This window comes from Dermochelys coriacea, chromosome 8 (genome assembly GCF_009764565.3).
Source record: "Dermochelys coriacea isolate rDerCor1 chromosome 8, rDerCor1.pri.v4, whole genome shotgun sequence".
Lineage (NCBI taxonomy): Eukaryota > Metazoa > Chordata > Testudines > Dermochelyidae > Dermochelys > Dermochelys coriacea.
The window spans coordinates 29738521-29882699 of record NC_050075.1 but is presented as its reverse complement, the minus strand read 5'-3'; the positions used below and the strand labels follow the sequence as shown (position 1 = coordinate 29882699).

Here is a 144179-nt window from a genome sequence, read left to right as displayed (position 1 = left end):
AGTATATTCCTCAGGAGCAAAATATAAATAAGTGGTGGTTTATGTTTACCCAGTGGTGCTGCCTTCTAGACTACAGTTTTGAGGACACTTTTTTGTTTAAATGGGAAAACATATGAATAGGTTGTCCAGTCCCTCTGCAAAACTATGCCGTCTGGGTAGATAGACAGAGGACTCCAAGAGATATGTTCCCCTCAGCCTGTGCTAAATTCTGCCACTGTGACTCCCTGAAAGCACAATGCATCAGCTCCAAGCAATGGGAAATGAATAGATTCCTAATTAACTATTGCTGTCCCCGGCAGTGTTACCTAAGAGAAGAGAATTCGCTCTGAGGCAGTACTTCTGTGCACATGTGGAGTCTGGCTGTGTAATGTGCCTGCGTTTGTGTGGCAGATGCGGGAAGCGTTTGGTAATACAATAAGAAAAGTGTTGAAATGCAGTTTATCCTGGAAAGCCTGGCAAGATGATGGTGGCTGACAAGGAAGAAAGAGTGTTTAGCCACATTAGTTTATTTGGATTTTGTGTCATGCAGGCCTTGGACCGGAGCAATCCCCAGGGGTGATACACATTGTAAAGTAGGCGGAGGCAGCCTGAGCACTTACGGCCAGGCCTGTTGATCAGTATTTTGCCACCTCTTTCCTCACTCCCACCTCGGATTCCTATACAATAGATTCCTGTCTGCAGTGATGAGACTGCCATGTGCAGGGCCAGGCTGTGGATTTGGGAGAGAGTTAAGAAGAGGTTTATTGTGGTACAACTCAAACTTGACAGACCCCATTTGTATAAACACTGTGTGTGTGGATGGGGGTGGGGAGATCATTAGGTCCCACTGGCTGCCTGCTGAAGTAGATAGAGCCCAGCTGCTTACTCCTTCCAGCCCTTAGCCACTGGCTTATTCTTTCAAGGTTATTTGCCCAAAGAAAAAGAAGGGAAATTAACTCTAAGAAAGAAAAAGGAAAGCGGAGGTTCCCTCTTGCATCTGTATTTCCCCCAAACCAGGGATACCCTCTTACTGACTGTGAAAGCAGCAGTACTGCGGAAGCAGGTTCAAGTGAAGAATCCAAAATGTAATTAACATTTGTACTTTATTTACTCTTCTGTTTATAAAATACTGGGCCAAATTCTGCTCACAAATACGATGTAAATCCAGAATAATATCATCAGCTTCGATAGACCTCAAAATTTGACCCATCCACATTTCCTCAGGTACAAATACCTCTATTGTATGGTATCAAGATGGCCCAGTTGATTGCCTACTGAAAGATCACTAGATTTAAGTCCAACATCATTCTATCACCTCAGTGAAATATTAGAGCAAGGGTGGCCAGCCTGTGGCTCCGGAGCCACATGCAGCTCTTCAGAGGTTAATATGTGGCTCCTGGTGTAGGCACCGACTCCAGGGCTGGAGCTATAGGTGCCAACTTTCCAATGTGTGGGGGGCGGGGGGTGCTCACTGCTCAACCCTTGGCTCTGCCACAGGTCCTGCCCCCACTCCACCCCTTTCCACCCCCTCCCTTGAGCCTGCCATGCCCTCGCTCCTCCTCTTGCATGCCACAAAATAGCTGATTGGGAGGTGCGGGGAAGGAGGGGGATGTGCTGATCTGCGGGGCTGCCGGTGTGTGGGAGGCACTGGGAGCAGGGTGGGGGAGCTGATGGAGGGTTGCTGACATATTACTGCGGCTCTCTGGCAATGTACATTGGTAAATTCTGGCTCCTTCTCAGACTCAGGTTGGCCACCCCTGTATTAGAGTGTTTTGCACTCATGCCACCTGTTGAGTGAGATGTTAACTATTTCCTCTCTCTGGTAAATTACCCATGAGGAAATCAACAGTGAAGAGTAGAAGATGCCATAACCCAAGTTTCTTTACTAACTTCTATCTCAACAAAAGTAAGCTCGTGGCTAAGCTGGAGTTTCTACTGAATACATAACAGCTGTCCTATTTGCTAACAACCATTGCACTCCTAGTAGTACTGCTTGGTAAAGGGATTAAGACTGTATTCTAACTTCAGTTGTAGATGCTTCCTATACACACTCCTGGAGCCTGGAGGTTTCATCTCCTTAGAGGAAGGGAGTTTTCTTTTGTTTGGTTGCTTGGTTTTGGTTTTTTTTAATAAGAACTCTTATTCAGTGGAATTTCCCTGCAGGTTAGGTTGACTTTTAATTCTCCAGAATTGCACTGGGTATTCTAGCATTTTGTGTGTATGCATATGTCTTCCATAAATCTCTTATCAAAAAGGACATTGATACCATGGTTGGAACGTGAAGCATCTCTGAGCACTGAGCATGTATAACAGCAAAGTTCTGTTTGCATTCTCTGTGCACTGAGCAAAGATTTTTCATCATTTCTTTTGTTATTCACAAGCTCCAGTGGTTCCAAGTGATCACAGAACTTTATGCTGTATTCATTAGCACAAAGGTTTTGTTGGTTTTGGAAAGCTACTGTAATTAGGAACTTCAGGGCAGACAGCAGGTACGTTGATGTGCTTTTCTGCTTGAGCATCTTGGTGGGATTAACAAACTGTCTGCTTAATGTGGCAGCCTAGCAGTGCTCATGGATGGTATGGGCATACTGGGTAGAAATGTTCAATATTCTTTTTACTGTTTAGTGTGTCAAGTAGAATTACATTGTAAGATCACTGCAGTTTTTTACACTCTTCCCTCCCCTCGACCCCCACAATATTGTTTTTGCTATTTCAATGAAGTTTCATCCAGTGATGAGTTGCCAAAATCTTAACAACCGGTTCCCTCCTCACCCCACAAGGGGGTCGTGGCCCACCCCGAACCCGCAGGGACTCCTGCCCCATCCACCCCTGTCCCCTGACTGCCTCCAGAACCGGGCAGGAGGGTCTCACCCTGTAGTGGGTGCCCACCCTGCCCCTAAAAGCCAGAGGGACCTGCCGGGGGGCGAGGTGGGGAGTCCCGGTGGTGCTTACCTGGGGCAGCTCCCAGGAAGCATTGGGCAAGTCCCTCTGGCTCCTGGGGGGAAGCAGGGAGAGCGGCCGCTCTCCCCACTGATCACATCAAAAGTGGTGCCTTAGGCACCGACTCCATGGGTGCTCCGGAGCTGGAGCACCCACAGGGAAAATTTGATGAGTGCAGAGCACCCACTGGCAGCTCCCTGGCCCCAGCTCACCTCTGCTCCGCCTCCACCTCCTCCCCTGAGCGCGCCGTCCCGCTCTGCTGCTCTGCCCTCCTCCCCTCCACCCCCCGCTTCCTGCAAATCAGCTGATCACGCAGGAAGCCAGGGAGGACTGAGAAGCAGGCGGTGGCTTCACACTCAGGCTGAGGGTGGTGGAGGTGAGCTGGGGAGGGGAGCGGTTCCCCTGTGCCCCCCCCCCGCTCCCCGGTTACCTGCTGCTGTGCGGGCGGCCCTCCTCAAACCCCCCCGTCCCAGCTCACCTCCGCCTCCCTGGGCCTGAGCGCAAAGATGCTGTCTGCTTCTCAGCCCCCCAGCTTCTCACACGAACAGCTGATTCGCGGGAAGCCGGGGGGGGGGGGGGGGCAGAGAAGCGGAGCGGGAGGGGGGCAGAGCGAAGGTGAGCTGCGGCCGGGTGCGATGGGGCAGGGAGTTGCCAGTGAGTGCTCTGCACTCATCAAATTTTCCCCGTGGGTGCTCCAGCCCTGGAGCAGCCACGGAGTCGGCGCCTAAGGCACCACTTTTGACCGGTTGTTAAATTTAGAAGCCCTTTTAGAACCGGTTCTCCCTCGCGGGACAACCGGTTCTAAAAGGGCTTCTAAATTTAACAACCGGTTCTAGTGAACCGCTGCGAACTGGCTCTAGCTCACCACTGGTTTTATCATCCCAGCTTGTTGGAGAAAGCAAATAGTTTGGAACAAATTCCAGACATAATGAAGTTGGGGAAACAACACAGGAAATTGAACCATAGCTATGGTTGTACATGTGGGCCCACGCCTCAAAGGCCAGATCATATCCAAAGTTCCGGTGTTTGTATGCATGGTTTTGGCTCATAGATTTGACCTATTAGACAGATAAAAGTCAGACACAAAGTATGGATCTGGATCAAAATATCCCTCTCCCCACGTACGCTTTCATGAGTGCTCAGATATGACATTCCTATTTTCACCCACCTCTAGCTATTGCAGACCTTACTGCCCTCCGAACTTTTTCAGTCCTTTAACATAACCAGAAGCTCACCTAAGAGGATCTGATGTTCCTGTGGCTGCTAGAAGCAGCATAATTAGGAAACTGCCCAGCAAGTAATATGGTGTCAGTGCCTTAACCTTGATAAGTTTCAGAAATTGATCACATCGCTAGAGATAGCACACTTCTTTTTTTTACACTTTATACATAGAGAGTATGTCTACACTGCAGTCTGGGGTGTGATTGCAGCATGGGTAGGCATACCCATGCTAGCTTCACCCACACTAGTGCAGCTAAAAATAGCACTGTAGACACAGCAGTGTAAACATTGGGCTAGTAACATGAGTACGTACCGAGGGTCCTCAGCTTGCTTGTACCACCAGTGCATGCTGAAGCCTGCACTACAGCCTCTACCACTATTTTTAGCTATACTAGCATGGATATGTCTATCCATGTCTACCTCAGATTGCAGTATAGACATAGCCCTAGTGTAAACCAAACAAGTAGACCTTTTAAAACATTTAAAAACAGGTCTTTGGCCTCAGGGCTGCTGTTGTAAAAATAGAGATAGGCTTAAGCTGCAAAGTGTGAATCTGAAATGTTTCAAAGGGCGGAGTTGTGTGTAGGGGAAGGTGAGAATCAGATCTGGAGTTTTGGATAAGTCCCTTGCCTAATGATACCATATTTGCATGCATGTAATTTGAAGTGGCCTCCTCCAAATATCCATAAGCAGCTGGGAGTCACAATGCCATGTGGTTTATTAGACTTGGGGAGTCACAAAACAATGCGGTGTTTGAATCTCAGATCCTGGAAATGCTGCCAGAGTGCTGAAGGGTTGTGATAATTACAGGTGTTTTTTTTTTCTTTAAAGTGGCCTCTTCTGTGAAAATCCCCCTCCAATGGTTCTGCTACAGACCAGCCCTTGTGACCACTATGAATGCCAGAATGGGGCTCAGTGCATTGTAGTGCACCATGAACCAGTCTGCCGCTGCCTGGCTGGCTTCGCTGGCCAAAAGTGCGAGAAACTCATCACCGTCAACTTTGTTGGGAAGGATTCCTATGTTGAGCTCCCGTCGGCCAAAATCCGTCCTCAGGCAAACATCTCCCTCCAGGTATGTCACACAGAAGAGGTAACAGCTCATCTGTCAGCCCAGTGTCCTTCCAAGAGATAACCTTTCAGTGCTTTTAATCCCAGAGGAAGTGCATTTATTGACCCACAGAATGACAGACAGCTGGGGCCATGTTGGGCAGGTGACAGTGGCTGCTCTGCAACTGTGCTGTCACATTATGCAGCAATTCAGATAGTCCCATCCCTGGTTTGCCCCCCCAACCTCTCCACCCTGTTATCGTCTGAGACTTGCATAACAAGGTGGTATTGACCATTTAAACAGAGACGGTATCTGCAAATTTCCCTGTCTCGCAGCTGATGTACAGGTTAGCCTTTCATCCTTCATCAGTGAATAGTAGGGCACAAGATTGTAAAAAGATGCTTCTTGAAATGGTTTTTTCCAGAAATTAGACTGCTCTGGCATTACTGTGCATGTTCACTTAGACAAAAGTGGGTAAATTTTGGTTAAATGTCTACTTAGATCACTTCAATGTGCTTTGTGTTTATGTGTTTTAGAAGACGATGGAAAATAAACATTATGGTTATCATGCCTCTCCTGCAGTATTTGTTTGTATTTTCTGGATCACAGATGCTTTGGATTGGAGCCACTAAATCCAATATTAGATCCATGTCTTTTGGAAGTCATTAGACATATTTTAAAATTGTTTTTGTATGTCCAATGTCATTTGAATAGTAATTATTTTTCCATTGACCAAGGGTAACAGAGGGAAAAATCTGCTCCTTTTAACAGTTTGTAATGAAGAGAAAAGATAAAATTAATCCGTGACATAATATATCTCTTCCATATACCACTGCTTATGCACCTGAACTGCTACTATCCCAGCCTCACCCTATGAAAGAGGCATGGCATTTCAAGTGATGAATAAGGATATGTGAGAGAGGGAGATTATCACATTAGTCTTCCTTCATTTTGCTTTACTTTCTCAGTTTAGAAAGCAAATGGCTTCTGGTGTTGCAAATAATGTTCCAGAACTACTTGTGAGGACGTAAATTCAACATAGTCAAAACACCAGTGAGAAAGACTTTGAAGACAGGACTAGATTTCAGGATTAAGAATTGATTTTTTCAAAGACTTATTTAGATGGTTTCTACCAAGTTTGTTCTGTAGACTGAAAAAATATTGTAAATTTCTACGTCTGCCACAAAAAAAATCTACCAATAATCATGAGGGTGTTGCCAAAAACCACAAAAGGGCCTGATCCCAAAGCAACTGAAGTCAATGGGACTCTTTCCACTAACTTTAACAAGTTTTGTATTGGGCCCAACATTACCACCACTTGTTTAGATTAATGTCTTCTATCATAGGTGAATTTATTTCAAACTAAAGGAACCATCTAAGATCAGAATTTTGCCTCTATATCAAAGGCCTAACTCCTGAAGATTCAACCAGTTGAAAATATAAATAATTTTTAACATTGCATGACTTGCTTAGCATTTCTTTGTAAATTGCTTTTTAAAAAATAATTAATCTTTATTATGATGTAGATAATGCAGAGGCCAACAAGTCTGTATACTCAGTTTATAGGAGAGAGCAATTCACTTCATGTAGACAGATTACTTTCTCCTTTTTATTTTTTCCAAATTCTCTCATTTCAGATCTTAGGAAAGTCTCTCAAAGACTCTAGAAAGTCTGATATTCTCAAGGGCTCAACTGTACCATTGGCTAAGTTCAGAGCTCGAAACCCGTGACATTTTCCTCTTAAGTAAAATGTACAAGGAGTAAATGTCTCCCAGCAATAACTCGGAGGCCAGGCCTGCTTATTACATAGAACACCCACAGATGGTGTTCTCAAATCTTATTTTCCAGTTTAAATATTATTTCTGCTTCTGCTAATTAATTGCCAACAAAGTAAAATTGGGATACCTCTGTGCCCATTAAAAAGGGATTAAAGAGAGCTTCCTATTAAAACATACTCATAAAAGAATGAAAATCATGCTCTCTTAAGGGGCAAGGAAGAGTGTTTGTTTAAATGAAAATAGATTAAAATATTTAACTGTTTAGTTTTGCCACTTAACTGCCATTAAAAAAAAAACCTTTGCAATATCTGTTGCAAAAATAACTCTGAGGCAGATTTTGTTCAAAGTATTTTCTGTTCTACTTTTTCTACTCTCACTTTTAGGGGCACCTCATGGGAAGGTGGATTCATCACCTGTGGGTTTAGGCTTTTGGGTATCTTTTAGGACACTAAACATGGAAATCTAGGAGGGACTGGAAAGTTCTTATACTCTGACCCTCTGGGTCACCAGTTTGAACTCAGTCTGGCTTGGTAATAACTAGAGTTGCTTGAAAAATTCATAATGTATAATCCATTAGGCACACTTTAGTTTCTCTTTGTGTTCATAGAATATCCATGATTGGATTGAAATTTTCTCAAGTTTATTTGTTTGCAATTTTGATAAACTTAATTTACTCTGTACTTGCCTTTCTAAATCCCTAATTCAAGCTGTTCCTTGAATTGTTAAATGAATCATGTGCTGCCAAAAAAACAGTCACAATTCACGCTCAGAGATTCAAGGGAGAAAGATTGGAATTAGAATCGTGCCTTCACCTCCTAAAATACAGGTCTCTATCATTTGAACTAAAAAAAGCACCTTGGAGTAGTGGCTATGGTAGGTCCTTTTTTTGTGTCAAGACTCAGCAGCTAAATGACATCTCAGTCACTCGCTCATTCACACAAAGACACTACATCAGGGTTAATCACATTTCCTAGTGAGATGTGAGGTTTTCACAACTGGGTTTAATTTCCATTAACATTTGAATGTTCAAGATTTAAAATTCACAGCCCATGAGCATTTGCACTAGTAAACTCCATTGCACAAATGTTCAGGGAATACATTGCAAAGGGCCCAAGTAAATACTTTAAACATGGGAATGGATCTCAGCAGAACATTATTTGCAGAATTGACCTGACTCTGCTGACCAACGCTTATGATGGCAGCTGAACAGCCTATATAAAATGAGTTTAGCAGCTCCTGTCCAATACCTAGAGTCCACCTTACAAAACTCACCATTACAGTCTGAACCTTTGTTGGCAGTCTTAAGAGACACCAAGGATAGAATGGGTGTGGAATTACACCCTCAGCTCATGGTCAACGATTGAGGCAGTTTGGGGGAATTTGCATTGCTACTGCTCTTGTTGTATCTGATTTTAAAAATGTCAGTAGAGTTGTTAATCTAAATATAGGATCCTTCCATATGATACAAGTTTAGTGTTTCCATTTTTATTAACTCTAAAGCATCCTCACCAAACTGTTGATGTTTCACAGGTAGCAACGGATAAAGACAATGGCATCTTATTGTACAAAGGGGACAATGACCCTTTGGCTTTGGAGTTGTACCAAGGACATGTGAGGCTTATCTATGACACACGGACCTCTCCACCCACCACAGTGTACAGGTAAGTTCCTCCACCTAAGCTATTACAGGATGCACTGTTCCCCAAAAGATGGAGTGGTGGGACTTTCTATGAAAAATCTTTGTCAAAGAATGTGACAAGCTCTTTTTTTTTTTACTTATCTGTCCCAAGTTAGAATTGCCTTCCCTTTCCCCGCGCCAATATCCAGTACACCTGTTTCATTAACTGGGAATCTTTTGTCTTCACAGACTGCAAAATTAGGATGGTTGCATAAACACTGACTTCTTAGCAGAGGTTAATCAGGTACTTCCCAGTTGTATATGAGTTATTGCAGTTATTTCCTATTCTGAGAGTAAGGAAATACTGTGATTTCACAAATATTACAGTGTGGTAGCTTTTGGTAAATGCTGACTTTGCAACTGTCCGTTGTAATCAATTTCCTCCTGTTGATATTTACAGTAAACTCAGAATCCTGAGAGAGACAGCAATAGAATGTAATGCCAGTGATACAGGATTGCAGTTAGATAAAATGGGACAGGAAGGGATTGACTTTATTACAAGGCAGATGTTTTTAGAAGCACTGATACCTGCATCAACAACAAAATAAAAAAGTTAAAGAACCATAGCTAATGGAATTAAACAGAAGGGCAAGTGTGACACAGAGACATCTAGATTCCAGAAGCCTGCAATTTCGAACACTCCAAGTGATACAAGAGAAAATCTTAATTCATTAACCACAAGAGAGAGAACCAAAGACAAAAAGGGTATAAGCCATATCCAAAGTGGGTTTCTTTTATTAGGACCCTGACAGCAGTGCCCACATGTCTTTCCTCCACCAGAGCCTACCCCACACTGACTTCCCTCTGCTAACCTAGTCTCTGATCTGCCAAATTTGTTCCATATGGTCATAACCCTCTACCCATACAGAGCCTGTTGAATTCAGTGATAGGTGCCAAGGTCTGCCTGCATGGATGTCATTGCAGGGATCAGGCCTTTATTTTATTTGCTGGTGAGATTACCCAGATTGTCTTGCTCTTAAAGGGGTAGTGCTCTATCACAGCAAGTATAAAAATGCAGTTTATATGCAGGTAAAGAGGATGATGCTTAAACTTTTTCCCTAAAGATTTTCTCAATTCTTCATGTGAAATTTTAGTCCCCCAGAAACAAGGCAGATGTATAATTGCCTCTGTCTGTAGTTGCTGTCTCTTCATTTTGAGAGCTGAGATATATGTAACAAACAAAAATAAATCAGTAGGCTGCTTTCTATTCTTGGGGTGTAAAGACTAATTAGGCAATGTAATGATATCAGCAGATCCTGTACTGGAACAGAAAGGCCAGTGATTAGGTCTGTGCTATTTTGTCCGTCCTAGGAAGGAACAAAGGGTTTTGTTAGTGATTTTCACCAGTGATGCAAGCTTAGTGAGAGACGTGAAAATTTACTCTTTATTCAGCTGCTAATCCTAATTGATTCCATGTTAGAGCAAAGCCAAAGTTGTTAAACAGTTTTATGCCACTAATTAGAACATAGGGGAAGGCTCATTATCTGCAGATGGCACACCAGGTGACAGATCCTAGTGGGAGCCTGCTCTCAATTGTCAATGGCAGAATCGTGCAGTGACAGGAGCTGTTTCTGACATCAGAGCGCTTTATGGATCCACTACCTTCTGGCAAAGTTACCAGAGATGGCAAGCATCAGTGTCCTCATTATTGCGGTGCCCTTCGTATTGATCAAGGAGGAGGTCTCCATTCAGAAAGACATCTCGTTACCTTAAGATTAATGGCCTGCTCACTACGTTTTGCACCATGTGATCTGTTGAGATGGGAAAGTTGCTGCTTAATGCGATGCCCTTTCTGAAATGTCACCCTAATCTTTTATTAGTTTAAGGAGTACAGCAGAATGGGATTAGCATGAAGCTTGATGGGAAAAGATTAGGCTGATTGAGAAAAACTGCAGCTATAGAATGTCAAAAAGGACTTCTAAATTAATTTAAAAACGTGTTTTCCTTAAGGACGGGGGAAAGGGAGAGAAACCTGCTTGTCTCCATAGATTCATGGAGTTTAAGGTCAGAGGGGACCATTAGATCATCTAGTTTGACCTTCTATATATCATAGGCAATTAAATTTCATCCAGTTATCCCTGTATTGAGCCTCAGTAACTTGGGTTTGACTAATGCATAACTTGTGTTAGGCTAAAACGTATCTTCCAGAAAGGCATTCAGAAGATAGCATGAGATGGAGAATCAACCACTTCCCTTGTAGTTTATTCCAGTGGTTAATCACCCTCACTGTTAAAAATGTATGCCTTGTTTCCAGTGGGAATTTGTCTGGCTTCCACTTCCAGCCATAGGTTTACATTATGCCTTTCTCTACATACTAATACCTGGTACTTTCTTCTTGTGGATGTATTTGTACGCTGTAATCAAGTCACCTCTCAATATCCATTTTGACAAGCTAAACAATTCAGCAAATTGGAATGCATCCGATGAAGTGAGCTGTAGCTCACGAAAGCTTATGCTCAAATAAATTTGTTAGTCTCTAAGGTGCCACAAGTACTCCTTTTCTTTTTGCAAATTGAGCTCTTTAAATCTCTGTGTGAGGCATTTTCTCCAGCTCCAACTTTTCAATAGTCTTTTAAGAAGGTGGGCCCCAGAATTGCCCATAGTATTGTAGTATCGGGCTCACTGGTGCCACATAGGCTACTTGCTATTCCCCTGTCTAATGTGGTCAAATGGGTTATGTAAAGCAATTGAACACTCCTAGGCTTGCTTTGAGGAACTCACTCAAATCTTTTGGGCCAGATTTAGCCAACCGGCACCACCAAGAGCTGTTGCACCCCAAGGGGAATATACCCCCAGGCAAGGATAAGCAGTGTTTTCACCACTGTCCTTCAGAAGTATCTGCTGGGAGAGAGGGAGGCTTTACATTCAAGCACGAGCTCTTCAGTTGGCTGTTCATCAGTTGAGGCTGCAGAGAAGATGCAGATCACCTTCTTTCTGTTGTGCCAGCCCCTGTGCTATTCTGTGACCTTTGGGGCTGTTCTGGCTGTGGATGGGTCACAGGCCCACTAACGCTTTCCATCATTGGTGATTCTGAGCCACAGTCTGCATGGTTGAGTGAACGTGGCCCAGTGGACTTACAACTGTTGAATAACAATGAAACAAAGATAATGAGTGACTAATATAGTTAATCTCCGGGGGAGATAAGATGTTGTTTTGGCTTTCTAACTTCATAGTTTTCAAAAACTTTTCTTTGACTTGTCTCAAAAGCCACGTGATCCATAATGTCCACACATTGTTCTTTTAAAAATCTCATCCTAAAGACCCATGCATGGCAAACTGCCTAGAATGATCTCAGTTTATTTGATTATAATGGGCTCAGTTGGCCCTCCCTGGCTTTGAACCTGCTGTTTCAGTGTATTTCAAAGTTGGGCTTTAGATTATTAAACCATCCCCACAAGCTAATGATGGTGTAAAGAGTGCTAGAAAGATGGATGAGGAATGCATGTTGGATTCTGTTGGATTTATTTCCCCTCTTGTTAGTATGGTTTCAGTAACATGTTGTATTCCTCAAATGGTATTATTAGAAAACGGAAAATCTGTTTCTATAAGTTTGAACTTCATCTCACCTGCTTTGGAGTTTTGAGATGACAGGCTTCCTTAGGGCTGTTACCCTGGGGGATTAATCAAGCATGGTGAAGCGAAATGTTAGTGGCTTGCTAGCAGGCCAGGTGAAAGTAGCTTATACTGCCTGTTGGGTGTGTTGCTTTGTTTTTGTGGTCTCTGATTGGGTTGGGGGAACCCATTACAGGATCTTACTTGCTCCCTTCAGTGGATTTGTTTCAATAGAATTGTAACGCAAAGTTAATTAGGCAAAGACTAATTGGCTGTTCGTTCTGGACCTACTTTAAATTTCTCCACTCCTGCATTATGACTTGGATGGAAAAGTCAAAGTTTGAATTAATGTTTTCTTGAGTACTAGCCATAAAGTCAGGTAGAAGTCAGCAAATATCCATTGTATGAGATTATACAAAGTATATTGCCATTTATCACCAAGTTGTAAGGAGATGTAAGTTAATGTATGAAAAACTCTACATTAATATTGGCCTTTAAGAGAACACCCTACTGTCCTATTATCGGTGAGGATCACTTTTGAATTGCAAATTAAAGACAACCTGAACCTCATGACAAACATTTTACAAAAGATCCACTCTGTACAGAGGCATTGCAATTCATTGCTTCCTCTTATCACTTTAATTATTGCTGAGGATATATGTAAGAAAACAAAATTCTGTTTTGTGAACATTCTAGTTTTTAAACCAGATTGCACCAATAAGATAGTCTGTATAACATAAGCCATAGACTTTTCACCCAGTAATTTCTGCAGTGGGGAGAATTACTCTTCCCTACTATATTACTGAACACTATTGAACCCAATAATGAGTGGTTAAGCTAGAACATATCTTTTAGAAGGATAACCAGTCTCAGTTGAAAAACTCCAAGTGATGATAGACTTACTACTTCCTCCTGCTGAGCTGTTCCAATGGTTAAAACTCCAAATTGGAATGAAATTTTTATATCCAACTTCAAGCCATTAGATTTACTTCACGCATTTGTCTTCTAGAGTAAAGAGCTTCTTAAGTTCAGCTATCTTCTGTTTCTGTTATGTTCTTGATCCAGAGCATGACCTTATTCTCTGCCTCTTTATTTACACTGATGTAAACTTCAGTGACTTCAATGGAATTATTCCTTATTTAATGGCTCTGAGTGAGATCAGACTTTGGCCAATGATCTGATAATGTAAGACTCTTCACGGTAACTGACATGTTGCAAACAGATTGTCACTTCAGGTGAAAAATGAGAAGCAGAAGTCAATGATCTCCTTAGAAACATAGAATGTATTTTCATGAAAATTTCCTGGCAGCAATAAAAATATAGAAATGTAAATTATTATTATTAATTCTGCTTATCGTATTGACTGTTTCTCTTTCAGTGTCTAATCCCAAATAATGTCAGAGTTCTTTACAAAATTTAGAAGAATGTTCAGATACTATCTACTGCATAAAATATAGACATTACATAAAATGCCATAAAATAGTCTACAAAAAAAATTAGTGATCTGATTAGTATGTGTATAGGAAGAATGGCTGTTCTTTTAGTTATAAGTTATAAACATAAGACCTGAAGTCAGGATAGTTGAGGCTGTTTTTTTTCCCCCTTTTTTTCTGCCACATGCTTTCTATGTGACCTTGTGAAGGACACAGGTGTAAATCCTCTTCATGGTACATGCCTCAAGTAATTGAGTTAGGTGCAGGGGATCTCTCAGAGAGAGGATTTCTTCCTCCACAAGGCTGCAGAACAGAAATGGATTTTCTCATGCCCAGAGAAGGGCCCTCAAAGTGCTCGAGTGTTAGTCTGTGCCTGCTGCTGAACCTGAGCTGAGTGCTGTTTATAGAGCACAATGGTTGATGGGTCAGAAGAGCATGAGGTCCACCAGATCTCAACCATCTATCCCTATCCACTTTCAATCATACTCCAAAGCTTGTGATAGGTACCGGTCAATCTCGGCAGAGCTGGGTTCTGTACTGTGCAGCAGGTGCTGGCTCCCTGTGCATGCTCCCCAAATCCTTCCTCAAGCAGTGGAACTGCAGTAGTTCCCCTGTATGTAGAAGCCTCGACACCCACAGCAGGCAGGGAAAAGGAGACAGGATGTTCCCTTATATCTCTGTACCTCCAACTGTTCATCAGTAAAGGGTAATATGACTTCCCTGCCCCCAAGAGAGTGAGCCTTACTTCTTTAATGCATTGAGCTATAGGAGTGCAAAAGCATTAATTATCATTAGAATAATTATTAGAATTTGTCAAATACAATATTCACCAGAAGTCTGACTGCAGAAGCTGACTGTCTGTATGACTGGTCCTTTTTATCCCAATACCTTTATCCCCTGCAGCTTTTGCTGTGTTGATCCCCACTGGGATCTCTATTTGATACTGCTGAACAGTCTCCAAATAGACCCTTTTCAGAGATTTCCATGAGACATCAGCAGGTCCTTAACAGTTATGAGTATTTGAAATTCATTTTGTTCTCTCTACCGCACTTTCATATTTTCAGGTACCCCTTAGAGATTTTGCATCAAATATAATGAAAGCAACTGGCATTAATCTCTGACCTGCACAGTAAATGTTGTAAAATTCAAATGAACTTATACATCTTGCATGAGCCAAGGCAAAGGATGGATGAATTCAGGCTTAGGAATCAAATACTTGATTTTGTGTTATTCAGGAACAGTCTGCTTCTGAATGCTTTGTGGGTATAGTTTCATCCTTCAGGATTCATTTGGATTTATATAGGCAAAATCCCATTGGCATTAATGAAGTTTTATATGTCATTCCCTCAAGTACCTGGGATGAGAATGTATACTTAAGTGATATTGGGGTTTCTTACATCTTAGCTATCTGTCCTGCACTCAACACACAATAACGGAGTGCCTAGAAACAATATTAACATCTAGAAACCAAATTCAGATGCTACATGTTAATGTTTTATAGGTTTTATTTCCAACCTCCGTTAAACCAGTGCCATTGACTTTATAACAACAATATCTATCTCTTAAAAAGCACTTTACATCAGTAGCTCTCCAAGCACATTATAAAGAAGGTCAAAAAGAAAAGGAGTACTTGTGGCACCTTAGAGACTAACAAATTTATTAGAACATAAGCTTTCGTGAGCTACAGCTCAGTTCATAGGATGCATTTGGTGGAAAAAACAGAGGGGAGATTGATATACACACACAGAGAACATGAAACAATGGGTTTATCATACACACTGTAAGGAGAGTGATCACTTAAGATAAGCCATCACCAGCAGCAGGGGGGGAAAGGAGGAAAACCTTTCATGGTGACAAGCAAGGTAGGCTATTTCCAGCAGTTAACAAGAATATCTGAGGAACAGTGGGGGGTGGGGTGGGGTGAGGGGGAGAAATAACATGGGGAAATAGTTTTACTTTGTGTAATGACTCATCCATTCCCAGTCTCTATTCAAGCCTAAGTTAATTGTATCCAGTTTGCAAATTAATTCCAATTCAGCAGTCTCTCGTTGGAGTCTGTTTTTGAAGCTTTTTTGTTGAAGGATAGCCACTCTTAGGTCTGTAATCGAGTGACCAGAGAGATTGAAGTGTTCTCCAACTGGTTTTTGAATGTTATAATTCTTGATATCTGATTTGTGTCCATTCATTCTTTTACGTAGAGACTGTCCAGTTTGACCAATGTACATGGCAGAGCGGCATTGCTGGCACATGATGGCATATATCACATTGGTAGATGAGCAGGTGAACGAGCCTCTGATAGTGTGGCTGATGTGATTAGGCCCTATGATGGTGTCCCCTGAATAGATATGTGGACAGACTTGGCAACGGGCTTTGTTGCAAGGATAGGTTCCTGGGTTGGTGGTTCTGTTGTGTAGTTTATGGTTGCTGGTGAGTATTTGCTTCAGATTGGGGGGCTGTCTGTAAGCAAGGACTGACCTGTCTCCCAAGATCTGTGAGAGTGATGGGTCGTCCTTCAGGATAGGTTGTAGATCCTTGATCATGCGTTGGAGAGGTTTTAGTTGGGAGCTGAAGGTGATGGCTAGTGGCGTTCTGTTATTTTCTTTGTTGGGCCTGTCCTGTAGTAGGTGACTTCTGGGTACTCTTCTGGCTCTGTCAATCTGTTTCTCCACTTCAGCAGGTGGGTATTGTAGTTGTAGGAATGCATGATAGAGATCTTATAGGTGTTTGTCTCTGTCTGAGGGGTAGGAGCAAATGCGGTTATATCGTAGAGCTTGGTCAGTATCACTATTCTAAGTCATAAATTAGCATTAGGCACACTCTAGTTTGTAAATTGCTCTGCAATATTGTGTCATGGTGTTGTAAAAAGGAGAAAACTACGACACCCTATGCAGCTTCCATACAATAAAACTGCTTCTAAGCAGCGGACAAGAGTCAAAATGTAATGGGCTTTGCAGGGCCTTCTACTGTACATGAATCAGTTCAATAGTATTGGTCAAAAGAAGAATTAAGAGGTGGTGTGTATATAGGGACTTAATAAACAAAGCAAATGGAAGGTGGATGTTGTAATAGGCTGAATCAATGGTGGGTAGGTAGGGTTACATCCTGAGGGATGCTGAGTACCTGTAACTCTGTTGACTACGGTGGCAGTTCCAGGGTTTCTACTTTCCAGGATCAGGTCCTTAAATCCTTATCCAATGAGAAGAAAATTATTGTAAATCAGGATATCACTATTTCCTTTTATTTCTGTAGCATTCTGCCTGATATTGTGGAGGTTTAAGTGTGAACAGAAATTGTTAGTAAAGATTCCATTTGGGTGTGTTGGAGGTTACTTGTCACCTGTTCCTCGTATTGAGTGGCTGGGATGAGCTGGGATAAATTCAGTGCAGGTTTTCAGTTAGGAACTGCATGGCCACAGCAGGTGTAATTGTTGATAAGACTGTCCTCCACCCCAGCAGGTAATTGATTCAGTCTATCCACAATATATCATTGCCTCCTTTATGAGAAGTTGACATTTAAAATATGACTGAGCAGAACAAAGTTTTCTGACACCCAGTGAGCACAAGTAAAAGCAAATTGATACTAGACCAGCTTTCACAGGGATAGTTCTGTTTCTGCATGTTGGAACCATGGTTTCATGCTGAAGTCCACTTCCAGTGAATATGTGAGAGAGGTAAGCAGACCCAAGCCAGTTGTTTTCTAAATATCCTAAAAGATCATTGGTCCACAATAAAATGTTCTGTTGTCAACAATGGCCAATGCTAGATACTTCAGAGGAAGGTGCAAGGACCCCCATAATGCAATATTATGGAATAAAACTGCTTATCAGGAAAATAACTTTCTAAGCTCTCCACCCACTAGTACAGGGGTGGGCAAACTATGGCCCACGGGCCACATCCGGCCCGCAGGACCGTCCTGACCGGCCTCTGAGGTCCCGGCTGGGGAGGCTAGTCCCCGACCCCTTCCCCACCATCTGCCCTCCCCCACAGCCTTAGTGTGCCACATGTGCAGTGCAGCTTGCACTGCCCACCTCCCAGGCTTTCAAATAAGTCTGTCCTGCTGCTCTGAGCGGCCTGGTAAGGGGACAGGGGGCGGGCAGAAGGTCCCAGGGGGCAGTCAGGGGACAGAGGGCAGTTGGATGGGGTGGAGGTACGGGGGGGGGGACAGGAGACAGGGAACAGGGGGGGTTGGATAGGGGGTGGGGTTCCAGGGTTTGGGTGGGACAGGGAGCAGGGGGGTTGGATAGGGGGTGGGGTCCTGGGCGGGCAGTTAGGGACAGGGGTCCTGGAACAGGGGGGCAGGGGACAAGGAATGGGGGAGGGATGAATGGGTTGGGAGTCCCAGGGGGCCTGTCAGGGGGAAGGGATGTGAATAGGGGTCGGGGCAGTCAGGGAACAGGGAGCAGGGGGGGTTGGATAGGGTGTGGGGTCCCAGGGGGACATTAGGGTGGGGGATCCCGGGAGGGGGCGGTCGGGGGACAAGGAGCGGGGGGATTGGATGGGTCAGGAGTTCTGAGGGGGGCAGTCAGGGGGCGGATGGGGCGGGGGCCAGGCTATTTGGGGAGGCACAGCCTTCCCTACCCAGCCCTCCATACTGTTTCACAACCCCAATGTGGTCCTCAGGCCAAAAAGTTTGCCCACCCCTGCACTAGTAGATGGTTTACACCCAAACAAGCTATGGATGTAAAGTGCCCAAAGCATAAGAGTGTTCTAGAATTCTTTGTTGAGTTATTTCAATAAATGTACCAGCTGCAGAAGTTAGGCTTGCTCCTTTATAACTCCCAGGGTTACCCTACTGCCTTTTTAGCAGGTAGGTAAGACATTTGCTACTCTCCAGGTCTCCAAACAGGAGTGGAGTTTGTTTATTTTCAGGGCAGGGGAAGTACATACTTATGAATACACTGCCACCAGAAAATAAAGTGGAAAGTATTTCATTTCCTGTCTACATATATCAGGTTTCTAACTAGACACTAGTTCTCTTTCTTAGTGCCTAGCTTCCAATTTCATCTGAACAATTTCATCCGCTCCCAGTCATTCAAGCTGGAAGCATTTTTAATTACCTTCAGCAGCAGCAATGGTCACTGTCACCAGCAACTGCTAGTGAATGGTGTGTACCAACACATTTTCAAAAGCATAAAAGAAGGACCTTTGTTGTGGGGGGGTGGGGGTTTAAGCACTCCTTATTCTAGAATGGACCCTTGAAGATACCTGCTACATTTTCTTGTCAGAAGAGGCAAAGAATTTATGTCATACTGAATTCTGAAGCCAACATTGCTTTCAGTGGTGATTTGACACTTGGTCTAAAAATTAAACCCAGTAGCCATGTTTTGTTGTGAGGCATGAACGTGCAGGTCAAGCTTTCCCTCTGCTTGGTGGCTTCATTCTTGCGAGTGATACAGGTACCTCAATGTAAAATAATTCTATTCCCTGACCAGTTAGGATCCTTGCATTCAGTACTTGTCTTCTACAAGTCATTTGTCTTAGAGCTACAAGTCGTTCAGGGCTGGTCTTCAGTACCGCAGTAAATCGAGCTAACTTACGCAACTTCTGTTATGTGAATAGTTAGATCCACTTACTGCAGTGGCTACACTATGCTGTGTTGATGGGATAGTGCTCTCCCATCGATTTAGCATGAAGCATGAAGTCTCCCGTTGACTTCCTTACACCTCTCGGGGAGGTGGAGTACCCAAATTGATGGGAGAGTCCCATCGATTTAGCATGTCTTCACCAGACCCGCTAAATTGACACTCGCTGCATTGATTGCAGCAGTGTCGATCTACTGGGTAGTGTAGACATGCCCTCAGACTTTGCCAGTCCTTCTCTGATGTCTGCAGTCATCCATATTTTCTCGGGGTAATATATGGGATTCTCATGAATCCTGACATCATTTCTGGATTGATAGAAGTCTATGTCATGAAACTGTTTTTATCCAAGGCATGATATCATGATGTTGCCAGGCAAAGAACCACTTCATTGCAATGTGCTGACAGCAACATCATGACACATTCGTCCGAACTTTGACACACATTTGTTCTATGCTATGGGATTAACTTGGAAAAGCAACAGTCCCATGATCTGATATCCAATAGGGCTGTCAAGCGATTAAAAAATAAATTGTGATTAATCGCATGATTTTTAAAAATGCAATTAATCGCTTGATTAATCGCATTGTTAAACAATAATGGAATGCCATTTATTTAAATATTTTTGAATGTTTTCTACATTTTAAAATTATATTGATTTCAATTACAACACAGAATACAAAGTGCATAGTACTCACTTCATATTTATTTTTGATTACAAGTATTTGCACTGTAAAAACAAAATAAATAGCATTTTTCAATTCACCTCATACAAGTACTGTAGTGCAATCTCTTTATCATGAAAGTTGAACTTACAAATGTAGAATTATGTACAAAAAATAACTGCACTGAAAAATAAAATAATGTAAAACTTTAGAGCCGATAAGTCCACTCAGTCCTACTTCTTGTTCAGCCAATCGCTCAGACAAACAAACTTGGTTACAATTTGCAGGAGATAATTCTGCCTGCTTCTTGTTTACAATGTCGCCTGAAAGTGAGAACAGACATTCACGTGGCACAGTTGTAGCTGGCGTCACAAGATATTTATGTGCCAGATATGCTAAAGATTCATATGTCCCTTCAACTTCAACCACCATTACAGAGAACATGTGTCCATGCTGATGATGGGCTCTGCTCGATAACAATCCAAAGCAGAGTGGACCAATGCATGTTCATTTTCATCATATGAGTCAGATGCCATCAGCAGAAGGTTGATTTTTCTTTTTTGGTGGTTCGGGTTCTGTAGTTTCCACATCTGAGTGTTGCTCTTTTAAGACTTCTGAAAGCATGCTCCACACCTCTTGCCTCTCAGATTTTGGAAGGTACTTCTGATTCTTAAACCTTGGGTCGAGTGCTGTAGCTATTTTTAGAAATCTCACATTGGTATCTTCTTTGCGTTTTGTCAAATCTGCTGTGAAAGTGTTCTTAAAACAAACATGTGCTGGGTCATCATCTGAGACTGCTATAACATGAAATATATGGCAGAATGTGGGTAAAACAGAGCTGAAGACATACAGTTCTCCCTCAAGGAGTTCAGTCACAAATTTAATTAATGCGTTATTTTTTAACGAGCATCATCAGCATGGAAGCATATCCTCTGAAATGGTGGCCGAAGCATGAAGGGGCACACAAATGTTTAGCATATCTGACACATAAATACCTTGCAACGCCAGCTACAAAAATGCCATGCGAATGCCTGTTCTCACTTTCAGGTGACATTGTAAATAAGAAGCAGGCAGCAGCATCTCCTGTAAATGTAAACAAACTTGTTTGTCTTAGCAATTGGCTGAACAAGAAGAAGGATTGTGTGGATTTGTAGGCTCTAAAGTTTTCCATTGTTTTGTTTTTGAGTGCAAAAAAATCTACATTTGTATGTTGCACTTTCACAATAAAGAGATTGCACTACAGTACTTGTATGAGGTGAATTGAAAAATACTATTTCTTTTGTTTATCATTTTTACAGTGCAAATATTTGTAATAAAAATAATAATATAAAGTGAGTATTCTACACTTTGTATTATGTGTTGTAATAGAAATAAATATATTTGAAAATGTAGAAAAACGTCCAAAACGATTTAATACATTTTAATTGGTATTCTATTGTTTATCATGATTATTATTTTAATCACAATTAATTTTTGAGTTAATCATGTGAGTTAACTGTGATTAATTGACAGCCATAATATCCAGGATCAATCTCTGACTTGAAAAATAAATTCAGATTGACTTGGATCTGAACACTGCCATTACTCCTGATGTTTCAACCAGTTTTCCATCCAGGACATAAATATCCACTTGGGGGAGGCATCTGAGGGGTGATGCAGAGATTGATGTTGGGTCTAGTCTTGGTAACATCTGTGGGGCATATCCTTGGCTGGAGTAAAATGTCATAGCTCCATTGACGTGAAAGCAGGGACAATTTACACCAGATGAGGATCTTTCCTGTATTAATAATCTGGGAGGGGGGGTCAAGAGCATGTTAATTACATTTTGCAATGGCATAAAAAGTCTGTTTTTTCTCTCCAAATGTTTGTAGCATTATAGCTTTCATTGTTGGCAGGTGTGCTGCCGGGATCGAATTATGAGTGGAGACTGGATACGCACAGCTTGGCCAAATGATCATTAAGGAGATACATACCATAATCAGCTATAAGCATTTGAAGGTTATAAACACCAAGGAGAGAGGGGAATGGTTTAGGGTGGTCCAAGGAGCTGTAACTGGGCAAAATGGGATAAAAAAAGCAAAGGGAAACTGAGACACCAGTGATGAGATCTGATCGGCTGTGGAACTGACTCAAAGCCTTGACACTAGAGTCATTTCAAACTGGAGTGAACACAACAACACAAAATATGCTGTGGGGAATAATCCTGCACTGGCCGAGGGGCTGGCTATAAGTAATTTGATAGGTCTTTTTTACTTATATTTCTCTGATCCTGAGTTTCATTCACATAAATTTTCATGTATAATATAAATTTTAATTTGGCTTCAGATGATGTTAGTACTACAAGTGTCAGAACTACAAATGCTACTGTAATTCATTCATTTTGCTTTTATTACCATGAGGAACTTTAAAGTTTATTTTAGCTCAGGGGCTAATTTAAATTATAATTGGAATTAAGAATGGGCGAGAACTGCAAGTAAAACTCAGCAGAGGTACAAAGCTGTCAGAGATGGAGCTCCCTGTTCCTACCCCACCATACCTCCATTGCAGACTCCAAATGATCTGGAAATGTGGTGACTTCTGCTAATGAATACATACTCTACTTTGCATCGTTGGTGGTATTATCTCATTTACGTGTTTTATATTTTTAGTAAAAGCTGTTTTTATTTCTTACCTCTAGTCCATCTCCTGCACAGTATCAGTTGCTCTGCTACAGCCAAAGGCACTTAAATAATCCTGTTACAAAATTAACTTAAATGCTGAGGTGTGGTTGAAAAAGTATTTTTATTTGCTGACAAAATTGAGGGGTTCCTCTCTCAATCTCTGACAGTCACTGAGGAGTGGGGCATGAGGGGCTCAGACAGCAGAGTGTGGGGGAGAGAGGAAATATAGAAGGGAGGAAATTCTTTTTACATGGCTTTTATTTCATTGCATTTTCCTGTTATCATTTAACTAACAAAATTCTTCACCATACTCCCTTGGCTTGTATGTTGTATCCCATCCCCTTCATCTGTTTCTGGTTTTGAGCGTACATTCTTCAGGGCTGTCTTTTGTTTGTAAAGTGTCCAGCACAATAGGGCCCTGGCTTTGGGCACCATCGTCATATAAGTGATTACTTCTAGCGATGTCCCACAGAGCCTCAGTCAGGCTCCTGGGCCTTTTAAGGGGAGTCACTTTTGTCTGTCTGTCTCTGGGGTTTCTGTATCAGACAGACAAGACCAACTTCTGGCAAGCTAAGATTGTAAAGGCCACCTCCAGGCCCTGCTATGCTATCGCTGCCATCAGCACAACTCACACTCTGAAAACCACCAGCCTCATATACAGAGGGAGTCAAAGGTGCTATACCCAGACATGTATATGAACACTGCTATTACTCCTGATGTTTCAACCAGTTTTCCATCCAGGACAAAATATTCACTTGGGGGAGGCATCAAAAGGTAATGCAGCAATTGGTGTTGGACCTAGCTTTGCTCATATCTGTAGGGCAGATCCTTGGCTGGAGTAAATTGTCATAGCTCTGAGGTCGGAAAATGGTGGTGAGGTTCTCTACTAGTCTGTATGGTCTCAGGTAGGTTGATTCAGCCATAGGTTCAGCCTTGCTGAGACCATAGAGACTAGGAGTATGTGGGAGTAGGTTTCCCACAAAATTCAAGCACCCAAATAAGCACCCAGGACAGGATACCTGAAAGCAGGAATCTTCCAAGGAAAATGGGAGAGTTAGCAGGTCTGAAGGAACATCACAGCCCATAGCTATAAAACTTGAAGTTGTGATTTGTCAGATCTTATAAGCTAAACAGAGCCAGGACCAATAAGTAACTGGAGAGGAGACCTCCCACTAATATCTAGATGCAGGGTGAAGTGGAGTTGGTGATTCTGTAGATGCCACTCTTTTCTTTCAGAGTAGCAGCCGTGTTAGTCTGTATTCGCAAAAAGAAAAGCAGTACTTGTGGCACCTTAGAGATTAACAAATTTATTAGAGCATAAGCTTTCGTGAGCTACAGCTCACCTCTGCATGGTGTGCAAGGGCACTGCACTGTTGGAAGAAAACTAGTAAAACCAAGAACCACAGCTCTTGGACTGTTAGTGCTCCCATGGTGCTTTTGGCAAGAGTAAGGTTGCATCTAGGTCATTACTGTCTCATAGACTTTAAAGCCAGAAGGGACCATCATGATCATCTAGACCATCCACTGCTGTAATAGACCCATAACCTCTGGCTGACTTAGTGATGTCCTCAAAACATGATTTAAAGACTTTGCCTAATGAATTCTCCCCTGCAGTTTCAATGGGATAATTTCTCACTTTCTGTTCTACTCTGTTGCTTGATATGCCTATGGGCAAAGAGCTGGAAATGGCTGCATTTAGATGTTAAGTGAAATGGTTCCTCCATGTAATGTTTGTAAAATGCTTCAGGGTGAAGGTATTGTATAAATCTTAATTACTGTAGTAAAAATCAGTGAATTGTCAGTGACCAACATGAGGTCCTTTACAGACTGTTTGTGACAGTTGATGAAGCAATTCCCACATTTTGGATATAAAACTGGTGTGTAGGCTCTTTCTACTGTTTACTTTTGGGCAAGTTGTTCTGTTAAATCAAATTCATGGCAACCCTTGCTCATCCTTCAGATGTTTACATTTAAAATATTTCCTTCCTTTATTTAATAAGTATCTATTATAAACTTAGGCTATTCTATCGTAAAGGCCCACAGTACTGTAATTGTTCCATTGGAAGCTGCCCAAGATGAAAAGTTCAGGACTGGTTTTTAATCGGCTGGAAAATCACAAGAGCTAGCACTTGGTTTTTTACTCCAAAACCAGAGTTGGTTCTGATCCAGCTCGTGTTTTACCCTGACTCAACTCCCTCCACATTTGTTCAGATAAGTGATTATGGTTTAATCAGCTAACACAAAAGCATTTGCAAAAAAGGGACAAACTGTGTAATTTCAGCCAGCAGGTGTGTAACTTTACAAAAGCTTATTTTTAGTCAATAAATTCTAACAAGCCAAAACAAACCCTCAGCTCCATCCTCTGTTTTAATTTTGTAGCTGTGTATCCTGACTTTATAACCTAAGGCAATATTCATTTGTGTATCAAGCTGTTAACATTCTGGTGTGGAGGGAGGATTTGGAAGAATAATATCGATGGATGGTTTCTCAAACTTGACAATCCTTTCTGTGATGCTGCATCTCCATCTAGTGTTAGACTTTTAGAGTAAATTGTGTATCACAGTGAACATAAACAACGAGGAGTCCTTGTGGCACCTTAGAGACTAACAAATTTATTTGGGCATAAGCTTCCATGGGCTAGAACCCACTTCATCAGATGTATATCTGATGAAGTGGGTTCTAGCCCATGGAAGCTTATGCCCAAATAAATTCATTAGTCTCTAAGGTGCCACAAGGACTTCTCGTTGTTTTTGCTGATACAGACTAACACGGCTACCACTCTGAAACCTGTCACAGTGAACATAGCTGCCTTTTCTGAGTTCTTGCCTCTGGGCATTGCAGATACATAAAATGGTTACACCTTACTGTTTCTATCTTAACACTACCACTCCTGTTTGTCGCATCATTACCAGTGTCAACATGGCAGTGTCAACATGGCAGCGCCTCTGGCACTGTAGCTTTGTGGAATGAAAATACAAATAAAAGGCAACAAATCCCTGACTCAGATAGGTAGTTATATACTGAGGGCTGTTTCAGGTGGATAAGCTATAAAACCACCTGATCACCAATAAGAATTCAATTAGCATTTTAATAAAAACCTCACAGAGAGCCGGGTCGGGAAGAAGCCCCTTGAAAAAAGTAGAGCACAGCAAGTTTGTGCTGAGCCCAGTTACAATGCACTGTTCAGCATCTGTGGCTTTCTTCCCTTTATCTCTCGCCAAGCCACTGTCTCCAACTGTCTCAGACGATTGCTGAGTCTCATAGAGGCCGAATGGCACGCTAAGCTGTAAAAAAGAATTCACGTAGCACTTCCCCCTCACCCTTACTCTGTGTGTCTTTCTCTCGGAATCTAAAGCTTTTTAAAAGTCTCTTCTGTCAACAGCAACAACAACAAATGCTTTGATTAATCCACTATCTCAGTTTTCTCAGAGCCCCTTTTCCTTCGGGTGTTAATATTTGGCCCCTTGCTTGAGTATGAGCATTTATTTTAAAAGAAAATGTGTGCTCAGGCTGTTTTGACTTTTTCAGCTTCATAAAACTGAAATGGTTGGCTAGGGCAACAAATGATTTTCTGTTTCGCAAAGTTTGGGAGTGAAATATTTTTCTTTCATGGGTTAAAGGAGAAAGGTTAGAATTTGACAACAACCACTTACAGCTTCAGAATGGCACCAGAGAAGCCCTCCCTACCTCTAGTTCCCCACTGGAGTTAAAATGTTAGCTCTGAGTACACTAAAAATAGTGAAGAATTAGGGGTTGAAGCTTAGACGCCATCAATGGGACACATGGGCCTCCATTTGCCTGTTAATCAAAGCACTTAAGACCTAATCTGGAAAACCATATGCTGTGGAGGAGTTAATGATTAATGTCTGTGAAGTCCTGGCCCAAATAAGAACTAGCACTGCCAAATGTGATAATGTTGTCCTCTGCCACATAGTCGCAGCTTGGGCTTCTTCAGATAAGAATGTGGCCTTGTTTCATCTTCAGAGATCAATCCTACTAGGACAGGGGTTGCTTGTTAAACAGCTATTCATCCTTGCTCCTCAACACACATGCTTCAGAGCAAATATTTTTGCCTATACTTCTTCCTTTCTCATTGACTTATCTACAGAGCTTAACAATTAAAAATATGCCTTTGCATTTGCATAACATCTTTGCTCTGAGAATCTCAAAATGCTTATAAATATGAATTAAGCCTCAGAATACTCCTGTGAGGTTGTTATGGGATATATAGGGGTCATTTAATCCACCACTGAAACACAGCCATCTCCTCGGTGGAATTTGGCAGATATTAGATAGCACACAAGAACATCTAAGCAGCAGTTTATAGCAATATGTCAACGCCACTCTGTCCAACTGACACTGCAGAGGGAATTTCAATTGGTAAAATATGACCAAATGGAATTTGTCCAGGAAACTGGTTTAATCTGTTCTATCAACTCTTTCAGGAATGCAGCTAAATAAGTTTTAGTCCTCTGTGTGGTGTGAGCTCTCTTTTCCCTAAGGAACACTTCTAGGTCTCAGGGAGAACTACAGCAGCACCAAGTGCAAACTACCAATACCTGCCTCCCCAGAGTCCTCTCTCCATCCTAAGAATGTACAGCAAGGACTCACTGGAAATGCAAGTTCACAAAGTTCCATAAGGCATCATTTCTGTGGGAACTGTTCTGCAGAAGAAGTACTTTTACAACATTTTAACGTGAATCCACTATATGTCTATCTGGTTTCTTATATGGTGCCATAGTACCTAAGCACCTCATACTTCCATAAAATTTCACATGACCTTTAAAAACCAAAAGTGCTCATGTCCTCTTTCATCTGGAAGGCCTTCCCAGCACAAGACCTCCAACACTGTGTTGGGGCATTGGTTCAGTCCTTTCTCAGAGTGTTACCTACTGAGTCAGCAATACCACTTCTCTGTGCACCTTGGTGTTCTTCAGTAGTCTCCATATTGGTGGTTTCTGCCTAATCCTGCTTGCATATGATCAGTTGTACCAGGTCTATTGTAGCTGTTGTAGAATTGTAACTATTCCATGAACAAGTCAATTTTGGTCATTTCCTCCTTTGGGCAGAGGTGAAAGTAAGCCGGTATGCCCTGGTACGGCGTACCGGCAAGAGCCGGTGCACCATACTGGGGCAGCCCGGCTTCCCCAGGGGTCAATTTAAAGGGCTTGGGGCTCCCAGCAGTGACTGGAGCCCCAGGCCCTTTAAATTGCCTCCAGAGCCCCACTGCTGGAGCCCTGGGGTAGGGGCTGCGGGGCTCCGGCGGCTATTTAAAGGGCCCGGGGCTCCCCTGCTTCTACTGCCCCGGCCCTTTAAATAGCCTCTGGAGCCCCGCTACCACTACTCCAGGGCTCTGGGGCTATTTAAAGGACCAGGGTGGTAGAAGCAGGGGAGCTGCAGGCCCTTTAAATAGCCCCTAGAGCCCTGGGGTAGCGGGGACCTCCATGGGGCTATTTAAAGGGCCGGGGCTCCAGCTGCCTCTGCCGCCCCGATCCTTTAAATAGCCGTTGGAGCCCCGTTGCTTCCCCAGGGCGCCGGTGGCTAATTAAAGGACTGAGGTAGTAGAAGCAGGGGAGCCCCGGGCCCTTTAAATAGCCCCAGGAGCCCTGGTCTGCTGCTCCTATCCCGGTGGGGGTGGGGGAGGAGGAGAAAGATGGGGGGCACTTACCTTACAGGATGGGCTGGGGCTGGCTCTGACCCCATCAGCCCCGCCCCTTCTGCCCTAGGCCCTGCCCGTTCCAGGGGCCAGAGCTGGCACCAGTGTTCCGGTAAGTCACTCAACTTACTTTCACCCCTGCCTTTGGGTATCTTGTTTCTAAATGTCTTGTCTTAAAGGCCAAAATTTCCATAGACATCAGTGACTCAGGGCTGGCCCCTAGAAACTTTTAACTTAATCAGCTACGTGAAGCTGGGCATATGTTCCAGTTGACTGAGAATAAATGAGTTGATGCACTTCTATTCATCTGTCACCATGTTTTGTCCAGCAACTCCAAATCTTGGAATTCTTCGCTCCCACACAACATCTTTTTGCCCCCATTCTTTCCTGGCAGAATCACCACACAACTGGGGAGTCTATTCAGGAGAGGCCTGGCACTGGACAAGGCTTGCAGCAGGTCAAGAATGATATTCATTGGCAAAGATGAGTGCATGGGTAGCTTATGTAGCACATTATTTAACTCCTGCTGTAGCCATTGCTATTAGTATCTCATTATGTATTAAAGTTCACATGTGTACAATGAAGAGAGACTATGATGTTTCGTTAAATTTGCATCAGTGGAAAAATCTGTTCACTTCCATCACTATGAGTGCACTTTGAAAAACCCACTCATTTGTCAAAGAGCAGTTAATCCCTAGTGTATCCATTGCATCCCTCTCCTACCTCCCTCTCTTTTCTCTGCACTTTGGAGTAGAATGAAATTTCCATATTGTTTCATGGCACTGCAGTGTGCAATTTACAGGGCTGAGAGTTTAAGTTGCTCGAAAGATTAAATTTATTCCAATGTATCGAGTGGGCTAGAGTTCAGAAAAGCTTAGGTGCACAATTGTGCTCCTAATTTCTGTGTAATTGCTCTGACTGCATGTGAAGAACAGATAATTTTGTGTGTTGTACAAGTGATTCAAACTGACATTTAGCATGTGCAATTATTGGAGAGATTGTGTGCCTAACTTATTTGAAACTCTATTCACATATAAAAATATCTGTAGGTGTAGAACAACAAATATGGAGTTCATTTTCGTGTCATGTTAATTGATTATTCCCGACCCCACAAATTGTTTCTAATCTTCCCAACCTCCCCAATAACTAACAAGCATCCTAAGAGTTGAATCTGTTTATGTATTGATTACATGAGAGTTGACACAGGTCTGAAGTTGCACCTTTTAAGTTCTTTACCCTTAGCAAAGTGCTTATTATAAAAAAGACAACTGATCACAAAGCAGTCAACGGTATGCCATTTTCTTTCCAAGGATAGAAGTGGGTGATTGCCTATAACAGAAGCAAGAAAGTCACAGCTAAGCTCCTTCTGATTCTCTTCCTTCTCTGTTTTCTCCTTTAGTGTGGAAACAATAAATGATGGGCAGTTTCACAGTGTGGAATTGGTTATGCTGAACCAAACACTGAACTTGGTTGTGGATAAAGGAACCCCCAAGAGTCTTGGCAAACTGCAGAAACAGCCCACAGTCAGCATCAACACCCCGCTCTACATTGGAGGTATGTTCAGTCACTCTTCACAAGAATAGCTGAGTCCTCGACAATTTTCCAAAAGTTTCCTCAGCTAATAATACAGCTGGCATCTCCCAGCAGATCATGTAACTGCTATGAAAATGATTTGCCTGGAATAAAGACATAAGAGATTTAAAAAATAAGATATTCCAGTGTTATGGTCTGACGAGATGTTAGTAGCCCCATTAATTCAACAGTCTGTGAAGCCATGCAGGGTATGCATGGAGATACTGCAGTGATAGGGATGGCAGAACTTGGATTGGATAGGGAAATTCTCCTCTTTAGCCATGGTTTTTCCAAATTAGCTAGATTAAAACCAAGCACAAATGGCTGCAGGTTTATAATGGATCCCTAAGGGCCATTGGGCCTGATCCAAAAACCATTGAAGCTGATGATAAAAATTCCCTTTGGCTTCACTGTGTGCTGGATCAGGCCTTTTGTGAATAATCCCTTTTAATAATCCCTTTTCTACATGGCTGCTGAATTATTATCCTCACAAATCTGAAAACTGGATAATTTTGTTTTGGCCAGAGCTGAACCTTAACAATTGGCTCATATTAAGAATGTCAGAGATTAAAGAGCCTCATGCAGCAGAGATGATCTGGCAACAGAGCTATGAGAACATCTCCCCTGAACCACCCAACATAAATAGTATGTCCTATGATAACATCTCCCCTGAACCACCCAATATAAATAGTATGGAAATAAGCATAAAAAGATCATGTAATTAGACTTTTGTAATGCATAAGCATATAATGGGAGAGCATTAAAGTAGTCTTGGCTTCTGACTACTTCCTTTTGCAAGCTCAATGTTTTCCTAACATAGCTCTGCTAAACATCGCTCCTCTCTAGACATATTGCAAAATCTGTCCTTTTATAAATGAAAGCATAAACATTTGACTGAAAGCTTTATAAATTCAAAGGACTAATGTGATGTTACTTCCATGAAGACTCTATAAGGATCATGTTTTAAGTGCAATGTAAAACCAAGGATGTGCCCAGTTATACTCACTAAATGTCCCAAGTGTTAATCACAGTGTCCCGTCCAATATGAATAGCTATTTTATGCCTGTCTAGATTAGTGTTTATGAAGGGCTTTGGGATGCTCAAAGGGAAGGTGCTAGCCATTATAATTTATTCCAGTATTATTGTGAATGCAAGATAATCTTTATATTTTGTTTTATCTGAAGGGATCCCAACATCTACTGGGCTATCTTCATTGCGCCAAGGCACAGATAGGATGTCAAACGGCTTTCATGGATGTATCCATGACGTCCGTATTAATAACGAGCTCCAGGACTTTAAGGATCTACCCCAGCAGTCATTAGGAGTCCTTCCTGGCTGCAAATCCTGCAACATCTGCAAGCATGGCATCTGCCGGTCCATAGAGAAAACCAGCGTTATCTGTGAGTGTCACCCAGGCTGGACAGGCCCACTGTGTGACCAGGAAATTGGAGACCCCTGCCTTAGTAACAAGTAAGGTCATTGGTGCTGATGGGAATGCTCTCTTCAATGAACTGACATTTAACTTTTTATCTTGCAGAGCCAGGCTTCATTTTCAGAGGTGCTGAATACCCGCAATTCCCACTGAAGCCATTAGGAGTTCTGAGGCCTCTTCACCTCTGAAAATTTACATCAACCACTTCTTGTTTAGAATGCTGGCAGGCCATAGATCTGTTCTCCAGTTCAGGGGAAGTTGAGGCATTTATATTAAGAGCCACATTTTCAGCAGTGGGTGTGCCTGCCAAAATACACAGCCCCACATTGCATACATAAGCCCCACATCAATCATACACATTGCATTTGATCCACTGATTGAATATCATTACCCAGGGATGAGTTTTCTGTAGGGGGATGGTGCATATTTTTTTGATGCATCTACATCCAAAAGAAAGTGCCCATTACAGCATGTGCTGGACGTGATGTTCAGAGTCTAAATCTCCAAAGGCCATAAATGTTGTTCTTAGAACTATGTATTCCAACTTAAACTCGTTCAAAATCCCTCAAAACTCAGCTATCCTTAAGAGTTCCCTTTGGAGTAGAACATCTGAGGAACAGCAACAGTGTATAGTCTCAGGGCACGGGCTTATGAGTGAAGTATTTATAATTCAAAGAAACAAAGTGCACATTTATGTCAGAGCACTGGATAGATACATTAATTTCCTGACAGGAACACAAATAGACAAACCAGCACAGTCCAATGGTCTATGTAGCCCTGTGTCTTATCTCAAACAGATGGAAATACTTTTGTATTAGAAGCTACTCCCATGGTAAGCTGTTGGAGAATCTGTGGAAAGGGGTATTGCAAACACATGGTTCTGACAGACAGAGTGACCCAATCTGTAATTATCCGTGTGACTGATTGCAGTGAACAGGAATTTTACTTGGCACAGCAACCATTTTAAACTAGCTTCTGGGCACAATCCTGCAGGTATTGAGCTCCCTGAATGCTGGCGATCTGAGTATGCCTAGCACCTCACAGGATTGAAGCCCTTTAAGTTGTAAGCCTTAGTAAAACTAGGTAGAGTAAAATAAGAGACAGATCTGGATACATGACCCTAACCCTAAACAATGCTGAAATATTGATTTGATTTTTATTTAAACTAGCCTTTTATTATTGTATTTCACCAATGAGGATGCACAAGCAGTCCCGAGTTTTCAAAATCAGCAAATAGCCAGGATGGCTGGGCAAGGAAAAAAAGAGGGACTTGCAGTTGTTTAAATGGTGAAGGCTTGTTTCACCCTGGGTGTCCAAAAGACTGGTAGGTGCCATACAGACAGAGACATGATCTCCACACTAAAGAGAGTACAATCTAAGTGGAAACGTGATAATACAAAACTGAGGAGGAGACTGGGGGGGGGGGCTGAGTAACAAGGATTACTGATTGAGGAGCAGCAGTTAATGTAGTGTTGTTGAAAATGCCTTCTTTTAAATAATGTGACTCCACTTAATTATCATTTTTTCTGTATTCTGACCTCATGTTGCTTTTATTATTTCTTGTTTTTTTATTTTTGCCTATTTTGCACGCACATGAACCTGCAAGGGTTAAAATAAACGTATTTTTTAAATGGGAAATAATTTAAAATTCCAAGAGTAAAAATAACAAACGGGAAAGTTTATGTAAGTGAGAGCTTTGTATCTATGAAATGTTTGTACTGCTGGATGGCATCCCCCCACATAAAGATGCCCCCTTTCATCTCCTGCTTCCACAATTTGAGCCTTCATCTACCCACTGAATGGGGGGATCTATTGCACTTCCTTATCAAGCACCACCTCTCCAGAAATACCAAATCCCACTGCAGGACTCTTGAATCATGAAACCATTAACCTAGAACTGAGTCAAGTTTTTCAGAGTAATTTAGCTTCTTTTTTTCCACAAATTCCACAGACAGATAATTTTCCTCGCATTTATTCATCATGTGAGGTAATCTGTAGAATAATATTTCCAAGTACGCTTTGACATGTGGATTGTTCACAAGCAGTTTCTTTCAAGTATTGATACTCTGAATCTGAGCTATTTTGTTTGGATAAATTGTATTGTTTGATCCGTGATTGAATGAGCCTAACCTTTTCTCAGGTTTCCCATGAGAACATTTCATGATCACTAAGTTCAGAATATGCTTTCTGTGAATATTATCCAATATTCACTTGCAGTTTCTGCCAGCATGCCTGGCACTGAACTTCTTTGCTTTAGAATATTGGCCAGAAATTGAATGAGAGCTAACACATCCAAAGTAAACATTCCTGGAAAAATTGAGGTCTCTTCCTGTCCTAATTAAAACACCACAAGCATAAGCCAGCTCTAAACTATTCTTCTTTCTCAGGTGTCTCCATGGTAAATGCATAGCTGTCAATTTTGCTTACACATGTAAGTGCTCAGAGGGTTATATGGGCATATACTGCGACAGGAAGAATGACTCCTCAAACCCCTGCAGAATTATGAAATGCAACCATGGGCAGTGTAAAATTTCAGAACATGGGGAGCCATACTGCGAATGTGACCCTAACTATAGCGGAGAACATTGCGACAAAGGTATGCCTGGCTACAGTGCCTGGGATGCTGCTTTGCTGTCATTTCTATTCACATTTGTCTTCACTCTTCCTCCATTTAACTCTTATTAATGGGACTATGGCCCCTTCAGAGCCGTTGAGGGAGGAGGAGAGGGAAACCACACAAGAGCTGGCCAGAAGCTGTCTGAACATATGGAAAAGGTAGATCTATGGTAATAGCTCTGTTCCTCCTGAATCCTGGAGGTTTGTAGCTCTGTGGTTTCTGAGTGGGACGTGTGAGTGGAGAAGGCTTGGGATGTGGGTGCTTTTCTGTGGCATCTTTCCCTTCATACACTATAAGGATTGTCCTCACTGCATTATTAGGGATGAAAATTCCCCCCCAGAACACTGAAACACATCCCTGGTGGGGAAGTTCAGAAAGGCAAAGGCAGAATTCCCAGGAAGCACTGCTCCTTTAGGAACCATGCTGTGTAGGATGATTAATATGAGTTGCCCTCATTCCTTCCCTCTCCTGAGCTGTACAGGTTTGAAATGGAGTCTCATGGAGAATTCTTAGCTTTTCCTATACTCCTATTGGGCTTTTGGGGAGGCCAAGCCCCCTGTCTGTTCCACACCTATTTTGCCCCCAAATGAAATGGCCTATTAGAAACTAAGAAAGTTATAACTCCGTCTTCTAGTCCTTCCTTTGTTCCCCTGCAAAAGCAACAGTTTGGCCCATAATGTTTTATTTAGGTAGCAGCTTTCATCTGAAAGGATCACAGTCTTTGCCAATTCCATGAATCTGACTGCTGCACAGTGACTGCACAATAGGTTAGGACCGGAAATATTGCCAAGTATACTTGGGCAAACCCCAGATTATTAAAGTTCATACAGAGTAGGCTGAATGTTGGGTTTGAGAGCCTCCTCTAAAGACCTACACAGAGTAAGCTGCATGGAACTCCATATATCTCATCTGAAAGGATGTAGGACAGAGCAGCCTTACCAAGATTTGTACCTGTGGCTCTAGGGAGCTTAAGTGTTTCAAATGTGAGTCTCATTCCATTAAACCATTCCCATGGCTAATAATGGTCTTACTATTAATATATTTTTCCATCTAATATGGGGATAATATATACTTTACAGGGTGCTGGAAGCTTAAATAACTATGGTTTGTTAAAGCATCTCCAGTTCTGTTGAAGGCAACAGGCCTGATTCTACACTGCCTTGTATAAATACACACCTGCACAAAGAGAGTACTAGTCTGTCCTGATAGCATTTTACACCTGGTACAAAGCAGTGGAGAATGGAGACCCAGTGCACTGTTTGCCTTTAATAAAATAAATGTCAGTACATGCACAGGGTTATTTGGTGGGGAGGGGGTTACAAGATAATTATCACCTTCCCCATCCTTCCTCTCTCTAACGATCTTGGGGTTCATTAAGTAACAAGCCAGTGAATGAGAAAGGAATAAAACTTTAATAACACAAACTGGGGAGCGTCTCTGGTGAACCGCTGTGCACAGCCATGCCTTTAGGACACATCTCCAAATTCCTATGTTCATAATACTGTTCCTTATGAGGGAGCATCTCTAAATTATAATCTTCTACAAACCTATCTCTGCACTCTCCGTTGTCTTAACAGAGAATCTTTGCCAGGGGGAGATTGTCCGAGAAGTGATCCATAAGCAGCATGGCTACAGTTCGTGTGTCACTGCCTCCAAAGTTCCCCAGATGGAATGTCGTGGCAGTTGCAGTAATGGGCAGTGTTGCGTTCCCCTCCGGAGCAAAAGGCGGAAATACATCTTTCAGTGTGTGGATGGATCCTCCTTCATGGAAGAACTGGAGAGGCATGTGGAATGCGGCTGCTCAAAATGCTTATAAGGCAATCTCCAGTCTCTTGCCACTTTAATCGGACCTATTTACTTTCAGCGTGAAGAAGAAGAAGAAAAGAATATTAAGTATATTGTAAAATAAACAAAAAATAGAACTTATTTTTATTATGGAAAGTGAATATTTTCATCTTTTATTATATAAAGTATCACACCATTTCGGGTATATGTATCATATAGTGAGTTATTTTTACCATAAAACTTTTTTAACAGTTGTTAAAAAAATTAAAAATGTTTTTAAAAAATAAAGAAATCATAGCCTAACAAAAGGAGAAATGGGGTAAGTTTATAAGCATGCATGATGGCCAAATGTGAAGATATTTCAAGGACCTGCCACAAAACGATAGATACAGACTGAAAAAAATATTCTCCGAGGTTCTGGTGGGTACAACAGGAAAGCACATTCTCACATCTGACAGCCATCTCTTCTATCTGTGCATCCTGAAAATGTCTCCCTCTCAATTTTTACCCTTGCCTAACAATGCTAGTTTGTGTTTGGTTTCTGTACAGTGGCTCAGCTTGATACTCTTGAATCAGTTCCCCAAAAAGTGCATTGGTCTGACATCGACTCCATTACTCAAATATTATAATAGTGTAATGCATTTTTGTTTTGTATTTTTGTATTTTTATCTGTCTTCCCAGTATATACTTGAGCGACGGTATCTCTATAGCACAGACAACTCTATCCAAAAGGAAGTGCGGGAGAGAATGTTGGAAACACATTTTGGGAAGTTTTTGTCCAAAAAGGCAAAAATAAGTGCTAAGTGGCTCCAATTAAGCAACATACTAACTACTTCAATTTACCCTTCCTGTATTATTTCCCAGGTTTATGCCTCACTGCTCTCAGCCTTGAGTTCTTTTTTATATATGAAATGTGGGGAATACACTACAATGAAGTTTGGCAAACCTAGACACTGCAGCTTTCAAAGTTCATGTATAAATCCATTTTAAAAGAGAGTGGAAAATATCCCAAGAACCAGAATTTACCTTGCTAATATATTGTACTTTATTCCCACTTTCATTTATTTCAGCCAAACTTTTACTCCTTGCCACAGTTGCCTATTAATACACACTCTATGGTACATGCCAACATGCTGCTTCTCCACCTGCTACTTCTCAAATTAGTGTAAGTTGCACAATATACATGTGGAATTCCTATAGGTCTGCTGTCTATCCCACCTTAACAGAGATTTCATCTGTTCTTAAGGAGACTCTTGATATCTCCATATAGTTTTTCTCTCGCTTTCCACTATATAGATTGACTAATCCACGCTAAAAACGTTTTCACCTGCACTATTGTATATTCTGTTCCTCCCGCATGACTCCCGTTGACTAACAGGAGCCGTGTGTGCAGAATGAATTCTGAATATGCAGCAGAGATCCGTGTAGATCAGTCATTCTCAAAGAGGGTCTGCTGCTTGTTCAGGGAAAGCCCTGGCGCGCCGGACCGGTTTGTTTATCTGCCGCATCCGCAGGTTCCGCCGATCGCGGCTCCCACTGGCCGCGGTTCACCGCTCCAGGTCAATGGGGGCTGCGGGAAGTGGCACGGGCCAAGGGACATGCTGGCTGCCCTTCCCACAGCCCCCATTGGCCTGGAGCAGCGAACTGCAGCCAGTGGGAGCCACGATCCACCGAACCTGTGGACGCGGCAGGTAAACAAACCAATCCGGCGCGCCAGGGGCTTTCCCTGAACAAGCGACAGACCGGCTTGGAGAACCACTGGTGTAGATGACAAATTCTCAGTGTGAATCTGAGAGGTGATTTTTACCCTTAGGGTGTTGGGGGTTTTGCCAGGGTTACCGGTTAGGGACATTGCACAAGCCTTGAAGTGTTCTATTACCATGAATTAATTCCTGTCAATTACTGTTCCATTGTTTCCTCAAGTAATTTCTCTTTCTCTCTGTAAGGGTACTGAGAATCGTGGTCCTTTCTTCAATGAGTATGTTTGTGAGAAACAGCTAAGACAGAGCTTATGCCCTGCAGTTTTGGCCTGACCCAATGCCCATTAAAGTCAATGGAAAAGATCAGGCCCTTTAAGAGCAGGAGCAGAAAGAGAGCTCATCAGTTTTATATATAAAAAAAAAGTAAATTAGTGCTTTTGCCTGAATGAGGCTTTTTTTAAGAAAAAAAAAGAGCATGAAACAGATTCCTGTCATAGCCAGTACAAATTTACATTCCCCTCAGGAAAAAAAAAAAACAGACACTATCGCAGTTACAATGTAAATCTTTGTCCTTTTTTGGAACCAGCAGCCCTAAGATGCTTATAGGCCTTATTCTAATTAAAACCCTTTTTATCCATAATAGTGTAGTCAGCGTTCCTTTTTGTTTCCCAGAGTAATTTGGGCAGGAGGGAAGTGAGTGATACAATAGAAGTCTTTCAGAATAAATACTAGTACAATAGAGACTGCAATCAGTGAAACATAAAACAATCACGAGTTAATGTGCCAAAACCTGATTGAAATAGTACAGTTCAGGAGCCAGAAAAAAACAGTTATATATAGCATAGGTTTCATTTCATTTCATTTTGAGTGATAACATGTGATGCTAGAAGCAGCTGGAGTTTATAAAGTTTAAAAAAAAATCCTCCCTGCCCCCCAATCTGTAGATTCTAAAAATTTGCAAAAGCATCTAACTGCACATGCTTGTATAAACATGGCCCTGGTACAAATCTTCTATTATTAATGATGCATTCTTTCTCAGTGCATTTTCATAGATGCAGTTAGCCATCATTTCAGGGAAGAGAAATTAAGACTTGACCAGTGAATCGCACTGATTCAGGACTCTTAATGTTTTAAAGTCTCATTAGTAAGATGGATAATTGGCTGCCAGTAAACTGCCAAAACGTGTGGCATTGCTTTCCCTGAAAACTTAACTGAAATTGTAGCCAATGGTTTTATCCAAACAGCAGCATGACAGAGAAAATAATGTTTCCTTCTTTCCCCCACCCCAATCTTCTGACAGGTTTTTAAATTGTGACTCGGTTACCAAAGCCAAAAAAGCCATCAACGGCCACTTAAATGAATCCCAGATTGATGTGTTAACCAAAACTTCACAGCAAAATGATAATAGCTACAGTACAGTAGGGCTGGCCCTGTTCTGTAATCACAGTCACGTGCTGTGACATATAAACTCAGAATTCCTATTTTTTAAACCAAAATAAGCATTTTTTCACATTTCTAGACAGTAGTTGCGTGACAATCACTGCCATGTTTCAGATCAGTGATTTTACTGGCTTAATATGGAAGTAGTTTGCTTGGTTTAATTAAAAAAACTTAATGGTGCCAAAAATATCAGTTTAACTGAAGTGTTAATTAGCTCTGTAAGTTTCCTCTGTAACCTGCCTGTTACGGTAGATATCAGCTACTGTAGGTACAATGCAGTAGTTAATGTTAAAAAATATCAAGTTTTTAATAAAGTGAAGAAAGATGCTAACCCTAAAAAAAAGAAAAAAACAAGTAAGAAGGCAATGCAGACTGGTGTGAATTAGTGTATTTTATTAACAGACTCTCATTGTGATGTAATTTTTAAATAAAGTGTTGGGTTATGGAAGATTATAACATATCCTGTGGTGTGATGCAGATTATTTCTTTCTACTGTGTATTTTGGGTATCATCGTTTGGCCACTTCATGTCTCTTGTACCAGTGATGTAGCCGAAGTATTGCAATGAGAACATACACAACTTTGGTCACAGTGACAACATAACTTCCTGTACAGGCAACTCCAATGCATAAGAAGGTCTGGAAAATATTTTCCTCTTGGAGTTTCCATCACATTCTGTCTTTGGGCATAAAGGGGCTGCATTTGCCCCACTGAAGAAGCCATAGTAGTAACATTTACATTATGGTAGCATTCACAGGACCTACTCAAGATTGCCCCTTCCCCCTCCCCACCCTTATGCACAGAGATCCCCCTCCCCACCCTTATGCACAGAGGTCTGCCACAAAAACCAGCAGCTGCTAGAGATGTTCATGAATCCAGAGACATGAAGTCACCCTAGCACCTCTGCTCCTTCTGGCACCCTATCAGTATGAGGCTTTGCTGACGGGATTCACCACTGAAGATGGAGTTCAGTGGTACAGAGGGAAAAAGTGGAGCAGTGTAAGATTACCCATGAAAAGTCTATGAGATGATAGTGAGTGATGTCTCCCTGGCCCCATGCCCTCGCCACACAGACCCTGACTCCCACTAAGCGCCTTCTGTGGTGGGGAGCGAAGGCAGGGATATGTTGCTATGGAAGTGGCTCTGCTCACACCTGGACCACCCAAGGTGGGAATCCTCTGGATCCCTGTAGTCTGTGATCGCATAGAGTACAATATGGCCCTAACTCACCAAATAATCTTCAGGATTTTCCAAACAATGACAGATATGATTGAAATAGAAACTGGTTGAACCATAATGTGGTGTTTATGATAACACAGGGTAGGAAAGCCAGTGAGATCAACCAAGACAGGGCAAGGTCAAAAGAACCCAAATCTGTCAATCAGAGCTTTCGAAAGCTCATTATTTTGAAAGACTTTTGTGGTGTTATCTAGGGGACATTCTCTCCCGTTTTCTGATCAGTCATCCTAGACACTGACATCCCAGTATTCTTTTGTTAACCCTAGTTCCCAGTCTTGAAGTCAAAGCAACAGCACAGAAGTGGGTTAAATGACCAGCACTGAAAGCGCGTATTTAAGAAAACAGCCATGCTAGGCAAGCAGCATGGCTTAAATCATCTGTTTTTGGCTGCCTGCTAACAAAAATAAGTACTGTTATTGCTGTAGCAGAAGGCACAGACCATTCACACGCATCAAGCAAGTGTTGTTGTAAGACAGCAGAGTTCTGCTGAGAAACTTAAAACACATTCAGAATACAGAACGTCATATGAGCCCTACAAACCCTGAATGAACAAATGCAGCTAACCGATCATTTTTATAGTTCCTCTCCCTCCCCCCCCACACGTGTGCCCAGTATGCTGTACAACACATTAAGAATATAGTATATTACCACACATTCGCAGATCCTGATCCAATTCTCATTAGAATCAGATGTTTGCTTACAATTCCCATTAGAGTCAGATATTTGCTTACAGATGTACTACTTTGTCCATGGAGCCCCTACATCACATAGAATGATTAGGGGGCAATTCCAAGGAGAGCCTCTTCCACAGAATCTGGCCTGCATCTCCCAGTTTCTACTGTACTGCGCATTTTCTCATTATAGTAATCATGTAAAAAATGCAAGAAGCGGGTTTGTCTTCCTTTAGTGGTTAGAGCATGCAAAGAATATAGTGGGCATGCGCACAACCACCCATCCACCCATGGATGGCGTTGATCATTTACGGACCACAATAACCCTTATTAATGCAAGTTGAGTCCCCAAAATGGGTTGCCGTCAAGGGAGTAACATGGCCCCCCTCAAAACCCCAATGTACATTAATCACCTATTTTAAATTTGGTACTAAACAGTTGTTGCTAAATATTGCTAGTGCCCATAGATTGTAAACCCTTTTTGGCAGGAACTGTTTAGAGGGGTTGTGAATGGGTGTGGGGGGGGGAGGATGCTGTATAGTGCTTAGCACAGCAGTGCTACAACAAAGTAAGGTGTCAGAATTATGGAAGGATTAGGAGACTGTGGCACCTAAAATATTTAGCTCAATGACTTTGAATGGTTGTGGTTTTTCAGGAAGACCCTTTTTCTCAGCCCCCGATCCACAAGAACCGAATACTACACAGTAAACGTACCTAGAGAGAGGGGACAGATGGTCTATGAATAGCTTGGATATTCTTTTTAAACTAGCTTTTCTGCTTCCATTTCATAGCATGTCAGACTAGGGTTGTGTGACTTTTATTAGCTGACATTAGAAATAATATGCTTATTGACAATCACTGCTCACTGGCTAACATAACCTCAACCCTAACCATCACCTTTTGATCATTTTTCTTAGTTGTCCCAACAGCACTTGGGAAAAATTTACAACCCCTGCAACTTTATATTTTATTCTCCAACACTTAACAAACCTGAGAATTAAGCCAACTACCCAGGGTGAAATATACTAGCCCAATGAGCCCTCTGCAATTTAAAAGTAAAATCTACTGTTTATTGCTTACTTTATTTACTTGTAATATTTTGAATCAACTTTTGATTTGATAGAATATTATAAAAGTGTTACAACTAAAGGTAGCTGTATGGCGGGAAAGGATGTTGAATGTATTACTCAGCTTATGTCACCAGTATGCATAGGATAAGGAATGAATTCAGGGATGTCCTATGGCCTGTTTTATGCAAGAGACCAGACGTGATGACCACAATGGTCCCTAAAATATATGAAGCTATAACTTCATGATCCAATTTTATTCAAATTTTAACCTCAACACTATGAGTTGACACCTGCTTCCTTCCCACTACTTTATGCATGACTAAATCAGCTAGGCTCCATAGCACTTACATATATCAGTGGGTATGGATTTTGAGTACTCTGCTTCATTAAACTGTACCAAGCTAGCCTACAATTTATCACTTTTGCAGAGGTCAGTGGATTAAGCTGAAAAAGAGCTTGACCCTGCAAGGCACGGTTAACAGGAGAAGGTGCTCAGCTCTTGCAGGACTGGCCCAAGGAAATGATCTTTCTAGAGTGACCATGTGTTCCGTTTTGGCCAGGACAGTCCCTTTTTTAAGCCCTGTCCTGGCCATCCAGACTTTTTATGGCAAAAGTGGACATTTGTCCCATTTGATCTTGCCAACTGATCAAATGCCCACTTTTGTTAAAAGAGTGGGGTGCGAAAGAACATGGGGGCGGCAAGTGGAGAAGCCAGCCTTGCACAGGGGGGCAGGCAGGGCTCAGGCAAACAGCAATGCCAGCCCCATATGGGGAAGGGGGCTTGAGTGAGCAGCTGGGGGCCAGCCTCATGAGGTGCCCTGTTTTCTCTTTGGGAAATGTGATCAACCTACATCTTTCACCACATTTATTTTTCTTACTTTTTTTCCCCACTCCTTCCCCCCAAAATTTTTTTCGAATGGAGCCCAACTTTCATTTTTTTTCCTCTCATTTAAGTATAATTAGGGGAAAAGATTCATGAGCTTTAGGAAATGGATACCAAGCAGTGATTAGCGAGGTCATATCCAGGTGTGGGGGCTGGGGGCGGACCCTCCCACGCCCATGTCACGCACCCTCTGTGACTGCTGCCTGGATGAGGCCTCACCTGGCTTCTTCACCTGCCCAATCTACCACCTCCTCTGCTGAGGCCTGGACTTCCCTCACGAGTTCTGCTGCCTGCACTGCCCTTTCACTCCCTGTTCTTACAACTAGACCCAGCATCAGGGTTCACCCACCTTCCTGGGGCTGCTTTTTCTCACAGAGTGTGCTCCCTTCAGTTGCTCTTCCCCCTGGGGCAGGCTCCCCTCAGTGGTTCCTCTGAATCTCCTGCCCCCCCACCCGAACCCAACCTTGCTTGGCGCAACACAATTCCTGCTCTTTCCTCTCCCTGCAGGCCTGGCTGCTATTCCTTCCATTGGGGTATGCCTGAGTAGGTCACCCACTCCTCCTCTGCTTCCACCCGCTGGGCTTCTGTGTGTGCCCCTCACCACTTCTCTTGCTTCCTGCAGTTGTCAATGCTGCCTCCCTCCCCCACCACACTTTTTCCCCAGGTTCCTTGCCACAGCTGCACTAAGCTGGGCCATCAGGCACACACTCTCCCACACTCCAAACCCCTCAGCCCCAGCCTGGAGCCCCCTCCTGAACCCCAAGCCCCTCATTCCCGGCTCCAGGCTGGGGTTGAGGGATTCAGAGTGCAGGAGGGGGGTGCAGGCTCCAGCTGGGGGTACAGGCTCTGGAGTGGGGCTGGGGATGAGGGGTATGGGGTGCAGGAGAGGGCTTGGGCAGGGTATTGAGGTGTTGGGGGGTGTGGGCTCTGGGAGGAAGTTTGGGTGCAGGAGGGGACTCCGGGCTGGGGCAGGAGGTTGGAGTGCAGGAACGGATTCAGGGTGCAGGGTCCTGGCAGCACTTACCACAGGTCCCAGGAAGTGGCCTTGAGATCCCTGCGGCCCCTAGATGCATGGGCAGCCAGGGAGGCTCTACGTGCTCCACTGCCATCACATCTGCAGATGCCACCCCCACAGCTCCCATTGGTCGCGGTTCCCAGCCAATGGGAGACGCTTAGCCTGTACTCAGGGCATGGACACTGCACAGAGCCTTCCTGGCTGCCCATGAGCCTAGGGGCCACGGGGACCCAGTGCAGCTTCCAGGAGCCCCGCTCTGCTAGGGTAAACAGGGGGCATGCCTTAGCCCCAGGTGCCCGCTGCACTGCTGACCGGACTTTTAATGGCCCAGTCAGTGGTGCCAACTGGAGCCGCCAGGGTCCCTTTTTGACTGGGCATTCCGATCGAAAACCAGATGCCTGGCAACCCTAGGCATGCCTTCAGAGGAGAGAAAGATCAATATATTTAAGGCCTAGGACTTAACCCCTCCCCCAATTTAATCTCTTCCTCTCCAGCCCCAACACTATCATCTCATTGCTGGGATCCCGGCTGGCTGCTCACCCCAAACATGCCAAGGGCTCCAGGAATGAGGGACTGGTTCAGAGGATGCTCAGCAACTTTAGCCTACCTAACTCCTCCACATGCTGCTGACCAGCAGAAAGGCTTGTGCTCCCCTCTGCTTGTCCCTTGCTGCACCAGAGGAGTTTCTTCTGGGCAGGGGCCTGGAGAAGCATGGCACAATGCTCTATCACAGGGGTTCTCAAACTCTTTTTTTTACTGGAAATATTTGAAAATATTTTAGGCTGTGCTGACCCTCCCCCAAAAAAACAGATGCCCCTCCCCATGTCATGCCACTCTTCCTTGTGCACTGCTGCTGGCAGTGGCACTGCCTTCAAAGGCAGTGCAATACCACGACCTTCCCTCTACGATAGCCTTGTGACCCTTTTTTGGGTCAGGCTCTCCAGTTTGAGAAACATTACTCTAGAAAAAAGAAAAGGAGTACTTGTGGCACCTTAGAGACTAACAAATTTAGTAGAGCATAAGCTTTCGTGAGCTACAGCTCACTTCATCGGATGCATTTGGTGGAAAAAATCTTTTTTTCCACCAAATGCATCCGATGAAGTGAGCTGTAGCTCACGAAAGCTTATGCTCTAATAAATTTGTTAGTCTCTAAGGTGCCACAAGTACTCCTTTTCTTTTTGCGAATACAGACTAACACGGCTGCTACTCTGAAACCTGTCATTACTCTAGAAAGTGGGTATGGGCCCAGCCGCATTGTGCAGCACATGCCACCAGGTGGCACTGTTGTACACAATGATCTCAGGCACTGCAAAGCTGTTCTCAGCCAATGTAGAAAAAAGCACACAAACAGTGGGATTTAAAAGCAAGCAACTCTCCAGTTAGCTCCAGAAACCACTGTTGTGAACTGTTGTGATTTTATCACAAGTCTTGCAAAATCTGTTTCCTTCAGCCCTGGCTCCTGGAGTCCTGGGATTAAGTCAAAATCTCCATTTTCATTTATTTAAAAAATGTTTCTAGCCTTGTTAGCTGAAGAGAAATGCTGAAAAAGGTGACCCAAGGGACCAGTCAGAAGGAAAAGAACTAAAAGTCTCATGATTTTGGGGGGCCGGACTCATGATTTTTCAACATTTAGGATTGGTAATACTAATTCAGAGGAGGAGGGAGAACAATGCTGTCTCAGACCACAAGGAGAGTAGAGAAAGTGCTACCTATGCTTTTAGGTCTGACCCTGCAAATCTCTACTCATATGAACTGTCCACGTGAGGTCCTCTTTCTTAAATGTTCAGCAGATTCTCAGGATAGCCAGATTTGGAGTCTAGAAAGAAATTTTCCTCCAGGTCAGACTGGCAGGGACTTTGGAGTTTTTTTCCCTTCCTCTGCAGCATGGTGCACAGATCAGCAACGTGGATCATTTGGGCCTATCCTATCAAATCCCACCTTTAGCAAAGTTTGTGGTGGATTTTCCCGCTACTGGCAATTTTAAAATCAAGATTGTTTTTTTTTTATTTAAAAAAATACGCTCTAGGCATTACTTTGGGGAAGTTCTCTGGCCTGTGTTATGTAGGTGGTCAGAGTAAATGATCACAGTGGTCCCTTCTGACCTTGGAATTTATGAATCTCTTAATTCCTTGCCATTGCAGGGGTCTTCGGCATTGGTTGTACCTTGGTCTTTCCTGTTCTCTGCCTGTGGTACACCACAGTTTGGTCTCCCGAGGACTGGATTGCTTTATTCTAACCCAAGTTACTGGGTTCAACCAATGGACAGCAGGGTGAAATCTAATGGCCTGAAATACACAGGAGGTCAGACTAGATGAGCTATTTTGAGTCCTTTGACATTAAACTCTATTAAATCTATGGAAGTCTGACCTGCAAGAAACAAAACCGCAAAGAACAATATTCCAAAATAAAATCCATTACAGTGAGGCTGCCAAAAAGTCCTAGACCTTCCAAGAAAAAAAATTTCCTACAAAAGAGGCGTATAATATAATAGGGCAGAGATACACACAGTTTACATTGATTACGGCCGAAACTACTGACTGATGACAGATGTCGTACTTTCATACAAGCAATGAGAAAAGTAGCTGAATAGAAAAGTAGCACATAAATTCAAATCTACTGTGTTAAAATTCCAGAATTATAGAAATTTTTTAAGCATGTCATCATCTAAATCTGTTTTGATACATTCAAACCAATTCTGATTGCATGCTGGTTTAACACCATTGATTTCAATGGGGTTAGGTCTGAGTTATACCAGTGAAATGAAGGTCAGGGTCAGGCCCTTTTCTCTTTTAACACAAATCTCCAGGGGACTAGAGCTAGTCAAAAAATTTCCATCGAAGATTTTTTTATGGCTTGTTGAGCAAAAGACATTTTCATGGGAAAAATCTTTTTTTCAAATACCATTTTCAAAACAAAAATGTTCATGGTATGCTTTTGGTCAGATTTCATTGGGCGGACTGCCCCCCCCCCTTCAATTTTTTAAGAAAGAGTAAAATAGAGCAACATTTTGAGTCAAAAAACAAACAAAAAAAAGAAAAAGGTTGAACTAAACATTGTCATTCCCTTTTAAAAATTATGAAAATGCAGTTCTATTTTCCTGACCTGCACTAACAGGTTTTGTTTTGCTTGATCATAATTCTTTAGATTTGTTATCATTATATGTATTATTGATGGGAATCACAAGACCATGTCAGCAGTAACAAGCTCAGATTTCTACCAAGTCATTTCTGTGTGAAGGCCAGACAACTGGGATATCATGCTATTCAGAAAAATGAATGCATAACTTTTTCAGTCCTCATCAGGGGTGAAAGTACCTTAAGGAACTTACCAGTATGCAGGGTGTCCAGGGAAGGTGGCGGGAGGGCAGCTCTGGGCCCCCAGAAGAGGCCAGGCCTTGGGCAGAAGGGGCGGGGCTGAGGCCAGACTCCCCCAGCCAGCCCTTCAGCTCTGCCCAGCCCGTGCCGCCGGGGGCTCCAGTGGTGATTTAAAGGGCCCAGGGCTTCAGCCACTGCCAGAAGCATTGGGCCCTTTTAAATTGCCGGGCGCCAAGGCCGCTGCCCCTTTTGCACCCCGTCAGCAGCCCTGCTAGTACGGTGCTTAAAGTGCTGCCACAGCAGCACTTTAATGTCGGCTGTATACCAGCCCGTACAAGCGGCCACTTTCTTAACGGTGTGCTGTACTGGCCCGTATCGGCTTACTTCCACCTCTGGTCCTCATATTGTACAGTTCTTTTCTCAAGAGGAGAGTCCTACAGCTGACAAAATAAGTGGGTGAAGACAATCCAGACATAGGTGAAGTCAGCACCAAACAGAACTAGGATTAAACATAATGTTGGAAGGAATCTAGAAAAGTCTTAAGGGGATAACTCTTAGGCGATAACATATTTTCATGTGTGTTCATAAGATTACAGGAGGGATATTTCCATTCTGCATCTTCAACTAAACTCATGACTCTAAAAATATGAGCTTTTACAGACATTTTCGTTTGAAGGAAAACATTCCCTTTTCCTTAAGCCTTAGTTAGATTTTTAGCAATTTCTATTTAAAAACTGTATTTTCTGGCGAGTTCTAAATATTAATCACTTCCTGCCTCTGATGATCCCACAACAGGCCCCTGTGTTAATTGCTCCCTGCACAATAAGCCTGTATCGTACAGTATCTGGTAATGATGTGCTGCTCTGATTTGTTGAGGATTCTGCTCATGTCATGCCCTGGGTTTCATCTATGTAAGCCTTAGCCTAGATGCTACATCACTGTAAATCTCACTGTCGCACCAATTCACACACATAGGCTGGAGAGAAATGGCTTCGCTGTATAGAATTGTAATTCACTGGTGATGTGCCTTTGTGTAAGGGCCCATTATTGCCTTAATACATCCTTCCCCAAGAGCATGGAGCATTCTTTTCTCCCAGAAGAATTAAATGTAAGTGTGTGGGAGAAGACCATCCTATGACTGGGAGCCAAGAACTCCTGGATTTTATTATTGTTGTTGACATTATCCCCTGGTGGACCTTGGGCAAGTCACTTTTTGTCTTCCCATGTCTGTTTGCCCATCAGTGAACTAGGGATAACACAATTTACTTACTTCTCATGAAGGTTATGAGGGTTAATCAGAAAATGATCATAAAGCACTTAGAAGATGTAGAGTGGTACCAGGGCCCAGGTCAGTCTGCAGCAGCCCAGATCGGCATTTGTAGGGAAAGTCCTGCCCAGACACAGGCTGGAGCATGCGCAGTCTCTACTGAGCATGTGTATACTGCATATTTTTCAAAGTCTTATAATTTGGCCACATTTGGTTGATTTTCATAGGAATAGCAATAGGCACATCCCTAACCCAAAGGCCAACCACCTGGCAAATTTCAAGTGCCTGTTCCAAGGCCTGGGTGCACCAGAGCTACTGAAAGAAAAGGTCATTAGAATGTATTAACATGAGGAAAACACAATCCCCTCCCCCCTTTCCCTTGTTCTAAGCAATGGCTGAACAGTTCTGGCTGGAATTTTCCAAAAAAAATTCAGAGTGAGGCAGACATCCAGCCAGTCACATTCCCCCCTCTCCCCCCCCGCCCCCAATGGCTGAAGTTTGGCAAAGTTGTAAGCAACTGAAAAACATGGTTTCGTAATAGGAAGTGTTGGGCAACTTAAATAATAGGCGATATTCTCAGCCCCACCTTTAATAATCTGCATTTTTATTTCAAGGTTAAAGTACATTGGTAGAGGGTGGATAAGAAGCACAGCTCCCTGTGCTGGAGTATATCCCATTCCTTAGCCAGTGTCTCAAGAGCAGTTTCAATCTACTTTAACCACAGCTTATATATTTTAGGTAAAGCAATTTGAGATCCCCCAAATGAATGGTATTTTACCTACAGAGGGAAAGGAATTAAGAAGGGTGGCTAGGGTTATATACGGAGTCACTGTTGGAGGACCAAATTAGAACATGGTCACTTTTGAAAATTTTGGCAGCTATTTCATTTTGGGAGCCCAACTTGAGATGTGAAACTTATGAGCATTTTGGCCTAGGTCTCCATATAATATACTAGAGTACAGATCCCCATAGTCAGGTCAGACCTCAGAACGCCTCACTCAGTCTCCTGTCCATTAGGCCACTCTGCCTCCTAGCAAAAAAATGTTACTCTGCTTGCCTCTGGATGGACCATTTATTGAATTGTTTTATGTTTATAACATTTATTTAAAAAATCAAAATATGTTTCTAGGGATTGAGCATACAGTTTTGTTCAGCATGTATATATTGGTAAACAAATGATACACAGCCCAAGCAAAAAAATCCCTTCATCTACCAACAAAACAAAGCATGTGTGAATAATAAACAGCTGCATATATTATAGCTTTGTTTTCATATACACAGTTAGATATCTATCATCTTGAATGCTTGACAGTGTTTTACATAATTGCAACAATAATATCCACAGAAAATTGGCCAATCTCATGATTTTGCTGTGTTACACCCATGTTACAGGCATATAAAGAGCTGCCATATAAAAGATTAAATCCAAGTCACTGTTTAAAAGCCTCAATTAAAAGCCTGCTAGAACAAATGCAACCTGCCCTCACCAAACTCTCCCTGTGAATCATCCAAGGGCTTATGTAATGCAAGCAACAGCCCTCTATTGAAAACATTCCATTGCCAGTTCCAAAAAGCATTAGTACGGCTCTGATAGCAGAAGTACCCCAACCAAATTACCAGCCATGGTGGAAGATGGAGGGGAGTGACAGCTTCTCAAATAATCATGACCTACACCAGCACTTGAAATTGGATCTCATAACCAGCACCTGAAACTGGATTTTGAACAAATGATTAACCAGCACAAAGAGCACGGGGTATAAGGGGTTTAGTTGCTTGTCCCACTCAGCTTCTTATCTCTTGAATATCATCAATTTGTCATGCTGATTGCCAAAAGCTGGGAATGGGTGACAGGAGATAGATCACTTGCTGATTGCCTTGTCTGTTCATTCCCTCTGAAGCACCTGGCATTTGTTACTGTCAGAAGACAGAATACTGAGCTTGATGGATGATTGGTCTGACCTAGTATGGCCATTCTTATGTTCTTATTCATTATTACTTATTGAGTACCCAAAGCAACTTTTGTGCCTCAGAGAAACAAGAACAGACAGTCCCTATTCACAAATGCATGCAGTCTAAATGTGACATGACCCAACAAGCGAGGGTCATAAAGAGACATAAAAAGAGAAATGATAAAGGGACACATGGTTACTCAAATCAATGGAACATTATTCATATTGCAAGCTGCGATACTTTTATTGAAAAACATTTCCTTCCCCCTCACTTCGTGTAGACAAGACAACTGAAGTTAATCTGTATGAAGGAAACAGTCATGATTTTTCATATATCAAAACATCCCATGAATGTCTTACAGGTCCCCGAAATGTCATTTCATCAATCAAAAGTTTGGTTCTTTTACAACTATGGAACGCTGGTCCTGTAACAGGTGGAGTTTTCTCCATGTTTCCCAGGAACAAACAGTCCAGTGGAGTGTTCAGTTTGATGGACAGTATTTGGAGCGAAGAGAAAAGCTGAATGAGCATAGAAGCTGCCAAAGTTGTTTTTTTGTTCAAAGAGAATGCTACTAATACCTGTTTGGTGTTGCATGCTAAATTCACTCAGTATACTTGGTTACAAGAAAACATCCTCCCCTCTGAGAAATATTCATGTGATGCTGTCCAATCCAGAGCTGGCAGTAGAAAAACCAGCACACATTATAAAAAGTGTACTTTATATTTTTGTGTATTTTGTGCCCCTACAAAAGTGAGCCATTTTAAAAATATGGTCACATTAACAGAGATGCCTGTGGGAGAAGGAGATTCATGTATCTGTAATTCCACTTTTTCAAACCTTTTTTTCAAAGGTTTAAGTTCTAGTAATCCTATTGGGATCCGGGAAGTGGGCGGGTGAAGCCTGTCCACTGCTAAAGAGGGGTATCCACAGGACCTAGATACCAAATAATTCCGGGGGACAACTAATGAAATAACAGGGACAGGAGTGTGGTCAAAGGGTCAAACGAAGGGAACTGGTCAGGGACACTGAGCGAGAACTCTGGATTTAAGTTCTAGTAATAGGCCAGGGATTGTTTTTGACATCAATTCACCTAAATTCCTTAAATGAGATTTTGCCATGTCAGGATGCATTTGTGTGTGGGTGGGTGAGGGAGATGTTCCATACAGCTCTGGTGATGAAGGAGATTAAATGTAAAACTTGTTTGACATTTGGAGTGTATCTTTTTTCCCCTTATCAGCCCAGGGGTCTGATATTTTTTTTAACACAGACCCTTTTCTGGCTGCATAAAAGCGATACTGCAGTTTCTCATTGAGTCAGTAGATGGCACGTGACTGAGCTGCAAGAAGAGTAGGAGCCAAATTGTGTATGGTTTTTTTCAGAGATTTTTAGGGCAGAACTACAAGGTGGTTTGGGGTTTTATAAATATTTGTGTGCCAGGTGTTCCAAGCCATGCATAATTGTTTGGATCCAAGTCCTCATTTAAGTGAACCCACCAGCACCATAAAAAGTTAGAGAAGTTATTCTAGTTTTCTATTCTCTTATTCTATTCTCCTTTCTAAATTTAAGTGGTGAGGTAAAGTTTATAGAAAAGTCCTATACAATGTATAGAGAATTATATCCCTGGTCTAAAATTATATAGGCTGGTTTAAAACAAAAACTAAAAACAATTTTCTAGATAATTTTCTAATAGATTCTATAGGTTTTTAAGTAATTTCCATAGGACCCTTTTGGCTTAATATCTGTTTAGCTCTATATATCTTTTCCATAAAGAAATCTATTTTCAGCTGTTTGAGTTTCACCAACCCATTCAATCAGAATCAAGACCTAGCACACATAAGTGTCCATGTGTACGTTTTCTGTTAATAGAGATAGCGCTGAGTGGCAAAGTTTGGATCTTGCTTTAAACTTCCCCCAAAGTTTTGGGTGTTTGAAAGTAGTGTTTTGGATCACACCCATCTCTGTTTAGTATAGCTAAATATTCACCTGATAACTGATGAGTATTCTGAGCTTGTCACCAAACTGTATTGAACTGAATCCTTCAATCTTGCATGTGAGGAGGAGGGGGGAATCAGAGTCTACATTTTTGCTTTTTCCCCCCCTGTATTGTTTCTTTGTGCATATAGTCCACTAGGCTGCAGAAGGGGGTAAAGCAAGCCAAAGAGGCTGCATAGAGCCCAAGCCAATCCTGGAAGAGCTTATTGGGAGCCAATCAAGTAGAGGCTTGAAAGCAGCCTATCAGGGCCAGGCTGGGCCCTATAAGAAGGCTGCAGGGCAGTGAGGAATGGAGTCTGTCCCTGGAGGGTAAAGGAGAAGAACTAGTTTTTAGAGAAGTGGGTAGGGCATACTGGGGGAGCTCTAGGTTGATGACTGCCAGACTGGGGCCCTGACTCAAAGGGGCAGAGAAGGTGCTGCGGTTATGGAGAAGTGGCCTAGGGAAGTAGGCAGTAGAGGAGAGTTGGAGGAGGGCAGTAAGTGGCTGCCGCTAGAGAGTCACTGGGTCAGGGCCCAGAGTAGCAGGCAGGTCTGACCCCCCTCCCCCTTCTTTTTCCCCCACTTGCCAGTGATGAGAGTGGCTAAGCCAAACTGTAGTTTGCCCTCGGAGAAAGGGGCTAGACTGAGGATTGCAATGAGCTACTGAAATGAGTGACAGAACTAGAAGTTGCTGGTCCCCTGGAAAGCGGGGAGAGCCAGCAGAGCGGGCACAGCCGGAGGGCAGTGTCCAGAAGCCGATGTCATGGGCTGGGAGTGACTTGGATGTGACTGTGAGGATGATGGAGAGAGTAACAATGGATGAGACACCTCTAGCAAAGGCGCACTGCTGAAAGAACTAATTCCCAAACCAACCGGCAGGAGGTGCTGCTGTGGTGAATCTGTGCCCTGTTACAGTGCAACATATGCTGAACGTAACTTTCTGTGATGAACAGTAGTGCTTGTCTCATTCAGATTTATTAATTACATCATTTTTGTTATAAAGTTATACTTTATACAACAGGTTCAAATAATTGCATTTGTTGTGCAAAAACAATAGCATATAGCAAGAGGGGAAGCACTCTGTTTTGACCAATTTTATGTACTAAATCTTTTTATTAATACACACTTAAAATAATAAAATTTGCTTGTACAGGACAGTAGTCAAACCATGCCTGCTGAAGTTAAAGGGCCCAGGCCAGGAAAAAAGCACATGAGTCTGGAAAGAGAAAGCTGCATGTGATAAGTTCTTCCGTGATTCCCATTAGGTTCTGCCCAGCAAGCTTTCTGTGTATTACAGCAAAGTAAGAATTAGGGCAGCTGGCATGCACCATGCGTTCTTCGATAAAACAAGTTTGGGCACTATTTTTCTGGCTTGTGTGTATGCAGTAAGTGAGCCAGAATTTGTCTCTCCAAGAGGAGTGTTGTCTCATGTATTTTAAAACTGGAACGTGTGTAGAAAATACAGTAGAAAACTGCAGGAAGAGGAAGAATGTGTATCATGGTTGAAGTAATTGAATGACCACCTGGAGATCTGAATTTGTTCTAGCATAAGCTTGCCCTTGAAAGCTTATGCTCAAATAAATTTGTTAGTCTCTAAGGTACCACAAGTACTCCTGTTCTTTTTGCGGATACAGACTAACACGGCTGCTACTCTGAAACCTGAATTTGCTGTCTGCCTTTTCCACAGAGTTCCTATGTGACGCTGGACAAGTCATTTCAACTAAAAATTTTCACAGGTGACTACTAAGTGCGTGTTCTGTATTTTGTGGGTGCCCAACTTGAGCCTCTTTGGCAGAAGTGCTGAGCACTCACCACTGCAACTGAAGTCAGGTGGGAGCTGTCGATGTTCAGCACTCCTCGCAGTAAGATAAGGCAATGCAGTCTGAAGAATGAGTGCAGATCTGGGGGTCAGGAAGTCCCAGAGTCTAACATTAGCTATTACTGATTCACTATATGGCCTCAGCAAGTCTTTGTCTCTGTTCCTCCATCAGTAAAATGGAGATATGTTCTCTTCTCTTGTAGTGGAAATAAATTCATTAATGCTTGTGAGACACTCGGACACTACAATGAGTGACCTAGAAAAGACCTGGAAGCAATGATTAATTCTGTGTTGACTGGGGATTTTGGATGGTGTGCAGTAAATAAGACAGGGACCACCAACTGAACAATAATAGAAATATTGAACAGTTGCCTCATTCCCTAAGCATTGTCTATCCTGTGCACTGAATGAGGCAGAGTTCCTCTGAAAAAAAATACACAATCATATAAAGACTGCATCAAATGCCTCCTTAGAAGGGGGCAGATTTACGGTTCCATAGGCAAATTATATTCCGGCATTTCCTAACTCACGAGTGCTTGACTCTGCAATCTAAATGTTCTTTTAATATAGTTTTTTTGTACATTCTATTAGTAATCTTCCCCTTACACAGCAAACCACAAAACCGCAACTTAATTCCCTTTCTTTAAAAACAGTGTTTGGAAATTCTCACAGTCTCTTGGGGTTTACAGGAAGGGAAGGAAGTTTAATACAGCTATGTTTATAACTTCCTCTTAGGGGGAGGAAGTGATTTTTTTTTTAAAAGACCTGAAGACAAGCTCTCCAAATATCCATAGTTTTAAAGGAAATGTGGCAAGTGAAAATTTGTGTCCACATTTTCATTTTCTGTAAACTTTTCAATCTCTATTTAGTTTTTAAATGTATACAGTTCCTTTGTGACAGGTTTTTACGCCTTTCCAGGCCTTGGCGGAGTGAGGGTTTTCATTGAGAAGAAAAATCATAAATGCCTGCCCCCAGTGCAAGCACATCTTAGGAAACCTACCTGGGAAGGAAGTATGGATTTCCATAGGGGTAAGCTGTCATCTCCCCACCCCAGCTCATTAGAGGCAGGATGGAATCTCATCTAATGCGTATTATAGCAGTCCATGCTTGTGAAAAGGAGAAAAGGCTTCTGACAGATTCAAACTTTGGCTACAGAGAGCCACCCTTTTATTCATTTAGGAAGTGGGCTGAAGGAAGCCTTTCAAATTCAGATTTCTGGTAAGGATTATTTTCTCTGGCTGGGCGCTGTGAAAGTCAGCTAGTACACACTGAAATTTCAGCACTTAGGATTCTTGATTTCTTCTCTGAACTTGGCCTGCTACTCTTCTGCTCTAAGTGTTAGAAGAAGGTAGGCCTTTAAAAGTGCAATAAATTGACAAGACCTCTGGAGCTTTTCATTTAATTATACAGTGCTTGCATAAAGAATGAAGATTATATTGGATGCTATAATAGACCATTAGACTTCTCAGATCAAACCTATTAAAATGTGATACTTTATTATTCTCGTTGTAATAGACAAGGTCTTTGATTAAAGGACATCTGCTGGGCTTTGAGGATTGGCAAGCTAACAAATGATGGTGGAGCTCTACTGATGTAGAGCTTAATTAAGCACTCTTCTCAGCATAAACGCCTACTTATGTCAATTGGAGTTTTGCCTAAGAAATGAATACAGATTTGGGCCTTAGTTTCTTACAAAAAATTGCCATCATTGTCTGTGTATTTGTTTGTGGGGAGGAAAATACACCCTGTCTTGCATTGTCTTTGGTTTTACTATCCATCTAGGTTCCCAAGTTTTCTGTACATTTGGGTCTTTGATCCATCAGGGTAGTCCCAGCTGGTCCCTTTGTTTCACTCTTGACTCTGCAGTGGTAGAGAAACAGACATGGAAAGGTGAAAGAGCACATGCAGCTGATCTTGGTAATGTATCTGACCTATCTGCTGGGTTTTAAAGGAAGGAAGCAGTGGCACTCTGGCAGGAGAGTGACCAGGGGGTTAAGGGAAGGGTAATATCTATAGTTCTGCTTAAACTTTAGAAAGGAGCGGGAGGGTTGTTTTAAAATAATAAAGAGGGAAGGGTGTTTATTGGGCCTGTTACACAGCTGAAAAGAAAAGGCTTTTCTGATGTAGGACGTACAGGGAGGGATGTATAGTTTTCTTTGTTTAGCAGTAACTGTTTCTATCTAGTGGTGTTAGCAGTCAATTTTCTGACACAAAGATCGTTATTTTATGAAATACAGTACACACTATTACCTCATATCCTTACAGTCTGAATGACTTGACCAAAGGTGGTTAGCTTAGTAGAGGCAATCTTAATTGGAATTAGGACACAGACCATGTCTACACTACAGTACATATGCCAAGATAGCCCTCTACTGTAGAAGCAGGCATCACGCACTGACTGTTTTTCTGCCAATGTACGAAAACCACTTCCCTAGACAATGCTTGCTATGCTGACAGAAGCACTCTTCTGTCTGCATAGCTGCATCTACACTGGGGCTTCGTCAGCAGAGCAATGATGATCAAGGGTGTAGTTTTTCATAGGAGCTACATAGGAGTACATTTTAAATGTTGAACAAGACTCATTCTTTGTTTTGCTGTCATCTTACTATGTAACTTTGAGCAAATCACTTCTTCATGCGTCCATTGGTCCACCTGTATTTTAAAAAACGTACAGTAGTACTTTTATCCTAGATGTTGTGAAACTTGATTTATAAACAGAGTTCATATAATCTCAAATAAAACACTCAGTATTCTTGTGTTCTTTAATTTCTCCCCAGTAAATTTTTTCCTCATCTACTGAATGAGTGTAAACATGTAAAGGTATTAAAAATTCACTTGCAAAGCAGACTAATAGCTCTTATTTGAAAAGATTTTTCATTTATTTCAAACCCCTATTTCCATGAATGTCATCTTTGCTGGAGATAGCTGACAGTGTATCAGAACAATTAAAATATTGCTTATAATTAGTTTACATTATTTTCAAATGCAAAGTGTGAGTGTTTGAATCTTAGTCATTGGAGAAAACTCCGCAATCTTGTTAATCAAGTTTGGCAGATCACTTGACTTTCCAGTTATGTGCCTCTCATTCCTGAAAAATCAGGCAAATGACAGAATAATTGCTAATTATTACAAGCTTAAGGGCAAATCTATACTTAAAATCCTGCCGCTGTAGCACTTCGTGAAGATACTGCCATGCCGATGGGGGAGCTTCTACCATTAGCGTAGTTAATCCACCTCCACAAGAGGCAGTACCTGTGTCGATGGTGCTGCCTACACCAGGGGTTAGGTTGGTATAATTGTGTTGCTCGGGGTGTGGATTTTTCACATCCCTGAGTGATGTAGTTATAACAATGTAAGTTTGTAGTGTAGACCTGGCCTAGTTTGAATTTATTTATTTTGATTGATTGAGTGCTGCTTAACTCACATTGGAAACTTGATTACAAATGAAGAATACTTTTGCATGTCTGAAGCAATCTTTTTACTAGGTGTATTGACCACTAAGGAACTTAGCCATTTCTAGCTTTTTCACTTCAATGGTGGCCATTATGTCTAGAGTAACAGAATTTAAGATTGATTGAGGTGGGTGAGGTAATATCTTTTATTGGACCAACTTTTGTTGGTGAAAGAGACAATCTTTCAGGATACACAGAGCGATTCTTCATGTCTGGGGAAGTTATTCAGACTTGGTGTACACTGGAAAATTAGGTCAGTTTAACAACCTTAGTCAGCAATGTGAAAAAAAATCATATATATGAGTGGAATAGTTAAGCTGACCTAAGTCCCCATATAGATAGCACGAGGTTGATGGAAGAATTCTTCTGTCGACCTAGCTACTACCTCTCAGAGAGCTGGATTAACTATGCTGTGATAAATGAGGGAGGGGGATAGCTCCCTTTTGTGGACACCCAGCCTGCCAGTTAGCTATAGAATCCCTCTTGGTAGCTGTTCTCTACTTGCTTTACTTGTAAAGGGTTAAAAAGTCTGACCGCATGCATAGGTAAAGGGACATGAGTGGGCACCTGGCCAAAAGAGCCAATGGGAAGAATAGAACTTTTTAAAATTGAAACAAGACTCCCCTTTTGCTGTCTGTTGTTCTCCGGAGAGAGGAGATGCAGAGCAGAAACAGAGCTGAACTATGCTGTAGGAAGCTTTAAAAAATAGGTATGAAAAATCATCAGATTATACCTCTGACCTAATTATCTGAAACCCCAAATACGTAAGTAGATCAGGGAATGTCTAGGAAGATGTGATTAGGTTTATTTCTTTTATTTCTGTAAGGCTTGTGAACTTCTCTGTGCTAACCCCAGGTGCTTTTGTTTTGCTTGTAACCTTTAAGCTGAACCTCAAGAGAGCTATCTTGATGCTTAATTTTTGTAATTTTTTTTAAGATCTAGCAAAAAGCCTAAGTTCCAGATGTATTTTCTTTCTTTTTTTTTTGTTTTTTATAAAATTTACATTTTTTAAGAACAGGACTGGATTTTTGTGTCCCAACAAGGTTTGTGCATATGTTTAATTAGCTGGTGGTAACAGCTGATTTCCTTTGTTTTTCTTTCTCAGCTCTTCCTGGGGGTGGGGGGTGTGTGAAAGGGCTTGAGGGTACCCCCACAGGAAGGACTTCCCAAATGTGCATTTCTGGGATCTCAAAAGGGTTTTGGGGTTTTTTGCATTTGGGTGGTGGCAGCATCTACCCATCCAAGATCAGAGAGAAGCTGTAACCTTGGGAATTTAATACAAGCCTGGAGTGGCCAATATTAATTTTTAGAATCCTTGCAGGCCCCCATCTTCTGCACTCAAAGTGCCAGAGTGGGGAATCAGCCTTGACCTATGCTGATGTAAGAATCTCTCCTATCACTGTAGGTAGAGCCGTAGTGTTCTACGTGTAGACAAGCTCTCAATGTCAGTTAGGGCAGGTCTACACTACAGCAGGGAACAATGCTCTGAGATCGATCCACCAGCGGTCGATTTAACGGGTCTACTAAAGACCAGCCAAATCAACTGCAGATCGCTCTCCAGTTGACCCCTGTACTCTACTTTCGATGAGAAGGGTAAGGTAAGTCAATGGGAGATTTTCTCCTGTCAACCCCCATGTGGTAACTCTACCTAAGGTTCGACTCCAGCTACGTTATTCACATAGCTGGAGTTGCATAGCATAGGTCAACTTACCTAGTGTACTTAGTGTAGACATCACCCTAAATACAAGGTGGAACAGATTGTTAAGCATAAGGAGTTACCTCTTGATGTAAGAGACCATTCAAGATGAAGTTGGCAATTAACACCTCTGCAGTCATAGCACAAAGGAGGATTAGTGGGTTACAGATTGCTGTAATGAGATGTAAATCCAGTCTCACTATTCACACCAGGATTTTTAGTATCTAGCACAAATTATGAATTTAAGCTCCCAGGCTCATTTTTGGGAGGTGTTGTGCTGTTTTCCCTTGAGGATGAGGACTGAGAAGCCAGACATCGAGCAATGACTTTGTGACCCAGGTGAGAAGGTGTTTTTATCTTTTTCTCGTGTGTCATTTGAGGAGGTAGGGATTGTCTGGCTTCAGCAGCTGAACAGCTGTGGAAGCAGCTGACACATTGGGTGAGGTTGGGGTGAGGGGAGAGGAGGCAGGCTGAGGCAAGGCAAGAGTCTGGGCCCTTCTCAGCTGCTGCCAGGGCACCTCCCCAGAGCAGTGGTACCTGCATGTCATTGCTACTTCCCACCCCTGCTGAGCCAAGCCTTGGAGCCAGCAGAAGCCATGTTTACACCACAAAACTTGGCCTAACTTACACCCGCCTATGGCCACCAGAGTTATTAAATTGTGCACGCGCACACGTGGCTCCTCGTATTAGGGGGGCACATGGTAACCAGGAGCGCTTGTCCTGATTGTATTGCCAGCGTGGGGCATTGTGGGATGGGTCCTGAAGGCTAGTAAACAGTCAACATAAGCAATGTCTATATTGACACTGCATCAACTTAATAATGTAGAGTGTGACTCGAGGCTGCTCAGGAGCGGGGTGTTACTGAACCGCTGGAGACAGGCTCTTCTGTTGGCATTTGGCAGGAGACACTTCCACAGCTAGGTCAAGGTGGGGCAGCGTGTATCTCCCTTCCCCTGTACTGCAGGCCAGGCCCGAGCAGCGAGGGGTGGGGACCAGGGAGCCCCCCCCCCCCCCGCGTGGGAAGAGAGCAGGCCCAAAGAGCACGCGCACACCTCCGGGGATAGCAGCTGCTCCTCGTCCACCCCTTCCACGCAGCCTCTTAAAGGGCCAGCGCCAGTTCGCCTCGGCTGCGTTGCGGGGGAGGGGCTCCCGCGGAAATGCCTGACCCCGGACACAAGGCTGGGGAGAGGCGAGAGGGAAAGACGAGCGGGCCGCGCCAGGAACAGGCGATCGGAGAGGGAGGGGGAGCGAGAAGAGGCGGCGGTCTGCGATTGGTCGGGGGTAGGTGGGGTGAGCCGCGCTGTTCTCGCGGCGGGGGAGCGGGGGCGCCGCGGCCGCGCTGCATGGTGGGAGCCGTAGGCCAAGGCTGCTCGTCCTGCATCTTCCATCGTGCCACGCGCCCCGAAGGCGGAAAGAGGAGGGTGGCGCGGGGCATGCTGGGAGCTGTAGGTAGAGAACGGCTCCTAGGCGCCTAACAGACGGCGGCTCCCATCGTTCCTTGCGCGGGACGCTGGGGCGATCGAGGCGGGCGGACTCGACGCGGAGCCTCCCTCTCTACTTCTCCATCCTGTGGAGCGCTAGAGCGGCAGCGGCTCCCCGGGGAAGGCCGCCATCTTGTGCTGGTGGGAGCCCAGGGAGGCACCCAGAGCCCCGGCCACGAAGGTGGGGTGCGCGCCTCTCCTCCCAGCGGCCTGGGCCCTGCCTTTGCCCGCTTCCTTCGCCTCAGGGCCCCGCCGCGGCAGAGTAGCCTCTGAACGTAGGGAGGACCCGCCTCGAGAGGGCGGCTTCCGCTCCGCCGCTACCCCCCTCCCACAGGGCTGCCGCCGCCGCACCCGTCTAGAGCCAGCTGCGCCCCGCTCTGTCGGTGCTGCGAGCAGGAGCACGCCCCTCTTCCTCCATACCCCCTTCACCTATAGCCTACGTAGGTGCTGCCGCCGCACCAGCAGCAAACGAGAGCAGCCCCACAGACGGGGAAGCCGTGTCCACCCCGGCAGGACTTGCACTGTCCTAGGAACTGATGCCACCATCCCCTAAAGGAGGCGGGTCCTCCTAACGAAGCCCTGCCCGGACCCCAAAGGCCAGGTCCTTGGCTATCTACTGTACCCAGCCTAACCTAGGGAGGCGATAGCTCTTCCCACCCCCACGCTTGTGCCTCTTCCCTGAACTAGACAAACCGATCAGGTGCTGCTGCTGCTGCTATCCCAGACCTCGAGGAGACGCCCACTGACTGAACTGCTGCTCTCTACCACCCACGAGCCCGACGCCCCAGATCAGGAGATAGAGACCCAGCCCTTACTAGCTGCTGACTCTTCTTGCCCCGTCAGGAGACAGAGAGAAAGACCCGTCCAGAGGGGCAGCTTCTGCTCCTCGCACCCGCCGATATCAGGAAAGAAAGCTACACAGAGCTGCTACAACTGCAAAGACATGAAGATCAAGGATGCCAAGAAACCATGTAAGCCTGGGTGTAATTACACAAATTTTGGTTTAGGAAGGAAGAGGCATTTCTTTTCCATCTCTGGGTGGGTTGGAAAAACTGGTGAAAAATTCTTCAAATTGATCTGGCTTATAAGTACAGACGTTTTCTGGTTTAGGTGAATCTCTCCAGCTCTTGGCTGGCTGTTCTAGAAGATCAGCTGAGCTCTGAAATCATGTTTCTTTAGCAACCAGAGTTAATACTGTTTTTTAAATATATGGGAGGCCCCTGTGATGGGAGCTACATAAGTAACTGAATAATAAAGTGTTTCTGATGGGAGGGCTTTTTACAGTTGGAAGAAAGGACAGGCATTCTATTTTGAGGGGGTGAGGGGCATGAGACTTTATTCTGTTAATAACCTGCAGCGTTCATCAGTGTATCCAAGTTGTCAAGCAATTGCATGTCAGTGGCCAGTCAATTACTTGGATATTCTTGTGCCTTATAAAGCTTCTTGAAGGTAGGGTGGGGGGGACACAGAAGGGGGAGGATATTTTTAAAAATAAATCAGTGTTACCAGGTGACTTTTGCTTTTTTTAAGTACTCTTTTCACAATTGTAGAACTAATGATATTTCTTTCTTACTACTATTCATTATTGTTTATCCTGTGGTAGCGCCTACAGGCCACAATTGGGGATAAAATCCCTGTTATGCTACGTACTAGCATGCTATAGAAAAGATAGTCTTTGCCCCACAGACCTTTAAGACTTTTGGGAAGCACTCATCACCATAGCATATTAACTTATGAGGTGTAGGTGCGTAGTAGTATTCCAATGTTACAAATGAACAACTGAGGTACGGAGAAATTGCCCAGGGTCACTAAGAAGGTCTGTGAGCTGGAAGCAAAGTCCACCTATCTTGAGTCCCTATCTAGAGATTATCCTTTTTCTGTTGGTCAAATTTAAGGAATATCACAGGCTGAAATGTACTACTTAAAACTAACACAGTTAAAGTCTGCAAACCCAAAGAGCCTCACCTTTTCCTGTTTGTGACGTTCATTCATTTATTTAAAGTTGCCATCTTATGTGGGTGTTTTTTTTCCCCCCTAGAAAAGCTTAATGGTTGAAAAATTATTTAGTAAATGTCAACACGCTACTGCTTTAACAGCCATGTGATAAAATGCCATTGAATGTGCACATCATGTAAGAAATATTAATAATGCTGTAGAAAGGGTTATAAACATAAAATTGATTTAAGTTAAATTTTTCTTAATCTTTTTCTAGTGTATAAAATAAGACCCCATATTATTAAAATCCCATATTGTAGAGTATTGAAAACCCTGAACTCCTGTTAACTTCAGTGAAAACTGAGGTTGCTGAGTACACTGCAGAATTGTTCTCAAGTGAATAGTACATTTGTACTGATCTTAGAAAATGTCTTCTGAAGAGAGCATTTTCTTCTAATGCTGTCTCCAAACAAACAGTTTTAGGGGGTGCTGTCAGAAAGTCTCTTTGGTAATGGGCTATACATCTACAGTAGATCAATATTTTAAAACAATGCTAGTCTGATTGCACATAACTGGTAGTAAATGTAAATTTCAGTAGCATCTCTGAGTTGCACAGGTGCTATAGGGGATCATCAGTGACACTGTTAAGACTTGCCACTAACAATTGAAACTATTTGAACATGAGAATTAACAATTTTAGGTCTGTAACTTCAAAGTTTCATACATATTTAATCCATTAATTTTAAGTTTGGCCTGAAGATACTCTTCGTTTTTATAACCGATAACTAGTGAATTTATTCACTCTCATGGCCAAAAGGGAAAAAGCATAGTGACAATCTAAGCTGTTAATTTTTTTCTTCATCAAACAGATATATAGGGTATCCTAAAAAAATGTACATATACAATGTGTCACTTTAGTTGCTGATACCTGAACAGGCAACAATAGTTTGTTTTTAAAAGTGGACATTGGAACTATTTTGCAACCCTTGATCATATGAGTTATCCCATCAAAGTCAACGGAACAACTATTAGGTGTAAGAAGTAGGTACATGAATAAGGTCTTGAGAATTGGGCCAATAATATCAGATTTCTATAAATTTATAACTAGACTAAGTATAAGTGTTCAGTAAATATTGGGGGGCAGGGAATATGTCAATACATAGCTATGTTTCACTGAGCAAATGGCGCATGGAGGGGGGAAGCATAAGTCTTGCTTATGAAAGGAAATGTACCTGTTGCTAACAGATATCAGTAGTGACTGGAAGCGAAATACAATTAAAAAGTGTTAAGAACAAGTGTAGACAAGATGGAGCCATGTTCAACACAATTGAAGAAAGCATGGTTGCAACAGGTAAATTTCCTTGTGTTCACAATGATGTTATGAATTCTAAGAAGCCCACACTTGCTTTTTGCTTTTAAAAAAAAAAAAAAAAAAACCTTTCTATTTTGAGTACTAGTGCATCTCCACTGATGGTAGAGACAGTGAAAGTGAAGCCTAGTATCTCTCAGAGAAGATGGTGGCCTCTGACAGTATTATTTTCTCTGAGGGCAACTAGGCTTCACACTCAGGTTTTCCAGTAGAACACATTGACCATTTTGAAAATATACCTTTGCTAAAGATACTTTTAACCTCACTTTGAAAGCATTGGGAGATGGCAACCATCATGGAAGGGGGGAATTCTTTGTGGAAATTGTTGCAGAAAAAATATTGTCCATCTTCCTCTGCTGAAGAAATTTCAGCAATGGAGAATAAAACATAACTAATCCTAAAAAGATATTTTACAAAATTATGTTGTACCACATCTACGCAACAAGGAGAGCAGGAATGAATGTGAGGAGCAGGGGAACATAAGGTACACGGCTGGCCAGTACGCTCGGACTCTCTACTGCTGTAGAGTGAGGTAACACAGTCAATAGGCTGGTGAATGAGGCTCTAAAACTTAACATTTTTTTAAAAAAAATAAAGAACACCCCCAAAAGAGAGTGTACCCACCTTGTTTACAGGTTATGTATGAAATGTTTAGTAATTTAAAATACAAGGACGTTGCTAATTTTGTGCTTTCAAGAAATCAAAATGTGAATTTATGGAAATGAATAGTTAAGGCACCCAAAGAAAACCTCAACTTCACTTTGTACTGAAACAATGAAGGCAGGGGGAGGGAATGAAGTGTCTCTCTCTAAAAATTTGATCTAATATGGTACTACAAAAACATGCACTAATTGTAATTGAATGATTATGGATGATTTCACTATAGGGCAGAGTTATGCACCCAAACAACCTTAACATGTTCGGATTTCATAAACTGCACATTTCCCTACCTTGAGTTTAATCTCAACTTTGTATTTTCTGTATTTGTATTCTTGTTTGGGGAATAATTACAAGGTCCATGTAACTTTTTTTTATCTGTCAAGTAATATTATGTATTCTCTTTTAATTACAAATTAATTTTGTATTTTTAATCACAGGTTTCTGGTACCAGGTACAGTGTTTTTATTTATCTTGTGGTGGCATCTGTAAGTCTGAGTCAGGTTGTGGCTCTTGTGTGCTAGGCACTGTCTGAACATAACAAAACAGTCTCTGGCCCAGAGAGCTCACAATCTAAAAGACAAGTTATAAACTGGTTGAAATAAGGAGTGAGGGAGGATACCATGACAGTAGTAATATATTTTAGTTTGGATTAGTTATATCTATAACTTGTAGATATACTAAGACTAAAGAATAACAGTAGTCATAACTTGGTATCTGCCTAGCTATTGGTAGTTAACAACTTTTCTTTACCACAGCAGAGGTGACTTTTGGAGGCATTTGAAAGAAAGGATGGTAGTTGCTTTACAGATTTTGACAGCTTTTCTAATTCCTATGGGGCAGTCTGAGAGGGCATGTGAAGGTGTTCATGGGGAACATACAACACAAGTCACTTCTGTAAATTATTGGTTGAAAGATTTTCCTATGCCTGATGTTACTAAGACAACTGTATCATGACATTCTAAGTCACAACTGATTCTCATTTGACTGAGAAGCTTGTAATGAATGGAAAGGGGCTTCTTTTCTTTATGTAAGAAGAAAGTATTTCTTGGTAGCAGTCATTAGTACATTCTGTTTAATCACAAAACCAGAGGAGAAGTAATTTAAGAGCCAGAAAGATAAAGTTCTTGGAAAGACTGAAGAAATAGATTTTTGTAGAAGATAACATGGTGTGTGACATTAAACTGTCATCCATTTTCTGTTTCACAGGCTTAACTGTGATTATTGTAGACAAGTTTCAGGTTAATATTTTTCCTGACACTGAACTGCCTTTTGTAGGTGTTCGATTTTAAACTCTGAACTGAAATACTACCTTCCAGCACTCAGCTGGAGGGGATAGCATCTGACACACCTACTAGTCAAAGGTCTTATTTGTGAGGAGGGTTGTCTACAACTCCAAATGTGACAAGTTTGGGGACACCTACAGCAAAAAATAAGTGTTAGAGAACTGCTAAAATAATATGTGATAAAATTTTCAATGTTTAAGAACTTCAAGTTAATTCTTACACTAATGTAATGTGCATAACATTTATATTAGATATAAATTTTGCTACCAAACCATACTGTTGATGCAACTTATTTAGAACTCAAATTCTGTGTCGGGTAGTTTTCATATACATGTGGACACTTGTTTACATTCTGTTGGGAGAGAAAGGAGGTCAAAACGTTCAATATGTATGCTTTATTACTGTTTTTTCTACCATGTGACTCAGAAGAGTTAGTTCAAATCTGTGTTTCCAACTACTTTCTCAAGAGTATTTCTTCCAATTCATCTTTTTTCCCCAACAGTTAGATTATGTATATAAATTGTACTATTGATATTTTCCTAAAACATAACCTGTAAACAATCAAGAGTTTAAAAACAGGTAAAAACTAATTATGGTCTACTAGCTGATTAAACTGAAGTATATGGTTATGCATCTGTTTTAGTGCAGTCTGGTTAGGAATAAAATTTGGATTAGTTTTGATTACAAACAAAACCTATTTTCTAGCACAGATCTTATTAGGTAGTCATATTTTAGAGATGAGTTAAGTGATTAGATTGTGATATTGTACAGATGTTTTGTAAAGTGTTCTTGCATTGTTCACTAATTGAAATTTAGATTTTCATGCTGTTACATTAAATTTGCATTTTCATGTTTTAAAGTGTTGGTGTTGTATATGTCTGAGGCAGTACCTAAACTATCATTTCCTGGTATTTGCAGATTTCCTTTCTTCTAACACTCACCTTTCTTTGTGGAAGAGACCTTAACTGAGCATTGTCTGGCTTTCTAATGAAGTCCAACACCCAAGAATGTTACAGAAGTAGAAGGCATTGTTTTGCAGCAGCCCAATGCAGTCAGTCTTTGAGATCTGATCTCATGGGCTAAGAAAAGCTTGCTTCCTCTTTCTTTTTTTTTTTTTTTTTTTTTTTTTTCCTGTCAACTGCTTCCAAGTGTATTGGGCCCTTGTAAGTTGGGGAGACACCTTGGAAGGACAAGTACAAGGTATATTCTGTGAGGACAACAGCTGAAATCTGTAGCACATTTCCAAATGGCTCAGGGGAAGAATAGAGAAATCAGAAAAGGCAAGAATTTTCTCCTTCTCCTCTCCTCCCCTCCCCCCCCCCCCCAACCACCACGAGATCTTAGGGTTGGGAGCTTTCCCCAGCCAGGCATAGTTCTACAACCATTACACTTCCAGCATGGGGTTGAGGGGCTATTCTCAGTCAACTCAGTTTTTCCTTGGTCTTGAGATCATATTGCCATCGGTATGTCCCTACCCCACTCATCCAAAGAAAGTCATGGCCCATGCTGAATATGAAAATGGCACTCATAGAATGCCATTGTATGTCCCAAGTCCAAAGCACTGTACATGCTGTATCAAAGGCAAGAAGGCATCAGTTAACTCCTTTGATAAGATGAAAAGAAAATCTCCATTTCAGAGCATGCCCCGTTTCAGAGATGCATCAACATCTTAATAGAGAGGTCATAGACCTTGTATAAGGAAATACACAAACTAGATGTGAAATCCTCAGCTAGTGTCACAACTGATCAGAAGGTGGTGATGCAAGAAGGAAGTAGTGCCTGGAGCTTGAGCAAACTGTATCATCAGGCCCTACACTACCAGCACTCCCAGCTATCTTCGAGACACCACTGACTTCACCGATGGATCGTAGTTTCCTCAGGATCTTCCACAAAACACCATCCTGGCCACTATGGATGTAGAAGCCCTCTACACCAACATTCCACACAAAGATGGACTACAAGCTCTCAGGAACAGTATCCCCGATTAATGTCACGGCAAACCTGGTGGCTGATCTTTGTGACTTTGTACTCACCCACAACTATTTCACATTTGGGGACAATATATACCTTCAAGTCAGCGGCACTGCTATGGGTACCCGGATGGAGCCCCACGGTATGCCAAGATTTTTATGGCTGACTTAGAACAACGCTTCCTCAGTTCTCGTCCCCTAATGCCCCTACTCTACTTGCATTACATTGATGACATCTTCATCATCTGGACCCATGGAAAAGAAGCCCTTGAGGAATTCCACCATGATTCCAACAATTTCCATCCCACCATCAACCTCAGCCTAGACCAATCCACACAAGTGGTCAATTTCCTGGACACTACTGTACTAATAAGCAATGGTCACATAAACACCACCCTATACTGGAAACCTACTGACCGCTATACTTGCCTACATGCCTCCAGCTTCCATCCAGAATACACCACACAATCCATTGTCTATAGCCAAGCTCTACGATACAACCGCAGTTGCTCCAATCCCTCAGACAGAGACAAACACCTACAAGATCTCTATCAAGCATTCTTAAAACTACAGTACCCACCTGCTGAAGTGAAAAAACATATCGACAGAGCCAGAAGAGTACCCAGAAGTTACTTACTATAGGACAGGCTCAACAAAGAAAGTAACAGAATGCCACTAGCTGTCACCTTCAGCCCCCAACTAAAACCTCTCCAATGCATCATCAAGGATCTACAACCTATCCTGAAGGATGACCCATCACTCTCACAGATCTTGGGAGACAGACCAGTCCTTGCTTACAGACAGCCCCCCAACCTGAAACAAATACTCTCCAGCAACCACACAACAAAAACATTAGCCCAGGAACCTATTCTTGCAACAAAGCCCGATGCCAACTCTGTCCACGTATTTATTCAAGTGACACCATCATAGGACCTAATAACATTAGCCACCCCATCAGGGGCTCGTTCACCTGCACATCTACCAATGTGATATATGCCATCATGTGCCAGCAATTCCCCTCTGCCATGTACATTGGCCAAACCGGACAGTCTGTATGCAAAAGAATAAATGGATACAAATCTGACATCAGGAATCATAACATTCAAAAGCCGGTGGGAGAACACTTCAACCTCTCTGGCTGCTCAGTAACAGATTTAAGGATGGCAGTTTTGCAACAGAAAAGCTTCAAAAACAGATTCCAAGGAGAAACTGCTGAGCTTGAATTAATATGTAAACTAAATACCATTAACTTGGGTTTGAATAGAGACTGGGAGTGGCTGGGTCATTACACGTATTGAATCTATTTCCCTAAGTTAAGTATCCTCACACTTCTTGTCAACTGTCTAAATGGCCATCTAGTGTAGATTATCACTACAAAAGTTTTTTTCTCCTGCTGATAGCTCATCTTAATTAATTAGCCTCTCACAGTTTGTATGGCAACTTCCAACTTGTGTGTGTGAATATATATTCTCTTCTTACTATAAGCTCCGTTCTATGCATCCGATGAAGTGGGCTGTAGCCCATGAAAGCTTATGCTCAAATAAATTTGTTAGTCTCTAAGGTGCCACAAGTCCTCCTTTTCTTTTTGTTATCCTTATGTTAATCGTGATCAGCACCCACAGTGAGCTTCTATGAAGGGGAAATGTATATGTGCTTACCTGTATTTTCTTTTACATAATAAAGATACACATATTGAGCCCACCTTAGGCAACTTCTACTGAGTGAGGGATTCACGAGTGTGAAAAGATTACAAAGACTCTCTGCTGTTACTGCTCTGCACAGTATTTTTAAAAAAAAAAAAAACTAGTACAGTAGTATGGTAATTATCTCAAATATTTGGGAGTAGGGAGTAGGGTTTTGGCGCTTTTTTTTTTCTTGCTTTTTTTTAATGGTCTGGTTCTAGCTCTAGCCTGCTTACAGCTCTAGAGACCCATTGTAGGATTGGCAAACCTGGATAAATTTTCCTATTTTTCTTGTTACCTTGACAGTGACAAAATAACAGCTTGTGCACAGCGGGTTCCAACAGTGCCCTACATATAACCCACTTCGTAAGAAAGTAAAATGCTGGGTTTTTTTCCCTGGGAAAAATTTCATATAAACTAAATTATTATGGCTTATATAGTCAAGAAACCTCTCTGAAAAAGGTTCTCGCCTACGTTTCTTAGTTCTAATATAAATAGTGAACTAGTGGCATTTTGCATATTAAATGCAGCAAAACAACCCTAAAAAGCCTCCCTATGTTAAGGTTGCAACCTTTTCACAAATAAGAAATTTTTCAAATTTTTAAAAACCTGTTGACCAGAACTATGTGCTAGGGTTCTATCATCTGCTGACATGAGGTAAAAGCAAAGAATCTGATACTTCTCTAAATTCTCTAATTTAGTGTCAAGAATACCCTCCTTCCAATACTGAGTAGTTACCCCCCAAAAGAAAGGTGTATTGGATAACACTAGCATAAAAATATGTTCCAAGTTGAAAAATGGGAAGTTTTTCATCTTGAGCTGGCTTTTTCTGGTTCCCTCAGCTTTTTGCTTTTGTTTTTGTTTTTTTGCTTTGTTCCTCTTTTTTTAATTGGGTATCCGAGAAGCATAAACTTGTTCCTGTAAGTCAGATTAAAGTTCCAATGACTGTTTGGTGTCCAATTTCATATCTTCGTCCCATGCCTCTCTCCACAAACCTTAAATATTAACAGCTGAAATCAGAAGTATCTACTGTGCAAATGTAGAGGATTCTTTCACAATTATTGGGTGACAAGCAAAAGAACATGTCTTAATTACATAATATCTCCATAGACCAGAAAGGATCCTTTGTATTTTATTTAATCAGGTATTTAAGTCCCAATTACATATTTACTGAACAGATTAAAACAACTCCTAAGGACCCTTTCTGGTTTATTGGGTAAATAAAACGTCTAGTCTTCACTTGAGTGAAGTGCTACTGGCTAATAAAATGAGAAACCTTTTAAAATCTGTAGTAGAGCTGCAAATCAAGCATTCATCTATATGTTAAAATAAAAAACTTCTTCATATGTATCTAGTTATATAATTGATCTGAGTGGCTTTTTGGGCGGGGAGGTGTTTTCACGTATTAAATCCTGTGTGTGTGTGTGTATTCTATGGATTAGAATTCCTGGATTTCTTATTATGCTTGTCTGCTGTCTTCACTATACTATATTCAGTGTGCCAGTAGTGCTCGCTATCAACCCTTCTGATCCATTGTTTGTGGAGAAAGTTATGGACTCATGAGTCTATGGATCAGAGGCAGGTTTGTTTGTTTTTTTTTTCTTTGAGATGCCAAAGAACATGGTGCTGGATAGGTGAACTGCTAGGTGGAGACAGTTACTGACTGGCAAATTGAAACTGATTTTTTTTATTGTCTACCTTAAAGAAAATAAGATATTTATACATTCAGAGCTATTAATACTACAGAAACCATTGCTAGACTAGCACTAAAATTAGTTGCAATATACTGAAACATTACCTAGACTTGGTGCTAGCTTTTCTGAGAAAGGTCCAACAAAAATTCAGCTTCCCAGATATGAAAATCAATTATAGAACGTGTGTGGGAGGGCACGGAGCGGGAGGAATCCTTTCTCCCAATGTCCAACAGTTTAAAGGAACTTTCTGCTTCCAAGTGCAAGTATTGACCCTCATGTAGATAATTACCAGTTTTTTTAAAAAAAATAACTTTTGTGTATTTTGGCTGGTTTTCTTCCTGTTTTGTACATACCCTAACATCTGGTAGTGTTCTATGAGTATCCATTTCTCCAGATGTACAGCAACTCTTAAGTTCCTTTTCCCTTCCAAGTTTTGCATGGATGTCCATTAAAACATGCCATTAATGATCTTACACATATAAACAGCTTGAGGCAAGCTTTGACTAATTTGCTGTAATATCTATTCAGTTATCTTCCTTCCACCACCACTAATAATCTGATACAATTTGGAATTGAATTTTTGGACAGGTTGGACATATTCCTTCCTCTTTTTTTTTTTTTTTGAATCCTGCAACAGTGTTCAGTGTAAATTGGATCTGAATTGAGTTTAAGAACAAGGGATTGTTGGGAGTAGCTTTGGAAAAATAAGTGGCTAATTGTCCCATTCAGCATGCACTTGGAGAAGTAACAGTCAGATTCCAAGTTTGGTATTCCGAAGTCCAGCTGGGAAGTCAGATGTTTCTAAAACCAGAAAATTATTTTGATATTTGGTGAGATCTGTGTAAGTGAAGTGAAATTATTGGGAAAAAAAACTGACTTCTCTCTCTTCCACCCCCATACATTCACTCTGTTTCTTTCTACTTTTGTCTTCTGAGTTTAATAACCTAGCCCCAGTTACAGTAGTCAACAGGTTTATCTATCGCTAATATGGCATGATGATTATCACCTTTTTCTGGGGTCCTGCTGGCTTTTAAAGCAAAGGACAAGTGAGCCAATTTCTTCCTATTAAACATTTTTATTTAATTATTTTTACTTCAAGGTGTGTTCAGTTGTAATCACAATTGGCCTCTGTAGCATTTCTTCCTTTCCTCCCACCTTTTTAAATAACAACATATCTTTGGGTTGATATTGCACTGTGTTAAAATAGTTTGCAGCAATGTAGGAGAGGAGGGGAAAGATGCTTTAAAATGTTGTAAATTAAAAATACATATCAAGGAAATTGAGATCAGATATCGTACAGTAAAATCCCAAGAGGTGGACAGGAAGTTGGGGTAGCAAAAAGTTACCCTTGACTGCATGCTTACTTGCATAATATTGGGTTGCCTTTTGCTCATGTGATGAAGGAATTAAAATATTTCCTAAGCTCCATTATGAGTAAATTAAATAAATGTCTTAATATTGATTACTAGCTTATAATAAAATCAGCTACTCAGAAGGGACAGTGCCAGGCTATCAAATACTAATCATGCTTTCCTACTGTTGGCTCAAAAAAGGGGGAAAATATGTGCTAAGAAATATAATGCAATGAGCTACATTCATATAAAGATGTGTAGATGAGATGTTTATTGTGATATGAGAGAGAGGAACACTTGGCTTTGAAGCATTGTGATAATACTCCTTTTTCAGAAAGGGTAGTGTTGGCAGTTTATCGTATAACCACAATATATAAGCAGCAGCTGCAGTGACAGATGCTGAAGAGAAGATGGTAGACATGGAGAATCTCTTGGGTCTATAACTTTTGTGAAAGATGTACATGTCAGAGATGGAACACTTAGAGTAGAAAATATTAGGCCGTTAACTTCAAATATAGTAACAGATAGTGCAACAAGCTATTTTAAGAGTTGGTGAAATAGTCACCTTCAGACATTCTTTGGGCTAGATTTGAAATCTATTTATCGGAATTATTTAGGGATAACATCAGTTGTGCCACAATAAATGGGAATATACTAAGTGAAACGATTCACCATCCTCTCCAACGCAAAGAGTTCTGTAAGCTGATTTTACTAGATGCCTGCATACGCCAGTCATGATCTTGACCTATTGTTTAGCATAGGCTTCCACCATGAAAATAATCATTTTGCATACTATCACTTCAAACATCTGGAGTGAAGGAAATATGATTGAGACAAAATACCAGTATTTCAGTAGCACTGGAAGTGTTTCTTAACAAAAATGTCTGTTTTTAATACAAGAAATTTCCCCTTTTCAGAAAAAGGTATAGAAACACTAGCTAGAACCGAAACTTAATAACATTCAATATCTTGCTTTTTTTTTTTTAAATACACATACTTGGCACTAGTACTCTGCAATTTCCAAGAGCTATACCACCATTCCTTTTTCACCTCCAGGAGTTAGCTATCTTGGTCCTGTTGTACTTTCTTCAGAAATCAGTGGAAAAGTGCCTGTTTTTCAAAAGAATCATTAAATGTATTATATGGTCAGGAGAAAACAGATCTTGGAAAATTATAGGTAAACTTCCTCTTTAAAAGGCTGTCGGGAGTAGAATACGTTACAGTACATCTATTTGAGCATCATGTTAGTGCAGGGGTGGCCAACCTGAGCCTGAGAAGGAGACAGAATTTACCAATGTACATTGCCAAAGAGCCACAGTAATACATCAGCAGCCATACCGATCAGCAACTCCCCCTCCATCCCCGCACCTCCCAATCAGCTGTTTCATGGCATGCACGAGGCTGGGGGGGGGGGGAGCGAGGGCATGGCAGGTTCAGCGGAAGGAGGGGGGGGCAGAAAGAGATGGAGTGGGGGCAGGCCTGTGGCAGAGCAAGGGTTGAGCAATGAGCACCCCCCAGCAGACTGGAAAGTTGAGTGCCTATACAAGGAGTCGGTGCCTATACAAGGAGCCGCATGTTATCTTCTGAAGAGCTGCATGTGCCTCTGGAGCCACAGGTTTGCCACCCCCATGTTAGTGGATTTGAGTTAGCTTGGGAGATTACATGAAGTCTGGGGGAGGGGAAGAAGTTACTTCGTGTTTTGGTTTTTAACCAGGTCCAGTGGAAAACATTTTACAAAGATAACTTCAAAGGAGTGGAAAGAAAAGGAGTATGTGTGGCACCTTAGAGACTAACAAATTTATTTGAGCATAAGCTTTCGTGAGCTACTGCTCACTTCATCGGATGCATTTGCATTTTTCCACCAAATGCATCCGATGAAGTGAGCTGTAGCTCACGAAAACTTGTGGTCAAATAAATTTGTTAGTCTCTAAGGTGCCACACGTACTCCTTTTCTTTTTGCGAATACAGACTAACATGGCTGCTACTCTGAAACCTTCAAAGGAGTGGCTAATAGCTTCACTTTTTTCTTATCTGGTTCCAAACTTTAAATTGTTCCTCTCCCTAGCATTGAAGAAAAGAAAAAGCATTAATTTTATAATTCAAAGAGTATTCAGTCTCTGTAATCTGTTTAAGTGATGTCAGTTTTGCTTTTTAACAATATTAATGGAATACTTTTTCCATCTCCACAGCTTTTCCATGGTTTGGCATGGACATTGGGGGAACACTGGTGAAACTTGCATATTTCGAACCTATTGATATCACTGCAGAAGAGGAGCAGGAGGAAGTTGAAAGCTTGAAGAGCATCCGAAAATATCTGACTTCCAATATAGCCTATGGATCCACTGGCATTCGAGATGTCCACCTTGAACTGAAAGACTTGACGCTCTTTGGCCGAAGGGGAAACTTGCACTTTATTCGATTCCCAACTCATGACTTGCCTACTTTTATCCAAATGGGAAGAAATAAAAACTTTTCAACACTACACACGGTGCTTTGCGCCACTGGAGGCGGTGCTTATAAGTTTGAAGAAGATTTTCGCACAGTAGGTAGCCTACCTTCCCTAGTACTGTAGTCCTTTTGTTAAAAAAACAAACAAAATTGGTCACAGCTGTTTTATCAGTGGAAGATAGGCAGTGTCTTTCTGGATAATTTTTTCATGCCTTGGACATATAAAGGCTAAGTAACTACTCGTTAAATGCAGCAACCTGAGAAATATTCTTTCTGGCTTGTTCTATTGGTATTATTAATAATGAGATTTATATTTAAAAAAAAAAAGGAAGATGAGATTTGGCATTAGTAATATGGATCTGATTGAAAATTAATTAAAAGATTACATTAATGAAATGAGTTGAGACATCTAGGTACTAAGTATTTTTTATATATATATAAATAAATATGTCCTTTTTCTATTACTAGTGTTTCTGTATTAGGGAACGGTTTGAGATTAAACATTGACAAAAGCCAGGCAGACTGCAGGTTAGATTTCTTACAATCCTTGAAGTAATGGTTAAGTTAAATAGGGCATTGTTTCAGTTTTTAAGGAGTCATGAACTTTTTTTCTTTTTTGGTATCTTACAAATGAGTGTTTTGCCTTTTAAGGTACACAGGTTTGCAGATGTGATTTTTGACTAATAAAATACTTTGGTATTTTGGGATGTTTGCTAACTGAAAAAAAAGAAGAAAAAAAAAGGGCTAATTTTTGAACAATGGCTTAAAGCATAAGTGCATGGAAAGTAAGCTTCTTCCATCTTTAGTAGCGTGCTGCTGGGTTTACTAAATGTCCAGCATACTTAGTTCATGAATTGTTAATTTTGTCCTTTCCTTTTTCACAGATTGGAAACCTCCAGTTGCACAAACTGGATGAGCTTGACTGCCTTGTCAAAGGTCTGTTGTATATAGACTCTGTCAGTTTCAATGGCCAGGCAGAGTGCTATTACTTTGAAAATGCCTCAGAACCTGAAAGATGCCAAAAGATGCCTTTTAACCTGGATGACCCATACCCATTATTGGTTGTAAACATTGGTTCAGGAGTCAGTATTTTAGCAGTCCATTCCAAAGACAGCTATAAGAGAGTGACTGGAACAAGGTAGTGATATGAAATCTTAAGTTATGATTCTTGTATGGAATAATGACCCTAATATTTTCTTAAGCTTTCAAATAATTTCTTTGCATGTCTTTTCCATGTTATAAACTGATTTCATGTCCTGTTTAATTACCAGCAGCATTAATTGTAAGCTATCTCCATGACTCTAGTTAAGGAGGTATAGTTAGTGTGTTTTCTGCTGTGTGGTCTGCAACAGGAGACTAATATCAGTAGTGCGTGGTTTTAGGTTTGTCACATTAGATTTTTTTATTGTATAGCATTATTCCAATGCACTCATATTTTTTCTGCTCTACTGGAGAAAAATGAGAAAGCGTTCACTGAAGTGATGCAGAAAGAGGAACAAGGTCCTGAAGCCAATGATCAGATGTGGGTGCTTCTGGGCATCCTCATCTGAGTTTATGCCCTCCCACTGGCACTTTGATACTTGCACCTATTTCACTTACCTATTGCAAGTATGAATTTTAGTATCTTAATTTAGGTGTACAATAAAAGAATTCTCTGGAAACTGCAAAAATGCATTTTTTAAATAGTTTACTTAACTTTTGCAGCTCAAAATCTTATGTGATAAAATCTTAATCTTACAGTTAAGCTGACACCTGTGTAAACATTGTTGCCATGATTCACAACTGACTGCTTTGCTAAGCAATACCAAGCTCTGAGGAAGAAAGCAGACAAATCAGTATCTTAATTGAAGGAATACATTTATAGATTATTTAATTGTACTATGTGAGAATGCTGTTTAAAAGTAGTCTTTTCCTCTTTCATTAGTTTAGGTGGAGGGACATTTCTAGGTTTATGCAGTTTATTGACTGGCTGTGAAAGTTTTGAAGAAGCTCTTGAAATGGCATCCAAAGGGGACAGTACACATGCTGATAAGCTTGTCCGGGACATTTATGGAGGGGACTATGAACGTTTTGGCTTGCCAGGATGGGCAGTAGCCTCTAGGTAAGCCAGAGACTCGCTTATTTAACTGTAATTAAGGCTCCATATCTCTCATGGATTCAGTGACCTTCGTGACTTCTGCAGTGGCCAGTGAGGCTGGCTCTGGGGCTTCTCAAGCAGATCAGGCAGCCCCTGGGCCAGTCGCACTGACTGCTGCTGGTGCAGTTTGGGTGTGGGAAGGGGCTCAGGGCTGGGAGTTGTGGTGTCGGTTGCCGGCCAATGGGAGCCGCAGAGCTGGGGCTCCTGGCGGGGGGCAGCGTGTGGAGTCCCCCTTTCCTTCCCTCCCACTAGGAGCTGCAGGGACACGCCAGCCACTTCTGGGGAGCTGCGTGGACCCTGGTAGGGAGCCTGCCAACCCTCCTGCCACCAGCAACAGTCCTGGGCCACATGCTGCAAGTTTTCCCATTCCCACCCCATCCCCCCCAGCATCACCAGGGTCCCAGGTAATTCCCCCAGAGCACCCATGACTCAAGTTTTAGTTAGGAGTATATAGTAAAAGTTGTGGACCTGTGAATTTTTGTTTACTGCTCATGACCTCTCCATGATTTTTACTAAAAAATACCCGTGACTAAAATGTAGTCTTAACTATCATGAACTGTTAATGAGGAGGTATCACCTTTTCTTGTCTATTAAGACTTAGGTGTTAAGATTTTAAGAGACCTGTATTCAGTATCTATTAGAAGAACAGTTTTTGCAGTCTTACTATTTCAATTCAGTTACTTTTGTGTTTAAAAATATATACAGCTAACCTTTCTGAACATTTTGAAACAGGTAGTAGTAGTTGATTACTAGCTAGCTATAGCAGTCCCATTCTGTGTAATATTTTATTCCTGAAAAACTAAAAAACAGCATCAAGTGTAGATTTAAAAGAAACAGACAAATTCCTGCATAGAATACTCACAGGTCAAAGGGCAAGCAGGCATAGAAAGGAAATAAAAATTAATGAAAATATTTGTCAAACCTTTTTAATAGCAGTTTGGGATCTCTGAGAGCATTGTTTAATCTGACAACTTTCATCTCCATTTTACAGCAGCTTTTCCTGTCTGGGCTTTATTTCCTCAGTTTGATACCTTTTTAAGTTAACCAGTCAGGCACTCAGGCAAAGGATTTTGATTTATCCACTGTTTTCAGTTTTATATAGCATCTCAGAAGCATTCAACAGGCACCAGATGAATTAGTATGGTTTTGAGCATACTTGTATTTTTATATTTGCTGTCTAATGTACGTTGAAAAGCTCCTTCAATTGGGAAAATACTTTTGGTGATCTTACTGTAGTCATTGGTTTAATTTACCCACCAAGTCTAGTACAGCTGACATAGTTCAACAGTTTGGCTATTCTTAAAGATCTGCTTGTCACTAATAAGTGCAAACCCATGGAGGTATGTCTTCAACTTTAAAAGTTCAAGGTTCCTACAAATTCATTACAACTGTTTGTCAGCTCTAAGAGCTGAGGTACTGCACTTGAATACTGGAATGAAAAGTGATCTTCATGGTTTATTTTTGATCGACCTGGAGAGCTTCCCTCTATTAAACATTCAGATTGACTACTTTTATTATTCAGTCATTCGTGTTGCAATTATTTCCTTAGCTTCTGTCAAACACAGTTGCTATCTATCACAAGATTTCATAATTGCAAGGTAGTCTTAGGCCTGTCTCAGGATGGTGGGTAATTATGTCACCAGCATATTTGAGAATTGGGCTGGCCTCCAATGGCAGAAGGTTAATATTTTACTCTGTTCAGCTTGCTCATTAGTTGGAGGCTAATGGAGCAGCATCCATGTACTTGGAAGTGGGAATGAGGATAACATAAACTTGAATCTAGCATTTAGTTGAACAAATAATGGGTTTATCAGTCCTGCTGGAAGTGAAAAATTAAATGACTGTTTCTATCACTGCATGCCTTTCTTTTTCTTTAAATATGTTCTGTCCCTCCCCAGACAAATCTTACTTTTGATTTTTCTTTCTTGCCCTCAGTTGGAGTCTATTGTATGATTACATAGTCACTTTAAATCCACAGGGCTATTTTATTATACTTGAAATTTTTGTGTTTGGTTATCTTTTTCTCAATGGCACCTAAAACCAAGAATGGAGCAAAATAGTTTTGTTTTGTGAAGAAGTGAGGCTGACTTTTCAGAATCTGCAGAATACATCAGTCAGGGCTCAGAATTACCTTTATTTGCTCTGGCTAGTGCTGTGGACTAATCTTGTTTAGCTGAGATTTAAGCAGTTCTTTCATGGAATTGTGTAGGGTAATCAGAAAGATTTAACTCATAGGGTCTTAAAATGTTTGGAGGAAGTATATTTCTTTTTAAGGAATGTATGCAGATACATAACCCTCCACAATCTTGGTGGTCAAATTACTGTATTCAATGAGAATTTGAAAATTGGTTCAATTAAGACTGAGGATAAACAGAAGATGTAATTTCCACTACAGCATGGAAACTGTACTCTAAACTTGTTGAACACAAATGTTTCACTTTGTATTGTATTTTCTCTCTCCAGTTTTGGGAATATGATCTACAAAGAGAAGAGAGAATCTGTTAGTAAAGAAGACCTGGCTAGAGCTACACTGGTTACAATCACCAATAACATTGGATCTATAGCACGGATGTGTGCGGTAAATGAGGTAAACAATTTTAGTCGGGAGATGAGGTGAGGGAGGGGAATCAGAACATTTCATATGGGTAGTGTGGTTGCTTTCAGTCGTTGGGAGGACTAGTGGTATAAAACACTTTTTCATTTCAAGTCCTTTATCAAATTCCTAGCTGGGGCAGTTTGATTGTGTTAACTTGACATCGGATCAGAATACTTTTAGTACCTTTGGGAAGGTTCATAAGGCTTGAGAATTCACTTTAATGGCAAAACGTTTTTTCTGATTAACAGAGGTGGTGAAAAGGCTTTGTTTTTTGCAGGATTTAAGCTAATTTTTTTTAAGTTATGCTTGTAATTATTTCCAAATTAATATTTGAAACGTCAATTTATGTGAAATTGATGTTCTCTTCCTGAATCTGCATAAAAATAGTTCCATCACCTCTCCTGCTTCTCAGAACTTTGCCAGATAGCATCAGAATAAACTTGAGGTTCGTTTTCATTATGGCTACTTAAAGCTCCTTACAGCAGTGGGCAGCCAAGAGGCTTTGATCAACACAGGAAGACGCTGAACTAGTAATAAAAGGACCAAATGTAGCAGCTGAGGTATAGAGTAGCGGAAACCCATCTCCCCTCACCAGCAAGCTCTGGATGAGGAGAAAGCTTTTTCTAGCTTCCAGCAACTGAGTTAGAGATGGAGGTTCCTAAATAGTCACCTGTTAGCCAGAAGCCTGTGTGAAATATGGACCCTGCTTGGAGTCTTCCAGGACAGCACTGTTAGAAATCCCAGGACCTTTACTTTCCTCCACAGGAGGTGGGCAGAATGGGTTTTGCATTTGGATGCTATGTTTGACATCCCCTTCCCTCTTCTTTCATATCTGCCTCTGGCTAGTAAGCTTTTGTTTTTTTTCCCCAAGCCCTAGTATAATCTATGAAGGGGATAAGGCTGAGAGTACATGCCAGTAATTTAACGATAAAGTACGTTACAGGAATGTTGTCATTATCCTACAACCAAGCATAGTGAACCTAGGAATGTCAAGTTATTATACCTTAAGGTAAGGGAACAAATAGCTGAGGCATCAAAATCAACCTTAATTGTATTTAGATTTTTCCTATCTCTGTCCAGTATTAACACTATATGTAATTACCATAATATTTTTAATTAAAACGGTCTGTGGTCAGAGATTAACATAGTTAGTAGAGAAATGTAGATTTTATTTTTCCTGCACATCATTGTTGAGCAGAATTAAGGTTGTTTGGGTGCTTTAACTGCATTTCTGTACCTTTAAATTATGAACTTGTCAAGATAAAGGTGTGGGAAAGCAGACAAGCCTCAGTCCTTTGAGTATAGACAGTGGCTGGTCTTGCTGCACAAGTTTCTGGAACAATTTGGATGTGAATATTCATATCAGTCATTTGTTAGAACTTTAGTAAAGCATGCTTGTGTTTTTATATACTTGCTTCTCAGATTCCTTCAGTTATTGGAGCTTATTCTTGCCATCAGAGCGTCAGCTTTATTTTCAACTTAAATGTCCCCATAACTGGAAAATGCAATAAATTTTTTTAAAACATTCTTAAACTACACTAAATTAAAAGTTCATATTAAATGTGAACTCTGAAGTCTCACTGCTAATTGACTTATACCATGCATTCATTAACAGCTGAAGAAGAAATGAACATCTGAACTCTCTCATTGTCTTCGGCTTCTTTACAGTGCTGCCTTGTTGCATATGGATCAAGCAGCATTGTACAGGGCTATGAAGGCATTAAGTCTTGCGCTACCAAGAATAAGTATGTTTGATTTAGCTGGACTTTTAGTTAGGCTATTTCAGTGGTTTGAAATCCTTATTTAGATATTTTTCAAATGATATTACTACAGTTTTTCTGTAAGAGTCTCAAACTTTTGTTTTAAGGGTCTGTACTCTTCCTCTCTACTTCGAAGCATTCAATATTTAAATCTTTTTGTGACAATTTTCTTTTTTCTTCTCATTCTAGCTTTTTAAAGCCAAACTGGATAGTGAGGAAACTTGTCATAACGCTCATACTGTTTTCTTTCCTTTTTTAGAAAATAAACAGAGTTGTCTTTGTTGGTAACTTTTTGCGTGTGAACACTCTGTCAATGAAGCTTCTTGCATATGCACTGGATTACTGGTCAAAAGGCCAGCTGAAGGCCTTGTTCCTAGAACATGAGGTAAGCGAAGGACACTTACATGTACATATGTGTTTTGCCTTCTCCTTAATCCACAATACCTATTTTAAATGACCCCATAACTGTAGTATCCAGTCACCTTGCAAATATTTATAAAACTCACAGTAGTATCACTTTTGTGTTTATTCTTCCTATCCTATAGAGAAGTAGGTGGTTGATCAGTCAGAAGAATGGATTTTTACTTTATTTGTGAAAGAGTTAATTTTGTGGTTTTCTTGCATCAATGAATTCTGGAGTCTATTTCTATCTTCTGTATTAATAAGCCACATCCAGTGGGTGGACCATTACATTGTTCTGATGGAACAGCTATTACAGCATATCACAGTTATGGAGGGGAAGCAGTAGCTCGTGCCACTCCTATCTGAGGACTTTGAATGGGATACCAACATAGAGAAAGGCATCAGAATATGTTTTGCTTTGCTTTCTACCAGGTGAAGCATTTCAGGGTATCTGGCTTCAGCCACACGGTTTCAGTTATTGAAACGTAACTAGGAATTAATACATAAATCAAAGTGGCCAGGTCTGTCTCTTATTCAAATGGGACAATCTTCTGGTCAGTTAAATTAAATAGGCATTTTGCCACAAGAGCTACTTGCATTTAGAGGGATTCAAATGGTTATGGACTATCTTAATTTGAGGGCAAATGCTCTCAGGAGTTGAAGATGTAAGGGGAATAAGGTTCAATTGCAGTGCTTCCCTTTTTCAACCTGCATCATATCAGTTTTTGAAGGTTGAGCTTTAACAAACTTTTTATTATTAGGTGTTTCAGTGAGGTATTGAAAATTCTGGAAGATGTAGTGTAATCTGCATATCACAGGCACTTCAACTCAGATTGTCGCAACCATTCTCCCAACAGTTTCTTATATAATCTGTTTCACATAGGGGTTAGGATCTGGTATTTTGGGACTCTATAGGTAATGCTCAGGAAGAAATAGTTATCTATATCAGTCCTCTGGGTTCAGTCTGAAGTGGGAAGGGGGGGGTCCCCACGAGAAGGACTTCAGGGATTTCCTTTCATCCTGTTTGTTCTTGGGTACAATTCAGGGATATTTGTTTAATGTCACCAACTGCTGCAGAGAGGTCCAACAGAATGAATGTGGATATTCTTTCCTTATCTATGGGTGGAATATTACCTACTAGTACCTTGCTGAAGCCTGAAGCCCACCTGAGGGATATAGGATGCTGGCAACTCAAAGTGCCATTGTGTATTTTTGCTGCTCTTGATTAGCTTGCTTTTATATCTTGAAAGGTTAGGAGCCGCCCTGTGTTCCAATTCTTCCACAACTGATACTTGCAGTGAACGGTCCAAATTCTTGGGGAGGCATTTGTCTACTTTTTTTGGTGGTCAGAGGCTAACCTGGTTGAGGTCAGCCTCTGCTGATGTAAGCTAATTTCTCCTACTAGGAGAGGACATGTTCTGGGGTTGAATGCAGACAGTCAGAATTTGAGTGATTTAGGCTTAGCGGGGTGTGAAGTTGTTGCCTCACTGGCAGAAGACTGAAAAAAATTGATAGAATTTCTATAAAACTACAGAATGTCACTGCTGTGATGGAGACAGTCTGTATCTGATGTTTTCTTCTACCCCCAGTATTCAAGTTTCCATTTCCTTTTGTCACTGATCATCAGAACAATGATGATCGATGGGAGCATGGGGTGGGAGACACACCTCAATGGTCGTATCTATAGCAGTAGTGAACGGTTGAAATTCCTTGCTAGTGCTATTCCTTGCACTTTTTTTTGGTTAGATTTTAAGGTTTGATTTTGGGGGACCATGACGGTGGTCATTTTGTCTTGCATGGGGAAAAAATTCTTGCTTCCACCTTGGTTATGAAGTGGTCCAGAGATAGAGAGGTGGTTCTTGTGTTTGTCCATATGCAGCCTCAAGGTCCAGTCCAAAGTATAGCTGGCTCTGTTCAGGCCTGAAGAATACCTTTGAGAAACTTAAGGTGGAGAGTTGAGATAAGTGCTGAACTACTGCCTCAGAGGTAATGTCCATGTGGATGTTGAAGTTTAAAGGTCAGCTAGTATCTCTATAGGCTCTTCTCAAAAGCCTTTGGTTTTGGTATATGTGCTCAAATACCATTGGTATGGGCCTTAGAAATACATTAGCTGTTTTTACAAACAAATGAAAAAATTTAATAGCTTTCAGTAATATATAGACTTTAGTAGGGGGGAAAAAAGTTAACCAGGGCATGTTAACTATGAAAAAAACAAAGTGTTTAATTTTGTAAAGTTTTGAGTACTTCAGATAAAAGGCAGTATATTACAAATGTATGTTGTTCTTCATACTTAGTGTGGGCCTTCCACGTACTCTTCTGTGGCTAAAAAAGGTTTTCTGAATATTGAATTTTAATGTGGTAGTTGAAACTTGGAATGACGGCTTTTTTTGTTTGTGCACTTTTTTTTTTTTTTTTTAAACAGGGATACTTTGGTGCTGTTGGTGCTCTTCTTGGATTGCCGAATTTCAGCTGAAGTACCAGATGCCACTACACTGAATTGTTTTCCACCTGGATGGCATTATTACTACATTGTTTAAGTCAACGGGAACCAAAGGAAAAAAAGCAGCAGTTTTGCTGCAGTTGTTTTTAAATTTAAGTGGTAAACTGCTGGATGTTACCATATTAAGAAAGTGGGATCTTGCTGTGTAAGGCATTTTTAAGTGAAATACCTGTGGGTTTTGCCTTATGATCTCCAGTGCTTGTAGCCAGTTTTGAACTTCTAATATGCAATACATCCTCTGAAAAACAAGCTTCCAAAAGAAAGAATTCCAGCCCTTTTAAGTGTCCATCATTTACAATAGTGTGGACTTAAACATGAAGCTTTAGTGCTAAGCAAATATCTTTTGTAGATAATCTGGTGAAAATGGTTTATTTTGATGAGTTTGTTTTTTGTCTCATTACTGCACTGTACTAAGAGCAGAATTGTATGTTTAAGACAATTGACCTGAAAACACCAAAGTGCCATCAACAGAAAGCAAAGCTATGTAGTGTAGAAGATTATTTCTCAAGATAAGGACAACATAAAAAGTGATAAAGCACTTAATATGTTCCAATAATTGCAGAATTTTGAGGTCTAATGGGAAAATATCTAATTTTTTAGCAAATATATTAAGTAAAAATACAGATAAGGTCAGCTACTGCTGCATTTCCACATATCTGTACTCTTGTGAAGCTTTACATTTGTTCAATTCATTTATTGAAAGGTAGATATCGTATTTTGGGAAGATCCCTTTGGATTAGGTTCATGATTCAAGGAACGGCAAGCCTTTAGAAAAGGTATCTGACATTCAAAATTCCATGACCTTACATTCTAAATCACAACATTTTGATTTCATTCTCCTCTACTTGTGAAAGTCACCACAAAACCTGTGGAGTATATTTTTACCCAAAAGAGGCCCGGAACAAAATAATAGTATTACAGCTTGGAATTCTGTTGCTTTGGCATATCTTTGTGAGGATGCTTGAACAAATTCCATCCCTGCTCTACCGACTTGAAAACATTCAGTCCTTCATTTCATTAATCTTTAAACAAGATATTTCACTTCTAATAAGTCAGTCTCAAATCTATGTTGATGATTTTAATTTATCTTGTTTGGAATTGAAAGTTTGTTTTTGTAGCTCCAGAGTTTGTATTGCAGAGTCAAAAGGACCAGTGTTTAGTATACTTTGTTAAACAATTCCCATTATTGCAAACTGTGGCCTTGGGATAAACTGCATATTCTGAAACTAGTCTTTGTTTTGTCTACATACTATGTTCTCAGACTATTTTAAATTTTACAGTAGTTGTTTTACTGTTATAAGTGTTGCTGCAGCCAGGAGATAAAGGCTTTAGACCAGAAAGACCATGTTAGAAGTCAAGCCAGCTATGTATGTCAGTGTATTTAGTGTACCTCAGAAGAAATGCCCGATTTTTGCAGGAAGTAAATTAATGTAAAGTGTTTCCTGTGGATTCATTAAAAGCTATATCTGATTAGAATTCATTGATATGTTGGAATTAAACATGTTTTTTAAATGAATATGACTCTCTAAATCAAGTAAATGGGTAAGTATTTCAGAACATTGCTATGTTGCATTACAGCAGCAATTTTTTAGCCACATTACCTTTCCATATAATGTGCATAGAGGGGACTGAAAATAGTAAGTAGAAAATACTCTTTCTGGGGGGTTTTGATTTTTTGGTTTTTTTTTTTTTTTTTAGTTGAACTCCATAAAATTTTCTAAGGTCATGAAGTGCAGTGACTTTTATAGGGGTGAGATGGAGGCCATTTCATTCCACCCAGAGCAATGTCAACTTCAAATATAGATTGTCGTTGCTGCTGAGTACCTAAGCTAAATTTCCATTGTGAAGACTTTTAAATTGAGGCTTCAGTCTGGAAAGATAGAATCATTTCTAGAACTATGCTTATATCATTGAGCGAAGGCAGCATCAATCTGTGAAGCAAGTTGGTACAGCTTGGGTAAAGTGTGCCTTTATGAAAGTTGCTAGAGGTTTTACCATGACTGAGTTTATAAGCTAGTAGCTTAGTTAGTTTGCATTAAAAGCCAGTAGTAGGAAGAAATAATGTAGACTTGTTTCTTCTATGAACTTTTCACAGAGAGATTATTTGAAAACTCATTGCCGTAGATTACTTCTTCCGTATACATCCTGTACTACTGGAGCATAAACTGAGAGTTGCTTTTGAAGCAGGTTGTATATATTTGACCTGAAGATATTGAAAGTAAGTTTAGCTAAAATCTTTTTTCCAGTTCCCTAGCAAGACAGTCTGAGAGAAATGACCTTCATAAATTCAAGAAATATTAATTTGATGTAGCCTATGATACATTTTTGAAGTTAACATGGACACAGGAATACATTCATAAGTAATTCTTGAATAGCTGTATTGCATATATGCTATTAGTATTCCTCATGAGAAATAAGATGCATGTCCTACCTTTATATATTTCTTGCCTTCAACTTTGGAAAAAGTCTCTCGCCTGTTTTAGTTCCTTCAGCATAAGTCGGTTGGTGGTTATTCTTATCCCCCCTGCCCCCACCATTCTCCCCAGAGATTACCAGCAAAGCCTTGTAGCCCTCCTCTGCACCCCTTGAGATCCATCCTGATAGAGAGTTATTGGTTTTTTTGCTGGAGAGTGTTCAGGTACAGTTGCTGAGGTTTATTTGGTTATTTTTTTCAAAAACTTATAAATACAGCCTTTCGTCATCCGATCCAAAGATTGATTGTACCTTTAGTGGAGTCGCTAAGCATGGCAAGTACAAATTAAAGTAGCTTTAAATTTCTTCATCTAGATCTTTGTGTATAGAGCAAAAGAACTTGCCGGGGCTAAAAGGCTCACTTCCTTTAGAGTGAATCGCTGATGTAGGTTCACTACTTTCTTATCTTCTATGCTTTTACCTTCACATTTGGCACTCCTTTGTCTCAGTGCTACTTGGCGTTTCCTTACAGTAAAGGAACTCAGACAAGCTGTCATGTTATAGCAGAGGAAGTGCAACAACTTTCTTTGCAAGCTTGTGGATCCTCATGGCTATTGCTGAATTCTCAAACAGGGAACCACTTTCTTCAAGTAGAGATTTTTCCCTTGAAAGAAAAAAGCAAAGCTCATTCTGAATGTAGCCGGTCTCAAATCAAGCCAGACGAGTGCCTTTAATTTCTCGTATGGTGCCAATGATGTTAGTTTTGCTGGCACTGCAATTTGATACAAGAGTATTCTTGGCACCAATAATACTTTTATCACCCCAGACTGTTTACTGTAGATGTGGACAATAATTGTATCAGCATTTTAGGTGGTCTGCTAGACCAGTCAAGAAGACAGTATGAGCTTTCTGGTCTCCCATCTTCATGGCAAGCTAGTCTACTTTTGTTGGAGTATTTATGCCTACCAGTTTGTCTCCCCTTCCTCCCATTTGGATTTGTCCATGCATTATGTCAGAATGTTGTTTCTCTGCAATGATGCTTGCTTTTTGCTCCACAAGTACAGGCTGTTTCTGCATCGGACGCTTCCTTTTTATATGAAGATATCATGGACTGGTTGGTATAGCTAACAAATCTCTAACCATTCCCAACACCTTTCTAGTTGTTCTTAAGGTAACCGCCCTTTAAGGAACTCCTTTTTGCTATGTAGTTTGGACCTTTAAATTTAAGACCAAATCTAGAATACCGGCATTACATTTTTCTGTTAAGTTTGGGGGGTTTTTTTGTGAATCTAATAGTATTGCCATTTGTATAAACATCTTTCTATAAAACATCATTCCATTTAGAATCTGGGACTGTAAAGGCTCTGAACAGATCACTTTCCCCTTTTTTGTCATTAAGAGTGTTTTGTTTGCAGTGACGTGCGTCCAGCAACAAAGCACTTATGTGGTATTGACACTTCATGCAGTACTTCCTAGTGCTATTTAAATTTTTGGTATTAAGAGTTAAAGGCCAGGCTGTGTTACCCATTTTTCAAGGGATATATAAGAAATGCTTAACAATTCTGGTTCTTCAATAATACTTTTGCCTGCATATTAGTTGTATTGAAAGGTTCTATTCCTATTACATTCAGGTGGTTGGTAGTACACATCTTGTATATACATGTAAGGTATTCCTTGCCTTTTTAGTGTGAGGAGAATAAACAGCCTTTGTTATATTACAATTTTTTATATTCTACCTGAACCAGTGTAGATATTTAGTAAAGCACCACATTTTTGGAAGTGTTTTTTTAAGAAACTGTCAGATTCCAAATAACTGTGGCAAAAACTTATATTTCCTAATGTTTTAGGATAGCTGTGGGAGTTTAACATTTGAAAGTATTTTAAGGTGCTTGCACTTAGAGCAAAGTTGTGCTCTTTAAAGACTAATCAGTGTCTTCTTATGTTTATTCATTGTATAATCTTTCTTTCATGCCTTTACTGTTTTTGTAAATATCTCAATTATAAAACCTCTGTAAATGAATTGTTGGTATCCTAAGGAGACAGATTAGATTAGTTCAGTTCATAACAGAATTGGAGACAAGATGGTCTTATTACTAATCAGTTCAAGCAAAACAGAAGTATTGAGGTTGAACCAGTGTAGCTAAATAGGTGTAATCCACTTTCTTCTGCATCTAATGTAATATGCAATGAAGCTGGCTATTTCTTATGTTCATGTTCGCCTTATGAAATAGAGGTTTCTCCATCTTTCCCACATATGTATATTTAGAAAACCTGCAATGTGTAGCGTTGTTGGGTTTTGTTTGGATTAAGGAATTTACACAATACTGATGGTCACACTTAAGTATTGATAACCTAGCTGTGTATTTTACAGTAATAAGTTGGCAGGCATGTTTTGATAAATACAGTTGAAGTTACATTTTGAGATAAAATCCTTCCCCTTCAGGCTAAAGCACAGTGGCACAGGAAATTTTCAGCTCATTAAGAAGTTGGTGGGTTAGTTATCTGCAAAAACTTAATCAAATTTATGCAAGTCTGTGTTTAATATGGAGCAGATGGCGGGGCACTAAGATGCCTTCTCACAGTGTGGTGCAATAATTCCCCATTTATATTCCACAAAACCCTTAAGTGCATATTACTAAACCCTCTTGATCAGTTATACCTGGCTTTTCTTGTTAATATATTCCAAATATTGTTACCAGTATTATAAAATGTAATAATACCTTTAAAGAAGACTTGTAACCAAGCCTGTTTTCCAAGCTGACTTTACCTGCTTAGATCTGACATGTATAGAATACTGTATAACTGACTGCCAAATCCTGCTTGTCTTAGCTGCTAAGTAGCCTGTTGGTTTAAATGGGAGCTACTTTTAGCAGCAATGAAACATTTGGCCCCAAGATTCTTTTAAAAATGACACGCAAATGGGGAAAATAGTGCTGCTTTGCATATTGCTGCTGGTGCTAAATCATTTGGAAAAATTTAGAATTTTAAGTTGAAATTTAATTAAATTAGAAATTTAAGTTGTAAATAGAATTAATATTTATGGCCTGGTCCTTTTGATAGATTTGAAATTTGTCAAATTGCAACAATTTCTCATGGCCTTATGTCAAGCTTCCTTTTTTATATATTTGGATTGAAATTCATTAAGGTTAAGAGCCATTCATGGGGCTGGCTTTCTGTAAAGCTGATTACATTCAATTTGTGAATTTTATGACATGGATCACTTTCCATTTCTAGAATTTTAGTTTTAAAACTAGCTTTAGATGTTAATCTTATACTTTCACATGCTTTATCATTGTAGCTGTTTAGAGTAGACAAAGTTTTAGTACCAACTGCTGTGGGCTTACTGTGTCCTTCTGTGTTAGCACTTCAAAAAGTACAGCCATCACTAACTATTAATCGCTTTTGTTGAAAATTGTGAATTAGTTAATTTTAAAGGTTAACTTGTTAAGTAGTCCTATCCATAAAATAAACTGAAATAGGATTTCTGAATTGTTAATCTGCAGTAATAAGTTTTAATCTGTTCAAATTTCACAATTCCTTCAGCATGGATATTTTAGACCTTTGTAAATACAAAGCCTTTAAGCAGTTACATTGGCTTCAGATTGAACATTACAAAAGACTCATTTAAACACAGATTTTTGTAGGGAATGAGGATGTTTGGGGAAAAAAAATTAAATTTGCAGTACCAAGAACCTGAAAACTTGCATTACTTTGGTGTTGACTGAGATGGGACATAAGCAAAACATTGTCTTTTGATAGTCAGCACCATCTGTTTCTACATTTGTCATTTTAGCCATGTGTATTTTCTCACCAGCTGTAGGCCTTCTAGTGACCAAATCATACATTCAGAGTTTTTAGTTCCTTAGCAAAAGGGATAGTAAATCAAACTCCAAACCCACACGAGGAAGATGTTCTCCATAAGAGCCATTTCAGTTAAGTTGCCTTATTCTATTGTATTGTACTTATGTCTGAGCTTATTTGTTTACTGTTCCGACACTGAAGATATGATGTAAAAAGTACAATGTGCTGCAAATTTGTATTAACTTTATTAAATTATACCTTTATGTAAACTGTAGTACATCTCTTGTAAATTGTTTAATTTATTTTTTCCTTTTATAGCTGCTCATTATTGAATGTACAGAATAGATATAATGTAATTAAGTATTTTCATTGTGGCCAAATTGATTGTGCCTACAATGTAATCCATCCCTATCAAAACTGTATACAACTCTTTACTGCTTGCTTGCATAAATTAAGTTTGGATTTAATTTACTACTTTGTACTGTATTGCCATAAGCCAACTTCAGTATGATGGACCTACTTTTCTGTAGTTTATTTTTCTGGTTTTGTTCAGTATGAATGTTGAAACAGTACTTTGTCTTACTTTTCCTAATAAATAACTCCAGATTGTTCAGTCGTGCCTCCATTGTTCCTTTTCTTTGTGCTCCTTTGTTAGTCAATGCATAGCATCACAAATTACTGTTGTAATTGATATACTTTGTACTGTTGCATATAACTTAACAGTAGGGGAACAGGATGGGACCAACTCTCCAGCTCTTCTTCCTGTAGAGAAAAACCTGTAAAGGAAAGGTGAAATGAGTTTATGGTATAACTAAATTTTGATGTAGCTGCCATTTTTTAAATGTACAACTCATAAATGGCCCTACATTGATAGCCTGGAAGAAAAGAAACACCCAGGGAAGAAGGGAGATGGCTACGCTGTAGCTCCAGGTAAGTGACAAGAGACCCATCGCCTCTTTTCAAGTGGCCATCCCTGAACAGCCATCAGTATTTGCTTGTGGATTTTAGCCTAGAGGCTCTGACAGGAGATCCTCGCTCCCACTCATAGGCCTTGTCTACAATGAGGATTTTAGGGAAATCTCCAACTATTGCTCTAGTACCATAGAATCATAGGACTGGAAGGGACCTCGAGAGGACACCTAGTCCGGTTCCCTGCACTCATGGCAGGACTAGATATTATCTAGACCATCCCTGACTAACCTGCTCTTAAAAACCTCCAATTAGGGAGATTTCACAACCTCTCTAGGCAATTTATTCCAGTGCTTAACCACCCTGACAGGATTTTTTTCCTAATGTCCAACCTAAACCTCCCTTGCTGCAATTTAAGCCCATTGCTGCTTCTCCTGTCCTCAGAAGTTGAAGAAAAGTTTTTTCCCTCCTCCTTGTAACAATAGTTTAAGTACATAAAAGGTTATCAGATCTCCCCCTCAGTCTTCTCTTCTGCAGACTAAACAAACCCAATTCTTTCAGTCTCCCCTCATAGGTCATGTTTTCTAGATCTTTAATCATTCTGTTGCTCTCCTGTGGACTTTCTCCAATTTGTCCACATCCTTCCTGGACACAATACTCCAGTTAAGGCTGTATCAGCACAGAGTAGAGAGGAAGAATTACGTCTCGTGTCTTGCTTACAACACTCCAGCTAATATATCCCAGAATGATGTTTGCTTTTTTTGCAACAGTGTCACACTGCTGACTTGTATTTAGCTTTTGATCCACAATGATCCCTAGATCCCTTTCTGCAGTACTCCTTCCTAGGCAGTCATTTCCCAGTTCTTTATGTGTGCAACTTCTAAAGTGGGGTAATTTACATTTGTCCTTATTGAATTTCATCCTATTTACTTCAGACCATTTCTCCAGTTTGTCCAGATCATTTTGAATTTTCATCCTAGCCTCCAAAGCACTTGCGACCCTTCCCAGCTTGGTATTGTCTACAGACTTTGTAAGTGTACTCTATATGCCATTATCTAAACCATTGATGAAGACGTTGAACAGAACCAGACCCAGAACTGATCCCTGAGGGACCCCACTTGTTATTCCTTTCCAACATGATTGTGAACTCTTGATAACTACTGTTAATGGTTTTCCAACCAGTTCTGCACCCACCTTTTAGTAGCACCATCGAGGTTATAGTTCCCTAGTTTGTTAATGAGGCGGTCCTGTGAGACAGTATCAGAGGCCTTGCTGGGGTCAGGATATACCATGTCTACTATTTCCCCCATATACACAGGGTTTGTTACCCTGTCAAGGAGAGCTACCAGGTTGGCTTGACACAATTTGTTCTTGACAGATCCATGCTGACTGTTAATCACCTTGTTATCTTCTAGGTGTTTGCAAATTGATTGCTTCATTATTTGCCTCGTTATCTTTCCGGGTACTGAGGCTGGGCTGATGGGTCTGTGATTCCTCGGGTTGTCCCTAATCCCCTTTTTGTAGATTGGCGCTATATTTCCCCTCTTCCAGTCCTCTCTCCCATCTTCCATGACTTTTCAGAGATATTGGCTCAGATATCACCTCAGTCAGCTCCTTGAGTATTCTAGGATGCTTTTCATCAGGCCTTGGTGACTTGAAGACATCTAACTTGTCTAAATAATTTTTAACTTGTTCTTTCCCTATTTTAGCCTCAGAGTCTACCTCAATTTCACTGGTGTTCACTGTTAGACTTCCAATCACTATGAAACGTTTGAGTGAAAACTGAAACAAAAAAGTCATTTAGCCCTTTTCCCATTTTCACATGTTCTGTTATTGACTTTTCTTCACCATTCACTAATGGGTCTACCCTGTCCTTGGTCTTCCTCTTGCTTCTAATGTATTTTTAGAATGTTTCTTTGTTATACTTTGTCTCAAGCTAGTTTAATCTCGTTTTGTGCATTGGTCTTTCTAATTTAGTCCCTACATACTTGTGTTTGTTTACAGTTATCTTTGGAATTTTCCCATGTCATAAATATAAAGGGAATGGTAACCACCTTTCTGTATACAGAACTATAAAATCCCTCCTGGCCAGAGGCAAAACCCTTTTACCTGTAAAGAGTTAAGAAGCTAAGATAACCTCACTGGCACCTGACCAAAATGACCAATGAGGAGACAAGATACTTTCAAAGCTGGGGGAGGCGAGGAGGGGGGAACAAAGGCTCTGTCTGTCTGTGTGATGCTTTTGCCAGGAACAGATCAGGAATGCTCTTCAGAACTCCTGTAAAAAAATTAGTAAGCAATCTAGCTAGAAATGCGTAGGATTTTCTTTTGTTTAATGGCTGGTTAAAATAGCTGTGCTGAATGGAATGTATATTCCTGCTTTTGTGTCTTTTTGTAACTTAAGGTTTTGCCTAGAGGGATTCTCTGTTTTGAATCTAATTATCCTGTAAGGTATTTACCATCCTGATTTTACAGAGGTGATTTTTACTTTTTCTTTAATTAAAATTAGTCTTTTAAGAACCTGATTGATTTTTCATTGTTCTTAAGATCCAAGGGTTTGGGTCTGTGTTCACCTATGCAGATTGGTGAGGATTTTTATCAAGCCTTCCCCAGGAAAGGGTGTAGGGCTTGGGGGGATATTTTGGGGGGAAGACGTCTCCAAATGGGCTCTTTCCCTGTTCTTTGTTTTTAATACGCTTTGTGGTGGCAACATAGGGTTCAAGGACAAGGCAAAGTTTGTACTTTGAGGAAGTTTTTAACCTTTTTAACCTGGTAAGAATAAGCTTAGGGGGTCTTTCATGCAGGTCCCCACATCTGTACCCTAGAGTTCAGAGTGGGGAAGGAATCTTGACAGACCTAGTTTCCATTTTGTGTAGGACTTTTTTTTTATTTTATTTTTAGATCATTAAAGATCTCCTGGTTAAGCCAGCATAGTCTCTTGCCATCCTTCATTTCTTTCCTGTGCAGTGGGATAGTTTGTACTTGTGGTCTTGATAATGTCTCCTTGAGAACTTTCAAACTCTCCTGAACTGTTTTTTCCCTTAGACTTTGCTTCCCATGGGGTCTTACCTACCAACTCCCTGAATTTTCTAAAGTCTGCCTTCTTGAAATCCATTATTTTATTCTGTTTTCCTTCCTACCATTCCTTAGAATCATGAACTCTATCATTTCTTGATCACTTTCACCTAAGCTGCGTTCCACTTTCAAATTCTCAACCAGTTCCTCCCTATTTGTCAAAGTCAAATCTAATGAGTCAAATTCAGAGCCATTCGCCATTATCTTTGAAGACTCATGGCGATCGGGGGAGGTCCCAGATGACTGGAAAGGGACTAATGTCGTGCCCATCTGTAAAAAAGGCGAGGAGGAAGGTCTGGGGAACTGCAGGCTGGTCAGCCTTGCCTCAGTGCCTGGACAGATCATGGAGCCATTCCTCAAGGAATCAATTCTGAAGCACTTGGAGGAGGGGGAGGTGGTCGGGAACAGTCTGTATGGATTCACCAGGGGCAGGTCTTGCCTGGCTAACCTACTTGCCTTCTATGATGAGATAACTGGCCCTGTGGATGAGGGGAAAGCAGGGGACGTGTTATTCCTTGACTTTAGCGAGGCTTTTGATACAGTCCCCCACAGTATTCTTGCCAGCAAGTTAAAGAAGTATAGGCAGGAAGAATAGACTGTAAGGTGCTCCTTGAAGTCTTTAAACCACAATTTGAGGACTTCAATAGCTCAGACATCGGTGAGGTTTTTTGTAGGAGTGGGTGGGTGAGATTCTGTGGCCTGCATTGTGCAGGAGGTCAGACTTGATGATCAAAATGGTCCCTTCTGACCTTAGTATCTATGAATAGATCCAATGCAACAAGTATGACTCTGGCAACAGCAATGTAAGCTTTCACATCAAAACTATCTTCTTACCTATACTGGTTCCTACACTCCTAAACAATTTACTGCTACTTGGTCGTATTATACATTGATACATCCTGGCTGTGCTTATTCAGATTGACTTTTCAGTTCAGTTAAACACCCACTTGTTATACTGGCAGACTAGCTCAAGATTATTTCAGGAATTCTGAATTGCCAATCTGAACCCTCTTCAGCACAAGATAATGCTCCATCCTGGAGAATTGTCCTTTGTTTTCACTATCCAAGTAGCCTAGTTTTATTTAGTCCTGAAATTGTGTTTCTACTGAAGTAATGGAAATTTAGAGTCCTTACAAGAGCACATAGCTTTTAGGTGCATCCTAACAAGCTTGGGCTGTGCCTTAGAGTTTAGTTTACATATACTGCAGCCACCTAAAATGAGAGATGCAATTAATACTAAAATGAATCCATTAAGATCATTAGAGGCTGCAGCACATCTCTTATCCTGAATCTTACACCTTCATCCACAATCCTGACAACCAGCAACTTTTGACCTAAGGAGTTCCACAGCTTTCTGGGATGTAAAATACTACTTTTTCCATCTCTAGGCCCTGGATGAAAAGCAGCATGGGTAGAACGTGCACTGAAGTTTAAAGTCATGATGCACACGAGCTAGTTTATTCCACTAATCCTTACAGTAAAAGTTCTTTCCATTTGTATGTTAACCTCAAACACGACTTTTTAAAAATCCATGCAGTATTGCTGATGCTAACTTGATTTTTTTTTTTTAAATTTATCTGAATTTTTTGTAAATAATCCATGATTAATCCTCTACATCAGTGGTTCTCAAAGCCGGACCATCACTTGTTCAGGGAAAGCCCCTGGTGGGCCACACCGGTTTGATTACGGGCCACGTTTGCAGGTTCGGCTGATCATGGCTCCCACTGGCCATGGTTCACCACTCCAGGCTGCGGGAAGGGCGGCCTGTGCCGCTTCCCACAGCCCCCATTGGCTTGGAGCGGCAAACCGCAGCCAGTGGGAGCCATGATCGGCCGGACGTGGCAGGCAAACAAACTGGTCTGACCCACCAGGAGCTTTCCCTTAACAAGCAGCGAACTGGCTTTGAGAATCACTGCTCTACATGTTGTAGAGCACAGACAATAGGATCTTCATTTGAAAATACTACCTCAAATCACTTTACAGATTTATGTTAAATAGCAGTTTTGGACCTCTGCACCCTTATGCATACTCTAATGTAGTGGCTGTCTTGAAGTAAACTAGTACAAATCCTCTCTGCATATTTACTAAATGATTTTCTTTGGGGGCAGAATACAAATACCATGGTTGGTCGGAGCTAAGTGAGAAGGGAATGAATGGATGGATGAGGGGTGTTTTTTGGCTGGAGCTCATTTGGAGTGGTAGGAGCAAGTAGGGAAGATAGGTTATTTTGTGATGACTAGTGGTGTGGTGGAAGGGAGCTTCAGGAGTAAGAGGTCAGGGCTAGAGTTGGTGCCAAAGGAGATCAGGATTGCAGGTTGGACTGGTCGACATCTAGAATTGTGTCTGTAAAATGTCAATTTTTGTTTTCACTGGTGATTGATCTAAATCCAAACACCCCCGAATCTGAAAAGTTGCATCAGATTTTGTGGCTGACAGCCCTGATTTGCAATAACTTGAAGCAGAGCTATAGCGAGGAGAGGCTTCAGGGGGGTACCTATGTTTAACTACAAGCTCTTGGTTTCATGTACCTTATACTTGCTGATGCCCCTTTCCCCTAAAAGGCAAAGATTCTTTACCTTTTGGGAAAAGTAAAGATACCTTTTGGAGATTTCATTTTGCTGGTTACAGCTGGGTAGCCATTTAAATGAGTTTGGAGATAGTTTATGTTGAATGAGCGTTACTGTACTGGTCACTGGAAAAGGCTTTTACATTCAGATGTAAAACTCAGATGAAGTGCTTAAACCTTCATATTGGTACCTACTATGCAAGAACAAGGACATAGGTTGCTTTATGAAATGTAATAAATATTTAGATCAAGCCTAACCCTGGAGACTATACAAAATGTATGGAAATCTTAAGAATGACTTCCTCATGCCAATGCTGTCATGTTTCTATGAAACTAGGTAACTTCATGTTATTTTATCCATAAGCCTATTCAGTCAGTTGTCCCAATATAAAGTTAATCTTGTGAAGCCAGCAGCATGGTCTTTTAGTAATGTAAAAATCATTAACTTCCACCTACATTTATAAACAGAGAATTGTGTTTCCCTCTGCTCTACTATTGGGAAAGTAGAACCAGAGCTGTCAGTCACTGGGGGAGGGGTGTTAGCTTTCTCAGTTTACACTGGTTCCAGGCAGAAGGTTTCCCAGCCAGCTGCTTTCCCTGAACCATGGCACATAGGACAGATTATAGTGGGGAATCTTTTCAGGAGCCTATGGTATCTTACAAATCTACTTTTCTTACTATTTCTCCCCCCCCCCTTAGTGCACGTGAAGATTTACTTGTAAATTACTTGCGGCATCTGTCTTTGAGACTTCTTCTGGGACACAGCAGGACTTGCAAGGAACTATCAGTTATAACTGAGGAAAAAACGTGGAGGACACAGTCATGAAACAAAAGCTTATTTTATTTTTTGCCAACACAATTTGGCATGTGTACACTAGCAAACCTGTCCTTTAGATTTCCTCCATTGATCAGATTAATTAGGACCCATCTCAAAATATTTCCTGAATGACTTATTTTGGAGGTTCTGAATTTGATGCTAATTTCAGCAACACACCACACTATCTTCTAGCCAGCCATAGTGTGCATATGCATTTCCTTAGCTGCTTTGTTAGGTAAACACTTCCCTATTAATCAGACTGTTCAGTCCACTGATACATTACCCAGAATTAAACAAAGCAAGTGTATGGAGACTAGTGTAAAAAACTTGTGCAGGAGAGTTAGTTATGAGGTATGGAAAGTACAGTAATAAGTCTTTAACTGTGTTCTCAAATTTCCCTTACAGCTCTCACACTGAGCCAGCAGAGGGAGCAGAGAGACCACCCATTTTCCAAACTCTGTACAGAGGCAGTTCTGTTACTTAGGCATAAAGTCCCTTTCCTCTTTAAGGATTTTTATTGACTGTGGTCCTAGTGCAGCTTTGTCAGGGTTCCCTTCCCACTCTGGGATAGAGCTGTGGGGACCGGCATGAAAGACCCCCTAAACTTTATTTCTAGCAGCTTAGATTAAAAGCTTCCCCAAGGCACAAACCCTTTCCTTGTCCTTGGATGGTATTGCTTCCACCACCAAGTGATTTAAACAAAAGTTCAGGAAACGGACCACTTAGAGTGCCTATTTTCCCAAAATATTCCCCCAAGCCTCTTCACCCCCTTTCCTGGGGAGGCTTAAGAATTATATACTAAGCAATTGGTTACAATGTGAGCACAAACCAACCCCCTTGATTTTTAGGACACTGAAAATCAGATTCTTAAAAGAAGAAAATTTAAAAAAAAAAATCACACCTGCAAAATCAAGACACTGCTTCCCAGTTACAAAACAGGAATGAAATTATCTTTTAGCATAGGGAAAATTCACAAACTAAAACAAAAGATAATTTAATGCATTTCCTTGCTTTACTTACAATTTTTGTAATCTTAGATGCTCATTTCAGGAGATTTTTTTCCTGCTTGGTCCCTTTCTTCAAGTGAGGGAACAAACAAAGAAAGCACAAACAAAACCTCCTCCCCACCAGATTTGAAAGTATCTTCTTTCTCCATTGGTCCTTCTGATCAGGTGCCAAATAGGTTAATTGAACTGATTAACCCCTTACAGGAAAGGCAATTCAGTACAGCTGCCCTATGTATATTAAGTAAGGATCAGGGGAAAACCTAATTAAATTTCTGTGTTAACAAATTTCTTGTTAGTTAACAGACAAGTCTGTTCAGCCTTCCAACTTTCCATTCCTTTTTAGGGAAGTAAAGCCAAGCAACATCCCAGAAGGAAATATATACATTTAAACAGAGTGTTTATGTCTTCAGTGATACTATGTTTTTGTTGCTGAGCAGCCCAACAAAGTTTTAAAATTTTAAGTGAGAGCTGGGCCTCAAGCCAGAAGCTGAGCACACCCCAAATGTAGGGTCTGGAGGAGTAATACAGTGTGCAGGAATAGTGTCTGATGCAGGCTATTTGGTGTGAGCTTTCATTATTCTGGGATGTTAACAAACCACTCAATCTGATGTTTTCTTCTTTGCTGAGTTTTAAGATCAAGTGGGCTTAAGTTAGTCAGCTGTCTGCACAGGCAAGTGGCATATCAATGCAGCTGACAGTAAATGTGCTGACTGATTTGTTTGTTCCAATCTGGTGTCAGCCTTCTTGCATCATCTTTCATTAGGCTACCAATGCAAGAAATAGACACCTGAACAGAATCACCAGAACATATTGGGGGGAAATCAAGCCAGGCAGAAAGATCTAAAAATCCAGTCTCCAACCAGTATCAGCCAAAAGATTTTAACAATTTAATTATTGTAATGAAAGAGTTAAGGTAGGCATTTAAGGGGATAAATGTGTGCAAAACTTGACTCCTGAGTCCTAATTAATATATGTACATATCTGAATCACTCTTTTTTACACCCCACATCCCCAGTGTGAGAGAAATAGAGAGGCTCCTGTGGAACTGTCAGGTAGAAGGAGGCAATGTCCCAGGAGACACAGAGGAGAGAGCAGGCCTGCCATCCATACCTGAACATTGCAAGGGAGGGGGAAGTAGGCAAGCTGGTGCCTCTAAAAGCATCAGTAGAGAGGGCTGCCCTGTATTTTTACCATTCTGTAAAGGATGAGCTTTGGCATGCTCTAGTTGCTTCCCACTCCCCCAGTGAATGTTTTTGCCCCTGAAGTTGTTCACTAGCTTAACTGATGAACACAAAATGGGCAAAAATAATCAGAGTGAATTAATTTAAAAATCAGACCAACTATTTGCAGAACCTATTTTGTTAATTTGCCTCTGACTGCAATTAGACGAAAAAAAGATAATTGAGGATCACTAATGGGAAAATATTTTAACAGATCTACTGCAGTATTGAATAGACTCTCGGAAGTAGTATTGGAAGGTCATGTGAGTAATTTCAAGGGAGAATGAACAACTGATTTAACTTTTTCCATTAACTCTACTAGGCTTTAGATAGACATCCATTTGCTTCAATGGGCACAGGAGCAAGCGCCTAGCCATATATTACAGGAGACTGTCCTCGTCTAGTAAGAGCATATGCTAGGTGATCCAATACTAGCTCAGTCCAACTTCTCAAGTACTTTTACTAGTACACATACTCGGGTGACAACCACATAGAATCAAAGAGATTTTTGCAAGGAATAAGATTGCTTCATTCCCCAACTCTGAAGGAAAAAGCACAAAGAGCAGCCGATAGGTCAGTGAACTGCTAAAATCTTGCCAGAGTATGATTGTTTTGTGCTGTTTGTTTTATTGCAGCTGTAACTTCTTTCTGTAATCAGCTGATCACTATCAAATCACTGCTTTAGCAAGTTTTATCTTTGCATAGCTTTTTCACTGGGTTTGGCTTTTATGGACCCATATACTGGAAACATAACTGAAGATAACATTAACAATCTTAAATAAACTGTCTTTCAGGAATAACTTTCATCCATATTACCAAAGTTATTACCATCCATATTACCAACTGTGCATGTAATGACTAGAGAGTCCAGATATTTATAATGTATAGTGGATCAGGCCATATACTCAGCTGCTGTAGCTCTATTGAAGACAACAGTATTAAAGTCAATGGAGCTATGCTAGCTGAAGATATGGTCCAGTATTTAATAATTTAGCCTTTTTGGGTAGCAGGTCACACAAATCAATCCTCATCTTTGAATAAAATCTGTTACTGTTTGGCAGTTTGTATGAATCATTTTCAGTTTAAGAGATGGCTTTTGTAGAAACATATTATTCATGCTGGGTAGCTGATTTCCTAAATCATATGGTATTGTTACTCTGTTGAATGACTGAATTTTTTAGATCAGAAGAATGGCAGACACTTTTCCATTATGAATTTTTGGATAAAATTGTGCTTAAATCTATGGCACTTTGGGAATTTGCATGCCTTTGTGAATATTTGGCAGTTGTCTGAACACTCATGAATAGGTGTAAAACCAAAATGTCAGAGCACTGAATCTGGTGTTTTTATTGAGAGCTCAGTTTATTATTTCATTTCTCTTGGGACCATATCAGTGAACTCACTCGGTATTTAAACTGAAGCACTAGATGGTAGAATTTGGGTCAGTTGCTGCCTGTAGGTGTTAACTTGAAACACTGTCTTCAAATAAATACTGCATTGACATCCTTCTATAAAGGAATGGTATTAGCACCAGACAAGGAATATTTATCATGAAGAGAAACAGATCAGGAGTAATAGCCGCAACAAGATTGTAAAGGGCTGACTTAAAGGAACACTGTCAGGTATCTTGGGACCAAATCTGAAGTCTTATTAAACTTAATACATTTCTTCCATGATTTAAGGACAACATGGCTTGAAACATTCAGTATTTACTGCCAAACATTGTAGCATTGTGCTGGAAATGCTTAGGGTATGTCTACTGGAGCTGAAAGGTGTAATTTCAGCTTGGGCAGACATACCCTCACTAGTTCACTAAAAACAGAAGTGTAGCTACCATAGCACAAGCGTCAGGATGGGATAGCCATCCTTAGTAAGTTTCAGAGTGGTAGCTGTGTTAGTCTGTATCAGCAAAAAACAACAAGGAGTCCTTGTGGCACCTTAGAGACTAACACATTTATTTGGGCATGAGCTTTTGTGGGCTAAAACCCACTTCATTGGATGCATATATGTTTACTGTATTTTTCACTCCATGCATCCAATGAAGTGGGTTTTTGCCCACAAAAGCTTATGCCCAAATAAATTTGTTAATCTTTAAGGTGCCACAAGGACTCCATTCTTAGTAAAATCCAATCCGAGACCTTAGGTGCATTGTTTGACAGATAGCTCCTCCCGTGACCCAAGCCACCACTACAGCTGCACTTTATTTTTAGCATACTTGCTTGATCAAAGTTAGCACAGGGATGTCTACATAATCTGGAAATTATACCTTCCAGCTGCAGTGTAGACATGCCCTTAGAACCAGAAAGTGGAACTAAGCAAATGTGAGACTGACTAATATATTTCCATTGTCCAAGCTGGGTCAAGTGCAAAAAAGGTAAACAGCAAAATGGGGAAATATTAGATTTTTACAATTCTTTCCATTTTCTTGATTTGAGGCATTGTTAGTCACTGGTAGGGATTTACATGGTAGTATTTAACGACTACAGGTTATTTTTCTGTACGAGGTTCATAACAAGTAAAGCTATTAGTGCAGTCAACAGGCCAGGAAACTGCAAGATGATATGGGATTTGTAAAGGTAAAGATTGTAACATTAGCAACTTTAGTGGCAAATTTCTAAGTTACATATGAACAGTTTATCCTCTAAATTATTCATAAATATCTGATAAGATGCAAAGGTACAATTTTCTGCAAATTGGATCTTTTTTTTTCATCTAGGGACACATCACTAGTAGTTTCATTTCCACTCCATGAATGTTTCTACACAAATGTCATATCTACATTTTTCTTATCACATTGGTGGTATGTAGTAAGAAGAAAAAAAGAAGGGTTTGACTGAGACTAGGTCACTTATAAATCTGAATTGTTCCCTCTGCTAAGTGCATGAAGCTTGATTCAAACCAAGGCTCTGGGGAAGCTTGGAAGTTAGATTTCTGGAAAAACCAAAAACAGCCTATGAAATCTTCATTAGACATTGCCGTGGTGATTAAGAAGTGGAACAGGGCTAGTCTGGAGAGGCCTAGCAGTACTAATTTTTGTTTAAATGCTATACAATTTGTTCTTTGGTTTTTGTTATGATTCTTCTACATATCAAAAACAAACAGGAAAGAAATCAATCACAGCAGTGCTATTTAAGTCTAAGAGTAGGAGTAACAGTAGTTTGGACAGTGAAACAGAAACTACTCAGTTTACTTAATGAATCCTCACAATGCTTGTGTGAAGTAGGTAGGATCCCCATTTTACTGATAAGTTTACAAAGTAAACCTAGACCAAATCAGCCTGGTGTAAAACGTGAAATTCATCCCTATAACAACTGTCCGTTAAGTTCTCACAGAGATCCTGCATTCTAAAGGAAGGGCTGCTTGGCTTGCTCGGGGGGATTCTACCACAGCAGTATTGGTTACCACCTTATTGGCAATGGGTAAGAGGACCCTTGCTGAAGTTACTTAACTCTACTCTTGCCCTATGCAACTTCACCAAAAGCTGTCTCAGGTCCATCCACCACCTCACTGCACAGTCTTCAGAGAAGGATCAGTGACAGAGGATGCTCACCAGAGTCTTTTCCATCTTCTGGTGATAGCCCAGCTCCAGATTCTAGCAGTGAAAAACTGAGGCTTTGGACAAGGTGATCTCTCATCCCAGTCATATTTTGGGCAATTCTCTTGTCCTTTTGTTTGTCAACAAAAAAAAAAAAGTTTTATTCCCCCAAACTCAAAACATAACTGCATTTTGACCAAACTGCCCAAAACAAATGTCACATAACTGAAATGAAAATGAGGCCAGGTTTATTTAGTCATTTCCCCTTGCTTACCAACACATGCTTGCAGAGAGCCCCCTTCCCCAATGGAGCCTTTGTGCCAAAGTTCTGGGCCACTCTTCTCCCATTTCACCAAGAGATGTCAATAGCAAGCACTCTACTCTTCAGGGCTTCAGGCCACAGAGCTTACATCTGGATAGCAACAGAGTCTCTTCATTGCTGACATGAGAAGATTAGTGGGACAAAATGGTTTGGATAAAAAAAAGATACCCCTTTGTTCAGCCCTTCACCCCAAACTAGAACTAACCCTTGAGGCTGTGAAAAGTTTTGATAGCTTCCCCATGTTTTTCACTTCTGTGCACCTGTATGTATCTGGTGGCTGGTTGGGTTCAAAAGCAAGCATGTTAAAATACAGTGAGAGAAACTCATCTCACAGTGGTGCCTTTCCAGTTGGTACTAGGAAGTAAAGAAAACTCAGAGGAGACTGTCCATTAGATTTTCAGCACACTTTTGTACATACAAGAGGTTTGGAGCAGTATCCATAAATACTGAGAATTATCCATAAGTTTTAGTGAGCCTCTGCACCAAAAGTTGCCTTTCATTAGTGAGGATTTCAAGCCTAGATTTTCTCATGTTCCAAGCCTACACATTAACACCAGAAACAAGAGCATGAAGGAGCTCCCTGGATTTATGAGAATATATTAGGTGATAGAACTACCCTATCACAATCACATGCTGCTCGAAGGCCACAGAGACAATACCATGGGGGCAGAATGTCATGTAAAATATTCATTATAACCCATATTTCTCAAGTCATGTATGTGCCATTGTGTGTATGGGCCTAGTTTATTTGTGCTGCTAGCTAGTGTGCTTCTGCCAGTTAGGTATATGCATGTATACATCGTGCATGCTTTACCCGTATTGGTAAGCACAAGAAAGACGTTGCGATGCTCCCCAGAGCTGTGAGGGATTTCACCACCCCCTGCACTTAGGGTGAAGCATTCTTGCCTGATGCCTGCTGTAGCTCAGCTCCACAAACCCAGCAGCCTCTGACCATAGACCTCTCCCTTGTGCAGGCTAGTTACAGACATACACCAATCCCTGAACTCTTCTGCCAGCAACTCCTTTGGTAGCATCCAGTTCCTGACACTAGAAATAACCAGGTAAGCTGTATATGAAGAACCAGAGTGTACACAGCTTGACTGGCACAGCTCAGGATCAGGTCCTTTATAATGCCACAGCACTAGAGTCTACGTCTGGTGAAAACAAATAAGTTTATTTACAAAGATTAAGATTTGAGAGCGAGAGAGCACGTGCCAGGAAAACTGTGACATATAAAACAAAAGGACTAACACACTTGCTAGAGTCTAATCTTAACTCTAACAAGCAAAAATCCCGGTCTAAAGCAATTTCTCACCTAAAGCAACCTCCCAGCATCAATAGCCCACATGTCTAGGATCCAACTTTCATGAATGCAAAAAGCTCTGTCCTTTCTGTTTCCTTAGTGAAGGATAAGAAAGGAGTCCTTTTTTCCTTCCTTCCTGTAAACCTTTGAAATGCATCCCCCAGCTAAGACTCTTCTCCCCCTTTTCTTGTTCTCCAGTGTGTTCCCCCATGTTGGTTTCGCAGCTCCCTGTCAACCAGTTTTTCCTGTTGATTTTACATCCACATGGGGTTTCATTGTATTGACTTTACAAAGCTTAAGTTATATCAGAGCCAAAGAGAGGTGACTAGGCATGCCGTGGTCTGGCGGAAGACCTATTTATCCACTTTGCTTTGTTACAGAATTTAAAACTTAATTTCAGTAAACACACATACAATTCCTTACATAAAGTCAGTACATACATTTCACAATAATGTTAATGACCAGTGTGTCATCGGCTTTCATTTGACACCTTACAAGACACTTTTTGGATAAGTATTATACAAGCAGTGTGTTGCATGTAGTGAGTTTGTCAGGCCTAATAGGAGCTGCTGCCACAGTAGTGAGCCTTTTGCCATCTGTCATCAATTAGGCCTCTGTGTCACAAATGTGAGCAACAGAGCATGCCTAACTTTGAAATCTGGTCTCATCTATGTACGCCACCGTGGTACATTTCCTCTGTCCTCCCAAAGGAGGGCTCATCAGCAGTTCCCATGCTGAAGTCTGATATGTACATTCACATGCTGCCCTACAGATTATATATAGGCATGAATTTTGACCCCTGTGTGGGCCAGGCACCATCTAGCCAATACAAGTGTCTTGGTAGTTCAAAGTTTAAGAGAGAATCTGAGTCTCTGAAAGTTGAACAAACCTTTGAGGTGCAGGTAGCCCTTCTTAGGGCTAAGCTCATTGTCCCACCAAAATTGTTTTTCCTAGGTGCACTAACAGGTTTAAACTATTAAATTGTAAATCTGAGCTGATGCTATTCCAGAAAAAAAGGCATCACTGATTTAGTCTTCCTCTATATAAATTCTTCCATATGGAACCTATTAATAAGTTCAGGACCAGATACGCAACTATAAATGCATCAAGTTTTTTTATCATAAAGCCCTTGAGAGCAATTTAATTTTTAAAATGTGGTTTTGGCAATGGTCTTATCTTTAATAGTTACATTGCAAGAGATGCTGCAATAGCTTCTCTTTGCAGGATATATAATCAGTCTGCTTAGGCTACTATGTAAACAAAATATTGTCCCACAGAAACTGTTGCAGGAAGATTACACCAAAAAATTCCAGACCTGTGGTAATCTGCAATAAAATGTGAACATCTAAAGTAGTGTCTCATTATTATGTAGCGATGGAATTAAGAACCAGTGTTCAGTTGTACCTACAGAAAAGAACTTTAATCTTGCAGACTACATGTCTGTATACTGCAGCTACTTAGAAATCAAGTTGATGTAGGAAGTCTACTGCAGTCTTACAAAATACTTCTTTTGCAAGGGGAGTAAAATTGTAGTTTCATTCCCACACTACCTACTCACTGAAGTCTCCAGTTATTGACATTAATACTACTGACTTGCAAGTTAAACCCAGTGGGTAAAATAACTTCATCGGAGCATTTTCTTTTTGGCATCATTCTAGTTCACTGTCAATTATGATGACATTTGTTTGGTTTTGTTTCAATTCACACCATTAAATGAAAAACTGCTATAAAATATCTGCTAAATAGCTAAGTGAAGTGAATGTTATTTCCTCTCATCTTCACAGAATCTTAAAAGCTCCAACACCACAAGGTAAATAATGAGTCCGTATTCTGTAGGGCTCAGCTCATCATATTTTTACCACTTGGGGTTGAAAATACTGACGTTGTATTTTGCTTGCTCTGACGAGCCACTTCTGCCATATCAAATTGTTGTGTAGCAAGGCCTCATGGTAGCATCACCCTGGTGCAGCTGTACAGTCATGTTTTAGAATTAAAACAAGCTTGTCACACTTTAATAAAACTACTTAATAATATGGTAATTTTTGGTCCACCAGGTCTAATAAAACTCATTCAGTTTCTGCTCCCTGATTATTATGACCAATATGCAATGTGACTAATCACTAGAGATTGTGAGCAATTGACAACCCCCAAACCAAAGATTTTTCCATTTTCAGCAACTGAAAGCCAAAAGATTTCAGCTGATTGGGAAAAACAAAACAAAAAATTGTTTTTGACAAAGACATTTCCCACAGAAATGTCCCTTTTGATGAAAGCCATTTTCCACTAAAAAGTGTTTTGAATAAAAAATACTGACCACCTCTACTAATTACATACCATGAATGGTTAATGGGAACAGTTTAGTAACCTTATGATTAATCCTCCAAAACATACATCCTCTCGAACAACCATCATTTCAAGGAACATCACCCATTACAGTCCCAAAGTTAACTATGTGCCACATAAATTTGGTATCCTCACCACTTATTGTTGAAAGTTATTTACATCAGAAGTGAAGAATTATGAGACTGAAGTTTTAGAGAGGTTTATTTACATCAAAGGAAGGAAACAGACTAGACCAATGGTTCCCAAACTAGGGGCGCTGTTTATCCAGGGAAAGCCCCGGCGAGCCGGGCCGGTTTGTTTACCTGCCGCGGCTACAGGTTCGGCCGATCGCAGCTCCCAGTTGCCGCAGTTCGCCGCTCCAGGCCAATGGGGCCTGTGGGAAGCAGCAGCCAGCATGTCCCTCGGCCCGCACCACTTCCTGCGGCTCCCATTGGCCATAAGCGGCGAACCACGGCCACTGGGAGTTGTAATTGGCCGAATCTGCGGATGCGGCAGGTAAACAAACCAGCCCGGCTCACCAGGGGCTTTCCCTGAACAAGTGGTGCCCCTAGATTGGGAACCACTGGACTATACAATAGTCAAACTTTTGGGCCTATTAAATTTCAGTGGTTTTGGTTGAATTTCACTTTCAATTTTGTGGAGTTGTTCAGAGTTAATCTGAGAGGATGCAAACGTTATACAGATGGACTCTAAATACCAGTTTGAATGAATTTATCCCCTAAATAACAAAACTGCCTAGCAGTGCACATGTGAACAGTTGGTCTGCAGTTAAAATTAAATGTATAGCTCTCCCAGGTTCTCAGTGTCCTGCGAGCTTTCAATTAACTATAAAAAAAACTCTGTTTCTTCTATAAGGTCACATGACCAAGTGGCTGTTATCTATGTAGACTATACACTACCCAGAATATAAACTCAGCTATGTATTAGTGTTACAACTAATTCTGCAACAACAGGTTTGGGATTAACCCAGGTAACGTTACTCTTCCAAAGGAGTATGTTCCAAATCAGGTTTCAGAGCAGCAGACGTATTAGTCTGTATTCGCAAAAAGAAAAGGAGTATGAGAGCAAGGACTACAGCCGCTGGTCCGAGATGAAGCTAGCCCAGCCGAAATCCCTATCTCCTCCCAGCATCAGAACTCTAAGATGCCACAAGTACTCCTTTTCTTGTTCCAAATCAGTTACCCTGTGCTCCCTTCAGGTTCTGTTTCAGAAGAAAACACTAACTGGAGAATATGGAGGGTGTAAATGTTGAGCTACAAAGCTAGTGACATCAGCCCACGATTCACATCTTTGGATGGAATTCTTTCCTTCCACTGCAGTGGGGGGACAGATGGGTGTTTTCAGATGAAAAGAGGAAACAGTGGGAAAACTCAGTCATGTGCATTCCCAAAGCATGTCACAGTTATATAGACCTCAGAGGCAGGGCCATACTGCAGTTAGAGTCATGAAGATACCTACATTCACTTTTACATTTCTCCCCAGACAGATTTATTGTAGGCGGGGAAGAATTGAGAGGGGATTTTTGTTTCTGTTAATGTTTTTAAGACAAGGAAATGACGTAATGTGTTTTCTACTGTGAAAAAACATGAATCTGGAGTCATTTACAATATCACAGCAGAGGAAACTGGGGAGGTCTCAGCTGAGTCAGAACAACTTCCATTCATTAATGACTACCCCCTCAAAAAATCCCCTGCATCTCTTGGGACCTGATTTAGTGGTATGCTGAGCACCCTGAAGTCAATGGAGCCTGCTCTGGACACCACAGACTCAAGCCCCAAATGTGACAGATAAAAGGCTTAGATTCAAATGGCAATAAATACATAGCTGAAGCTCTCTCACTCATTATTTCTTCCCCGCTGTGGATGTTTGATTTCCCATCCTGAACAGAATGCCTAGAGAATACATCAGAGAGACAAGTCATCACATTCCTAGATTTATTTAATATCCATTTCTCCTGCTGAAGAGGGATTTTGAAAATTAAGCTTTCCCAGAGATTTTGTTTTACAAATAAATATTTGTCATCAAAGACGGGTCCCTGTCTTTTTAGGGTGATGACACAGCTGTAACTGTAGTTTTACTAAGCGGAATTTGCTTGCTAGCAATAGTCTCAGGATTTTTTTCAGAGTCTTTAAACATTCATCCTAAAGTGACAAGGAAATCAGCCGACTGGAACATGGGCAGAGACCCCTGGAGCCGTATTATTAGAAAACCTTGAAATAATATCGTAATGCATATTTATAGTATGGCAAAGGCTAGGTAGATTGTGGCAGAGGACGTGGTAATGCTTACATGCATGCCAAGGAAGCTTCATAATCTCCCAGCAACCCCTGAACCAACAATGGCCAATACAGAATGCCACCCATTGATTATGAGAGAGAGAGAGAGAGAGCAGGAAGTCTCAGCTGTTTGCTCTGGTACAGGGGATTCCAGATGAAGAATGGGAAGTGGAACTCTTGCCGTAGGGTTGGTGATGTGCTCCACCCAATCACTGACAAATAAAACCCTTTATCATACAAGTTCAATTGCCAGAAATAAACCACACCCAGAGCCTGCTAGGCTCTCCCCAGACTGCAGAGAAGGCAAATCCCTGCCCAGACACTAATGCTATCTAAAGAAAAAACTGGGGAGAAAGACATGCAACATACAAGCAGAATATTAAATTTAGCCAAGTCTTGGTAATAAAGTTAACGGGTATTTTTACTCATTCATTTAGGTTGAGTATATATTCAACCTATTCAAGAACTCCTCAAGCTAGTCAGTATAAGTTAAGTGGTTTTTCTCTAGGCATTATGGCCAATGTGCATCTTCAGGAGACACTGAGATGTAGCCCACAGTATAAATTTGAGGAGCTTTAGGGCTTCTTTAGCTTATGGTCAACTGCCAACACCCTGGAGCATTTCTGCAGCCAAGAAGAGTTAGAGTGCAGATCTTTGAAAGGGATAGAAACCCCCACGTCTCAGGGCATAAACCAACCTGTAATAACTTGAGGTCAGCAGCTTTCTCTGCTGGCAGGTTATTCCCTAACTGCCTGTTGCATCGTTTCTTGCCCTTCCTTTAAAGATTTGGTACAGGCCACTGTTGGAGATAAACTGGAATAGATAGAACAGGGATCTGATGCAGTCTGGCAATTCTAGTGTTCCTAAGAACTAATTTCAATAACATGGAAAATGGGGATGGCTATAGCAGACTTCTCAACTTTGCTATAGCCTTCTACTATGGCAAGATAATACTATGCACTTTTATATAAAACACTGTCACTGAAAGGTCTCAAACAGGATATCTGCTAATTACACCTCAAAAATGTCTGTGAAATAATTATACTAATTTTGCAAACAGGAACACTGAGACAACACTTGCCACATTGCAAATCAACTCCAGAGCTATTAACAAAACCCCAGGACCCTGGCTGCAGGTACCCTACTCTAGTCACTACTCCTAGTTCACATGTTCCTTGTTTATTTTGTAATCAATAGGGGAACAAAGGTTTTAACTGTGCTCACAGAATTCATCCTAATTCAGAGACCATTGTATCACTTCAACGTCATGTGGGGCTGAAATGGTGCAGACAGTCTTGTACAGATTCATGTGCCTTGAAATGAACTTCATTTATTGAAAGTGCAAATCCTTGGGGAGGGGGGAGGAAGAAATAATAATTAACATGTTTCAAAAAGCCTCCTTTGCTTTCTTCTCATGTCTCTTTTTATTACTGACTGTATGGGCCGTATTTAAAGGGAGTCATTTTCAATCCATATTTAAAGAAAGAGAAAGTTTATTCCTGTAGTTCAACCAAAAATTACCTCTAGCCAAGCTGCAACGAGGCATGGACTCCAGAGCTGAAGTGCAGATGTTTTTTCACAAGGTGATGTCAGTTTCCTGTGACTCTGAGAAAGTCTAAAATAAAGGGGGAGTTTGCTTTTGCTAGTCCTATGTACTAAAAGTCACGTGCAAACATAAAAGCTTGGCAATTCTACAAAGACATGATGGGTGGTCCTGATGTATTACAGGATGTCAGGCAACTCAGACTGCAGAAGAGTGAGGTGAAATAAAGAATATCAACTGCAATAGAAAGCAGTGACTCGGACTGCACATGACACAGGATCACAGCTGTGGTATGATCAGGTTACAAAACTGAGAAATGAAAATAATTGCAGCTTCCCACAAGACTGGCAAGCTAAACCCAGCACAGGAATGAGGCTGATCAGCCACAAAGGAAAATCAAGATGAAATGTCATAGTTTGAGAGGAAGATAATCAGACGTGTGTGTTATTTGGCCCACTTTATGTCATTTAGTGGGAGTGTTAGTACTATCATGTCTCAAACATCAAGATTTATTTTGAATTCAGACAGAGTTAGAGCATCTCAGATACTGAGGGCTAGATTCACAGAAACACTCAGGAGATGCCACACTGAACACCACAACGGCTAACTTTTAGGTGCTTAGAAAAAAAAAAGTCACCAATATTTGCGAGGCAACTTGGGAAAGACAAAAAGAAAAGGAGTACTCGTGGCACCACAGAGACTAACAAATTTATTTGAGCATAGGCTTTTGTGAGCTACAGTTCACTTCATCGGATGCATGCAGTGGAAAATACAGTGGGGAGATTCTATATATACAGAGAATATGAAACAATGGGCTTTACCATGTTTCAGAGTAGCAGCTATTCTTTTGCGTAGAAACTGTCCGGTTTGGCCAATGTACATGGCAGAGGGGCATTGCTGGCACATGATGGCATATATCACATTGGTAGATGTGCAGGTGAACGAGCCCCTGATAGTCTGGCTAATGTGATTAGGTCCTATGATGGTGTCACTTGAATAAATATGTGGACAGAGTTGGCATACACACTGTAATGAGTGATCAGGTAAGGTGAGCTATTACCAGCAGGAGAGAAATAAACCCTTTTGTATTGATAATCAAGGTGGGCCATTTCCACAAAATAAAACTATTTCCCCATGTTTATTCCCCCCCATCCCCCACTGTTCCTCACACATTCTTGTCAACTGCTGGAAATGGCCCACCTTGATTATCACTACAAAACCCATTGTTTCATGTTCTCTGTGTATATAAAATCTCCCCCTGTATTTTCCACTGCATGCATCTGATGAAGTGAGCTGTAGCTCATGAAAGCTTATGCTCAAATAAATTTGTTAGTCTCTAAGGTGCCACAAGTCCTCCTTTTCTTTTTGAGGATACAGACTAATACGGCTGCTACTCTGAAACTTGGGAAAGACAGGCGCCTAAGAATGGGTTTCACAAAAGGCAGCATGCAGAGCTGGGAGCCGTTTAAGATAGCCAATGGGAGATACTAGGAGGGGTGAAGTGTGTGTTAAGCTCTTCAACTCTCAGGAAGTTTGATGTTTCTGCTTGGGATTCACAGCCAGGAACCCTCTCCTGGAATCAGGCAGCTGGCAAGAAGTGGCAGCAAATCTCCCTTATAACTTTTAGCTCACTAGTTAAGGTACTCACCTGGGAATATGTGACATACACCCCAGTTCAAGTGCTCCTCTGCCTGATGAGAAGGGATTTGAACAGAATCAACCATCCCTCAAATGTGTACCCAAACCACTGGATATGGGATAGTCTGATGTGGGGCTCCCTCAGTTTCTCCTGTTGAAGTTGTTCAGTAAGTCTTTAATTATTGATACAATGATGGAGCAGAGGAACTGGATCCTGGGTTTTCTACATGAGAGCCCTAACCACCAGCCTACGGAATCACTCTCTCTCATTCTCTGGCCCAATGACTATTTACACGCTGTGAAACAACTTCACTAGGGGACTGAGAGAGCCCTGCATCAGAAGATCCCATAGTCTAGTGATTAGGGCACTCTCCTGAAGAATGACAGATCTGTGTTCAAATCCTTCTAATCAGGCAGAAGGGGGATGCAAAATGAGGGTTTCACACATCCCATGTGAGTACACACCCCAACCACGGACTGGACTAAAACTTATGAGAGAGATTATCCTTCTTTTTCCTCCTCCTACCATTTTGTGTGGCTTAGGCAGCCCCTGAGCACTCCTACCTGATCAGGCTCTGCAGGTGAGATAGGTGGACAAGCACCTAGCTTCCCCTGCTTTGTGAATTGCACTGGGGCTTAGGCATCCAGGCACCTAGAGGGAGGCAGCAGTCAGCATGCCCAGAGGAAGAAACTTAGGTGCCTAGAAAAGTTTTACAGCAGAAATGTAGATGAATGAATTTAAGCACTTACAATGTTGACTGCAGCCAAGCAGAGCTTTTGTAGATTAAAAGCGGCACCTAAACTGGTAGTTCAGGTAACCACCCTGCTACAGCCTCTCCTGCCTGGAAGGGCTTAAACCAGCCCAGGAGAGGGCTGTGGCTAGGGGGCAGGTATCTCCCAGGCTGATTGGGGAAGCAGGCTCAGCTGTGGCCATGCCCCAATCAGGGCTCAGCTGTCCCTTATAAGAGGGCAGTGGGCCACAAGTAGAGTCTTCTCTAGCTGTGGAGGGAGATAGGTCTGGCTGCTGGGCAGTGTACCAGGGTACCTGAGGTGAAGCAGGGCTGGGAGGCTCCAGACTGGAAAAGCCCCAGGCTGCAGGCCTGGCAGATAGCCTAAGACAGGGTACTGTGGTTGCAACAGGGCAGCCCACAGGTAGGCAGAAGCAGTAGGTCCAAACCCCCCTTGCCTGTGATGATTGGCTTATACACTTCAGTCTGCCTCAGTGTATGGGGGCTCAGTGGTGACTGGCAGTAGCCAAACACTGAGGTGAGGTGGGGATAGTGCGTGAAGGGTTCCCTGAGTAGGGGAGAACTTGAGACTGTGGGGGTACTGCCATGGGCAGCACCCTGGGGAAAAAGGAGCTCTGGGAGGGACACGGGGGCCAATGGCAAGTGGGACGCTAGCCTGCACAGGGAGCTTGGGAGGCTGGAAGAGCTAATTCCCTGAGAGACCAGCAGGAGGCACTGCAGGGGTGAGTCCACACACTGACATTGGCACCTAAATCCCTTTGTGAATGTAGCCCAGAGTTCATCTTAAGGAGTCTGTACTCCCCTTTGTACTACCACAGATTTTGCCAAAGAAGGCCAAAAATATGAAATTCAACCCTAAACGTTATTTTCATCTAAAGACAGCAAAATCTTTCACTTGGAGTTTCAAGAGGCCCAGAAAGCTGCAGAAATTTAGTACATTTTGTTCCCTGAAAAAAAATGAAGTTCAGTTTCAGATTTCACTGAAAAAGGTTCACACAAATAATTTACTACTTTGCTATTTCCATTCATTCTTACTACATAAATACTGTCTTTGAAAACAAGTCCAAAAAAGTCACCTTGACCTTCCACTATTCCCTCCCTCCCACTTACGAGTAGTGTGGGCTACTTCAAAAGATGGTGTTTGTCATTCAAAAGCAAGTATCCCTGGAGTTTGTCAATCAGTCAAACATTCATACAGATTGCAAGTCTCCCTGCCCTGTAATACAGTGCCTTTCAAGATGCTTAATGTAAAATGTATGAACTGTTTTAAAAATGCAGGATATCTGGATATGAAACACTTGGCAGATTTCATTTGGGAGAAATCTAAGCAACAGACATTTTTAAAGTATGCTGTTGTAAAATCTAGAGCAGTGCCACTGAAGCATGGAGAATTGAGAGATTAGAATCAGGCACTTAGCTTTTATCTATTTCCATGAATTTGTCTTTTCAAACCTGCTAGATCCATACACCTTAGCCTTGATGTAAGCAGGGCCTGAATCTTTGTATGCTGCCAGAACTAGATATGGGTCTCGGTCAAAATACCTCCAAAATCTGGGTAAGATTAAATCTTAGACCTAGATTGTGAAGTTTTAGGTTATGTCTAAAATGACAATGTTGCCATTGAAGATAGCAAGTGTGAAGTTAGAGTAGCAGTTTACTAGAGCTTGATTGCATTTTTCATCCCCAAAATTTTCCTTTTGTAAAGTGTGCTTTTGTCAAAAACCTCTGCAGAGAAAGTGTAGATTTCAAAGAAATTTTGAATGGTGTATTCAAAACAAAGTTTTCCTTAAAATCAACATTTCAAAATGACAAGTGTTTCAACATGTCTAATTGTTCATTCTAATTGAAAAAGCCATTTAGAAGTCTATATTCTAACCTGTTTGGATTGTTTTTGATAGTGACTTTTCTGATGTAGAATGGAAAGTAATTTTGAAGCATTGAAGTTACCCACATAGGGAAGATTCCCCCCCATGCACACCCTAATAGCTATACAATTTACTAACAAGAATGCGAGCAGACCAGTGATGAATGAACAAGAGTGACTGAAAGTTCTATCAAGTCATATTCTACATTGCAGGTCTTTTGACATTTTGCAGTACGTTCTAAACATACTCAACAAGAACAACAAACATGAGTTTTAAAAAGTTGATACAGTTATGTTGAAGGAGAGGTGACGTATCAATGCTTAACAGGCAGAAGCTAGGCAGAAATGAATAGCATATGGTTCCCGTTCAACATTTCCTGCCTCCCACATCCCATCTCTGAGGCCTTGTCTACACTACTTGGGTAAGTCAACCTAAGTTATGCTACTCCTGCTACATGAATAATGCTACATAAATGTCTACACTACAGTGCATTGACAGGAGACGCTCTCCCGTTGACTTATCTTACTCTTCTTGTTCCGCTGGAGTACCAGAGTCAACAGGAGAGTGCTTTGCAGACAATTTAGTGGGTCTTCACTAGACCTGCTAAATCGACCCCCGCTACATCAATTGCTGCAGCAGTGTCAATCCCTGGTCAGTGTAGACATGGCCTGAATCATTACACCCCTTCCTCTTGGAATAAGATCAGTCCTTGCTGCATTGCCAGAAAGTGCCAAGCCCCAATACAAAATAGAGAGCAAAAATACCATTCAACACACATTCATTGTACCAAAGAAATTGTTAGTGACTAATATAAATATGAAGTTTATTTCAACAACAAGTTAACTGTCATTGGATATAGCCCAAAAAACTCTGGTTAGGTCTCTCTCTCTCTCCAATCCAAGAGGAATTTGTTCACCTCTAAGTACATACAATTCATTTTGTGTTTCATTCCTGCTATATTTGTTTGGGGCTCATTCTTGCTCCTCCCCCGCCCCACACGTTGGCTCATACTTCAACAGCAACTCTACAGAGCTTCACAACATCAAAACACATTTTCAAAAGCTACTTAAGATTGCAGGTCTAATATGTAGAGTCAAATTCATTATCTGGTGCATGTCCTCTGCTGACTGTTAGCCAACCTCTCTGGAGCCTTTAAAAAAAAAAAATTGGCACCACATCAGCTATCCTCCGGTCATCTGGTACAGAGGCCTACCACACTTAGTAGTTCTGCAATTTCATCTTGGAGTTCCTTCAGAACTCTTGGGTAAACACCAATCCAGTCTTGTCTTATTACTGTTTATCAATTTGTTCCAAAGTCTCCTCTATTGACACTTCATCTGGGGACAGTTCTTCAGATTTGTCACCTAAAAAAAATTGCTTGGGTGTGGGAATCTCCCTCATATCCTCTATAGTGAAGACCAATGCAAATAATTTAGCTTTTCTGCGATGGCTATGTCTTCCTGGAGTGCTCCTTCAGCATCTCAATAGTCCAGGGGTTTCACTGATTGTTTGCTAGACTTCCTGATTCTGACGTACTTAATTTTTTTCATGTCAGTTTTTGAGTCTTTTGCTAGTTGCTCTTAATTATTTTTTGGCCTGCTTAATTATACTCTTACACTTGACTTGCCAGAGTTTCTGCTCCTTTCTTTTTTCCTCAGTAGGATTTAACTTCCAATTTTTAAAGAATGCCTTTTTGCCTCTATTGTTTAGCCAGGGTGGCACTCTTACTATGGTGTGTGTTCTTTTTTTGTTTTTTTTAATTTGGAGTATACATTTAATTTGAGTTTTTTATGGTGTTCTTAAAAAGTTTCCATGCAGCTTGCAGGCATTTCACTCTTGTGACTGTTCCATTTAACTAGCTTCCTCATTTTTGTGAAGTTCCCCTTTCTAAAGATAAATGTTACGATGGTGGACTTTTGGTATTTCCCCACTACAAGGATGTTAAATTTAATGATATTATGGTCATTATTACTGAGTGGTTCAGCTATATTCACCTCTTGGAGCAAATCCTGTGCTCCACTTAGGACTAAACCAAGAACTCTCTCTCCCCTTGTGGGTTCCAGAACTAGCTGCTACAAGCAGTCATCATTAATGGTATCTAGAAATTCATCTCTGCATCCTATCCTGAGGTGACATATACCCAGTCAACATGGGGATAGCTGAAATCCCCCCATTATTGAGTTTTCTATTTTTATAGCATCTCTAGCTTTTCAGTCACCATCACTGTCAGGTAGTATATTCCTACTGCCATGCTCTGATTATGGATAGAAGTTCCATGCTTGACTAGAGATTCTATGGTATAGTTTGATTCGTTAAGATTTTTACTATATTTGACTCTACGCTTTCTTTCACATATAGTGCCACTCTCCCACCAGCATGACCTACTGTCTTTCCTCTATAAATTATGTACCCTGATATTACTGGCAATCAACACAATATCATCCACAAATCTGAGGTGGTTTAACTGGTCTCTGGCACTGATGCCACCCTTCCAGTTCATCCACCTCATTAATAAGCTGAAAACACTATGAAACTACAGAAAATGCGGCAAGAACTCGACACAAAAAGCAGCCAAGTTGGACTGAAAATGAACCGCTCTGAAATGTATTCAGTCTGATGCCTTGCCAAAAGCACAAATAATAGTCAAGGGAGAACAAAAAGAAATTGAACAATATGTCTATTTGGGCCAAGAAATTAACATATGCCACGATCAGGAAGGCAAACTCTCATGAAGAAAGTTGGTTGGCACACATTCAATTCTATCAAAGATGTCCTCCAAGGAAAAATCAACAAGGCAATATGCTCTAACCTCTTCAACTCAACAGTACTGCCAGCAATGTTGTACAGCAGCAAAACATGGGCGCTTACAAAGATAGAGGAGCAACAACTGTCTGTTATGGAGAGGGTGATGAAAAGAATTCTGGGGATTTCAATCCGTGACCAAGTCCCAAATGAAGTGATCAGACAGCAGAGTTCAGTGCAGCACATGGTTGTTGAAAGCAGGTACAGTAAAATGTGATGGGCCAGGCATATAGTCTCACTGACAATTGATGGACTACAGCTGTCGCCGACTGGTTCAGTTCCCACGGGAACTGAAATGACCCCTTGGCTGACCTCCAAAGATGAAAAGATTTTATGAAAGGGCATGGCCACACATGGAAAAGGAAGGCCAGGATAAGAGAAGAATGGAAGACATGTTGTGATTGGTGCGATCTATGAGGACTGAAGGACCAATCGATCAAGGTGATATTGTCATCATTCCACCAAGTTTCTTTGATGCTTATTATATCAATATCCTCATTTAATACCTGATACTCAACTACACCCATCTAAGTATTTAGACTTCTGGCATTTATCTACAAGTACTTATAAAATTTGTCACTTTTCAATTGACTGCCTTCACTCTCACTGCATTCCTGGATTATACAAAGGCCCCAATGGGAAGAATAGCTGTCTGAGTTACAGACCATTGTCTACTGGTTGCTGCATAGACTGCCTTGTCCTGCTGCCTCACCTGACCTTGTCCCCCCAACCCACTGATCCAGTCCCTTGGATTAGATCTTCCTGATCCCTGTGAGAACTCTGAGCAGTGCCCCAGACTTCCTCTGGTACAAATTGACCTCCTGGCTATCTGTCCACCTGTGCACACTTGACTACTCCTCTGGATTACCCCCTAGCCGCCTCAGCTTCTGGATCTTACAATGAGTTAACACAAGACCCTAATGGAGTCCCAACCTGATTAGAAAAGCTACCCTGCCCTGCCAAGGGAAAGGTAAGTGATACTGGCACTCTTCCGAAGGTGAATTTCTCCTCAATGCAGATGCTCCTACAGATGCAGGAAGGTGCAAATTTCAGGGGTGAAGTACCTGCAGACTTTATTGCCCCAGTCCTGCAAAGACTTACTTTAGGCAATGTCTACACTAGCAACACTTTACAGTAATCTTATACTGGTACAGTAAAACCACATGCCCATGAATTAAACAGGCAATACCAGAAAAAGCACAGCTTTGCTGTCATAAATGCGTCTACGCTAGTGGCTTCTGCCAGCACAGCTATGTTGATCAGGAATCACACCTCTTATCAACTCAGGTACATAGTCCAACAGAAGTCCCTAGTGTAGACCTAGCCTAAGCATGTGCTTAGCTTTAGGCACTGTGAGTACTCACACTGATGTCACATTTAAGCATGTGTATAAGCACTTTCAGGATTGAGGCCTATTTTAGAATAATACTAAAATACTAAATAATACTAAATAAAAAGCTCAGAACTGAATATTCCTGTGGTTCAGGTCCCAATCTGAACCACCTTAATTTTCACAACGAGGAGATCCTAACCCAAATTGCAGGGTCAGGCCATCTGAGCAGCAACTTCAAAATGAGTACATTGCTTGAAAAAAAGCCATTCCTGCTCTCTTCACTAATCAGGAGGCCCAAATTAAGGGTTCTTTTTTAAAAACGAGATGTATTTAGTAACTTTCAATGGGAGAGGTTAAATACAGAGATGCCAAGCATAACTACATATCCAAAACATGTCCCACACAGCTACAACCCAAATATTGGCATTTCCATTAAAATGTGATTCAGAGCCGACTCAACCCTAATTTTGCTTTTGCACTTCCAAAACCTGCCAGTAGTTATTCCTAACAAACCTCAGAATTTAGGACCTGAGCACAAGTCTACAGTTAGGAAGTGGGGTGTAAGGGGAAATTCCAAATGTGAGTTGTATCACCTAATGCAGTGGTTCCCAAACATGTTCTGCCGCTTGTGCAGGGAAAGCCACTGGTGGGCGGGGCTGGTTTGTTTACCTGCCGCATCCACAGGTTTGGCCGATCGTGGCTCCCAGTGGCTGCGGTTTGCTGCTCCAGGCCAATGGGAGCCGCTGGAAGTGATGCAGGCCAAGGGACGTACTGGCCACTACTTCCAGCGGTTCCCATTGGCCTGGAGCAGTGAACCACAGCCACTGGGAGCTGAGATTGGCTGAACCTGTGGACGCAACAGATAAACAAACCAGCCCAGCCTGCCAGGAGCTTTCCCTCCACAAGTGGCAGAACAAGTTTGGGAACCACTGAACTAATGGATCAAGTTTATATTGGCATTCACTGAACACAGTGTTTGGCAGCTCCACCCCTGCTTGGCACTGGTAGCGTCCCAGACACTGAGGTCCTGAACTAAAGCTCATTGAAGCCCAATAGGCTTTTAACCACTTCCTTACAGCAGTGTAAGGAATACACTTTCACTATTTTTTGTGTTAGGGAGGTCATGAACAGGAAGACAGGATTGTAAACGAACGTTTTTCTTTCAGTTCACTTACGTTTTTTGTATTTTACTATGGTTGATGCTGGAAATCAATGAGAATAAAATTAAACCAACCATGAGAACAGAGTACAGAAAGCCAAAACCTATCTTTGATAGAGCTTCATTATAACTAGAGTACATTGTATAATTAGAATCTGACAAAACCACAAGCAAGTTCTGTAGGAGATTTAGCATAAACAATGTGGGTCCAGTAGATTCTCATGACTGATTCACTGCCCTGATATTTGGTCAGGGATCATGAAATATTTGAAAGACAATAACTGAATGTTCTTAGGCTTTTCCTACAGAGGAAGACAGATTAAGTAGAGCAGGTTGGGAATATTCAAAAATGTCCTTTCATTGGAAAATGATGATTTGTTAAAACCAAAACTTTTTGTGGAAACATATTTGTTGAAAAAGCTATTCTGGGGTAGCTGTCTAATGTCCTTCTGGTAAGTCTGATTCAGACAAGGAACTTGAACCTAGGTCTCCTACATCCTAGGCATGTGCCCTACCCACCAGACTTCTGGGATGTTTTTCTTCACTTGGTATTAATTTCTCTCCATTTTGTTCTGGATCAGAATAGAAACAGATGTCCATCTCAATTTTTCATGAAATGGAATTCTTGTAGCCAGACTTTACAATTAAATCATAAAAAAAAAAAAAAAAAAGACTTAAGAACTATAATGGAAGTACGACTGACTGACATTACTAGGGAGAAACACAAGCACTTAGTGATTCTGTTTGAGGTTTTGCACTACAATTGGAATCACCCTGAATTTTAAGTTAAAATGGTATAGATATAGAGAATGACATACTCTTCCTACCCATGTTGGAGAGTGCTTCAGTCACTACTGTAGTTTGATATGTTTGTTAGCATAGTTAGAAACAGAGTAGTTCTCCAGTCTCCTGGGGTTTTAAACTAAAAATTTCAAAACAAAGCTAGCTGAAAATATTTTGCATTGACACTACCTACTGCCCTTCTTTCACAGTAACTAGAGTTTCAGTGGGACAGGCAGAGAGATCCCATCTTCATACAAACGTAAGCTTCTAACCAAATATACAGCTTCAAAACTGGAGCTTGTATTTGTTTGCTCTTCAGTTATTAAAGTTCCATATTAACATTCTATTTAAGACCTTGGGGTAGTTGTTACTCAGCAGACATTACCAACACAGTCTAAGGTAGCACATAAAGACCCAGATGAAGATACTGTAAGAAAGCTTTTAAAGGCTTTTTATAAACTTTTCCATGTTCCTTTTCATCTAATGCCTTCATAGAATATCAGGGTTGGAAGGGACCTCAGGAGGTCATCTAGTCCAACCCCCTGCTCAAAGCAGGACCAATCCCCAATTTTTGCCCCAGATCCCTAAATGGGCCCCCTCAAGGATTGAACTCTCAACCCTGGGTTTAGCAGGCCAATGCTCAAACCACTGAGGTGTCCCTCGAATGGAGGCTGGGGTTTTTAACTGAACCCAACACAAACCTGCTAAATACATACCTCACTGCTCCAGAACCCATACATACCATATATGAGTGAACTTACATAAACATTTGTATCTGGAATCATGTATAAACATTTGTATCTGGAAAATTGAAAGAGCCCTTGGGACTAAATAGCTTGGCTCTACAATACAGTTTTCTAAGAAAAATTACCTCCAAACCAAAGTTCTGCTCCTTCCCAACTGAACTCTGCCAGTTTCAAGACTGCTAATCAAAACTTCTTCCTTGTCCACAATGTTCACATTAACCGCTTCCTACTGTGATTGGCCAGCTTTTATAGCTCTGTTAATTTTCAGTAGGCTTACTTCCAGCCAATCGGAGATTACTGACTATCCAATTGCTCCAGATGCAGCTTCATTATAGTATTGCTTCCCTTTTTCCCTCTTGGTGATTTTATAGTAGCATATTTACTATGGGTTTGTTTGTCAAGGCCCTGGGGTTATTCTCCAAACCTTCCTGTACAGGTAAATGTATACTCTATTAGACTATAAGAAAAGTTAAAATGCTAAGTAATAACTATATCCTTATGACACATTCAATAAGACATGTTTTTTCTCACAAGAACATATAAGGCTTATGCCAGCTGTGAAGGTATTATAGCATGAAGGACTATTCAACTGTATAAAAAGCTGTTTTTACTATTTTACTAAGTTGTCGTGTGTATAACTCAGTTCCCCTTTATTGTTAAAAGTATAATCTTTCCAACATCCAGTTCTTCAGAAACTCAATTCATGATTGCTGTGGCTGGAATAGCCTCTTTTTTCAGATTTCACTTTACAAACAAATGTTCTGGAACGCATTACAGAAGTAACTGTCTAAAAATGATTGTTTCAAGATGGCTGACTCATAATAGCTGTCCTTTATACAACAATTAAAAAATACAACTGAAGCAATTTTTTAAATGTGTTTATGGGGGAAGAAACATTTTAACCTGAGCTTTTACGGATTACTTCTTGCTTACAATGCTGATTGAAAAATGTTTGAACACACTTCCATTGAAAAGTGCAGTTTCATTGAAACAAATATCATGTGAGAATGTGTTTTTGTCAAACTCTTCAGAATGAAGTCAAAACTAATTGTCTTGGCTTTCTTGTTTTCATGTTAGCTTTTATATGTTATATTATAACAATCAAAACAAAACCTCTTGAACTGAGACATTGTGACCAGGTCATTTTTCCACAGTACAAAAATTCATTTCTGATCAACTGTATTTGCTTAGCTTGTCAGCAATCCTATTATATATCCTATTGTGAACATAAAAATGTCAAAGTCTTATTCCAATGCTTGATCATCCCCCTCTCTCAATATATATTATGCTTCTAATTTTGCTTTAAATTCACAGTGGTGTAGATTTTGTGCTGGTATGCACACTTTTTCATAACGATGCATTGCTACTAAGTTCAATGTGCAAAACTTTAAAAATAACACCTTTACAAATTTAGATGAGCATTTCTTGGACAACAAAACAAGCATCTGCTTAAAATATTTCATTGTAATTTAAAAAAGTTAATGAGTGCCTCCTGTGATTTGTAAGGTCAAGAGACATTGCCAGTCTTGCATGTTACAGTAATCCCTATTCTATAGAAGCCATTATTAGCACTCATAACACTGAGCTATCTCAGATACCATTATAGTAACACTTGGTAATGGTTGGTAGAGGCTGAGTTTTAATGGCAACTACTCCATTTTAGAGTAAAGAGAGGTATGGACCAAGTTTTAATGGTAACCACTCCAGCATAAAGAGAGATCCAAACATCCCCAAATTGTTGGAAGTCAAGCCTAGATGTTCCAGCAGAAGATAAGCAGCCAACCCAAACCACGGGATCTGAATCCCCTGAAATCTGTGGATTCATACCTGGATCTGAATTTTGCAGCTTGTGGCCCAACTCCTCTTCACAGGATTACTGTACCTTAGGAAGAGAACTTGTCATAGCAGATCAAACCATTAATGCACCAAGTCTTGTAACTTGTTTGTGGTGTCTTCATATGCCATACAAAAATTCTTCCCCTGTACCATTTAGTCTTTACAAAAATCATATGAACTTTTCTTTATCTATTGCCAAGGAGATCTCAACCCAGTGGATGAAAGAACATAGTCACCCTGATATTTTTGGCCTCAGGTTCTCATGCTGTTACCTAAAGCAATCCAACTAAAGCTCTCAACTCAGAATTTGCATAGTCTGTAGTTAGTGACTACATTAGGCCTATGAGCCAGAGCCCTGCTGTTAAACAGATAATCATAATACAGCCTAGGAGAGCTGCCAGTGGGCCAGCTGTTTTCAAGTGTCCAGCTGCCTCTTCTCATTGATCTTCCTGCCTGTTACTTTACAGTACTGTAGCATGAGTGTAATGGGAAATAGTAAGAATGCACAAGATATCTTTTCCTTTTGTTGCTTATGCTCCTGCTATGTTGGGTGGCTTGTATATGTCCTCATGCAAAAGCTATGCAGTAGGTATAAAAGTTTGGAGGAGAAGGTAAGGATTGATGGGGTGGGACCCTACATATTACTTCTATATAGCTTTGGCATAAAACTCCCACAAATAGGGCTAGCCCTAATATATTTAAATTACTCCAAAACTACTCCCTTGGTGGTAATCTGATACAACAGGCTAATGGCAGCCCGGTTCTAGATCCCAGTATGATTGAATGGAAGTCTCTTTTGAACTGACATGCAGTTCATTTGGAACACCTCTGTAGTATGTGCAAGGTTTAGATTGTGTTGGGATGTAGAAGAGAGGCTACTGTAGCTGTCACCATCCAAGTGTGTGTGTGGGGGGCTGTGTTCTTACTAATCCAAAATAGTAGGAAAAGTCAGATTGGGGAAGGTGCAAATATCTGGGCCAGTTCCTGCTCTCCAGTTAATACATATGGTCAAGACTCCCATTCTCAAATCCTCCTCCCACCATCCAGCAGTAGGACAGATTTTCTGAGCATTCATTTGTCTTGTGATTGATTCATCAAGGGCCATATTCTGATTCTAACTGCACCAATGTCAAGTATAAGGGGGTAGCCATGTTTAGTCTGTATCCACAAAAACAACAAGGAGTCCAGTGGCACCTTAAAGACTAACAGATTTATTTGGGCATAAGCTTTCATGAGTTAGAATCCGCTTCATCAGATGCATGGAGTGAAAATTACAGATGCAGGCATTATTATACTGACACATGAAAAGAAGGGAGTTGCCTTGCAAGTGGAGAACCAGTGTTGACAGGGCCAATTCAATCAGGGTGGATGTAGTCCACTCCCAATAATAGATGAGGAGGTGTCAATTCCAGGAGAGGCAAAGCTACTTTTGTAATGAGCCAGCCACTCCCAGTCCCTGTTCAGGCCCAAATTAAATGGAGTTAAATTTGCAAATGAATTTTAGTTCTGCTGTTTCTCTTTTGAAGTCAGTTTCTGAAGGTTTTTTTTGTTCAAGTATAGCTACTTTTAAATCTGTTTATAGAATGTTCAGGGAGATGTTACCAGTCCTGATGTCCGATTTATGTCCATTTATTCTTTCACGTTGGGACTGTCTGGTTTGGCCAATGTACATGGCAGAGGGGCATTGCTGGCACATGATGGCATATATAACATTAGTAGATGTGCAGGTGAATGAGCCTCTGATGGTGTGGCTGATGTGGTTGAGTCCTCTGATGGTGTTACTAGAGTAGATATGGGGACAGGGTAGGCAACGAGGTTTGCTACAGGGATTGGTTCCAGGGTTAGTGTTTTTGTGGTGCGTAGTTGCTTCAGGTTGGGGGGTTGTCTGTAAGCGAGGACTGGTCTGCTTCTAAGGGCTGTGAGAGTGAGGGATTGTTTTCCAGGATAGGTTGTAGATCGTTGATAATGTGCTGGAGAGGTTTTAGCTGGGGGCTGTATGTGATGGCCAGTGGTGTTCTGTTATTTTCCTTGTTGGACCTGTCCTGTAGTAGATGATTTCTGGGTACCCGTCTCGCTCTGTGAACAAACAGCATCACTTGCCCCATAACCTAAGCCATACAGAATGCAATGCCATCCACAGCCTTAGAAACAAATCTTACATTGTAATCAAAGGGGCTGACAAAGAAGGTGCTGTAGTCATAATAAATAGGTTTGATTATGAACAGGAGGCTGTCAGGCAACTCTCCAACACCACATTCTACAGGCCACTATCCTCTGATCCAACTGAGGAGTATCAAAAGAAACTACACCAGCTGCTCAAAAAACTCCCTGCTACAGCATGGGAACAAATCTACACAGACACACACCTAGAGCCTGGGGAAGTGAGTAAACAGACTGACAGAGCAAGATGGGTACCCAGAAATCACCTACTACAAGACAGGTCCAACAAGGAAAATAACAGAACACCACTGGCCATCACATACAGCCCCCAGCTAAAACCTCTCCAGCACATTATCAACGATCTACAACCTATCCTGGAAAACAATCCCTCACTCTCACAGCCCTTAGAAGCAGACCAGTCCTCGCTTACAGACAGCCCCTCCAACCTGAAGCAAATACTCACCAGCAACTACACACCACACCACAAACACTAACCCTGTCCTCTTGACAGGTTACAGCTGACTCTCCAAGCTTCCATTTCATGGTAGCCATTACTGGCCAACATCTAATCCTTAGGTGCATGTATTTACTGGCTTTTCTAAAAGGAATAATAGAAAGACAATGCTGTAGCATTAAACAGAAAAGCAGAAGTAAAAATACGGTACTTCCTTTTACTCAGACTCCATTCTTTCTCACTCGTATCACACACACAACAACCCAGAATAGTTACCAGACCATCCTGTCACTGAGCATTTAAAAGTTGGTTCTGCTTCTTTGAGTAACTGTTGCTATTCAACTTCCAAAGATTCTCTGCACAATATTTGGTATCCATGAGAGAAATGCTCCCATGAGTTGGCTTCCTGCTATTTCAGATGTGGCAGCACTTTGGACACTTAATTCATAGTTTCTCTTTCATCCACAGTCAACAGTCCTCCTGACAGCATACATGCCAAATACCATTTGGATTATACTTGTTTTCAGCACAGCTACATAGTAATGTAGTAAGTCTGAATCATTTCAGTCTGCCAATATGGGTACCACTAAAGTGGACCCACAGACCACATGCTCTGGTGGATTTCCAGAAGTATCCCAGAATCCACTGCCTCCCAGCACTGTGGCAGAGTGCTTTACATCTGAGATGGTTTAGATTAGTGTGGATGTGGGTCAAAGTGCTGTAGTTCAGAAGAATACATGCATTCTCACAGCAAAACTTTGGTCCATATTCAGATTGTCCCCACTAGCATTTCTGTGGAAATTAAGAAGCAGCACAAAGGGTTGAATTTCTTTAGTCACTTGGCTAGCAAACTCAAAATTTAGACCAACTTTTATTCTTCTTTCCAAACTTATTGCAAGTATTTCTTTTTAATACACTAGTGTCACACATGACAGTGCCAGCAACTTAACATCCATGATCAGAGTAAGGGAAAAATTCACTTAAAGGACTTTACACAAGTTAACGGAAGACATGACTGTTAAGACGCACACTATATATCACAAAGAGTGCTGTGGTGTCTTTCATGATGCACTGGCACCATCTGTGGTCAGATACAAGCCCATTTCCACACTTATAACTTGGAAAGAAATGGGCATTTCAGGTGCTCAGCAGCCTTATAAATTAGGTGTGTAATGCTCATCTAGAGAACAGTTAAACCACCATTGAAAAACCAGCACTACCTAACTATTGACCAGATACTTTATGCTTTTGTGACCAAATGCACCCTTGTATTCATACCCTAAATACTACAAAATATGCCTTGTAAGATTTCATTTGAAAACTAATTACTCACTGGTCGATATCATGGTGGCATGTATGTAGCAAGGTATATGCAAAGTTCTGAATTCCTCCTGTATGATGATGGTAGTACTTGTTCAAACCCACAAAGCCCTGATTAGCAAGGAGTGGTTAAACAGGTTTATCTTAAATAAAGGAATGTGCGTTTATCTCACGTTACATATAAGTAGTAAACAAGGTCATAGGCACCGACTCCAGGGGTGGTCCAGTGCTGGAGTGCCCACAGGAAAAATGAATGGGTGCTTAGCACCCACGGGCAGCCAGCTCTTTCCCCTCCCCCACCCCCAGTGCCTTCTGCCCACTGGCAGCCCCGCTGATCAACTCCTCTCCCTTCCTCCCAGCACCTCCTGTCTGCTGTGGATCAGTTGTTCTGCAGCATGCAGGAGGTTCTGGGAGGGAGAGGGAGGAGTGGGGACAGGGCGCGCTTGGGGGAAGGGCTCGAAATGGGTGGGAAGAGGTGGGGTGGGGGCTTGGAGGAAGGGGTGGAGTGGGGGGCGAGGCCTGGGGCAGAGCAGGGGTTGAGCAGCCTTGGGGCAAGGAGAAAGCCAGTGCCTGTGAACTGGGTCCTTGAGACAGTAAGGAGACAAGGCAGATCCGTGTTTCAGCATACACCAGGAGAAGAGAGAGCATGGGGGCACCTGCTTTACTGTTTGAACCAGCCCTTTGGACTTTGACTTGAGACCTTTTTGGTCAGACTGGGAACACATGGTAAGGATTTTAACATGAACCCAGTCTAGTTTAAGTTTTAGGTACTAGGGAAAAAAATTTTTTTTTGTAACCATTTCTGATTTTAATACCTTGTACTAACTTAAAATCTCTCTCCATTGTAGTTAAACTTTTTATTCTTTAATAAAAACTCATCCAGTGTTGTGTTTAAAGTGAATTGTTTGCTAATTCCCATTAAAGAGCAAACTGTGGTATATTGACTCTTTACAGGGGCAACAAACCACTAATATCTGAATTGCCCAGGAGGGGACTGGACAGTGCAGATCACATTTTTGGGAAAAATCTGGGATTGGGTTTGTGTTGGGGTCACCCAGCAAGTGGTAACCAAGGAAGCCAGTGTGTTGACTAGAATGTTCCTGGCTAGCTGCAGCTTTACACGGACACTAAGGGTGTGACCTGCATGCTGTTTCTGAGCAGCTCAGGTTGGGAGCTACAACTACAAAGCACTGAGAGGCACCAAAGGTTGCCTGGCAGGTGGTCACAACCCCTCACTAGTTTGAATTGCACCCTGGAATGTGATAGCTTGGTAGAATGCTAAATTGACCATTATTTCTACTTCAGAACAAATTTTAATATTGTTAGCTACCACAGCTATTTTACTATGTGGAAGCTAAGTATTTCTATATAATAACTCCTAATATTCTGGTATCCCACTCAGAAAAGGCATTTTGTGAAGTGTGTGACATTGACATTAGTGTTGCTCATGTTTTCATCAGGGATTCAATTTTCTGTAGCATTTCAACAATTTCCTTATATAGTATCGTCCAAAAAGTCGTTATGTAAAAAGTCACATTTTTCTAAACAGATACGTGAAGTCAGGATTAATAGTAAAGTTACTTCTCTCACTAAAGAAAGCAGAAACCTCTGTTGGTACAGCTGTGAGCATGAGGTGGTTTCCATTTTGGCTCATAGAAATGTAGGGCTGGGAGGGACCACGAAGTTATCAAGTCCATCTCTTGCACGGAGGCAGGACCAAGTAAACTTAGACCATCCCTGACAGGTGTTTGTCTAACCTGTTCTCAAAAGCCTACAGTGAACCTCCACAACCTCCCTGGAAGCTTATTCCAGTGCTTAAAAACCCTGATAGTTAGATATTAGGGGGGAAACTTTCTAACTTAAATCTCCCTTGCTGCAGATTAAGTCCGTTATTTGTCCTCCCTTCAGTGGACATGGAGAACTGATCCCTGTCATCTTTATAACAGCCCTTAACATATATGAAGACTTATCAGTCTTCTTTTCTCAAAACTAAACATGCCCTTTTTTAAATCTTTCCTCATAGGTCAGGTTTTCTAAACCTTTATCATTTAGGTTGCTCTCCTCTGGACTCTCCAATTTCTCCACATCTTTCCTGAAGTTTGGTGGGCAGAATTGGACACAGTACTCCACTGAGGCCTCTCCTGTGCCTAGTAGAGCAGGACAGTTACCACCTGTCTCTTATACTCAACACACCCCAGAACATTAGCCTTTTTTGCAAATGCAGCACCCTGTTGACTCTGATTCAATTTCCACTATAACCCCCAGAGGCTTTTCAATAATACTACCACCTAGCCAGTTATTCCCTATTTTGTAGCTGTCCATGTAATTTTTTTCTCTTAGTGCTTTGCATTTATCTTTATGGAACTTCATGTTGCTGATTTTAGACCTATTCTCCAATTTGTCAAGGTTGTTTTGAATTCTAATCCTGCCCTCCAAAGTGCTTGCAACCACTCCCAGCTTAGTGTCATCCACAAATTTAATAAGCACACTCTCCACTCCATTATCCAAGTCATTAATTAAAATATTGAATAGTACCAGACCCAGAATTCACTCCTAAGGGACCACACTAGATGCACCCTCCTACTTTGACCGTAATCACTGATAACTACTCCAAGTATGGTCTTTTAACCATTTGTGCACCCACCTTTTTGTAATTTCATCTAGACCACATTTCCTTAGTTCTTTTATCAGAATGTCATGTGGGAGAATGTCAAAACCTTACTCAAATCTAGATATATCATGTCTACTGGTTCCCTTCATCCACTAGGCCAGTAATCCTGTCAAAGAAGAGTATTAGTTTGGTTTAGCATGACTTGTTCTTGACAAATCCTTGCTGGCTATTGCTTATAACCCTATTATCCTCGATGTGCTTACAAACCGATTGTTTACTAATTTGCTCCAGTATCTTTCTGGGTACCACAGTTAGGCTCATAGGTCTATAATTCCCTGGGTCATCTTTGTTACTTTTTTGAAAATAGGTACTATGTTTGCACTTCTCCAGTCCTGAGGGACCACCCCCTTCCTCCATGAGTCCTCAAAGATAATTGCTAATGGTTCCAAGATTGCTTCAGCTTGTTCCTTACATACCCAAGGATGGATGTCATCAGGCACTACTGACTGGAATACAGCTAGTTTATCTAAATATTCTTTAATTTGTTCTTTCCATATCCTGGCTTACGACCCTTCCCCCTTGTTGTTAAAATTAACTATGTTGAATATCTGGTCACTAACAGTTTTAGTTAAGATAAAAGCAAAATAGGTATTAAACACCTCAGCCTTCTTTATGTCATTAGCTCTCCTTCTCTGCTAAGTGGATAACCTATGCTATCCTTTGTCTCTCTCTTCTTCCTAGTTTGTTTAAAGAACCTCTTATGTCCCTTGCTGGGTTCAATTTATCTTGTGCCTTAGCCTTTCTGATTTTATCCCTACATGCTTGTGCTATTCTTTTGTACTCCTCTTTAGCAATTTGTCCACATTTCCATTTTTTTGTAGGATTCCTTTTTGATTTTCAGGTCATTAAAGAGCTCCCGATGGAGCCATAATGGTTTCTTGCTATTCTTCTTTACCCAGAGACTTTCAGCTGGTCTGACTCTCTCCTCCTTCTGGACCTCAGAACAAATATATATTCTTGATGTATAATGAAGCACCTCCTCCCTTTTTTATCCTGCCTGTCTTTCCTCAACAAACTACACCCTTGTATGCCAATATTCCAGTCCTGAGACTTATCCCACTAAGTGTCTGTGATGTCAATTAAGTCATAATTCAGTTTATGTACTGACTTCCTGGTTCTTCCTATTTATTCCCCATACTCCTTGCTTTTGTGTATACACATCTAAGATGTTGAGCAGAATCCTCCACTGATTTCCCTCGTTGGTACCATGACCCTATTATAATTTTCCATCTCCCTTCTCTACCCTGCAAACATCAGCCTTCAAGGTCGCGTTAAAGTCCACAGCAGTAGAAGTTAACTGATTTCTAACTGCAGGCTTTATTTGTGGTGAAATAGCTGGAGAGAACACAGCTCATTTTAAATATCCTAGGGTGAGTAGGCAGTTAAATGCTCTACTTTGTAAACTTTATCTGAAATGCAAAGAAAAACAAACATGGGACAATGCTGTCTGTCTTCAAACAATATGACTTTCTAGAACATAACCTCTATTTAATGTAAAATGTAACTACTTTCCTGCATCACCGCATACAACATCCCATATTGGTCAATGTTGTTCAAATCACCCTCAGGGTGACATATTAATATGATGAAGCCCCATAGTGCTGCCATGACACAATCTTTGCTGGGTAAACTTCCAATGTGGCATTCAAAGAGTTAAAGGATTCTGAATAGCAATTACCTAACTTCTCTGGTTCATCTAAAAATACACCACCAGAGAGAACACATCTAATGCTAAAGTCATCAGACTTGACATATGTATACAGTATGCATCTGTATGCATGTGGTTTCTCAGCACCAACAAACTTTCCTGACCTCACTTTCCTGAAGGGTTCTGTTTACAGCAGCACTGAAGTTTGAACACCACTTTCTTTTTGGTTTCATAAATTCTCTTTTAGGAGCCACAGCCCTCTTTGACAGGTTTCAGAGTAGCAGCCATGTTAGTATGTATTCGCAAAAAGAAAAGGAGAACTTGTGGCACCTTAGAGACTAACAAATTTATTTGAGCATAAACTTTCGTGAGCTAGAGCTCACTTCATCGGATGCATTAGGTGGAAAATACAGAGGGGAGATTTATATACACACACAGAGAACATGAAACAATGGGTTTTATCATACACACTGTAAGGAGAGTGATCACTTAAGATGAGCCATCACCAGCAGCGGGGGGGGGGGGGGGGAAGAGGAGGAAAACCTTTCATGGTGACAAGCAAGGTAGGTTATTTCCAGCAGTTAACAAGAACATCTGAGAAACAGTGGGGGGTGGGGTGGGGGGAGAAATAACATGGGGAAATAGTTTTATTTTGTGTAATGACTCATCCATTCCCAGTCTCTATTCAAGCCTAAGTTAATTGTATCCAGTTTGTAAATAAATTCCAATTCAGCAGTCTCTCGTTGGAGTCTGTTTTTGAAGTTTTTTTGTTGAAGGACAGCCACCCTCAGGTCTGTAATCGAGTGACCGGAGAGATTGAAGTGTTCTCCGACTGGTTTTTGAATGTTATAATTCTTGACGTCTGATTTGTGTCCATTTATTCTTTTATGTAGAGTCTGCCCAGTTTGACCAATGTACATGGCAGAAGGGCATTGCTGGCACACGATGGCATATATCACATTGGTAGATGCGCAGGTGAACGAGCCTCTGATAGTGTGGCTGATGTGATTAGCTCCTATGATGGTGTCCGCTGAATAGATATGTGGACAGAGTTGGCAACGGGCTTTGTTGCAAGGATAGGTTCCTGGGTTAGTGGTTCTGTTGTGTGGTGTGTGGTTGCTGGTGAGTATTTGCTTCAGATTGGGGGGCTGTCTGTAAGCAAGGACTGGCCTGTCTCCCAAGATCTGTGAGAGTGATGGGTCGTCCTTCAGGATAGGTTGTAGATCCTTGATGATGTGTTGGAGAGTTTTAGTTGGGGGCTGAAGGTGATGGCTAGTGGCGTTCTGTTACAGAGCCAGAAGAGTACCCAGAAGTCATCTACTACAGGACAGGCCCAACAAAGAAAATAACAGAATGTAGAGAGAATAATTCACACCTATTTAGTGTAGTGAAGGGGCAGGGCATGTACAGATTTTTCCTGAAACTGATGAAAGTGCAAGGCACTGCAGAGAAAGTCTCAGAAACACCTCCTTGAATATGAGCCAATGTCAGATTCCAGAAGTATAAGATTCATGTGGAGTTAACAGCTTGATAATCCGACATATCAAAAGGAAGATTAGAGCCAGATACTCTTTTGGAGAGGGACTATTAAAGTGACCCATCACAGTGTTCACTCACCATTAGGCAGGTGTGGCATCGCAGCTCTCTCACCAAGCCCCCTGAGAATGGTCACTCCAGCACTCTCATGGTGTCTCTATCATAATTCAGTCCTCTAGCCAGGTCAGTCTTTTGTCCACCCCCTTCTATGGTAACAGCTGTCCAAACAAAGTCCACAAATGTCTTAACACAAAATCAAAACCTTTTGCCCTCTTTCATGCTATTCTTCAGCCTCTTCCCTGTTCAGTCAGGGTCTCTCCCAGGCCTCCCTGCTGGCTTCCTTGCTCTGACTCAGGGCCCAGCAAATAGAACAGCAGTTTCTTCAGCTTCTCTCCCTTTGACTACCACTTCCTGTTGTGAGCTGCCTGCATTTATAGGAACCACCTTCTAGCTCTTTCCCCAGCAGAGCTTTATCACTACTTAGTCCTGGCTCCTTTTACACAAGAACCATTGATTTTTCTGAGGTGGGTTCCATTCTGTAATTAGGTTGGCTTAGCCCCAGGCTCTCCAGCCTATGGGGCAAGCCACTATGTTCCATGGCAACAGAAGAGCAATTAGGTAGGAAGTACCATCATGCAATGTAGCTCTTGACCCTGTGGGAGCCAATCAAAATAGAAATGGGATTAGTTCTCCCAGGTTTAAACTCTCTACAGTCTGAGGACATTAACAAGCACAAATGCTTGAGTTGCCTTGAGGAGACTCTGTAAAGGTTACAAAAGTAGAGATCTAGCAATAAAGAGAAGTGGGCATTCTTACAGAACTAAGACCATTATTCAGGGAGGCAAATGAGTTACACACCTTAATGGAGGCAAATGAGTTATATTCAGTGGCATTTTGGGGTTTTTCTTTTTAGGTGTGTATCTATATCTAAAAATGTAGCTAGACGTCAGTTCCTCTCGAACAATGAAACACATTCCAAACTGATCAACAATTATTTTTTTAAATGTAAAATATGTTTGGCCGAGAAAAGCAAGCCAAAGCTTGGAAGGAGCAAAAAAATGGTGGCTTTTTAAGCAGGAGATTCTCTTCCTATTAGCATAATTTTCCCTTGTTCATAGTCTATCTGCTGCAAGTTTTTCACATTTGGGTTGAAAAAAAACTTGGAAAAGGTGCCTTAAGAAAGAAACTTAATAACATTTGTTTCTTAAAGCAACAGGCATATAGAGGGGTTTTAACTGCAAAGGTTCATGCTTTGGAGAGTGAAGTTTGTAGCTAGGGTTTGGGTAGTTGTTAGAGCTGGTTGAAATTTTTTTTCATGAAACATTCTGGACAAACAATAAAACCTTTCGTTTTCATAAATTTCTGACTATCAAAAATCTAATACTTTGTGCTCAAATTCCAAAAAAAATTTTCTGTGGCCAAAAATTTTCAGTTTTCTGGCAAGAAAACAAATTTTTCAAGGCAAGCAGACACTTTCCAGAAAAACTGTTGTTAAATCAAAAACCCGATTTTCTATCAAGGGGTTGATAGAAATTTTTTTACTGGGCAAACTCTTAATTTCAGATAGAAAGTTGTCTCAAAAACCACCAAATGTTGCCAACTTTGTTTACCAATCACATCATTTACACAATCCAAGCATTCAGAAGCAGTAATAGGTTTCAGAGTGGTAGCTGTGTTACTCTGTATCATCAAAAATAACGAGGAGTCCTTGTGGCATCTTAGAGACTAAAAATTTTATTTGGGCATAAACTTTTGTGGGTTAGAACCCACTTCATCAGATGCATGGAGTGAAAATACAGGAGCAGGTATAAATACATGAAAGGATGGGGGTTGCTTTACCAAATTTGAGGTGAGTCTAATGAGGTAAATCAATTATCAGCAGGATACCAAGGGAGGAAAAATAACTTTTGAAGTGGTAAGAGAGTTTCCCATTACAGACAGTTGACAAGAAGGTGTGAGTAACAATAGGGAGCAATTAGTATTGGGGAAATTAAGTTTAGGTTTTGTAATGACCCAGCCACTCCCAGTCTCTATTCAGGCCTAATCTGATGGTATCCAGTTTACAAATTAATTCCAGTTCTGCAGTTTCATGTTGGAGTCTGTTTTTGAACTTTTTTTGTTGAAGAATTGCCACTTTTAGGTCTTATTGAGTGATCAGAGAGATTCAAGTGTTCTCCTATTAGTTTTTGAACATTATGATTCCTGATGTCAGATTTGTGTCCATTTATTCTTTTGTGTAGATACTGTACAGTTTGGCCAATGTACATGGCAGAGGGGCATTGCTGGCACATGATGGCATTTAGCACATTGGTAGATGTGCAGGTGAATGAGCCCTTAATGGTGAGGCTGATGTGGTTAGGTCCTATGATGGTGTCCCTTGAATAGATATGTGGACAAAGTTGGCACCAGGGTTTGTATCAGGGTTTGGTTCCTGGTTTGGTGTTTTTGTTGTGTGGTGTGTGGTTGCTGGTGAGTATTTGTTTCAGGTTGGGGGGCTGTCTGTAAGCGAGGACTGGCCTGTCTCCCAAGGTCTGTGAGAGTGAAGGATCGTCCTTTACGATTGGTTGTAGATCCTTGATGATGCACTGGAGAGGTTTTAGCTGCTACCCACATAATGACCTCCTTAGGCACCCAAGTTTGATAATTTATGCCAGAGTCAAATGCCTAACTCCAGATTCAGAATCACAAATTAAATTTGCTGGACTCTTTCCCCTCTTCCCTGAAGTGCTTTTCACCCCAGCTCCCAGAGAAACCACTTCATAATCTCCCATTGCTTTAGAATAAAGGGCACATGCTGGGCCTCCTACTGGCATGCAGCTGTTTTAGGTGCAGGTGCATTGTTGGTCTGGGTTATTTGGCTGCAATTGGATGACAGTATCCTATATTCTTTAGTTTGAGTACTTGGAAGGGATAACATCAGCCACTTTGTGTAATACATGAGAGCCTGTGTAGGCCCTGATGAGTTAAATCTGATAGTAGATTGCATTAATCCTCTTGATAGCTTTTATCAGTTTGATGAATAGTAATTAATGAACTTAGAGTACATCTATTAAACTTAAGCCTCCAAGCATTACCATCAATTGGATTCGCTGGTCTGACAGCCCTTGTCGGGGTGCAGTAGCAAACAACCTTCCATTGTGAAGAATCATGAGTATCCTGTAAGAAAGTATAATTCTCTCTTGCCTGTTTCATAATGCTACATTTTTAATTTCAAACATCTTCCAGTCACCAAGGCAACACACAAGATTTCCTCAGACTTGAAGCAAACATAGCAAAGTGCTGAGGAGGGGGAATGGTCACTGGATAAACAGGTTCATCCTTGGAACTGTTTCTAAATGAATTAAGAACAGAACACTTGCTGCAGCTGCAGGACCTTTCTTCCTCGAACTGCAGGTCTTGGCAACGCACTTGCTAGCTCTGCCTCTGCTTTAGCTCTCCCCATTTCTACGTCCTCTCAAAGGCAGCCTTCATGCAATATCTTGGTGATGGTGACGGCGAATTTGGATGTTCTGAGGCTATGCCACCAGGAACTTTGGCCCAAATTGTCTATACCAGGATGCAGTGGTTCAAACAAGTGATGCCTCTCACTAGCAAGCGGGCTGAACAAATAAAATGGTGGATTACTGCCCCTAATCAGTTCTTGGAGCAAGCTGGCACGGAACTGGGGTCTGCAAATATTGCCCTACATCATCTTGTAGCAAGAAAGGCTTTCACTGTGAGTGGTAACTTCACCTAAGATCTTCATTACACAAAGGAGGTGAAAGTACAGGAAGTCATTCTCCACACTATACATGCCTCTGCTCCCAGAAAGTGTGAATGGAAGTGTTCAGGGCAATGAGGTTTTGACAGGCTGCTCCCACAGCTCTCTGATCCAATACTAGGGAGGATGGAAATCAGGTGAAAGTACAACTGCAGCTCGTGATATCACTGTTACCCAAACTGTTTGAAATTAATATTATGTTCATTTTCAAAACTGGAACATAAAGTGTAGTATTTTGTAACAATATCCATGTGGTAAGAGAGCTTCCAAGCATGTTGTAATGTTTGCCTAAAACTTCCCTCTTCCTTTGGCAAAAGAACTTTGTTTGAATTGGCAAACTTGCTAGCTATCAGTGCCAGTTCCCAGGATGCAATAGGACAGCAGCTGAAAGAGGAGAACCTGGAAATGTCACAAACATTTGCATGGCCTGTAAAATGTGTAGATCTCACCCATCAGAGTAAAGTGCACCACTTGTGCACCATTTGTTCTGAAGGCTGCATTAACATGCACGCTTACAAAGGCTTATAAAGGTTGACGGTTTCCTGGTGGAAGCTGGGGCATGCTTTTAAAAATGTTCCAGTGCAGGAGTTAAGACTGCTAGGTGGCTCTCACTTTTGTTTTTTCTGTCTATGACATTGATGCCACCATGCTCTGTGCTATCACAGCCCTGCTATGGTATAAGAAATGCCTAAGCATTTAGGTCCATAACTTCAAAGATATTTAGACACCTAATTCTTCTTCATGTATAACAATGGGAAAAGGTAATGAGGATTTTACATTGACCAAAATGGAGCTTGTTAAGTTTTAGTTACTAGAAGGCATTTTATCTTTATTTCTTTTGTAACTATTTGTGATTTTCATCCTTATACTTGTACTCACTCACTCAGTTTTTTGTAATTTAAATAAACTTGCTTTATTTTTAATCTAAACCAATACAGTACTGTGTTTCAAGTGAACTGTTTGTACAGTGAACAGTTACAGTAACAAACTGTTAAATATCAACCCTTTAAAAGAGCAACAAATCTTGACATTCCTCTGATTGTTCCAGGACAGAGCTGGACATTTCAGAACATACATTTTGGGAGAAATATGGGCCTGTGGAGAAGGTGGAGTCACCTGTAGCTCACGAAAGCTTATGCTCAAATTTGTTAGTCTCTAAGGTGCCACAAGTCCTCCTTTTTCTTTTTGCCTCACCAGTTGTTAACCAAGGCTAGTGGAGACCAGTGCAAGTTGATGGTATTGTAGGCAGGCACGCTCCTGAATCCAAAGCTTTGGACCAGAGATGCACGCTACATAGACATAGAATGCATGCCTGTTGCTGAATGGGCATCCCACGCAGAGAAAGGCATTGTCAGGCCCTCAGGGTTTCAGGGTAAGAGGTGACAAAACTCATCGGTCTGGATTACACCACAGAATATGACAACCTCACTCCCCTGGAACCTCTTCCTTTTAGTGGTTGGTCACAGCCTGAGTTGGTGGGCTTCAGAAAAGAGCAAGATCTCCGGCCAAAAGTCTCCAGTTGAGCTGCCTAGAATAAGGTGCCCAGGCTTTCAAGTGAATGATTTTTGGATGTCCAACCTGACACATGTAAGTTTGACTTTAAAAAAAAGTTCTGAAAAGCATCCCTCTTAAAATCAAGCCCCTTTAAGATGAATATCCCAAAAATGAGTGTCCACTCAAATAAAATCTTAGCCCAAAATAGCCTGATTCTCATTTGTTGAGCACCCATAATTCTCACTGGCATCAAGCTAGAAACTAGTGACCCATCTGAATAAGTTTTTGATTTGTCCTGTACAATAAGGCTTTTTGCTGGCCTATAATTGAGAGAGACAGCCAGAAACAAAAAGTAACTCACTCATCTAGCCAACCATGTCCTTAAAGAATACAAAATACAAAAAGCAAAGCAAATTTTGAACTTTGTTTATGCTGCAGTTACTCACATTTAATAATTTTGTCCAGTCGAAGTACAGAAGAGTTGCCCATTGGGTTTGATTGGACACCAAATACAGTCAAACTACTGGTGTACAGTCTATAACCCAAGAATTACTGGCAGAACGTTTTCACCAAACTTTGACACTTGAAAACAGTCAATTGCTACTGAAGCAACTGGGGATGTATTTACTCATGTCTGCTTTTAGTTATTTCCTCAAAGAAACTGCTGCTTATGTCTCCATTTGAAACATGTAAACACAAATCTTTATAGGCTATCATATGCCCAAGCAATGGGTATTAAGCTCTTTCCTCATAAACCAGCATCCTTATAACTCTCTTCTGAATTGTCTCTGTACTCCGTATGCTTGCCATTGCTATACAGAGAAGAGGGACAATGACTCCCTGATCTGAGACTCCATGTTTCTGTATAGGTCCCCAAACCAGAATGACTTCTTGCTGCTATTCCACATTGCATAATTATCTAACTTCCTGCTCACTATTGCTCCCCAAGCACCTTTTGGCTTTACTGCTTTCTAAATAAAATACCTCCCATTGAATATATGTGGGGATTATTTTTTCCAGGTGTACTTGCTTGCAACTTTCCATCTTAAATCTCATTATTTCCTGCCCACACTGCTAACCCCTTCAGTACCTTTTGCTTTCTTTCTGCACTGTTTGCAACAGTTCCCAGTTTATCAGCTGAGTGAACTTGTACTTAGCCTATCATTTTTAGACACGAGAAGGTAAAGAGAGGGCCTAGTGTTCTATACAGTACCCTTGGGACAATGTCTTCCAACTCTCTACATTCATCATGCTTTGTTACTGTCACTTACACTTCTAAAATATTTTTACATGGACTGGGAACTGCCTAACAACTCACTCCAGAGTCTTGAAAAATAGTAAGATGCCAATCTTTATCTAGTCATGAAGGCCTTAGGCTTGACATTACATCAAAGAGATAAAGAAGGACATTTGCTGTTTTAAAGCCATTTGGAGGATCTCAAAGTTTGAGGTGTCCTAAGTGCTTTACCAAAAAATCAAAGAGAAGCCCCAATATCTGTGAGACAGTTAAATGTTAACTTCATGTTTCAGAAGCATTAACTGGTTCAAAGCTGGCAAGTGCATGCAGGTCTGACAGAACCTTGTTTGGGCCCAGATCCTTTGATCCTTAAGTCCTCTTTATCCTGTTAAAGTATTAGTGGCTTTAAAGCAACAACTGTACATTGACTTGTTGCAGTGGCATCCTCTGTAGGATACGGCATGGGGTGGGTATGCTGTGGGTGGTACCAGACTGATTCTCACTTGGCAATCCTGGCCAGGGAAAATTAGAACCTTAAGGCTGCTCTATCCTGTGCTGCGGGCTGGGTTCTCTCCCTGGCAGCCCCCAGGATCAGATCTGGTGTGTTAAGTTTTTATCAAAAAAATACCCACAAATTCTTTATCTTCCTAATAGCACAAAGGGTTGCCTTGACCTGGCCAGGAGTTGAACTTAGAGAAATAAGGTCAGTGAAGTAATATATTTTTTTTTTGTTGGACCAACTTCTGTTGGTGAGGGATGCAAGTTTTTGGGCTTACACAAAGCTCTTCTTCACATCTGGGAAGTGTACTCAGAGTGTCACAGCCAAATACAAGGTGGAGCGGATTTTTTAGCATAAGTAATTAACATGTATTTAACAGGACATTCAAGGTGACTGATTAATACCCCTCCAGTCATAGGCAGGGGAAAGAAGGGGGAGTGGGAGGCAGCTGGGGCTTTGTTAGTGGATTATAGGTTTTTGTAATAAGACATAAATCAAGTGCTCTATTCAGTTAATGATTTTCAGCTCCCAGGCTCGTCTTTTGAAAGTGTTGTGCAGGTTTCCTTTGAGGATGAGGACTAATAGGTCAGATATAGAGTGATCATTTGTGGAAAGTGTTCATCCACTGGTGATGAGGTGTTTTTGTATTTTATCATTTTCCTGTGGGAGTTGAACTTGTGACTTCCAAAGAATCTATTTCCTGCTAGACACACAGACCTGTGTGAAATCAAACTTTCCATTTTGAGAACGAGTATTTCCTCCGTATCCAAAACTACCATTAGGGTCAAAAGGAGTCTGGGTGCACAAGGAATGCAGGAATGAGCTCTTGCTGTATTATATACCAAAATTTCAGGTGACTCTGTATCTCACTATTGCAAAGAAATATCCAAATCCTATGTGTTGTCACTTCTGGCACAAGCATGAGTAGAAAACTTGGGTGGATGTCTTCAGCTTTCCAATAAATTCTTCAGAGTATAACTACTCTTCAGTATCTCACGTCTTATTGTATTACTAAGAAGGCTCAACTTCTGCAGAACAGAACTGGACTCTAGAAGGCAATTTCTTCATGTGTAAGTAATTGGCCTCTGGAGGGCCTTGACCTTTTTAGTAGTAACCAAATGCTTTGCTACAGCTAGCATGGTGTTAAGGTCGTGAGAAATAGGAATGAATGTGATAAGATTGTAAACATAGGGCCAGATGCAAATTCCCCAGACCTACATGGGGACCAATTTCCTGGGGATCTGATCTGAGATTTAGCTTTAATAACAACTCTCCATAGACATGTGCCAGATGTTTGTTTCCTCTTTCTCCAGCTCCATCTGCCAAAAATTGGAGAAATAAAAAAATCTGCTGACTTACAGTGAATACCTGGGGTAAGAATTATATCAACAATCTGACCCAGTTTGTATCACAGTAGCAAAGGAATTTTACCAAAGCACACTAGCAGAGAAGACTAAAAGCATTTTAAGTATTACCTCTGTTCATTTCTACCCATGGGCTTTTCCGAAAAAGTTTGTTACAAATCAACCAGCTTTTGGATGAGACCATAACAGAATGGCCTGCACTGATACTAAGAATCCAACAGCATGTAGGGATTTGCAAGTGTCCTTGTTCCAGACTTCATTTTCAGCCCTGCATGCATGCTGGCTGCCTGGTGCCCTCCACAGCAGAAGCAGCTGCATTTCTGTACTGCGGCCTGTATTCAATGAGTAAAGCATTCTGGGTCGCTTTAGGATAAAAAAGCACTACAGTCATTTAAATACAGATGTTTCAGGATCTACAGATATATATGAGAGAGAGGGGAAAAAATGAAATTACCATATACTGGAACAAATTCAGAGGTGATATACCCACAGGTAATTTATGCTTATGATTGCATAAGAGAATCAGGTAACTGAGTCTAGGTGGCCCTAAGTTGAATCCAGCTGGTGTAACTTGCACGCTAAGAAGTTGGAAGAGCAATATGGCAGGAAGCAATCCTACCAGGCAGATATATGGTTAAGTGTCAGGTTTGTATGTGACTGACTATGCTGATAACAAGTCTCTGAGCATGACCAAGAGCCTGGACAGACTCCTTCTGAGTTGAGTGCTGAAACAGTTACCAAAAGTACAATGCCTTCTCTCTAGCCACTCAGTCTGTCTGATTGTGTATTAGGAGGCCACCGCATGCTGCCTTCAACCTACTCTAACTTAGACTTCTTTACATGCAGTTACCAACATGTAACCATCTCCTGAATCTGGTCCGTTTTCTTATTTTTTTCTTCTCTCTTAGGGACATGTGTCTGAACACCTGGCCACAAATGAAGAGAACACAAATTAAGGTTTTTGGTAGGACTATAAGGTTTTCTTAAGTTATTGCTGGCTCTTTACAGACTGTAGAGGACTGAAAAGTCTTACCCAAAGGCTTGCAGATACTTTTATTAAGGGGAGGCAGCATTAGCTAGTTAGAGGCTAATGTAATGGGCCTAGGTAGCTGGAGACCTGGATTCTATTCCTGACTCTATTGACTTGCTGTGTGAGCATGGGTAAGTGGTGACCTCTGTTCTTCAAGCTCCTCAATGGTACAAGAAAGACAAAATCTTCCCTTGGGGTGCACTTTTAAATGAAAAGTGCTATGTTCAGTCTTGGTTTTAATTGGTGCTGATCATCCGCAGCTCCCACTCAAGTCAGAGGGACTTGCTCAGAAAGCTTGGGGGTAGACTGCTGCAAACATGGTAGGTCTGATTCCTGAGACTGCAAATGATCGACATAAAATTAGATACCTATATCACAGAGGGATTGTCTGTAGGGTGGCAGACTGGAGCTCACTGAACCACAGAGTGAGCTTCATCTGGAGACTGTGGCAAAGCCCTGGAATCACAAAAAGCACCATGCAAAGCAGACAGGATTTTGCAAGCTGCCTAGAACTCCATTCATGTATTTTAAAAGGACACGGTTGAATCTGTGATATTTCAGACCTGATAGTTTGAGCACCAAGCCGTGCCCTTCCAGGGAATCAAGCTATCTTTGTA

The 144179-nt window shown here is 41.2% G+C and overlaps 2 protein-coding genes and 1 long non-coding RNA gene across 9 annotated transcripts in view; 2 read left to right on the top strand and 1 right to left on the bottom strand.

Moving 5' to 3' along the window:
* Positions 1–35682, top strand: part of SLIT3 (slit guidance ligand 3) — a 796449-nt gene extending 760767 nt beyond the window's left edge. Inside the window, exons 31-36 of the mRNA XM_038413692.2 lie at positions 4972–5212; positions 8497–8627; positions 29588–29742; positions 30945–31230; positions 33580–33788; positions 35387–35682. Coding sequence (XP_038269620.1) covers positions 4972–5212; positions 8497–8627; positions 29588–29742; positions 30945–31230; positions 33580–33788; positions 35387–35625 — 1261 coding nt within the window. The 3' untranslated portion in view covers positions 35626–35682. The remainder of the gene's footprint in view (positions 1–4971; positions 5213–8496; positions 8628–29587; positions 29743–30944; positions 31231–33579; positions 33789–35386) is intronic.
* Positions 35683–60210: 24528 nt separating this feature from the next.
* PANK3 (pantothenate kinase 3) lies at positions 60211–91175 on the top strand. 6 transcript variants are annotated; one of them, XM_038412500.2, is made up of 8 exons: positions 60211–60361; positions 61249–61532; positions 74696–75048; positions 75839–76092; positions 76879–77055; positions 79555–79678; positions 81707–81832; positions 84272–91175. In XM_038412500.2, exons 2-8 carry the CDS (start codon positions 61505–61507, stop codon positions 84320–84322), a joined length of 1113 nt encoding a protein of 370 aa, XP_038268428.1. In that variant the 5' UTR covers positions 60211–60361; positions 61249–61504; the 3' UTR covers positions 84323–91175. The 6 variants fall into 6 exon arrangements, with proteins under 6 accessions (XP_038268428.1, XP_043346947.1, XP_038268426.1 ...); XM_043491012.1 differs by lacking the exon at positions 60211–60361 and adding an exon at positions 60400–60529; XM_038412498.2 differs by lacking the exon at positions 60211–60361 and adding an exon at positions 60475–60742.
* Positions 89672–134633, bottom strand: LOC122455550. Of its 2 annotated transcripts, none has more exons than XR_006273802.1 (3): positions 134260–134633; positions 97829–97906; positions 89672–91338 (listed from the first exon to the last, which is right to left on the bottom strand). It is a non-coding gene; the product is annotated as an uncharacterized LOC122455550 (long non-coding RNA). The 2 variants fall into 2 exon arrangements; XR_006273801.1 differs by lacking the exon at positions 134260–134633 and adding an exon at positions 98950–99276.
* Positions 134634–144179: the final 9546 nt, after the last annotated feature.

Coding starts and splice junctions, on each gene's coding strand:
- PANK3 (XM_038412500.2), top strand. CDS start 61,505: ATGAAGATCAAGGATGCCAAGAAACCAT. Junction 77,056..79,554: donor GGATGGGCAGTAGCCTCTAG/GTAAGCCAGAGA, acceptor TTCTCTCTCCAG/TTTTGGGAATATGATCTACA. Junction 79,679..81,706: donor GGATGTGTGCGGTAAATGAG/GTAAACAATTTT, acceptor TTCCTTTTTTAG/AAAATAAACAGAGTTGTCTT.